This window comes from Rissa tridactyla, chromosome 17 (genome assembly GCF_028500815.1).
Source record: "Rissa tridactyla isolate bRisTri1 chromosome 17, bRisTri1.patW.cur.20221130, whole genome shotgun sequence".
Taxonomy (NCBI): domain Eukaryota; kingdom Metazoa; phylum Chordata; class Aves; order Charadriiformes; family Laridae; genus Rissa; species Rissa tridactyla.
Window position 1 is genome coordinate 3,322,762 of NC_071482.1, and position 115,124 is coordinate 3,437,885.

The window sequence follows — 115,124 nt, forward strand, 5'->3', positions numbered from 1 at the left end:
TTCATCATATCTGTTTTTCAGTGGAAACATTAAAATTAAATGAAACTTTTTTTTCAACAAAATTTGTTGTGATTTAAAAAACATTTTATGTTGGGAAAGCAAGTAATGTAGATGGGAAGTATTAACCTAACTCTCCTCATTGCTGTGGCCCTTCTTTCTGCCATTACTTAAATTTTCTTACGTGCTTGGAGGGTTGATTTCAAGCCTTGTTCCCTATTGGTCTCCAACTGTATTTAGAGATGTGAAATGAGTTATTTGAATATAATAATTCTAAAGCTAAGCGGTGACAGGTTTGGTACAGGTTGGGTGGGTTTTCTTGGCAGATTTCTTAAGGTTCCTACTACTGTCTCTAACAGGGACGTCCCTGCGAGAACTGCCTTCTACACCTAGAGTGACAGGAATTAAACACAACAGATTTTTCTATGGCGTGCTTTAATCACACACTAGTGGAAGATCTCTAGGAATGAATGCACTCACAGATGCACAGCCAGGGACAGGTAACAGTTTTTCACCGCACACAAGATCTTTGTTACTGGATAGAGAATTGGGGTTGATACTATATTTAAGTATTTTGCCTGATTCATTTCCAGTAATTTCACGTAAGCAGCAGAGTTAAACTGGCTGGGAGGCTGGTGCGTGAGACAAAGGTATTTGTACTAAAATGGTGGAGGGCAGGAGAAACAGGAATGAACAAATCAGCAAAAACTTGTTTTGCTTTTTAACTAAATCATGCCAGTGTTTTATTGGTTTTCTTGGAAAGAAACCTCTCCAGAGTTGTGTTTCTCTCTTATCTGGTCTAAAACATTAGGAAAACAAAAATATACTTTTACATTAAAATTTCCCTTCTGTCATAGTTAAAAAAAAAAAACCATTCAGAAAACAAAGCATTGACCTGTACTCACGTGCAGATAAAATGTGTGGGAAGAGAACTTTCCTCTCCTGTCTCTGGCTGGGATGGCGTAAACTCCACAGCGTACTAAGATGAGCCAGCATGCACTGACGACTCAATCATACCTGCCACGGCTGAATCCTGCCAGGTGCATCGCAATGGGCTCGTGCCTGCGGAGAAGAGATGCTCGAAGTCCTAAGGGAGAGGTGTAGGTGATAACCCCTCCCTCAAGGAGCTGCCTTTCATTGCAACACCTCGTTCGAGCTCCTGTGAGGGCTGGCCAACGCTACCAGAGGAGGATGGAGCATGAAGTGGTCGTTTTTCATGCCAGCCTGAGAAGTGATTTGCACGTGAGTGTTCACTGAGCGTGCTGGAACCCTGGGAATAAAGCCAGCAGGATTTGGATTCTGACCAAACAGCAGCCCTGGCTAGGGATGAAAGAGAGGAGTGGCCGCCTCTTGCTCTGTAATTATAGAGACCCCTGAAGAAGCTTCCAGCTTTTTAAGCAATAATTTAACAATCCTTATTCAAAGGCAGTTCTATATGAAAAAGATGTTCAAGTGGCATGAAGGGATCTTGTGCCAGCCTCTCCTTCCTAAGATATAGACCTTCTTAAAATTAATACTCTACATAATGTAAACAAGTGTATCACACGATGGCACGCTGCTAAGAAAATGACTCTCTCTCTCACTTCTTTCTTTTTTCTTTTTAATAAAATTTTGGCTATTACAAATATTTACAGATTAGCAGATAGGAAGAATGAATTTAAATCACCAATCTGTACCTTTAGGATGCCCTATCTTATTTTACTTCCTGCATGATCTTGGACAAATCACTTAATCCCCATGAGGCGATGGTGATGATAACCCTTCCCCGCTCCTAGTCCTCAACTTGTGCTAAATACCATAGTTCATGAATGGTGAACGTTACGGCTGCTTCTGCTGCCAGCCACCATAGAAGACATTTATGACACTGACCCTCAGCACAGCTCTAGTTTCCAGCTCATTTCTACTGTGAAAAATCTCGAGTTATTTCATAGATTATAAGCAATTATTTAAAAGCTCAGAAGTGACCATTATGATTGCCTTCACAACCCTAGCCTGCAAATTTTACCCAGTAATTCCTGCATTAATCCTATACCTGGTAGCTGAGCTGTAACTTGGCTACTGATTTCAGTCAGTTGACAGTCTGCTTAAACACTTGGTAAAGGGGCCCAGAGGTTTGTGAGCCTCTTTTGATAAAGAGACCAAAAATAAAGTTGTGAAAGACGGCCAACTATTTACAATAACGTATTTACATGTAGACGCTCCTATAGTATAGAGAAAATCTATCAAGATCAAAATCTGGCTCTTAACTGACGAGGACTATTCCATTTAATTTTCAGAAATTCCTCTAAGTAATTTGCTCCCACAAAAGCAGCACTGCATAAATTTTGGAATATTATTTCTGAAAGCTGGGAGGGAAATTACAAATGTATTAAATGCTGAATAACGGTATCTGCACATCAGTATTGCAGCTGAGATCAAAGCCAAGCTGTGCCAGGTGTTGTGCAAAAATATCACCAGAGTTGATCTCCACTGAAAAGTTTATAAACACTGTAACAAGTCTCCCAGATTTATTGATAAACTGGTCCTGAATAGGAAAACAAACACTAGCAGCTTGTTTGTTTCACAAAAGGCTACAGTTAGAAGGGAAAGGTCTTCATTCCCTTGTCTTCTAGGAATACTTCCAGTCACACAGGAGCATCTAAGGGATTAAAAATATACAGAGCAGGAAATTCCAGCTTTCCAAGACTAAGAGTCACCTCCCACAGCCATAGATAAACAATGCAGGGCACAATTGCTCACAAGCAGGTGTGCCTCACAGTGGCTATAAGAACTCACATAATCTCCTGAACAACCTGACCTGCTATGAAAGCAGCCTTTATGCCTGAGTAGTCTTCATGCTCCCTGTCCCTGCTCTTTTCTTGAGAAGAGCTCCTGCACCGTTAGGACTCAAGCCTCAGTGACGCGAACCAGGAGTGGGTGAAGAGCCAGCTGTCAGCTGAGTCCCTGTCTAAAACCACCTCTGTGGGCCCCATCCCTATCGTTTGTGAGTATAAGGGGTGCAACCCCATTCATCTTTTATTTTTATCTGTGGCCTGGATATTCTCAAACTCTCTGGAGAAACAGGCCAGATCCCACTCAGCTCCAAAATCAAATCAAAGACAGTATGCTTTTGGAAGTTATGGTCTGTCTGTAGGTAGACCTCTCTCTCTCGTTCCTGCTCTTCTCAGCCAGAGACAACTGAACTGGCATCCTCAGAATATAAAATGGACAAATACTCCTGCCTTTCCTCTGCACTGACAGATGCTAGAGTGCATATAGGAGGTGCACTCCTGTTACTGACTGACATCAAGGGTGACTTTTCCACTTAACTGCTGTAGGAACTGCAGAGCTCCAAGCGAGCGTGCAGGTGTGGTAGGAGGTGGGGTACCTGATACATCTGCGATGTTTGGCAGTGCTCAGGTTCAAGCAAGACTGGGAAGGGCTGAAAAATTAACAATTTGCTCTTGGTATTTAATTTCTTTTATTGTTCATTCCCCTTTCTTTCCTTCTCTGCTTTCCAGCTGTGAGGAGAGTGACTGCAAGCTGGGAGAACAGGGCTCTGTTCCCTGCCCTTCCCAGTTTTCCCTGTGGCCTGAAGGGAGACTTTGAGCATTTCTAAGTGTCCAAATGATCCCATCAAGTGCCCTCATCATTCCCAGTGCTCACAGCATTGGGACTTACAGTCCTGGTAGAATTAGCATATGCCCTAACACTCCAGTACAATGCCTTCAGTAGCTGAGCTTAAACTCAGACTCATCTCTACAGATGCCAGCAGGGACTAGTGCCCGAGCTGCAGTGGGACTCCCGTTCTCTGTGCCGGGGGGTCCCTGCCCACACAGCGTCTGAGCTTGCTTCTGAGCAGGGGCCAAAATGCTGGCAAAGGAGAGAAAATCAGGAAGATTTAGCTCAAGTATAAGAACAACATCTAATCTACGGTCCAACTAGAAGTATATTTTAATGTGTTGCCAGAGCTTTTATAACACAGAGAACCATCCTATGGAGTGTAGCACACACATCAGACCTAAGTGACCATAGATGAGGCCTCCCATGCTCTGAGAGATTGGTTTCTCTCCCAGTGTGAAGCTCTTTGGCTATAGGGAAGGTTTGGGACACACAATCTCCTTTAGACAGTTTTTAAAGGAAATTGAATAAACAGAAATTACGTGGTATGGACCCTGAGTTCACTGTCAGGGCTTGGAGGAAGCACAGCCCTTTCCCGGTTACTCACTCCTGCCTCTACCCGGCCCCCGTGCTCGGCCTCAGCTCAGCTCTTTGGCTCGCTCATCCTGTTCTGCATGTTTTGTGTCCCTTCTCCCCGCGCATCCTGCACCACTCCCCAGCTCCGGACCCAAGCAGTCCCTCACTCACCGACTCCTGTCTCAGCCTCCCCAACACAAGGGTGGGCACCGTAAGCACCCCGACCACAGCCTCTGCTTTCAAAATGAAGTACAAGACTTGAAAGGGGACTCCAGGACACTTTTTTAAAACAACAACAGGAGGACAAAAGCACGTCCTCTCTTGTCTGATTCAGCTTTATTCTTCACTTTATTCTCCTTCACCAGAGAGAAAAATTCAGCCAAATTAAAGTCTGTGGGCCCCATGGGACTCTGAGAGGAGGGAGGGCTGAGGCTGGCTGGGGGTACCAGCCCTGCTGACACGCTCCAAACGTCCGTCCTTATTTCTCCTGCCCAGTTTCCCCCTCCTGCCCCGGGGCACGCAGCTCTGCTGCTCGCATCCCTTTTCGCCTGCGGGGCGGGCAAGCGGGGATGGGGAGCATCCTCCGTGGCCGCGGAGAGCTGGGGCGGGGAAGGGGGTGTGTGAAGACCCTCCCCGGCAGGAGCTGCCCCGGCCGGGGGCGGGGAGGGGAAAGTAAAACCTCTCGGTGCGCGCCGGCACCGCCTCCCTTCCCGGGCGCTCCCGCAGCCCGCAGCCGGGCGGCAAAGCCGGCGAGCGGCCGGCGGCAGCGGCGAGCCGGGGTAAGGAGCGGGCAGGGCGGCTGGGGAAGGGGGTCCGTGCTGGGGAAGGGGGTCGGGCTCCCCCGCGGGCTGTCCCGGTTCCCTCCCGCTCCGGCCCCCGAGGGCGAGCGGCCGCCGGGCAGGGCTGAGGCGCTTTGGCTCGGTGGGGGCTGCTGGGATCTTGTTTTTCCCCAAACGCGTTAGAGCCTGGGAAACGAGGAGGGGCTTGCAGGGAGGTGGTGCTCGGGGGGGTCTCGGGGGAGCTGGATGCTCACGGGAAGGGTGCGAGGTGTGTTTGGTGGGGTGGTTGGGCTTGGTTTGCTCGTGTGCGTTTTGGCGTTTTGGGTTTGGTTGTGTTTTTTTTTCCTTTCCCCTGGGGTTTCCGTGAATGGGCTGGGGGATTGCTGAGGCACATGTTCTGGATGAACACCCCTTGCTGCAGGGCTGCTGCGCTCGTAATGTCCTCGCTCTGTGTTCAGCAGGATGGTGTCCATCGTTCTGGAGGTGACCTGCAGCCTCGTGTCCTGGCTGTGTCTGTACGCCTGCTTCTGCTCCTGGAACAAGCACCGTTCCTGCGAGTGGAACTGTCGCTTGGTCACTCTGCTGCATGGGCTGATTGTCACTTGCCTCTCAGCTTACGTTGCTCTCTTGGATGGCCCCTGGCCTCTGACCCATGCAGGTATGTTTGGAGTCTTACCCTGACACATGTCCTTGTCATGTGGCGTGGACACCTGGTTATGGGCAGAGTGGGGGGCTGATTGCTTCTGCTGTCTGTTCTCTTATGTGTATACTTTTGGAGCATGTTTGGGGCAGGATTTTGTTTAACTCCCCTGCTTCCTCTCCAACCCTAACTCCTTCTTACTGTTAATCTTTTAATTTTATTTTGTTTTATCCATGTACATACTGAAAGTTTCCAGGTTGGCAGCTGGAGTTTATTGCAGCGTTAGGTGTAGCAATGTGTTGAGAATCGACTAAGTGCTATTTACATTTTTAAGGGTGTAATAACTCCTGGAATTTGGTTGTGGGGTTGTGTTTGCTGTTTTCTATCATTAAATCTCAAATAGTTCTGCTGATGGGGGTCAGGCTTTCCATTCCTGCTTTTAAAGGGTGGAAAGAAAGAGGAGCAGAAGTGTGTCAGGATGGGATAGCCTGCCTGGGTCTGCTGGGCAGGCTGAGGTGTAAGGGGAGAGCGGAACCAGACATCCAAGTGTCCAGCCTGGCACTTGGTCCATAGGGTAAGGCTGGAAACTAGGGAGGAAAGGGGCCTGCTCAAAAACTGTATTGCTCTGTATTGTAGAATAACGTCTTAAATAAGACCCCAGGCTTATGTACATCTTTCATTTCAGGTTCACCAAACACATCTCTTCAGATCCATGTGCTGTCCCTGACCTTGGGTTACTTTATCTTTGACCTGGGCTGGTGCCTCTGTTTCCAGACAGAGGGGGACCTAATGCTGTTCCATCACACGCTGAGCATCTGTGGCATGATCATGGTGCTGGGTCTGGGGAAGTCTGCTACAGAAGTCAACGCTGTCGTATTTGTTAGCGAGATCACCAACCCACTGCTCCAGACCCGCTGGTTTCTGCGGGAAATGGGGTGTTACCACACTTTCCTGGGAGAGGTGGTGGATTTCTTCTTTGTGTTCCTCTTCCTGGTGCTGCGAATCGGAGGAGGAGCTTTGATCATGTATGCAATGGTGACATCCCCAGATCCCAACTGGCTCCTCAAGGCTGGAGGCCTGGCCATGTACATTGTATCTTTGGGGTTCATGGTTGAAATCTGCCGCTTTGTCAGGAGGAAAATGTTGAAAAAATACCATTCCTGGACAAGCCTGAGGAGTACGAATGCACCTGTGAAAACTAATGGGCACTTGACAGCTCACTGATGATAATCCCTTGCGCTAGAGTCCTGGCTACTGATGCCCATTCCTGTGAAAAGAACTCCTAAAAGCAACGTGGAATTGACTTTCTGGCACTGGCAGTAGTCTGCTACCCCTGGAGGAGATAAATCAGTGCTAGGACCATGGGAAAGCTGACAGAAGGGGGGGTTGAGTGGAAATCTGAGGAACCTGGCATGTCTACAGAACTGACTCCCTGACTTCGCCAGCAATGGTACAGTCTTGAGGGGGGTGGCAATGCCAGACCTGTTCAGTCTGCAATCAGTGATTGCACTATCTGTATGTTCTGTGATCATTTTGGAGGTACAATTTTTTTACAGTGTAGAGGCAGAAAATCAAATCTGAAAAATCCCATGTTCCTGTCAGCGGGACAAGGTATGGGTGTGACCTAGCAAAGAGTTACTGGGCCTCGCTGTCCCTTAATCCTGGAGCTGGACAACAGGCTTCACTAAGTACTTGGATGAAAGCCTCTGAACAAGATTCAAGTGCTTACAGGTGTGTAGTGGAGTTGTCCTTTGAGTGTGTGAAGTGATGGTACTTGAGGTGAGGCATTGTTTTACCTCATTGTTTTTAATGATACATTTCTTTTTTTTTTTTTTTAAATACTTGCATTCAAGCAGATACTGATCGTAGAGCACTGTGACTTGACTGGGATTGACTCAGGCCCTTGCAAACCAGAGTCAAGAATTAGACTTGTGCCAATAAAGTCCGCAAGCAGGTGTTTCCCTAGCCTTGGATTGCTTTAAAAAAACAAACAAACAAAAAACCAACAAAAAACCCCCCAACAAACCAGAAACAAAAAACCCAGGCATTTTGTGTGTGAGAGATGATTAGGAAGAGCCCTCTCTGAATGCTCTTTCCGTTCTGGGGTTGGCTCATTTACAAGGCGCTTAAGCTGAATGCATGGCTAGCAAGTCTAATAAGTGACTATATTTTCAGGGGTGACAGTAATGTTTAGGCAGATCTCGGTGTAACATCTGCTCCATCCCAGCAGGTCTCAGAGTATGGACCAGTTCTCTTGTGTTCTTTACCTCTCAGAACTGTGTTCTGACATTTCCCCTGCATTTTTAATGTGAATTTCCCCCTATTTAAGGCTGCAGTTCAGATTTACTCTCCCATAAAAGCCTCGCTTACAGCTGAGAAACAAACTGCCTTGTAAAATAGCTTAAGAGCTTAGCAAGGCTGGTTGCCTTTCCTTCCTGCTTTCAAAGACCTTGTTTGGGAGAGCTTCCTCGTGGAGCTAAAGAAACAGCCTGTGTGGCTCTGGCCAAAGTGGGGTGTCACCCCTGCCGGAGGGGAGCAGTGGGAATACCGCTGCCGTGGGGATGCAGCCTCACTGCCTCCTCCGTGCCTCTTATCTCACGAACGTCAGCACTGTTCAGGGCAGATATCTACCTTGGCTGGGGCTTAGAATAAGGTGTCTGGAGAGATTAAAGAATGACATGAAATAACCTAATTTTTGACATGCCCTCAGAATGCATTGCAGCTGTGAATCCAGGCAAGTTAGCAGGCTAATACGTTTAGAAAAACAGGAGCTATGCACTCCTGATTCCTTGCCAGCATGGCTCTGGGTGCCTGGCCTCGTGAGGTATGAACTCTTGCGAGAGTCACTGCGCTCTTCTGAAAACTCCTGAGAGTGGTGAGACTTCTAATAAAGTTATGTTCTCTTTTAAAAAAGAAACGATTGCTGTAATGTTCTCTTGTTTTGGGTCTTAAGGAGGCAGCTAAAGTTAATGCTGAGGAAAACAGGCTTGAGGGTAACCTAAGCGTGCTAAGGCTAGTAGTCACAGGCAAAGCTCTGGCTCATGCCCTTCACGCAGTTCAGGAAGGAGTGAGCTGGTGGGGAAACAAGCGGAGACTGAGCCATGTGCTCTGGAGCTCAGGCTTGAGGTGTGAAGCATAGATGAAGGTCAGCTGAAGCTCAGATTTGTGATTAATGTGCCCATAACCTGCCTTGCCAATGAGTCACGGTCAGTATCGCAGGGAAGTTAAGAATGGGCCATTAAACAGAGGTGTTTGCTCTTGATGCACGTGAGGTCACAGGGAAACTGCTAAATTCTGGTCATGGCCTACATCCCAGGCTGGCTTTTTTTCTCTGCAGCACCAATGCCCGTCTGTATCCCATTAGATTTCTTATTGGCTAACACTTCAAAGAATGTAATTTTTAATACAGGTGCCTGATTTTTATCTGTCAAATATCTTTGAGGGCTTTTACAGTCACAAGAAGTGAGTGTCAGTCTTGGCCTGTCACGGGGGAAGGCTACTGCGCTCCTGTATATTTCCAGTTCTTGTATATTTCTAGTTTATTTCTGGGGGAGAAGTTTCCTAGTATTGGCAAGCTGGTACACTCTGTGACCCTTCGGCATTGTAAGCCCCCCTTAGAATAGGGACAGAAAGAAGACAAGAAGAAAGAGTGCGCTGCCGAGGGAGGGTGTAGCTACACTAAAATGGGTAGCAATGTGCAGATAACTGTTAGCAGAGGCTCCCGTCCTGAGCTGTTTTGCTGAATGCTGTTTGTCTGCAGGCAAACTGAGCCAGTGCAACTCAGCCTGCCTATTTGAATGGCTGACTCTGCACAAAGCAAACAAGAAAATTAGTGTATAAGCTGCACCCAACTTCTGGTACAATCCACTGGGAGATGATTTAACTTGCCACCTTGCATCTCCCTAGATGCAAATTTTGCATGTTGTATGATCTAGAACAAAAAACCCCACAACTCCTCCTCTATATTCTACCCCAGGTAGAGCGGACCTTGCCTTGTTAGAACTTGCAGAGGGCTCTTCTGTGGTGGCCTCCATTTTTCTTCCTGGTGGCTCTGTTTCTGTGCTATGAGTCAATATTAGCCCTATAGCTTTCTGTCTGTTGATGCTGTTCTGTATCCTAAGCTCAATATTTGAACGGCTCCATCTTTAGTTGTTATTGAGGCTATTGGAGGGGGCCTGGTTGCCTGGCCCAGCAAAGGTGGAGGAAAGCAAGGTGAGACCTAAGATTTGTCAGAGAAGCAAATGCGCTATTAATGCTACTGAGGATGTCGTGCTGGTATAGCTGAAAAATGAGCATCTTGTAGCAATAGAAACCTGTGCCTGGCCTGAACTGGAAAGGTAAGATAGATATCCAGTTGAAAACAGGCTCATTACAGGTGCTAAGAAGTGGGACAAGGCACTCCCACCATCTATATTTCAAAAGGTAAAACTTGACAGGATGAAGGGAAAAAAACCCACCCTATTTCTGGGTGTGAGAGGTTGTTTTGATTGCAACTTACAGAAGGGGTAAGCGTGTTGGTTGGAGGAAGATTTTTTGTAAGCTGCTTCAGGTGTTGTGCATAGGCTACTCTGTGCGTGAAGGGAGGAGAGAGATGTGTTTTAGCACTGAATGCTTGTAGTGAGAAGAAGTTGCTGGGCTCTGTAACTGCTGCATAAGCGCTGGATGAGGGGGTACGCTGAGGGCAGGGCTGTGTGCTTTCCCAGCCTGCTGAAGCGGCATGCTCTGTGGATGACGAACCCCGCGGGGCACGTTGCCGTGAAGCTGGTGCTATACCGATGCAGTCATGTGAGTTCTGTACGAGTGGGCTGACAGCAGGCGCTGCCCGGGTGCGAGCGAAGTGAGCCCGTGTCTGCCTGCAGCCCTGGGCTCTCTGGGATGAGTGAGATGGTTGAAGCGGGTGCATGGGACCAATTCTCCATACCCGCAGGCTGAAGCGATGCTCCGTGTGTGCCCAGTGGGACGTGACCTACCACTGGTTCTGCCAGCGACAGCCTGTTGGGTGATGAACCCGGCTCCCCCCGGCCAGGGGGGCCGGACAGCCCGCGCGGTGGTGGCCCCGGAGGTCCCCGGCCTCCCGGCTGGGTCTAGGAGGGCTGGGCAAGGGGGCTATCGAGGCCTGCGGGGGAGCGGCCCCCCTCCTTCGCTGCCGCGGCCCTTGCCGTCCCTCCTCCCCGCCAGCAGGTGCCCCTCGGCCGCCGCCGCTTCCTCTTCCCGGGCGGCGGAGGTGGCGGCGGGTCCGGCCCCGGCAGCCGCGTCCCTGCAGGTGAGTCCGAGGGGAAGGGCCCCGCTTCCGGCCTAACCCGGCCGCCCCCCAAGGCGGCGGCGGCGGGACGCACTGTCCCCGGGGGCCGAGCTGCGGGCGGCTCGGAGGGAGCGGAGCGGGCCGGGGGCGGGAGGCCGCGGCGGGCAGGGCAGGGGGCGGGCGGCTGCCTCCATCTACCCATCCACCCATCGGCGCCCGGGAGGAGGGCTGCTGGCCGCCGGAGGGCTCGGGGCGGCCCGGCGGGCTCTGCCCCTGGGCTGGGGCGCGTCGTGCGGGCCTCCTCCATTTTCTGATAACGGGAATAACGGTGCTGCGCCGGAGGTGCCCGTCCCGTTTTTTAGGGAGAGCAGGGCTGCTCTGGACTAGGATTTTAGGCACTGTAATTATTGCAGAGCCCGTTTTCATCCGTTGCTACCGGTGGTACAAAAGATAATACAATTACTGCGGTTTTTAAAGGGTATTGCCCTTTCTGGAGTGCGGGGACAGGCTTAATTCACAGGTGCAATACGTATTGTATATGCTAATGACATGGTGAGCTGTGATGTACAATTGGAAGATAGCCCCCTTTCTTTCTTTCCAGGCGATGGAGAAGTATCTTTTTCACGAGTAGGTGTGGAAAACACCTCAAAATATTTAAAACATCATTCCTCTTCCTTCTGCCAGCCTTCTCCAGCTGGTCAGTGCCTTTTGTCTTGTCAGAATTCTTCCAGCCTTATCTGCCCTGACTCTGAATGCATATGGACCTCGAGTACCAGGGATGTCAATGGAAACACCTGGTCAGAGCAGTTAATCACATCCTTATTTCATCTTCCTATGTTCTCGCGGCCCATTATACCATAATGGTTTTGTTTACCCAGCCTCCCAAGTCATTCCTGGTGATGTTTGCAACAGGCCAAACAGGAAGGTTGGGCGCTGCAACCGTGACTCCTCGTCACGTGTAGTCCTTCTGGTGTTCCCCAGCCCTGGGTGTGAATCCAGCGTGACGGTCAGCAGGTACCAGCAGGACCAGCGGCGCTTTTGCTATTGCACAACTGGAAACTCGCGTATCCCAGAGCATGAGTCACCTTCTTTTGATGCACTTCCCTGAATGCTCAGGAGTAATGAGACACATCTTATGTTTTATAGAGAGGCGTTATAAATATGAGCAAGATGTAGATATTAGAGTGTTATGTATTTGGGAGGCTTTTAGCAACAACAGCAGTATCTTCCACAGATGTTTATGTACTGTAATTTTGTTCTTTCAGTATATCTTTTGCTTGTTTGAGAGATTCTGTGTTGCACGGTGAGTAAGGGAAGGTGTATGAAAGAAATAACTGCTGAAAAAAATCTTCATGGGCATAGCTTCTAATCCTTTTGTATCAAAAAGATTTGGAGGTCTTGGTGCCAGAAAAGGGGAAATGAAGTCTGCGGTTAGGAGAGCTAAGTGGTTTTCACCTTGTCTCACTCCTCTCAAGCTGTAGAGGAGGGAGCATCCAGCGCCTTGCCCCAGGGAGGTGTGGGGTGGCGGGGGGCACTCGTGGAGTGCAGCCAGGGGTGGGAAAGGGACGGGCTGTGGGAGTGCTTGGCTGTACCCGAAGGTGGTGGGCCGCTTTATCCAGTCACTGTTTGCTGGGGGGTGCTTTGTTCTAATCTGAGCTTTGTCCTCGCATGCTCATGAAGAAGCTTGAACTATGTTGTTCCACTGTAAGTTTTCCTGGGGAAGACAAGGGGATTTTACAGGGTTTTTTTTTTCCCCCCCAAATTATCCTGGAAATGTGTTAGTGCTAAAAGGTTAAAATTCAGTAGCAGAAGGAGATGGCAATGCCTTTGTGTTTCTCTTGACTTATTTGGAGTTGGTTTCACTGCACTGTGAATATTGATTAGCAGTGAACCCAACAAGTGACTGTGTTTTTTGGGTTTTCTTGGTTTTTTTATTTCAGGAGAGGAGGAACCAAGCTAGCAAACAGCCTGACAGGACGAGTAGGTCAGGTGGGGCAACACAAGCAGACCAGCCAAATGCAGAAATATGGGCAGGGAGGAAAAACAAAGGGGCGGGCATAGCTCTGGATCAAAGTCTTATGGCTGGATGTGGCACTCCTCAGCCTGTCCCTCAGGGAGTGCAGATGGGCACTATTATATCCCAGCAGATCCTGCATTGTAGACTGGTTGAGGAAGTCCTCCAAGGTGTGTTACCAAGTCGTGGTGTTTTCTGTTCAACCAGGCTAGGAATTCACTGCCTTACAAGGTCATGGCTTTCAGTGCATGTTCCCACAGCTGAGGTGATACTGGTGGGGGTCTTTGTGCTGGTGGCCACATGGTGAATCTGCGCTAATTCTCAGGGATACCCTTCTTTGATGTAGGCCTTTCCCTGGAGAAACTGCAGAAAAATATTGTCAGGAGCAAGCAACAGCATCAGGAAACAGCACAATACAGTCAGTGCTGGGATGGTTACGGGTGAGACGCTGCACTGGGTTGTGCTAACACTGCTGAAGGCTAGACCTTCTGATGCAATTTGTCTTTTCGTTCCTGTGACAGGATGCTGTTCCCTCTGCCTCTGCGGGTAGCCTGCAGTCTGCTTGCCTGGCTCTCTCTCTACGCTTGGTTCTGCCATCGCTACAAGCACCGGAATTATGAATGGAGCTGCAGGCTGGTCACACTGACGCATGGCATCCTTGCTACCTGTCTCTCTGCTTACATTGGCTTTATTGATGGTCCCTGGCCTCTGAGTCACCCAGGTAAGTAGTGAAAGTTAAGGTCCCAAGTCCCTCAATGGGTGATGGCACAAAGTGAGGTTCTCTTACCACCTCGGTGTCCAGCCTGTGATTGTAGAGATATCTGAGCTGCATTGTGATGGGAAATATTAGAGAAATGGAGAGACTGGTACTGTATTTTGCTAGTGTAATGGCCCTCCCCAGCTGCAATCTGGCAGAGTGTGTGATCACGTTGTGTGGCCATTACGTATGTGCAGCTGTTAGACTAACAACTATAGCATTGTGACTTGTCTGACTTCAGCTGAGCTGTGATCAGTACAAGCTGATAAGAGCCTGCCAGTGCTGAAGGTGAATCCCCCTTCCTTGTCTCAGATCCTGCCTGCTTGTTGCCTTTATGCTTTAAAGCTCTGTCTGGTGTCTTTTGTGTTTCAGGATCACCAAACACAACTCTTCAGGTACATGGGCTGTGCCTTAGCTTGGGCTACTTCCTCTTCGACCTTTGTTGGTGCGTGTACTTCCAGACAGAGGGTGCCCTGATGCTGGCCCACCATCTGGTGAGCATCTTGGGCATCACAGCGTCACTGGCACTCGGGGAGTCAGCTGCGGAGGTCAATGCTGTCATCTTTGGTAGTGAGATCACTAACCCGCTGCTGCAGGCCCGCTGGTTCCTGAAGGAGGTGGGATGTTACCACAGTTTCACAGGTGATGTGGTGGATTTCTTCTTCGTGGTCCTCTTCACTGGGGTGCGGATTGGAGTGGGGGCCTGGCTGATGTACTGTGAGCTTGCCTCTCCCAAACCCAGGTGGTACATTAAGCTGGGAGGTGTCATCATGTACGCTGTCTCCTGGGTTTTCATGGTCAGCATCTGTCGCTTTGCTAGGAGGAAGAGCATGAAGAAGTACCACGCTTGGAGGAGTCGGAGGAGTGATGAGTTATACTTGAAAACTAATGGACATCTGAAAAACCACTGACTGGATGCTGAGTAAAGACTTGAGTTGACAATCTGGCCAGAAGGGGATCGTGCCTGAAATGCCACTGTCAGGAGAGGAGCCAACACACGTTAGCAATTCTGGAGCCAAATTTATCCCTGGCATAATTCCATTGGAATCCATAGAGCTATGCCATGGATTCATTGGATCTGCAGTGTTTGGCCTGGCAGAGGCTGGCTCAGTGTGTATGTAAGCATATACTAAATGATATGAGCGAAAGAAGGGCTAATTTTAAAGACTAAGCATAGCTAATCCAGCAGTGGAGGTGTAAATAGTAACGCTAGTAGCTAACTCCTTCAGCACTGGTAGAAACTTGGAAGAGAGGAGAAAATGACACTAGATCTTCATGTTCGGTGTTCTGTACCGTCTAGTCAGCTAGAGTGATTCTTCATACTATTAGGAAGAAGCATGTTCTAGTGTTTCATCAAAGGTGGAATTCCTGGCTCTTCCACCAACTCGTTATGTGACCTTGGGCAAGTCACATAACTCTAACTCTGTGCCTAATTTCCCCATCTGTGAATTGGGGGTGATGGAGCTGATCCATCTGTGTTATGCACTTTCAGATCTTTACTTGAGAGGTGCTATATAAATGCAAAATGATGGTTGTTATCTGCACTTTGTTCATTATCCCTGTGTAGTCTTTGGGAGAAACGATTTTGGTGGTTGAGCTAGAGTGTGACTCTAGAAAGAACAGTATTTTAGGTAGGTCGTTGTTTCCTACCCTTTCTAATTCCTTGTAATAACTTATTTAATAACACATTGATAACTTATATTTCAGTAGTGTCCAGAAGCTCTAATCGGCACTGGCGCCTTGCAGGACTAGGTGCTCTGTGAATACACCCAAAGACACAGCCCCTGATGCGAAATGCATTTCTGACTTTTTCCCTCTTCTTCATCCCTGACTTAAAACTCCCCCCGCCCCCTCCAAATACTGCTTTTAGCTCTCTGAGTGACCAGCACTCTCCGTTACGAGAAGCCCCATCAGGACTTGCCAGTAAATGGTTTTCTGGCTGATGGACCAAACCCCGATTTATCTGCAGAACGCCAAAATTCCCTCTGCTGTGCTTATTGACCTAAACGCAGGCGTAGCATGGAGCCAGCCTGAGACCAAATGGCATGCCTTGAGATTGTCAGACAAATACCTTCCACGAGCTGTAAGTAATTATTAAAAATAAGAACAGCAAATGCAGAATGTTTTGCTGCAGCAATCTGCACACAATCTGTACTTGCCATTTTTGGCAGTCTAAAGGGATGATTTGTAGTGGAGATGGTGTATTTCTGTTGCCCTTGAAGTGTCATCCCAGATTCAGATCAGTGTATCTGAACCCAGAGGCTGCCACAGTGTTTGGGGATAGTGGGGTACCGCAGGTGAATGTCTGGAAGCTCTATGGAAAAATGATTGAAAAACACTTGAAATTAGCATTGATGTTTTTCCCCAGGACCATAAATATCAGTTTTGACAAGAGCATTTCCTCAGAATTGGGATTTCTGGTTGAAAAGCGGCCAACATGCATCTTCAAAACTCCGTGGCTAAGGTGGAAGAGCTACCCAGCTTCAAATCTGTCCTCTGCCCTGTTCAAACTAGAGACCAAACCTTGGCTGTCCTTCATCTGAATTGATGCCTTGATCCCTGGGCTTTGAATTCACCTCTGTCTCCCTGATTGGATCTGGGTCACTTTATAAAAGTGAGCATTTATAGGGTAAGAGAGACTTATTTTACAGCCTAATAATTAAAGAAGCGACAGGCACAGAATCTGGCCTTTTTTAAGCAAAAAAGTGAACCTGACTGGGAGAAAAAATTAGCGTTCCTTGTCTGGTCCCATTTGCTGGGAAAAACTGTCTCCCAGTTGGCAGCTTCTGGTGTTTATTTCACTCTATGTTCTTCAGCACTGTTCCTTTGTTATTGCTGTCATTATCATGATTGTTTATGTTGAGCCTCAGCACCAGGCCTCCAGTGCAGCTCAGGTGCCAGTTCTGCTGTGAGCCTTGCCCGTTGCAGCCAAAGACCTGAAGAGCCCAAAGCACTGCAGATTAAGAGCCAACTGATGGGTGAGCTGGTCCTGAAAAGGAAACTTGACTTATTTAGCACAGCGCAGTGATACAACTATTGAGCCTTGAAGGGAGACAAGAAGAGCTAGTTGGGGCTTGCTGGTTCCTTCCCAGCTCTGCTGCTGCTGTGGGGCGTGTCAAGGAGCCTTTTTGCCTCAGCTTACCCACTTTATTAAGTGGGTACAGTATTACCTACCTCGTGGGGTGTTTTCATTTGTTAACACTAAGCCACCTTTGATAAATGTTTGGTCTGTGTCAAGATGTGCTGTGTAAAGGCAAAATGCTGTTGCTTTGAGTGAAGCACTTCTCACTATGACCCATCATCAGTACTTTTTCACCTGAACGCAGCATTTCCCACTGTCTGGCTTGCCTCACAAAAACAGGAATCCAAGGTGTTTTGCAGTGGTGCTTGTGGGTAGGAGTCAAAAGGAGTAAGCTAGACACAGGTGTAAAGATCAGGCTTGCTGCTTCTTGTTCAGGTGGACTCCCAAGTTGAAGAAAGTATTATGTAGTGGGTTTTCCCTAGTAAGGATTGCAGTAAATCTGGAGCCAAAAGAGTTTCAGCAGCCAGCCTGACCCAGGGAATAAGGGCTTTCAGCCGCAAGTCCTGAAGAGGAGTAGGTGAAAACCGCCTGTTCATTTCTCAGCGCAGCTGTTGACTTGCCTACCAAGAAGACTTTCCTGAGCAGTCCTGATGATTTGGACTCTGACCTCTGGTTTGGTGTGCAGCATAATGCATGCTTACAGCCCTTCTGTGGGGGCTGTACAGTCCATACCTGCCCAAGTGAATAAGGATGTCAGTGACTGCAGGTATTTATGAAACAGATTGTGTGAACATGTTTTTAAAGATAATGCACTTCATGGCTGATTGGTCCCCTTCTTTGAACTGGGGGGAAACTTGCTTGGAAGAAATAGAGCACTGTGATCAGTGTTGAGGCTTTGGAAGTTAAACAAGGGCACCAGAAAATAAAAGAGCAATTAGGAATGGCTTTATGAAGTAGAGCTAGCAACAGTGTCTCAGAGCAAGACCTCATTGTGGGCTCCAGCATAGAATCACAGACCCAGAAGTATAAATTTCAAGCTATGGAGCACATGGTGGGACCTGTCCTCAGGCTAGTCCATAGTGGCTAGAGCAAAACGTTAAAAGGAAACTGCAGAACTAGTGTGAAATAATAACTTGTGTTTGAATTACTGTGTAATAGCAACTAATGTTCCACCAGTGAATGGTGTAGATGCTTTGTATTATGTTTTATAAAATAAAGATTATTTAATTATATGAGGAATTTGTTTTCTGTCTTTGGATGTAGTTCTTAAGTTGTATCACGTGTTGCTGGATGAGTCGGCCTTGCTAGTGTAAATGAACAAAGTGATGGTCGGTGGGTACCTTTTAGGGACTGAGCCAACAACTCATACAGCTTTCACCTTTATTGCTTCTTAGCTGAGTTAATAGGCGGAGAAACCACCCTTCTTTGCAAGGTTGTTATGAGGAGTACTTACTAGTTTGGTGTTTGCTAATAGGTGCTCTCATGTTGTTGACTGGCTGAACAGGGTGCATTTCTTCCTTAGGGTTTGTTGCCAGGCTTTTCATGCACCTATCCTCAGGCAACTCAGGGAGCAAAATGTTTCCATTGTTTTCCATGGCCAATATGCTAGAGGATATAGTTCTCTGTTTCCACACTGTGAATACAAGCTCCTCTCATTCATAAACTAAATGTTGTTGCCTAGGAATTGCTTCATTGCGACGTCTGATAGGAAGGGAGTATGTTTTAGCATTATTTAATGTTGCCTTGTGTGGGGGTACTTACAGCTGTAGAGATGAGCCAAAGTCAGCACTGTGCAAAGGTGCAGATTTAATCTGGGGTCTGAGTGGTGCTAGCCTGCGTCTCCACGTGCCTGCTGTGTTGTTATTGCTTACGTACTGGGGGCTGCTTTCATTCAGAGCCAGAGAGAAACGGCAGGGCTGTACCACTGCTGGGAGCTGTGTGTATCAAGTTCTCTTCGTGCCCTGCAGCTCCCCGGGGCAGGGCTGACTGTGCCACATGATCTGCTGTGCGAGGGGTGAGCTGCCAGGGGGATGTTGTGCAGGGCTCAGGTCAGTTTGCACAGGGGCTTCTTTTGCCCGTGTTGCAATAGCTTAGCACTGGGAAAGACACCCAACAGACAGAACAGCTTTGTCACATGATTTAGAATGTTGTGCAATCCTTTTAAAAGCTCTGCTTCAAAGGATGCTCCTAAAAGAAGAGGAGAGGAAAGCATTTATTTCAGTGATGCTTTCACAACAATTTATTCCTAGGCACCAACAAGAATTTCTGAGAGCCAGGCACTGGTACAGACCCAGAAGGGAAGAAAAGCCCTGCCCTGCATGGCCTGTTAACAGCACCTCTGAAACTGTGAGTAGCCAAGCCATGCTCAGGAAAGACCTGAATGTAGTGTTTGTGTGTCATGTTGGTAAAGAATAGCTACTCTGCCTTGCTTACGGTCACAGCATTTTACCAGAGGTCCAGCATGACAAAAATCTGTTTTCTATAAATAGTTAAGCCAATTTAGTTGTTTGGATGTAACCCTTAAATCTGCCTCAAAATCCTACAGCGCTGGGGAGCAGCTGTGCAGTGTTGAGGCCTCTAGAGACACTGGCCTGTGTACAGTCTACAAGCAGCCTCACTGCATGATGTAGGGGTCTCGGGGACTGCGATAATTTATCCTGGGAGTTTGTTTAACCTGTGAGGTAGTCCAGAAGCAGAAAAGAAAGTACAGCAGCATTCTGAAGCTTTGTTTTAGAGCTGCAAGTATCTTCCAAGTTTCGTATCTTCAGGAATGCCGTGCCACAATCTAGCCTTAAGTCAATGGGCAAATGTGCTTTGACTGCAAAGAGAAATCTGCTCCCCCCCCCCCAGTTTATTTCATTTTTTTGTCTTCCCATTATTTCTTTTAAAGCCATTCCTTCTCTGCTGCCTGCCTTTTGCTTCTACTGCTGGCCTTGCAGTAGAACTTTATAAAATTAATCTTCTGTTTCAGGCTTCTGGCCTCTTTTTCTAGCTGAACTCATTTGTATTTGAAGAAATTGCAATTTTTTTTAATATTCAAGGCTTTATTCCCTTGCAGCAGTAGTCCAAGCACTGATGTAAAAGCATAGCATTTTAAGTCTTTGGAATCTGCTATTAGAGTAATACCAGTGCTGTCAGCAAGTCTGTTCCGCGGACAAAAAAGATGAGAGAAAGTTTTAAGCTTCATGGAAGTCGTGGATATGTTCCTGATACTTGCAGGCTTTTTATAGCTTGGCTGGAAGTGAAGTAACACGTCTGCTGCCATTTCCAAAGAAATCAAATTTCAGAGACCGAGAGAGAGTCAGCGTTAGCCTTGTGTTGCATAAGCAATTTCTGGGCAAGGAGCAACTCTTTTTTGGTTATCCCAATATACCAGCACTTTTCTCTTTCCAAGTCAGCTTCAATATGTGCTCTAGTAAATCTGTGTAAGAGAAGGTGTTAGCTTTTGCTGGCTTTGTCCTGTTTCCCTCAAGTTCCAGGGGGAGTTTGGCAGCTGGTAAGTTGGCAATGTAAGAGATCTTTAGAAAATGCCTTTAAGAAGGAACTGGACAGATCAAGGTGTATGGAAAAGCTTTTGCCAAGTAAGAAGGGTTTGCCAGTCGGTCATTTCGTATGGAAAGGAGAAAGTGTCAGTTTCCGTGGCTTCTCAAATGTTACAAGGTACGGTTTTCAGCAATGCTTTATTATGTTGCTGTTTGAATTGTGTGTCTTGTCAGAAGGTTATGATCTGTTCAGTGTAACGGATAATCCTCAAGTGTGATGAGAAATAATGTTATTCTCCATCTCTTTAGATTTTACCCTAATAAGATACCTCTTTTTTTTTTCTTCCCCTCCCTCCAATCAGAGAACATTGATTCTAGCAGACAGCAAGAAGGAAACTCATGACAGAAGGTACAGCAGCTTCATCTGTCCTTACAAAGGTTGCTGCTTTAATTATGCTGATATGGAAAGAAAGCTTAGTGCTATAAAAATGCTTGCTGCGGCGTGGATTATCCAGGTTTAGGAACTGTAATAAGCTGTCACAGTAGAAGCTCTGATAGATCAGGCAATGTGTGTCTCAACAAAGTCAGCAAAGTATTACATTTGTGTCCAAGTGATTTAAAAGCAAAGTGGCCCTGTATGCATTTCCAGTCAACTGGATGCAGAACAAGCTGCCTGTCTTTAAGGTATTTTAAGGTATGAGATGGTAAAAGGCCTTGAAATTGCATAGCAGTGTGGAGCATGGCACAAATTCATGGTTTTTTTTCAGATTAGAGATGCATCCAGATGGCCGATATGGCTGTTGGATCAGTCGTATCAGTTTCTGAAGCAAGTTACAGCCACAGTGCAGTGAAGCTGGTTAGCACCAGGCCAGCTGGAAAATTCAGGGGAGGAGCAACAAGATAGACACGTGTCTGGATTTGATTCAGGGTATCATTATTATCTTCAGCTCCCTCAAAAGTAGGATCTCAACAAATAACAAAATCCCGCACACATTCTCAGCTGGCTCAGAAGAATTACATGCCAGAGCAGTTCCCTGGGATTGAAGGATGCTGAACTAAGCAGCAGCTGTTAGTGCTTAGGTGAGTTTGGCTGGATGGAATTGCGGGGCACTACAAAAAATCAGCAGGGCAGGAAGGTTTAAGTTACGCTAAGCTTGAAAGCAGAGGCAGGCTTACCCTGGTCCTGACACAAGGTCAAGGTCCTATCAGTTCTTCAGGAGTCACAAATTCATATGCACATTTGGGAAATGGGCTGTCTTCTCTGTCAGCCTTGGGAATCGTTTCCCCTGTGCCTGTCCACTCCAGCTGTGCAAGGCTCAAAGGTTGGCTGTTGCCTTCCTAAAGCAGCTGACTTTTTTTTTTTTTTTTGTTTTGTTTCCAGAACAGCAGTTGGCACAGCAATTTATGGTAAGTTTAAATAACAACACAAAATACCCGTGCGTTCTCTTACTGGTTTTAAATTGATTACTTGTAAGTAGCAAGTTAGAAGACTCTTTGTCCATTTAATTTTTCTGATAGAGGTCAGAGAAACTCAGTTAATGGCCCATCGTGTCTGACTTACAGCACCCAGTTTTACAAAGCAATCCTTAACTTTGAGATCTGCAGGAGATCCATTGCATTCACAGGTAAGTTGCTCTAATAGTTGATTATTCTATCTGAAATGTGAAGGGAAATTTTCCTGAAAGAAAAATTATTATATTTGCTATTTGTTCATACTTAAAATTTGAAGTATCAAATTTTAAGTATGAACAAATAGTGGATATAATACTTAAATCTGAAGTATCAAATTTGCTATCAGAGGCAAGGCAGGGTGATACATCTGGCATCAGGCAGTAAAAAAATTACCGTCCTTTGCTGATTTCCTAGCTTTGTTTACCCTGAGTGGTGCAAACCCTGATCAGACGGCCACACCTGAACCCTTAGGTGGTGAGAGTGCAGCAAGCAGAGCACCCCACAGCTCCACAGCCTGGCATGCTTTGAAATAAATGCTTGTTTGAAAAGGGGACCTCGCTGTTAACCTGCCGGTGGGGACGGCTTCGGAGGAGAGGTGCCACACAAGGATTTTCCAGCAGATGGCAACAGCTCCTCAGTGAGCTTCGGGTGCGGGGATGGAAAACTGGGTCTGTGCCAAAAGAACCTCAGTGAAACCTTGGTAAGCCTGCCTTCTCAGGAGTCCCGTATAGGATGCCTCCAAGGATCTGTCCGTGCCGTGCCGTGCTGTGCTTTACTTTAAGGCAAAGCAAGAAGTTGTCCTTCGTAGGACTCAACCTTCTTCACTTCAGGGTCCTCCTTACTTGAGCCACTTAGCTCTGCTCAGGACTTTAAAAAATAGACTGTTGGGGACATTGGTGCTTTGCCCTGGAGACATGGACTGATGAGGTTAATACGCAGTTTCCACTTCTGGCATCTAGGTCTGTATGATGGTATTCTCTGTAAATTCAGGGTAAGTGAGGACTTTATAGCTACGAAAAAAAAATCTATTTTAATTGGTACTGCACAGTGTAATTGCTTATTGATTTTCCCCACCCCTGACCCTGGATTTCACGCTGTTAAACTGCCCCAGCAGCAGAAGTATCATAAATAGGCATCTACATTAACGTATGCAATCCGCTCCCACCAAAAAAATCATTTGGAGAAAAGAAAAGCAGTTATGGTTTCAGAGTCTACTTTTGAATTGTTTTATTAGTGCTTTTTCTTTTTAATTGTTGCATTAAACCTTGAAATGTGAATGCAGCACATTATGAGCAAGAGTTAATCTACTGAGCCGTGTGTGGCATAAGGGTTTTATGCTTCCTTTTTGTCACTGGTGTAGTTTTGTGTAACGCTGTTTCTGATAATACTGAGCAAATTTTTGGCAAATGTTAATCACTGTCACTCCACTGAATTTTACGTCAATTTACTGCAGCAGGGGATAGTTTCCTTCTCATTCCTATTTTTTTTAAGGATTTCCTCGAGCTAGTTGTTATTGTCATTATGTTGTCATGCACAATAAAATATAATTAAAGTAATAAAAAAGCATCGAGGCCTAACATGCAAATGCTGGGCCTGCCGTGAAACAGAAGGTCTCCCAGGAGTCTTCCTCTCTCAAAGCACAGTATGTGATGTTCCCTAAGTTAAAAGCAGGGAGGGGTTTATTGCAGAGAAGATGGAATAAAAAGATATATAATAAATATAGTTAGATAGAGGTATTCTGTGACTCCATTACCACTGACGAATGTATCGCATACAGCTGCAGAATGAGAGGCAATCGTGGCTGCATGTCTTGCACCCCCCCCTTTTTTTTTTTCTTTCAAGCCTCTGTCTTCCTCAAAAGGAAACCAAAGGAGGAAGTGTAAATGTCCTGTGTATATATGTCAAGTATAATCTAGAAAATTATTTCATCCCACACTTCCCTTCTTTCCACTGAACTTCTTCAAAACAACAAATTCTGCAGACTATCCAACAGTCTCCCGGCTTCCTGATTCATGCTCACTTCGCTGCAGGGAGGTAAAAACTATACAGTGGCAGGGTCCTGAGTATATCTTCAACCAAGGTATGTCCTGTATGCTTAATGATATATCTGAGCTTCCAGCAGCCTGTTTTCCATACTCTTTCCAAGTCCAGTGTCCTGGATTTGAAGAAGTATATCAAGGTAAGGGGATGGTGTACTATTTGATTGGGATTAGCTAATAAGATTATTTTGGTCTGTTGACATTTGCTAGGGAAGGCTCATGTTCTGCCATGAGTTCCTCTGCATCGAGAGGCCAGGGGTTAATGTGGAGTCCAGACAGGCACTCCTCCTTCAAGCTGTGTTGTATGTGGCGTGCATGGCAGGGAGTACGTCAAAGGTGTGTTTCTGTTGAGAGCTGTGTCTGGGGAGAGAAAAATACACACGTGTTAAAATTTGAATGTCCATATAATCTGTATTTAGTAGGTATGGTAGTATACAGTCACCTTTTCATACTGGAGGGGGTTTTGCATTAAGAGAAGGGGAGCAGGAACAGGCCCTTGGCTGTGGTGTTTCTGGAAGGCCGAGGTATGAACAGGCACAGATCGCTTCTCATCCCCATTTTGGATTTTTGTTGACCTTCACCTGTGAGAAGAATTCATGATGAAATGTGCTGTGGAAACGGAGGGAACATGAGATTGGATACGGGGCTATGAAAGGTCTGGGAGTAAACAGCACAGCTGGTGACTATGTGAGGCTCCAGAGCTGCGCAGCTCCTGGCACCTCACTGTGTTAATTTGCTGCTTATTTTCTTTCTGTTACAAGTTTCTTCGGTGTCATACTTCCCACGCTGCATACTGTGCAGATGGAGGCACGGACACTCCCTGCCCCTAAAAGCTTGTAACAAGACAAAACAGAGGAGCTGGGGGGTAAGGGGGGAGAAGGGGGAGGATGGCGATGGAGCTCCGGGATGGAGGGATGGGGAAAGGGAGAGGGAAACCTTTCCGGCAGTTCCGCGGCAGGCCCGAGGAGGAGGAACTGTGCATGAGTTGTGATGGTAGGAGCCGGCCTGGAGAAGGCCCAGGCTGTCCCGGCTGGGCCCAGCGAGTGCGGGGAAGCCCGGCCTGGCCCCCGCCTCTCCCCCCCCCGGCGGCCGGGGCAGGCCGAGTCCGGCACGGCAGCCGCCGGGAGCCCGGGGGGGGCGTGAGGGGAAACCCCCTCCTGCGCCGAAGGGGAGAGCAGACCGACCCCCGGCACTATACACTCAGGGCACACCCGGGGGAAGAGGAGAGGCGGCAGCACCGCCCCGCGGCCGGCCGGCAGTGGGAGGGAGGGAGGGAGGGGCGGCCTGCTGCCGGCGGAGGGGTCGGGCGGGCGGAGCGCGGCGGAAGGATACGGCAGGAGGGGCGGGTGTGAGGAGAACCGGAGGTACGGACGCCCCCCGAAAGCGCGGCGGCGGCCCGGCCCGGCCCGGCCGGGATCAGCGAAGGCTCCGCCGGGTACGTGCCGCTCCCCGCCTCGCAGCAGCGCAGCTGGGCCGGAACCGGGCCGGGAGGAGCGGAGGGGAGTGGCGGCAGGAGCGGGCCGCGCTGGGACTTTGCCCCGAACCGGGCCGGCACCGAGCTGCCCGCAGGCCGGGCTCGGCGGCTGAGGCGACCCAGCCCGCCCGGGGCCTCGCCGGCAGGCCGGGCCGCCGCGCCCCGCTCTAGCTCGGGCCGAAGCGGGACAGGCGGAGCGGCAGGGCATGGACCTGCGGGCCTAAAGGCGGCAGCGGCGGGGCGGCCGCCCTTCCCGACCCCCCCTGCGGGCGAGCCGGCGGGCGGGGGGTCGGGGCGGGCCGGCGGCGGGACATGGGCCTCTGCGCGGCGGCCCTGAGGACAGCGACAGCCGGCGGGGCCCGCCGCCCGCCCCCCGCGGGGGGAGAGGCCGTGAAGAGAGGTGGGGAGGGGGGCACCCCGCGGCCGGCGGGCACCCCCCTCCTACCGAGAGCCGGCCGCGGAGGGGGGCGAGCGGCCCCAGGGAGCCCCGCCAGCAGCCGGCCCCGGTTTTGCCTGCTGGCCTGCCGCCTGCGCGGACAGCCGGGCTTCCCCTCCGCCCCGAAACTCCGGACCGGTGAGGATTGGCTGCTTCGGAAGACTTTTTGGCAAGCGTTACTTTTCTCCTCTTCCTTGGGGGAACGGTTTGTTTTGGTTTTTTGTTTTTGGTTGTTTTTTTCTTGAACATCCCCCACACCCTACTTCCGTGGCCTGGATATTCAGGGTGACTGCAAGAAGAGTTTTGGAAATCTTTTTTCCTGCCCTTGAACTGAATTTGTCCTCTGTGCATGCCTCTTCTGGAGCAAGGCTGGATCCTGAACCTCAGTGCGTGTGGGGGGCAAAGCCTCATTAATATTCCTGCAGTAATAGTAAAATGTAAATTGGATAATACGACTTCTTGCCAAAGGCTCCAATGAGTGGCACACAGTCCACAATCACGGACAGGTCAGTATAAAATGAGATTTCTTCTTTTTTTTTTTTTTTCTTTTTCTTTTCTGGTCTAGTCTCTTCCCAGAGCTCATCACTTTCCATTCCCACTTCAGTGACAGCGTGATAAGTGGGATCAGAAAAGCAGGATTAAATCTGAGTTTCTGGGAATCAGTATGTACCTGGGGTGGCGGACTGTCAAGGCAACTGGGTTAACTTTGAAACTGGAGTATTTCAAGTCCAACAGCTTTCAAGCCTTCCGGGCTGACTTTGTAAGAACCAGGGACTGTAATTCATCTTACAGCATGGGTTGGTGCTGGGAGGAACACCAAAAGGAACTGTTTCTGCAAAAAGTTAAAGCAGGAAAAGTGACAAGAGTTTAGGATACAGCTCGAGTCTGAACTCAGATGGTGGAGAGAATACACTTGCTTCTCCTTAGGTCAAGCATTGTAGCCTTCCAGAGAGAGGTCACTTCAGGTGAGGGCAGGAAGGGATAGTTGATGAGCAGGAATGTCTGCTGGTGTCTACCTTAGCAGTAATCTGTTCCTTGCTTTTAGATACCTGCTCAGGCCTCTGGGCTTCTCTGCAGGTGCTGCCATGTGCATTTCATTAGCAGTCTGGGATTCTCTTGCTTGTACTGGGATGCTTCAGAAGCAGGGGAAAAAAAAAACATGTTTTCTATTGTGAGAAAAAAAGAGAAAGAAGTTGGAAACCTCTGGTGCTTTTGAGACAGAAGTATGGAATGAGTGTCTTTTTTTTTTTTTTTGATGAGAGGAAGAGGTATCTTTTTTGACACTTCTAAGCTGAAAAAACTTCTCTTTTATTACGTATTTTATTATATTCTCCTTGATTGTGCATATTTGGAGGTTAAGGTGTGAATGTGTGTGACAAAGGCCTTTCTGCTTAGGCTTTTGATGACCAATACAAGCAGTTCTGGCACAGGCAAGAAACCGGGCCTGGGACAGAGGGCTGCTGCATTTGGGTACCTGAGATCACCTTTTAGACTCCAGAGATGGGCAGGAAAGAGAGGGCGTGTAGTTCTCACTTCCACTTAAGCCTTGTCATGATTCCACTGTCTTAACAGACAGTACAGCGCCTGAGCAGTGTGAGTACATCTAATAAACACGTATAGTCTGTATTTATGACTGTGCTGTTCATAGAGTACTGAGTCTTTGAAATGCATTGTATATTATATTTGCGCTAGCAGAATAGGTGACAAAAGAAAACTCTTAACTTTTTTTCTCTTTTGCAGTGCATGTGCATGAGATATTCTTGAGTTGCAGGTTATTTTTCTTCTGTACCAGACAAGACAGTGACAGTAAAAAGAAGGTGGCATTTCAGTGGTTTTGTGAGAATTCTGTCAGGTACTTAAGAGAGTATGTCTTAACGGCAGGTTGCAAGATATCAACAGGAATGAGAGGATTTTTGTACTAAGAAGCAGTTGAGTGGTGCATGGGAAGGAAAAGCATGAGGACAGGGAATTTAGTTGACTTGTTAGTAAAACAAAATACTTTCCATTATTGAGTTGGAACGGCCAAATTGAAAATGCAGCGGAGACAAAAACCGTCTCGTTTCCTTTTGCTTTCAGTCATGTCAAGAGGATGTTTCTGTTTGGTGTTCCATTAAGGTTTTGGTTCAAAAGACTTTTGATGTCAGGTGCGGAGCTGTCTCCACAACCCTGGCAGCTGGAGCTTTCTGGCAGCAGGGTTGTGTGATGGTTGGGGGAATGCGGGGAAGCAGGGCCTGGCCTTGCCACTACTATTCTCTCTGGCCCGAAGGAACCCCAGCTCTGGGGGTGCGAAGGGAGTTCAGTCGTTGTGGCCCATTCATTCCCTGGCTGAGCCTTTCAGCAGAGCACCGGATGTGGCGGTGGTGCATGTTCTCATCATGGGGACGTTTGCCTACTAGTGTCTGGAGCAAGGCTGCTCCTTTTCATCTACAACATTGTGTGGGATCTGGATGGGGTGTTTTTCGGTCACTGTTTTCCTAGCAGTACATTGGTGAAAAGCTTGCTTTCCCATTTGGCTTAAGAAGGCTCTGTATTGCCTCTTTAAATCTGTCTCTTAAGCTTGGAATGTAAAGCAGGTGCAATATAAATAAACTCGATGCTTCTAGTGTCATTAGACCTACATGATATAAATCGTAAGACATGTTTAATTCTCTCTCTATGTATCAGTGACCTTCCTTGGTGGGATCGAGTTGGGATCTGCCTTAAAACAGAAAAACCCAGCTTGCATCTGTGCCAAATGGTATTAGGAATATAATAGGGTGGCATCGGCCTGCATTTTTCTCCATATTAGCTTTACATATTTGCATTTTACATATGTATAGCTGCTTAAATCCCTGCTACAGACAGCACGCTTTCCGTCAGCTTAAGGTGGCAATCATTCCATGTGTTTTGATAGCTGTGTGACATTTCCATGTCCAGGTTGCACTAAAACACATCCTTTACGTGTTTTATGTCTTTTAGCGTTCTTGTTGATGATGTCATGTATGGCATTAAAGTATAAAGTAAATCAGAAGGAATGTATTAATGGCCATTTCTGGTGCTGTTCTGTAGCCAGTACTATAAATGATGTTTTCACTAAGCCCCCTGCTTTTTTTTTTTCCTTCTTCTTTTTTTTCCTTGTAGTGTTTTCTTCTTTTTCCCAGGAAAGTTCAATGGATTTTAGTGTCTGAGACTATGCTGAAAATACTGTCATGCCAGTTCACATCTCGTGTGTCTGGCATAATTGTCACTGTGGACCAAACCTTAACCCAGTTAATTTTGGTAATGGTTATGCTTCATCCCTGAGTTGAATTCTGTTATCCAGCTGGATCATGAAGCAACATCGATTTTCTTGCATCTTTTTTGTCTAGTGTCTTGAGACTGGAGGGAAGTGAGTGCCTGGGGGAATGGGGGAATACCAGGTATTAAACAAAAAGAGAGAATAGATGTTAAGACTTCTAAGAGTGTAATGACCATTCAGCAAAGTTACTGAAGAAGCACCTGACATGTGCTGTTCCCTGTCAGCTACTCAGCATTTGGAGAAACGTGTAAAGGGTGCTGGCAGAAAAAAGATTATCTTGTAATGTAGTACTTGAGATTTAGAAATACAGAAGCAAAAAGTGGTCCAGGATAGCCGTGGTACCCTGTGTGGATGCTGATGGTATGAGAGAGTCAGAACTTCAACCAGTGATGCCTACTTCCCTTTCTTCCTTTCAGGATGTTCTTTTACTTTGTCATCTGCTTCTTTTCATTATCTTGTTGCCCAGTGGACCATATCAAACAATTCATCTTCAGCCTTATAGCTCTGCCACTTTATGTTTGTAAACATTTACACCTTCTTAATTTAATCCTCTCTTAGCTGTGCTGTATTTGTTTAGAGGCCTCCTAAGGTGGTATTTATCTTGCTTAAGTCTTTGAGGTAGACATCTCTATCTGAGCTGTTCTAGATTGCCTTTATAGTTAGTGGAAGAAAACAGGTACATCTAGAGGACCATTTCTTATCCTAAAGTGGGTATCTAAAATTGGTCAGGCGAATGACAAAATACCTGCTTGTCTTCATCCAGCTCTGGATTTAGGTGAGATTTGCCATACATTTTCACCTGAAAATTTCTATTTTTGTTCTTCCTCAAATTCATGTCTAGTGCTAGTTGTATGTTTGTTGCTGCATGCTGTTTTGGGCTGTCAGTGCGAGGATTTTGGAAGGGGAAGATTGGACTACAGGGACCACCTAAGGCTAGTTCAGGACCTCGCTCTGTGTTGCGGGTGGCTGGTTAGGGTATGTTACAGGAGGCGTTTTCCTGTTACTTCTGTGAGACTGCACGTGAGGGTGCCCGCATTTGCTCGCTTCAGAGCTCTTCTGGCCCAGACGCACTCGGGTAGGCCGGCTGGTTTTGGGCGTTGCTCTGTTCTGCCGTTTGCGGCAGGCGACACATGGCTGAGCGAGATAAGGGGTTTATTCTTTGCAAGGACATACTGGGGCCGGGATGAAATTCAGCCATTTGCAGGCTCTGGTTGGTCACTAACGGATGATCAGAACTCTGCTGTATCCTGTTATGACACTAAAGAAACATTTATATGCGATTGACTTTTTTTTTGTCTCATAGTTAACTGTATTTTTCTTCCTGTAACCGTTCCAAACATGCTGCAGAGTTGAGCAATTGCACAGCTACAGAACTTGCTTTAAGTTTCTTTCTGTTTATTAAAGTACAATAAAAGAATGGAAGCTCTTGCTGCTTTTGCAGTGCCTTGTTGAGGAACTGATGACTCTTCCTATGCAGTCGCTTGCAAATGAGTTTTATTTATAACAGTGCTGTAGTTTCTGTTGCTATGATTGGAAAATAGGAGAGGTAGAATTTACACATAATTACCCTTGAGAGGTTTTAATTGCTGATTTGCTCCTGACTTGGTACTAAAATAGACCCTAATTGCTTCTTATCTGCTTAGATGCACTTTCCCTGTCTTTGGCTGTTTGTAAGTCCCAGTAGTAACTGGGACTTCTTTAACTGTATGGTGGGAAAAAGAGTTTTAATTTTTTCAGCAGGATAAGGGTAAGAACTCCATAGAAAGTCATGCCTTAGTGTTACTGAGTAGCTAGATGTTATTATCATGCATTTATTTAATTAGTAGAGTTTGTAAGACCGAATATTTATGGAAAGTGGGCTGCAGCGTAATGTCTGTTTCTGTAGACTAAAAGATGTGGTGGTCATTGAGGCAAGTCTTCTTGTGCTTTCCACTGCTGTGCCTTCACTATATTTGCAAATTAGTAGTTGACATAGTCTGTGCATAAATTCGTTTTTTATTTTGCTTTTATTGAAGCTGTCAGAAGAGAGTACTGTATATGATGTTTACTATTGGCTAGGAAGCAAATGCTACCAGTTCATGCTGCATAGTTTATTAGGGTATTTACTGGAGACAGAAGTTGAGGTGAGCTTGATTTTCTAGTTTTGAATAGAGCTGTGGGCGTCATGATTATTTGGGTGGAGGCAGGAATGATATTTCATCTGTTAGCCCAATTGTATAATTCTCCCTGTGCACATAACTTCCTATTATGGCATTTATTAGTGTTTCGAATGGATAGATTAGGAATGGTACTGGGTTGCTGGCTACTTCAGTTTTAGACTTTTAAAAATCTTGTCCAGGTCCACAGGAATCAGGGTGTGATACATTTAGCAGCAAAAGAAAAACTTGCCGGAGCTAATTATGGAAAGCCCAAAGGGTATGAGGGATTGCATGAAAAGTCTGGAGAAATGGCCTGGTGATAATCTGAGCTCTTCAGATACCGTTCCTGTCAAAGTGATATCCACGGAGGCCTAGGTACACATGAAACATATAAACCCTGCTGCAAGATGGAGGGACCTCTTTGATTTCTCCAGCCTGATATAGTCTGTTCTACAGAGAACTCTTACACTGACTTATCACGGTAGTGTTTGAGTCCTGGTAGTGCGTTGACACTAGTGACTATCATGTGTGGGTTGTCCTCCTCCATTTTGTGCTCCTCCCCTTTCTTCCTGTGGACAATTGTTTGCACATTAGAGTGCTTTAAGATCACTGTTCTGTTTTGTTAATGCCTGCTGCTGTCCTGTTTAGAGATGCGTGAGAAGAAACATGCATCTTACCCTTGGAGCAGAAGTTATTGAGGTCACCAGTGAGCTTTTTGAGTGTTCATTTGTGATCTCAGACCAATCTTTATAAAACTGAATTCTGTATTAGTGAGTGTCACCCATTTAGGAGAAGAGTTTCTTGGTCCTTGAGAGTGGCAGCATTGACTACGGTCTTCCTACTGGAAATCAAAGTAGTATTCTGCATACTCACAGAACTTTTCTGGATCATATTGTAAAAATAGTGATTTAGGCATTGAAGATTATTTGGCAGTCCATCTGAAGGTAGTGTAGGGCATTCGTGTATTTGCCTGGGGAAAGCGGTGCAGGCGCCTGTACCAGTTATTTTACATATTTTATGACTATATCCCAAGGTCTTTTGATTATTTCAAGAAGTGGGGTATCCTAGTGAAGTTATGCTTTAAGCATTTTGTGTGAATCCTGTTCAGTGAGTAGCTTCAGTGCCTGCTTCTGTTTCTCTGAGTTCCCAAGAAGATTTGGAATATAATCAACAGGATTTTTGACATTAAGTGTTTTTTCCATAGTGTCTGGGTAGCATTGTTTGCCTCTCATGATTACAACTGTCAGCCCCCACCCTAGCCAGCCCAGTGCAATAGCTTGTAGTTATGCAAAATGTCTCTAAGAGGAGCAGTGTTTTCCTTGGTCTGGAGACTGAATTCTCCACTTAAACCTCTAGGTGGTCCTTCTGGGTCACCGGGGAAGTATGTTGGCTGTGCTGCTTGAAAGATAAGCTTAGTTAGTCTCTTGCTTTCCAGGCTTTGTCCTCCAGGTTTTTCATTGAATACCTTTTCCTTCCCTCTGAAAATTAGCAGTAGGAGACTTACTAACGAATCCCACTTGTGTTATCCTTGAGTTTCTAGAATGGGTGATCTGAGATTCTATTAAAAATGCTTCTTGTAACATTCTGAAGGCTCCACAAATATTCCTCTGCCTAAGTACTCTCCCTTCTTTCACTCTAGTCCTGATATTTTATCTACTTTGAGATAACTAGATCTTTCTTGTGTAAGAGATGTCAATAGCACTAACAGAAAATAGACTTGAATGCATACTTTTTGGTAGGTGATGCTATATTCTGTTCTGTGGCCCTGTTCTGGATAATTACTAGGTTTAAAGAATAGAAGTGTAGTTCATGTCTTGGCTTGATTAAACTAAGGGTCAGGAGCCTGGATGTAGATAATATCTTAACGTCAGAAGAGAGGGCTCAAAATAAGGACAGAGGAAGCAGTAGCAAAGTAACTTGTAAAATGAAAAGGGATGTAAAACCTGCAGTGTTTGATTAAGAATGTACAAGGGATAAAATACAAAGCAGGATACATACAAAATAGGGACAGCACACTTAGAAAAAGACAGGAAGAAACCAGGTTTACTCATTTTTCTTTTAAAAGAAAACATGTAAAAATAAATATATTAAAAATGACAGGAAAAAGCAGTGTCCTTATGTTTAAAATGTAAGCATAAGTATAAATAGTAAAAACAAAACAAACAATGTTCAGACTGTGACATTCACAAATCGTCTACTAAACATCACTTACGCTTTGTTATTACTCTGCATCCTTTCCTTGAGTGTTTTCAGTATTGTGTCTGTTTAACTTCTAAGACCAATGGGCAGGAACCCTTTCTTGCATAGTTGCACCATTTAGCCAAGTCTGACGGTAAATAAGAAACCTTGCTGTTTACATTTGTTGGCAAACGCTTAAATATTATCTATGTGGCTATTTTAGGCTTTGTTTTGACAACACTGAAACTTCTGGGCTCTGTGATGTCAGTTGGTAAGGTACTTCATTAAATTGCTGTGGCACTGGAAAAGCAAATGAATGGTGTCCTTCCTGAGGCTGAATACGTGAGGTGGAAAAGATCCTAAGGCATAGCATGTGAGTTTCTGTACTTGAAATAATCTGGTTGTAATCGGTCTGGATCATTGTCATATTAGTTACTTGGGTACTGTCAAATGTTCTGCTGAAGATAGGCAGCGTCCCTTGTCTGGCCTGCTAACAGTGTGTGCTGTCCTCAGAGTGGCACTTGGGTTCAGAAAAACTAAACCTTTTACGGTCAGAGGACAGGGCTATGTAAAAGATGGACTGAAGTGTGTGAATTGAGCAAAAGGGACTCTTTTGGTGGTTATAAAGTTGCAGTGTTGATGCTAGAAACCTAAGGGAGGATCCCCAGGCTATGGGAGTTCTTGGCTGCCCTCAGTTGGCTCAAGAAATGTGTATGCAAGGGCAAGACTTGAGCTGGTTTCCATCTGCTCCTGAGCTCTTGAAGTATGTATTCGAAGTCTTCAGAGATAGTGGTGGAAATCTTAATTTTATCCAGGTGCTGTTCTTCCTTGAAACCATGAGTAGCAGCACAACTATCCTTGTTTATGTGAGAAGCTGGTATTTGCAGACTGTGAATCCTGGTTTGTGGTATTACAGGCAATCATTTTACCAAGAGCTTGGGTGACTTCCCAAGATGAACCAGTGACCTGAGAAGAGTTAGATACTCTTTTATGAAGTCCTGTGAGTTGTACTGCTGGAAGGGGGTTGAAACGCTTAGGTGGGACCTGAATTGACCTGAGCAAGCATTTCCCAGTCTGGAGGAAAAGACCCATCTATTTAATAAAGCACCAGACTAATCCAAGACAGGTACAGGATTCTGAGTCCACCACTCCCATAAACATACAAGCTTCAACCTGCAGGCCTACCTAAAGTATCTGATGGCTGCTTGAAAGTCTTTTTACCCTGTTATGATAGTGGCTGTTAGTGTAGCTTACTGGCAACACATCAGACAAGGCGTCTTCTCTCAGTACTCCTGTGGCACAGAGGCACCATTGCGTGCCTCTGTGCCCAACTGCAAAAGAATATTCTGATGAGTAGGGACTTGAGAGCAAAGCTACCAGAAAAGTGTTGGAAAAAAGAGAAAAGAATTGCAGGGGGGAAGCTATAATGAGCAAGGAGAAAAAGGAAATAGGAAAAAGCTGCAATGTAAGACATGTGAAAGTCAATAGGAAATGAGTGAGAGGGAGAGAAATGGGAGAAGTGATGGCAACTGCTAGATAGGAGAGAGGTTTCCTGTCTACCAGTGCGTTCTGAAGGCACATGTCAACCACATGTCAACCAAACCATAAGACGTGCTAGTGTGAGGCAAAAACCCCTGACAGGCCAGAGCTACAACTGTGCTGAGTTTTCTACGTGTTTGGTGTCTGGGAGTACCCATCTGTTTCTTGAGGAGGCTGTGTGGATACTGCTTGGGACCAGAAAACTATTTCAGCCATTATAAAACCTTCCAAACTTTTACTCTGGTTTGAGTGACAGCAAGTCCCATGTGACAGTATTTGAGCCATGATGATAATAATTTCTGTTCTTTTGTTAAGTGGCTTTCAGAATTGGTGCTTGCAAGTAAGAAAACAATGTGGTTTTCTGATTTGTGTCGATAGGACAGCCTTTTCCGCTTTCTGAAAAATTACGATTATGTGATATCCCAAATTAGGCAATGACTTCAGCCATAAGTAAGCTGCTCTTCTCAGATCATTTCTGGTTTTAAAAGGGTGATTTTCCCCACTGCTGCAGACTGCTGTATAGCTATCTAGCCTGATGTAGGTAGACAGCATCATAACAACTTTGATAAAATATTCAGGGGGAAGTATAATAGAGAGAAGGGGATTCATTTATATGATGTAAACTCCCTAAATGTAGGGGGGGAAGTGATGGTTTATCAGAAATACTTCCGTGTCAAGGATAAAAGTTCTTAGCTCAGGGATCTCAAAATTATGAACTGCAGCTCTCAAGTTGGCAATTTGTTCTTGCTGTGTGTTGAGAGACACAAAATGATAGGTTGTGGTTTGCCCTGCGTAGTCCCTGTGGTTTCAGTAGCGGAAGTGGTTCATGTGGGTGCAGATCTGATCTTAGCAAACCAACAAGCTCAATCATTTTGGGTGGTGAAGGTGGTATGGGGATGCTGTGGAGAGAGCCATTCGCAATTGTTGTGGGATTTTCTTTGTTGTAAGGATGCATCGAAGTCTGTAGGGCACTGGTAAAATTGAATGCCTTTGTTGCAGACTCTTCTCTACCCTTGAGTTACAACAGGGCTTCCAGCAGTAAAAGAAAATATCTTGCAATAGTTCGGAAATGGGTACCTCATCTAAAAGAATTTTGCTCTGTACCTGGTCTGGTGCTTCAGCAGTTGGGGGTGCCTTGGTGTATGAGTTTGATAATACTCAACAGTTGGCACGTAGAATGTTGCCAAGCACTGCAGCCTTTGAGTAGTATTGAAAGCCCCAAGTTCTACACTTGAATATGTCAGGTCTATGAAGTTATGTAAAATGTTCAGCCCACTCACATTATGGAAATTGTTGTGAGAATAAAAGCCTGCAATACTTGGGGAGAGGGGGGCGGGACAGGGAAAGGCAAGCATACTTTTCTGTTCTTTCAGTGTGGAAAGATGTAGGAATGTTGGTGATAGCTTTAAACGCTAGAGTGTTGTTTACTTTGGCTGTTAACCAGTGCAACTTCAGCTGTACGTATTGCATAGCAAACCTTGACCTCCTCTCCCTTTTCCTTTTAGTAGAGTTATTATCAGGTTTTGCACTCATCAGTGAGACATTAACTACGTTTTTTGGTGTCTGCACCTGTTCACCCCTGCCTTTGACTCCCCCTCTGTAGGTGGGGTATCTGGCTGTGTGCTGGCCCTGGTAATCCAGACGAGCAGTCCCTGGTTTAGGCCAGAAAAACACTTCTATCCTGGGAGTGTGAGACGTGCTCGCCTGGTTGTGAGATACAGTGATGCTGCCATGCGGGTGCCAGGCGAAGGGGAAGAGTTGCTGTGTGCTGATCAGGGCTTGTTTTGACAGTTAGCACCAGCCGGACTGGAGGAGGCTCTTTCTCTCAGCAGAGCTCCTGGTCACGTGTAAAGCAGAAGCAGATAATTAAGCTTAGCTGGAAAGGGGAGAGGAAATAGCCTTGCAACAGGTTTGAGTTTTGGGCAGCCTGCAAATCTAAATGCTCTTGCTGGAATTCAGCCAGATGGAGAGAACCTGCCCCTTTCCCCCTCCCTTTTTTTTTTTTTTTAATATATTTTTTTGTCATCATGGCACTGTGGCTGCTGGGAGGCAGCTTCAGTGAGCTTGCATTACAGTACCTCAGAGTGCGCTGGAAATCTTGGTCCATTTGTTGCTTTTCATATATGGAGAAAATGGCTCCTTCAAATCTATAACATGCTTCTTGCAATATTGATGGATTTTGATCATTTGTTGGATCAGCAAATGGCTTCAGAAACTCCCTGAAGTTTACTCCACCAAAATAAGTTGGTTACTCTGCTTGTATTGGCAGGTGGGAATATATTTTCGCAAAAAATAAGTGCTCATTTCAAGTGTATGTAGGGATTTAGTGGTTTTTGTTGTTTTTTTTTTTTTTTTTAAATGACATGTCTTTTAGATCAAAGCTGTAATTGGCCCCCAAAGAGCATTTCAACAGCTAGGTAAAGAGGAAAAAAATAACAGAGAACATACAAATAATGAGGTGAGGTTTGGGTTTCTTGTTTGTTTGTTTAAAAAAAAAAAAGAGATTTGTACTCAATTGTGAGGACAGGCACAAATGGAATCTGGACACTTCAAACAAGGACTCTTCTATTCAGGGACCTTGTTTATTTAAATCCTCATGTGAAATCTCTTCGTTGTCTTCTCAAAGTTGTATTTGGATCGGTTTGCTGTGGTAGTAAATTTGAAATACAATGATTAGCTGTATGGCAATGAGAAGCCTGCTCAAATATCTGGGATCCAAAAATGGAAAGCTTGTTTCCTGTGGGATTTTAAGACATACTTTCTCAGTTGTACTAAAGCTAGTAGCATTCCTGAAGGTGGTCGCATGCTCCCAGAACCTGTGAGCGCTGCATCCTCCCTTTGTCTCTGTTACCTCTCCAGCTGTGTGCAGGCTGGATATAGATGTCAGGCTGCATGAATCTGGCACAGGAATAACAGATCTGTGAGGCAGCCCTTTGTCAGCGACAAATACTTTGGCTGTCACCGTGGCCCCAGGATCTCTTTCTCAATGGCAGTCAATCCAATTCAATTGCTTGATAATGGGCAGGAAGAAATGCCCAGCAGCAAATGAATTTTGTCTTATAAGATAGTGAGCTGCCTCTACTCTCCCCCTCCTCTCTCTTTTCCGTCACGTGGAGATGTTTGCTTTAGATTAAAGCACTTCTGCTGGCATCCTGGTGGTTTCCATGCTGCCGTGGGTCTGATTACATATATTCCATTTCAGAACCCTGGGCAGAAAATACCTTAGGAGAAATTGCCTTCCTGTGGGCCATTCACAGATTTAAAGAAAACCATATTTCCCTCACTGATTTAATGCACCGAGTACTGATGTTTTGCTGGTGACCAGTACTTAATTTTGTGTTTGCAAGTTTTTTGCATATGTGGTAACTTGAATCATCTCAGTTACTTAAACTCAGCTGTTGGTTATGGTGATAACACAAGATTTTGTTTAATCCTGTGAGGATGTTTGACTGTGGACAACTGCTGATGGGTAGTGAACATGCTCACTTAATACAGTGTAGTGGAAATTGGAGAGGGAGGTCTGCATATTGGCATTTGGAGCATGCTTTGATTCAACATTGAGGGAGTTGTGGTTTATTGCAAGCATAGATGTCTCTCAGATCTAGCTGATAAGAAGAATAAGTACATTAAAGTTTCTGTAGGTAAGCTGCATCCATGCTGTGCTTAAATTGGAAATGATAACACTTAGTTTTGTATATTTGATGATCAAATCTTATCTGAAAAGTAGCTGCAATTACTATTAAAATTTGCCTGGTTTTAGCAGTGTTGCCCCTCCAGAGGCTAAAGCAGGAAGTGTCTCATGAGGCTGCAGCAGTACTTGGCTTGTGAGCAAATATTAAAAAACCCAGATGAATCAGCTACCAGGCCCCACTAAAGCGCTGGCCTGCCTCTTTGAGGAAATGTACTGTCATAATTACACCGGTATAACTAGCTATGTGAATGCTCTTGCTTTGGGATTTCAAAGTAAGAGGCAGATGCACTGTTGTAGTTACAATGGTAAACCTTTCTGGGAAGATCTAAAACCTTTTTCTCCCTGCCCATCTCCTGACCCCTTGCATGGCTTCGGTGGTGTGCTTTAGGCATGGTAATTGCTGTGAAGGGGGAGCTGGAGAGCCCTGGAAAAGACTGTTGATTATGCATTGGCTTTAGGGCAAAGGAGAAATTGTCAATAGGACAGGCTCTGAAATAAAATTAATTCTAGGGGGGGTAACACAAACTGCTATTTGGCTCACAGACAATGTCTGGAAACACTGTGAACTCTAAATACCGGTGGTTGTATGTTCCGTGTCGCCTTGAAGTGATGAGAGGATGAAAGTACGTTCTAGTGCGTGAAAAAAATGGATCTCTGCATTTTCAGAGGCTGGGGCTATGAATACAGGTATTACTACCTTGCATTTTGTTTGGGGTGTGTGTGTTTGTTTTTTTTTATTCCCCCTTCTTTTATAATTTGGGAGTGTTAGGCTACAAATGCAGACAGGATACAGTAATGATAAAGCCAGTGTTGACTTGATTATGGTGTCAACATTTTGTTGCAGTTCACGTCCTGTAAAGCTGGGGTGGGATGAGGTCTGTGGTGAGTTGAGAATGACCTGCAAAATCCTTGGGAAACAACGTAAAGCTCCCCCCTCCCCCCAGCTGTTGATTTATAGTGAGCAGTTGGTACAGGTTTTTTAGGCCTGAGAGTATTTATTGCTGAAAACTTCCAGCTCTCGAGTGTACCATAACAAGGTGTTGAATGCTAAAATCATGTTATTGGCCTTGTGTTTTTATCTCTTTGAATCATGACACAATTTTAGCAACTGTGTTCAGCAGTTTGCTATGAACGAAACAGATTTTGTCTTAGAAAAGTGGATTATCCTTGTTCTCATTTTCTCTCTTTTCAGATTGTCAACTATACAAGAATTACTTGTCTCTCTCTTTCGTTTAGTATGCTGTTTTGGCATTGATTCAAGTTTGAATTTAGTGACTGGCATAAATATCATATTTTGGAGCTTTTTGGGGGGCTTTTTTTTTCATAGCAGGATTACTGGAATCAGTTGAACTTAACTCAATGACAGGATAAGCAAAAATTTGTTTAGATAGGCTGTTCTGAAACGTTTAATGCCTTCTAAAATTGTTCATGGTGAAAGATTAAGGAAGGAAGCAGTATGACCTTTTAAATGAAGCTACATATATCCCATTTTACTATGGCAGAAGTCAGGCCAGACAATGAGAGACTGAAAGAATTAGGGTTCTCTTTCGTAAAGGATCTTTCATTTTTTGCGTTTATGGATAGGTGATTTTTTTAATTGCGCTGTACTTTTAGCAGACTTTACAGCTGTTTTTTAATCAGTTTCCATATTTGTACCAGAATGTTCTTATTTTAATTACTGTCTGTAGGAAATTGTCCAGTAGCATGTTGTGTGTCACACAGTAGAAAATGATGGGTCCTTCTGTAATTTTTTCTTTGGTTTGCAAATTCTTTACTTTGGTAATATCTATTACTAGCAAATGCTTGCAATTACCAATTATGCTTAAAGTTTTAATGACTTCAGTGTTTTCTTATTTGAAGATGATTTTTTAAGTGCTGTGTTCTGCTCAGAGTTAATGCAGCCATGCATTAAAAACAGACAGATGTGGTTCGGTCTTGTAATGATTGACTCTAAAGTAGGTTGCCAGTCTAATCCTTACTTGTGCTGATACGTGCTTTTTAGTCAGCTGGCTGGAGCCCGGAAGGTGGGTTTTGTTCAGAGCAGAGCTAGAGGATTTGTATGGTGAATCATTCAGTGAGATGCATAAAAATTGGGTTGTATCTCAAGCAATAGAGAGCTGTTATATTTTCTTATCCTCTACCCCTGCTTTTGTATTTTCCCCCACCCTGCTCAGTTAATCAATTTCTCTCGTGTCTAAATCGTCCTTGCTTTTTCCTTTGTGGGTAGGACTTCTCTGGAGCTTGTCCTACATTTGATTTGATCTCCTCTTCTTTCTTCTGTGCCAGTTTTTAATTTGAATTTTGCTTTGCATTCTGCAGATGCTGTCCCTTGAGTTTCACATAGTGACTGCTGAAGCTGTGTCCGCTAACAGAAAGTTGGGGTTATTTCTTCCGGGATTCTCATCTGGTATCTAGGATCCTAAAAGCATTTTGTTAACTGTTTTGTATCAAAATGCTCTGAAACGTGAAAGCTTGCAGGCCTTTTGGCTTGCTTGCATGTGCATTGCTAGCGCTTGGTGTAACTTTCCATCCCAAATAGGTTGTATATGCCAAGCATCTGTGACTTGGTTTCTGTACCTCACAGGGTGGCACACAGGCTTCTCTTACTAATCTTTTAAAAAAGGAATTATGGTATTGATTTAAGATAGAATGGCTGAGTGCTGGTTGAATAATCTGGATAGTATTTCTACTTCAGCATTTGTTGATCTACTTTTTTACTGCAAAAATAATTTCCTGTTTCTGTACCTCAGTTTCCTATTTTTCAAACTAAGGTTCAGTAATTTGAGGCATGTTTCTAAGGATCTGAAATAACAAAGGGCTCGTATATGTGAAGCAGAGGTTTTGTAAAATTATTACTTTATCTGACACTAGCTCTCATTAAATTGTCTCCTCCAACTTGCAGAAATTCCCAAGAGGAAGTTTCTGTATCTGTAACTTCCACTGTCTATTATGTAATGCAACATACTTCAGATACTCAAATGAAAGATTAACTCGTTTGTTCATCAAGTTGTCTTCTGTTTTCCGTAAAGCATGCCTGAGGTAGCCAAACAGAGGATTTCTTAGTTGCATGCTGCTTGTGAGTTGTTGATGTTTCAGGCCAATAAAAGTTCATGAAAGAACACAATCTGTGCTGTGAAGGCAGAGGGTGAAGTTACCCTCCCCGCCTGTGTCGAGTCTGCGTAGTTCAGAAAGGAATCGTCTGTAGGCAATGGAACAAGTGTGTGGATAACAGCTGTAGGTCGGTCAACATTTGTGTGCTGCTGCTGTCAGAAACTGTATCGAAGGATCAATATCAGTTCTGAAAAGACAGAAGGTCAAAGACCAAGGTGTGTCTAAATCAAAAATAAAATGTATGTGACTTGAAAATAAGGCAGCATAGACATAGAGAAAAGAAAGCTATAGTTTATAGTTCTTTTGGTGGCAAGAAAGATGTGCTGTTGTGGATGAAGTATGAGGGTTCTGACCTTTTTCTTTTTATTTAAAAAAAAAAAAAAAAAGACATTCACCATACTTGGTACTATTAAAGTGAAGTTCAATGCCGCTAACGTCTTTGACTTCTCAGTAAGTATCTGCATGCTAAATAGTGGCCTGCTGTTTTTGTACTTGAAGAGACTCAGATGTTACTCAAATGTGACTAAAAGGTGCAGGTCATCTAGTGAACTCTGTGTTCTTGCCGTATCTTGCTGAAATATGTGAGATTTCTTGCATATCTTCTTGTCTGTACTTTTGTATTTCTCTCTCTCTTTCTCTCTCTCTCTCTCAAAAAAGAGCACAGTAGCTTTTTGCTAGTTCCTTTTTATTTAACATGCATGGGATGGATTTTGTTGCTTTATATAAAAGATAGGAGAAATTAACATCCTGAGCCCATCAAATGAAAGGGAGAGAATAAGGGTCAGTGCTCATAACATATGACTTTATAAAGTATTTAGATACTCTGATGGGGGAACTGGGCAGCCCTGCCTATCATTTATGATTTTAGGGGCTAAGGAAGTGCATTCGCAAGCTTTTTCTATATTGATGTGATGTGTTACAGTGTTAGGGATTCATGTTAAAAATGCATGTATCCATCTATCCCATATCCTGATAGTATCTGAAGTAAATCCTTTTTCAGTTATAGATTCCTTCATCCTCTTTGAATTTCCCCAAAATTGTGAGCGAGGTTTGGCCTCTTCAGCTAACGGCACACAGGCTGCTCAGCGCTTGGCGTGCGGAGGCCTAAGGCTGTGTTGTAGAAACCCAAGTGGCGGTGGCAGTGATCAGATGTAGAGCTCTTCTTGCTGCTCCATGGATCTTTTTTTACAGGGGTGTGGACTCTGTTCCTTGGGGACCACTTCGCTTCCGCTGTATGGAGCTCTGGGAAGCGGTTCTTTTCCCATGCCTGGCTCCTCATTGGGGTAAAGGTCTGAATTCTGCATAAATATTTACCATATCCCAGCCTAACCAGCTGAGAGCTGCTAATAGTGTTATTGGACAAGGAGAAGAGCTTTGCTGATGTTGCTTGCAGGGCGTGTGGTTTCTGTATGGGCAGGAAGTAAAACATTCCTTAATCAATAGAGAGTATAAGGGAGGCAGTAGGGGCCAAGATTGCAGTTACTTGACAAAGAATGATGGAACAAAGACGTTTGAAAATTCTGGAAAGCGAAACCTGAAATATACAGGCTTGTAACTTGCAATGTGATGTTTCAGAAGCACTTATTTAACTTCATTGTCTTATGTTTTATTACACTTTTTCTAAAAGGACAAATAAATCTGGCTATATGAAGAGTTGTCTACTTACGCTTTTACCATCTTTCTGTGGTCTTAGGAGAGATTTCTTTTTTAATGATGTGGAAAGTGGTGTCTCTTTTCTGTGTTTTCTTTCGTTATCTTCCTTTCCTGCTGTTGTCCAGAACTGTAGAGATCCCTGTAGATTTAAAATAGTGATACTACATTTATAGTCCCAGCCAGATCTTAGCTATCTCTAATTTATTCTAAAAACCTGGTTGCACCAGACTCTCTCTCGCTTTTTTTTTTTTGTCAAAGATTTATTTTACTTTTTTCCTCCAAATTGTTTTCTTCTTATGTCCTGTGGCTGAGAGAGTACAGAGGGAAGGAAATCTGGGAAATCAGAGTGGGAAGCAAGATATAAGCTTCCATTCCTGAATCTTTCTTGTTTTTACACTGTTTCCTGGCAGCTGCATGGGTTTGTACTTGAAAGGAATGCATTGTGTTGCTTTTTCCCAAAAGCTTTAGATAAAATATAAATAAAAATTAATACCGTGAAACTATAAGTTTATTATGTGCATAAGCAAAAAGCTACAGTCAACACTTAAGTCTTACATGACTGCTCTGTGTAGTTCTGCAGTGATCATACTGGATAATAATCCTGTTAAAAATCAGTTATTCATATGCCCTTCCCCATCGTAAGTAAGAAAGAGAACTTTGTCTCAAGTCATGATGCGTGCCACCTTTGTGATACTTTGAGTCAGGACATAGTAGGCTCCAAAAGGTAGTCAGTGCTTTAGAAAGCAGTGTTCTTCCAGAAATTCAGTATTTCAGGAAACAAACAATCTACAGGACTGGCCCTGTTTACTTACACCAGTCCCTTCTATATTGCTTTTGCAGGGTAAAAGAAACCTTAGAGCAAGAAATGAACAAATTCAGTGTTGAGGTCAAGATTTCATTCTCGTAATAGTTTTCCAAAAATGCCGTCTGTGCCCTGTGCTTAAATCATGTTGCTACTTGATACCTTTCCTGATGGACTGAAATTTCACTTGGATTCTTCAAAGTGTTTTTGACTTTTTTATAACTAAGACAAGGCTGCAATATCTATTTCTGAAGCATTTAAGATTGTTTCATGTTACAAACACATTTCTTTTCCCAAGTGTTGATGCCAGTAAGAGATGTTTTATGTGTAAGGGCATTGAAAATGTCCCTTCGGAGGTAAAGGCATAACACAGCCTTGAAGCATATTCCTGTTGTATTCCTCCGTTTGTTCAGTGACCTGAATGGTTTCAAGTTAAATATATTACAGGCAAATTTCAAAATGCAAACACTCTGCTCAGAGGAATTTGAGTTTTGCAAGGATATAATAAATAATACTCTACAAAGTTGTACATATTTGTTCTTATGATTGTAAAGCAACTTTAAAATCTTAAATGTGTATTTCCCTGGAGTATGGTAATATCCAGTTTTATTGAAGGGTAAACTGAGGCGTGCAGCCAGGGGATGGGACTTTCTGTGGAGGGGAGCAGTTCTGGGACTAGGTGTCTGGTTCTGACCATCAGTTCCAGGCTCTGCTTGTTGGAGTGTACAATGAAGGAAATGGGAAGCAACAGTGTTTTAAGCAAAATGTAGTTTAGTAAAGTAAGGCATATTGGCCTGCTCACGTTGTTTCGTCTATGTCTCACTTAATGATGAGGAGCATTAGGGAGAAGAATTAGGAAACACTTGATTTTTAAAATGTAATCCAGGTTTAAAAATATCTCTGTTTTGACACCCTCTTTATGCCTTAGCAGTGGCTGTTTGATGCACGTGATCCTCACTCAGGCATGAATAAACTGGATATGAAGATCTGCTCTGGGATTTGCAATGACTTTTCCCTTGCTTCCTTAACCCTTTGTGATTTCATGTTTGCTTAAAAAAATATACTGTTATCTCCCCCCCCCCCCCGCTTTTTTTTCCTGTGCTTTGGATTATATACCAGGCCTCTGAAACGAAGAGGCCACTCTGCTAGACAGTGAGTATCTGAGCAGCTGGCTATATACTGGGTTTTTTGCTTTCCTCCAGTTACCATTTTATTTTTGAGACCTGACATTTTCTTTTCTGATTTGTGAAATTCCTAGAAAATGAGGAGCTGGGCAAATGTTTCAAAATATGAACCAATGAAATGCAGCTTACTATTATTTAGAAAATGATAATGCATGCCACTGGAAAAGATAGAAGCATGGAAAATACAAGGTCTGGCTGGGAAATTATTGCATGCTAAGAACCACGGAGCAGATAGATGCAGGGATAGGAGTTGATTTCTTTGGCTTCCTGTCTGCTGTGTAATTGTAGCCCTGATGCAGTTGTGGCTTGGAGATTATATTTGGTACCAGCACACATTGGACTGGGCAGTACAGAGCTTGTGGTGAGCGTAGTCTAAAAACATTTGGTCATAAGAACTGAGGGAATGCAAAAGAAAGTAACTACTATTAATATATTAAGTGGTTTGCTGCAGTTTCATCTTTTTAATAGGCCCCATGATTTGGGAAAAAAATGGAATTTAATTAGGAATGGTAATTCAAATTAAATCACCAAAAATTATTTGGATTGAGTTAGATGGTTTTATGGCAAAGGCTGAAATAGAGACCTTGCATTCTCTCTCGTTCTGCTGTACGTGGCGGCTTGGATGCTTGTGAATGGAGAGCCAGGCATTGCACTGCCTGGGGCATGGTTAGAGCCCTGGGAAGATTTACATTAATCAAACACAAACAGACAGTGTAGCGTGAAGAAATTTCTATCCCGCTAGCAGTGCTCACAAACTTAATTAGGTTATTGGGGCAGAAAAAGAAAACAGCCCCTTCACCCTCCAATCCTTCTTCCCCAGGGCTTGACCAGTCACATAAGTTATAAGAGCAGTAAGCTCATTGCCCCCCTGTTTTGACCTCCCAGTTTCTTTCCCTGGATGACAGCGAGGGGCATGCTTTCATTCTCGCCCTCTTTCCTGCCCTCTTCTTTTCTAAAACAATACAGAGGCTCTGTTTTTCTGAGACTGTGTGTTTTTCAGGTGCCACGGTGGTCGGGTGTTTTCAAAATGCCTGAAAACAAAATACAGTGGCACAGTGTGACCCTGTAAAAGGCTGAAAGTGGATTGAAGGAAAAATCTCGCTGCCCTATGCTGAGCCTTTGTTCGCGTGCCTCATGTGATGCAATTTCTTTGATCAGTAATCTGATTTAATGACATGCATGCACACATCCATATATATATGTATATAGACATATACATACGTATATCTAAATGCGTACAGACGTGCATATCTGTATATTGTATATACATAAATACAGATATATATTGTTCTGTCCCTCAGGACAGTTAGAAATGCTAAATTTTAAAATCCTAGTGCGCTCCTGCTTTCTTGTTGCATGCCTTCTCTGTGGGATGCACAGGGATGCTGTTCTCTGTGTGTCCATTAGCAGTGCAGCATTGGGCCACAGCTGATGGTGGTTGGGAGGAGGTGGGAGAGAAGAGGTGGAGTTTCTTCCCTTCCCTCAAGTGGTCAGTGAAACAATCAGGCAGATGCCTCTCAAGGATATCGGATAAGCGTAAAAAAACCAGAAAGCTTCCAAGAAGGGTAGCCTGTGCTCCTCGGAGAGGATTTGGTCTCAGTGTACTCCCCCTGGAAATGGGCCTTTGGGATCTCCCTGTTCAGCTGATTTTCTCTTGTGAAACAGGTAGTATCTGAGAGTCTTTGTTCCTATTCTGTGATACGTGAATATACTGAAAGATGAGAAAATAGCTTCCTTGAATGCAGAGGAGAGAGAAAGGATTTTTCCTTTAATATCTATTGGAAAAGGGACAGGGGGGGAATGTGTGTGGAGATTTTTCTCTTGTGGAGTTTAGTTTTTGGTTTGTTTTTTTTCTTTTTTTCTCTCTGTTAATATCTGCTGTGGGAACCTTAGTTACTCTTTGGTATTTTCATTGTGAAAAAGGCTAACTAAATATGCTTGCTGTGAAAATCTGTGCCTCAGTGTCTCAGCTCTAGAACAAAGGTTTTGACAGCTAGGAAAGGTGCCTTACATGTAGATGCTGGCAGTACTACCTTCTTTCCATTTCCCAATGCTGAATTACATATCATCATGCTAGCAGAACCTTCTCCCCAGCTTTTGCAGTCTAAGTGAATGTGATTTTTAATAAGCTGATATTTCATGCATGTTGATGTTAAAAATTACCTATTGCTGCTCAAGAAATCATCTTTCAGTGCTTTGGGTGTTGGTTTTTTTTTTTTTTTTCTGAATACAGTTTTCATTGATCTTTTCATTTTTGTTTTGGATTTTATTGTGAAGTGTTCTAAAAATTAAGCAATTTGCATCAGTAGAGTCGCAATGGTGGTCTGGTTTGTGCAGAGTTGAGATAGCGTTAATACAGTGACAGCCATCAGAGCACTGAGAGACTTCTCTCCATTTGCAATAATTTCTGCTAATGTATGGGTCTGAGGATTTGGTGTAGAAGGGCTGTGAGATGTTTATCACTGCTAGGGGGATTTGGTTTTTGCATATATACATACACACATATATATATGTACGTATGTAAAAAGCCTTTTTTTTTTCTTTTTTCTTCTGAGTGGATATGCTCTGAAGTGGTTACTTCCCTTTGTGGACAGATACCCATTTTCCAGAAAGGCAGCACTGTAGGTGGCTTTGACACGAACAGGTAACTCTAAAATACTGAGTGACAATCTGCGAGTTACTGCAAGCTCTGCTCTCGCCAAAGTCGATGAGAGTTGGCAGTTCTCAGCACTGTGCCTGTATGAGGAGGAGGTACCAAGAACTGGTGTAAGTGAAGGGGGTGGGGAAACAAAACTGGTATTGATATGTCTGATAGCTTGGTTATCTCTATACCACTGCCATGTCTTGAGGAATTTTTGCTGCCATCACCTCTTAGCAGCTGGTAGGTTTCCTGAGTAAATGTTTTTCCTTTCTTGTATTTTTATTTATTTTAAGAGACCTGAGAGGAGAATACTAATACAGACATATTCAGAGGCCTATTAATAGCAATGTATTTGACTCACATGCTGCTCTCAGGATCTTGAGCCATTTTCCAAGTACCACGGCTTCACTGCTGTTTTTTTTTCCTCTTCCATTTTATAGCAGAAGAAACAGGGCTTGATGTTGCTGTGAAATCCTAGTATTGTGTTCTGCTCCAGTCCTTTACAGTTGGTCTTTCTGAATTTATCCTGTAATTTAGATGAAGGGGAAGATGAAATGTGAAGGAGCAAAGCGTGCCACAAATGGCTTGTGTAATTTTTTTCACTTCTCATGCAGTCTATGCTATGTGCATCTTTTGTCATGTGTTCTATAGGTGAGACCTACATTTCAGGGGAGAAATAATAGGTTTGCATATCACAGAAATCCCTTTATTTTTCCTAGGCGGTGTAAATAGCTAAGGTATCTTTAATTTTAGTATGTGGCATTGCTAATCTCTTTATAGTTCAGTTTACATCGTGTATTTTCTTTTTTGTAAATTCTGACAGACCGAGATGTATGGTTGAGAATTTTTCCATGGATACTTTAAAAATACGTGTTAATGCTAGGATAGAAACCTTGGGAGGTGTTGAAGCAAGTAAGGTGGAATGTTCAATTGGTTGCATATTTTTAATTTAGTCTCAAATAGTTTAGATTTCTGTTGCCCTTGGTCTTGCCCTGATGCTTTGCATCTACATGAGTAAAACTTCACCAGCAGAATTAGCTACATTGGAAACTGTGAAGGACTAAGAGCTAATAATACACTATACAGGTTAAGCAACAGTGTGGTAACAATTTCGTGGTCCTCTCTGTGCTACAGCTTTCCTTTGTAAAATAGCGTGTGTATCCAATTTTTCCCTGGTGTAAATTAGGCCACTGGGAGCACTTTGCCTTTGGGTAGTTTAAGACATATTAGCTGTAAATTAGTTTATTGCAGCTGGCAAATATTTAGAAGCTTTGCAAAGGTCATAAGGGTGGATGTTGTCTGCACATCCCATGCAGAATGGGTGTAGTTTGACCAAAAGTTCATGACTGGTTGGGAGAAGGAAAGGCAGGGCTGAAAATGCTTTTTCGTTGAGTGTCTGCTTAGCTTTGAACTGATAAATTCGTAGTTCTGATGAGCAGGCAAGTCTTGGGTTTGAAGTGTTAGCATTACATTTCTAGACCAGTAAACGCTCATTAACCTTTAAAACAAGCTAACAAGAGAACTGAAGGAAAATTTAAATGAAGACAAGGTGCCTTTCTTGGAGCTAAGTATTTTAGTCATGCTTAACTTATTTATCACAGGAGTAACTTAATTAAATTTCGTGTTGTACAGTAGGTCAGACAAACTGCTAATACCTTTTGAATATATAAATGCATCGGTGAAGGTGTTGCTGAGCTGTGTACTTCTGCTAATGTTTTCAAGTCGTAGTAACATCTGTATCAAGGTAAATCTACAGTGAGCTACTAAGTCGGACGTGAGTTCATAATGCTTAGGAGCAGAAGAACAACTTAGTCCTCTTGGTTCTTTAAAACATCTTTCGAAAGACATGTTAGAGGAATAGTAAATATGTCTTAATGTGGATAGTTTCTTACTGCTATCTCGCATCCAAGCTACGTTTATTAGTTACAAGCTATAGAGGTGTGGTGTTTCTGTGCCAGGCAACTGTACTCACTTACTCACCAGAAATGTGAACTCTGGGCCAAATATTCAAATGTGGCTCTGAACCTTGTACATATATTTGCAAAACTTAAAGCTGGATAATTTGAGTTAGTGTTACAGTATTTTGAAAGCTACATTTCCAGTTGTGTTACGTGCACTGTGTTTTTTCTCCTCCCTTTCTAATTGCTGTCTTTTGCTGTTTTTAAGGACTGTTTCCACACTAGTCTCTTTGCTGGTTCATAACAACCACAAGTTAGGTATGGCATTAATAAAGAACTAGGCTGTGTGCCTAATGAAATGCAAAAACTGCTTGACACGCTGGGGCAACACGAGTGATCTCCAAGCCCTTATGCGTGCGTCGGGTGAAAGCAAATCCCATGGCAGTTGATGGCTTTAGGTTTCTGTGGTTGGTTTAGGAAAATAAAATCGTCTGGCGCAGCGCTCTTGTTCCTTTGTCTCTTGCTTTGATTTTTTGTGCATCTAACTAGAAAGCTTTTCCAGACGCCGTGTAGGAGGAGTGGTGGTAGGGAGGCGGGGAGTAGGGCTGCTTCCATTGAGCCGGTTCTGTATTGCAATTATTGGCAAGCAAAGCAAACGTTTCATTTCCCCGTAATTAGCTCCAGTTTAGGGAGGCAGGTTAATTTTGACTGCCACGCCCTGTCTGCGCAATAAACCTTCTTGCTTTATTTGATTCTTTCATAGAGGAGCAGTCTGTGGGCAAAGAGATTTATAACGATTTTCAGAAATGAAAACTGGAGAAAAGAATTAGAACGCACGTGTCCTGTACTTTTTTCCCCCCTCAAAGAGCTGAAGCTGAGGTTGACAAGATGATATGAAAATGTGGAGAAAAGGCCTATTTTGGAAGTCCTGTGGCCAAACCGTGCATATTTAAGCTGCTCTTCCTTACTTCAGGGAAGCTTGAACTCTCTATGCCTGGGAATATTTGTCTATAGCCTACTTAAAAATAAAAAAATAATCAAGAAAATGGGGTTATAACTTTGGAAATCACAAGGCTTGACCTTTCTCCTGTACCTGGTCAATTCTGTTACATGGGTCACGCAATAAAAGCTTGCAGCAAATGAACAAATCATGGACATTTCTCCTCTGCAGTGCAGTAGAGTTTTGCTTGAATTTGTGTTATGGTAGCATTTTCTGAAGGTCTCTTTAGAAAACTACTTGTCCTTTTTCAGTATTTCTGGTGTTTAATTAATTTTAATTTTTTTCATTTCAAGGTTGTCAATTTCTTTTTCCCAGAGGTGGAAACTGATGGATTTAGTAACTTGCAACCAGTCACATTGGGAAACTAGTAGGAAATCACCTGTGATTTGGCAACCTCTGTTCTTCACCAGCTTCTGAACAGAGTTCTGTCCTGCTCTGAACTACATTCTGTGGGCAAACCACATCCCATTGCTCGACTCTTGCTTTTAGGATGAATCTAAAAGCGGCGTTAGGGAAACATGAACAACTTGGTTTATTTATGTTCTTTTCCACTGCCCTCCTCCCCAGTTTTGGTTTGTTTGTCTGCTTTTACCCCATTGTAGAGACATTAAACAATAAATGTCCTTGTCTTAAAAGGCTGTAACTTCAGGCCCTGTAGATGGAAAGCTGATGCTTCTGAGCCTTGGAAGTTAGTCAGGAGTGGAAGAACAGTACTGGTTGCTGAAAATGTCTCTGTCCCCTCCCCTTCGTAGAGTTTCTGTGGGGACTAAAAGTTCTTGCAGGGTCCTGGCTTCAGCAGCAGAGCAGCACAAAGGCCACATTGAGAATAGCTGCTGGGGAAGCCCTCCTTCCTTGCCTGCTCTGTAAATGCAGTTCTTTCTCCATGAAAAGCCCTGACATCAGCTCTTGGAAAAATCCAAGTGCTTGTGTCATGGAAAATAGCTGAGGCACTTGCTTGGGCCGGGACTGAATGACTGAACTGTGGATGAAACTTCTCTAGAGATGCTTTTCTTCTACCCTTCCCAAACGTTACTGTTCATAGAGAAATATAAACCCTTCCCATCTGAAAGTTTTAGAGGGAAAGAGTGCTAAGGAAGAACCACAGTTGGCTATAATATATTCAGAGTACCCTGCTTGTGTTTTTTCTTTTTCATTTATTTTTGACTGTCTGATAGACACTATTGTAAGCTCCTTTTACAGCTGGTCACATCTATCTGCAAAGGAGTATTTCCCAGAGAGAGCAGTGTTCGTTTGGATGGACATACTACCTGTATCATCAGGAAATGCCATGTACCTCCTTGTGCGGAGGCAAAATCTCCATGTTCTTGTAATATGTTTTATGAAGGAGACTTATGTTTGCATTCTGTTTTTCTTTCATCTTTTTGAACTGATTTTTTTTCTCTTCTCATGCTGCCACCTTCTCTTTACCCCTCTTGACAAAACCCTCACACAGACTACATCTCCAATTAACTGCAAGAATGAAAGATACGTCTATATAGATGCATATTTGTAAAGCTTAAAGAGGAAACATCTGTGTGATGGAAAGGTACTCTCACTGGTGCGAGTGGAATGCTCTTTCCCTGTAGAAATACATTCCTCTTGGACTCCTGACCTTTTCCTAAAGACCATCAGAAACCTGCTAGCTTTACAAACTTGTGAAAAGGCATAATCTTTTTTCCTTGATTTTTATCAAATTTATCTTATCTTTTATCAAGTTTTAGTTTGCATTAAGTGCTTAACTTGGCACTGTCGGTTGCCATAGTGCTGGTCCCTTGCATTGATCCTTATACTCATCCATCAAGAACTATGTTGATGGGATGTATTTGGGTACTTTGCATTTTCTAACATAAAAGGAAAATTGAATGGCATGTTCTAGTTATGGATAGTAATGTTGAGTGGGTCAGAAAAACAGTATAACATTGACTGAGTTGAAGGTATTCATTGATGCTTTATTAGGGCAAATCCAACACTGAGGTTGCTGGGAATGGTTAGGAGTGGAGAACTGTGTGGAGTCGACACAGAAGATAGTAGCTCTATGGGCTCTCCAGTCACTTCACTAAACTCCCTATGTTCCTTCTCAGAAGGCGGTGGCCACGCCTGTTCACAGAGCTGTCAGTAATCTAAAGCTAATAATGCCACGAACGATTCTTCCATGAGTCATTGCGTCAGCTGTGGTTGCTGCCTTGGACTCTTACAAAAATAACATGGAAACTTTTATTGCCTAGCTCAGTTTCGCCTCCTTGTGCACTTGCTACAACTTCATGAGATCTGTCCGTAGGCTCCGACGGCTCCCAGGAATCCAAGCTGTTCGGGTCCCTTCTTCAGCCTGGCTGGTTCTCTGCACCTTGCATTACAATCTGTTGCCATCAGTATGCGCTGGGGTTTTTTGAGGAAGAAAACTCTGCGGTTTCCTGAGCTTCTGTACTTTGATATGGGGAAAAGATGACACTGCAAAAACTGCTCTTTAAGTGGGTTAATGCTAAGGTAAATAGACTTGATGTGTTCAATCAGTGTTGTCCACAGAATAGCTGATGTGGTTACAGCTGTAGTTTGTGGGCAGTACAGTGAAATGGTAGATTTCTGTCTGCGTTTTTTCTTGGTTGCTAACAGTTGCCCACTTGCTGCATCTGTGTTTCTCTCTATCCGCCTGTCATTTGCTATCTCATCAGTTCTTTTTGCTCATCCGCTGTTCTATACAGAACAAGTCTACCCCTTTTTGTTGTGACAGAAGACTGCCTTTAGCTCTATATTAAGGTCACATTGGTACTGCTTTTGTTCAGGTCATGTCAGCACTCTCCCATAATACCTTTCTCAGGGCTTTTAAGCCCTGCAAAAAACTGCTTTTGTGGATATGTGCATCTGCAAACTGGGAAAACAAACAGACTTTCTTTTTTTCGTTTTGTTTTTTCTTTCTTCCCGTCTCTTTCAAGATGAAATTCTGGGAGTTATCTGCAGAATGGCGTTTAAGACATCTGTGCTTACACTACTTCCAAGGCACGCACTTACACCTACTAGATTTAGACAGATTTTCTGACTACTCTCAGTGCAGATCCAATCAGTGTGTTGAAAATGAAGCTTAATAGGTACTGAAGGAGTTGTATGCACTAGAAATTAAGTTGTTCAGTGATTTTTTTTTTTTTTTTTAACTGTCACCCAAGAACAGGCTTCGGTCCTTCGAACTGTAGGATCTGTTTGGGTACATATGAGCAAGAGGAGAGTACAATCCAGCTCAGCCTTCCAGAAGTGTAGCTGCCAGTTACACAACTCGCTTTTTCACCAAAATCCACGGAGGTGGTGCTGGCAAAAGACTTCTTATTGACTAATTACTTGGTGCAAACCTCCTGAAGTAGGATGATATCGTTTTAAATAGACAAGATTTGGAGTTTTTACTGGCGGGGGGGAGGGGGGGGGCGGGCGGGCAGATCAGATCAGACTTTGAGTTAACCTTTGGTTTTCCTCTTCTTTTTCTAAATGTGTGAAAAAAGACGACTGAGTGAACCTGTAATATTTCTCATCTCTCCTGAGTTGGGGGTGGTCAGGTGTTTTTGCTGCTTTTCTTTCAAATGTAGAATTCCGTAAGAGGGTTTGTCTGTAACAAGCAAGGTCTTATTTAAATTAAACTATAAAGCAATGAAGAAGCTTCTCTTGCAACTGTTCATCTCCTAATTAAAGATCAGTTTTGTCAAGCCAGCATTTTTTGGCTGTTCTCTTTTGTATGGGTTTCACAATATTTCTTACTCATCTCCGCACAAGTTGTAGTAATTTATACTTGCATCGTGCAAACACACAAGCTTAATTTCAGGCATGTGAGTAGTCCTACTGAAGTAAACGGAACTAAAGTTAGGCACATGAATAAATATTTCCAAGGTTGGGGCCCTTCTCTGAATCTAAATATTTTTGTTTGTGATCGGTTTTTGAGATAGCAGATACTTGAATTCTGGTAATATTTTAGTACAGGAGGGAAAAAACCCCAACATGGTTATCTGAATGCTGTGCTATTTATGGTCAGCTATATTTTCAACCTCCCAGGCTAGAAGGGAATGCTTTGTACTGTTGGAAGCTGGGAATCCTTCCTCGCTCTGCTGTATTTTGACACATTAGGTCTGAGAACTATCTTTTTCTGTCTTGACTTCAAGGCAGTTGTTAGGCACCAGTCTGGTACTGAATGGTGCATGCATGTGTGAGCTAACTTGGAGAAGTATAATTTTTAATCCACAGTGTTATTAGTTGTAGGTGTATTTTTCTCACTTGACTTTACGGTAAATAGATTTTCCTAATGCAGCATGACTAACAAGACATACTTTTAGTAATTTGATGCATTTAAATTACTTAAATTATTTGACCTAGTATTTTAAAAACAATATGTGACTTGGCTTTTAATTGTTCCTGGTATTTGGGAGAGTGGAACAACTTGTTTGAAAATGTGCTGATGTTCATCAGTTATCAGACAAAATGTCTACAGGGTTTTATCGTGTAGCCTAAACTTGCCAGCTAGATTTGAAATAAAGTCTCCAGCTGTTAACCGCACCCTGCTGTGCCTTCAGCTTGCATGGTGTTTACAGTAGTAGGTGTAATACATTTTATGTTACATATAGTGCTGGATGCTAGTAACACAGCGAGGGGAGTTTCAGTACTACTTTCAAACTTAATACTATTTCAAAGTAAAGATAAAGTACACTGAAATACAAATAGTTGTTGGTTAAACTTGTGGGAGCTCTTCTGTGTTCTTTGGTTAAATTCCATTTTCCCATTTACAATATATAAGCAGAGTTGCTTTCTGCTACAGTATACGAGCGACGTAGTGTTTGGAAACTGAAGAACGCCTTCTGCAAATCAAGAAGTGCTAGGTGGTACTATTTGGGTAGGAAACTGGGAGAAGAGGAGGAACTTATAGTGAGTGATTCCCCCCCAGTCTGGCTAGCAAGGACATTAACCACAGTTGTACTCTTAGCTGAGCCGACTCCTCCGTCTCTCATTTCTGTGATTTCATAATTCAGTGGCCTGGAATGGTTTCAGGTCCGGGGGGGGAGTTTTTCTGTGGAGCTTCACCTCCAGCCTAGCTGAATAAAGACCACCCCCTTTCTTCTCCATTGGTCTTAGGGAATACCTCTGAAGTAAAGCAAGTGCAGCAGAGGGCCTGGAGATCCCTCAGCCTCACCGCCTCTAGTGAACCGAAGCCCAAGAGGCTTCACTGTGGTGATGACCTGCTGCCTGCCTTGCTTCCCCACCGTGTCCCTCCCTCCCTCCCTCCCTGCTTTGGAGAAGAAAGAAATGCAGGAAGCTGGCGGGCGGCCAAGGGGCTCCAGATCTTCCGGGAGCAGCTCCCAGCGTGCTCCGCAGCCCTGCTCCGAAGCCTGTGGGTGCAGGGGGGACGGACGGAGGGCAAGGGAAGCGAGCGCTGCACTGCTGCCGTCCTGGGCCCGGGCTCAGGCGTCTTTTCCCACAGGTGTCAGCAGCAGTGTGGTGGGGATGCTTCCGAGCTAGCCAGCTCCTTGTGAGTCCTTCCCCTAGGAAGCTGGGGGATTTTGGCTCCCACTCATTGGGACTTCTGTGCTCACTGTTAACGGCAAAGCACAGAAAAAATTCTGATTATTTCAGTGCCATTTTATATACAGTGGCTTCCTAAATAATTAATGTTATCAGTCTACATATAAGTAGAAAGGTTTTGCACAGCTTTATAGACCTCTAAAATGTAATATTTGCAATTCATCCTTGAACAGGAAATAAATAACTCTGAAACAATGAAAATGGTACAACAGTGAACTAACTTTATTTTGTTCATTAATGGTTTCTTTTGCTGCAGGAGCATAACCCTGGAGTTCTGGGTACCTGATAGTAAACACTGTGGGATAAAGGTTTTCACTTAAATGCTTCATTGAAATATTTGTTACTAGTGTTACAATTTTTTTCTGCATCTCAAAAGTTCAAATGCATTAGAACAAAATGTGGTATAATTCATCTTAAACCTCTTGCCCTGCCTTTGGAGGGATGATAGATTGTCTTTCCCTGGATTCCTTTGTCTCCTCTTCTGCTTTTGAATGAAGCACTTGATTACTACTGCATCTGTTTACCATAGTGTTCAGAGAGGGTTCAGTTGGCCTGAGATGACTTTTCTTTTGTTTGCTTTGGGATTCAGGTTGTCTGTCTTGCACGAAGTAGTTTTTTACTGGCCAAAATTTGTAAATGGGAGGACTGAATGGTAAAGAGATCTGGCATTGCAGGTAGAGCAGAATGAGGAGAGGCTCAATTAGCTACACGTTCCTTATTTGAATCGGAGTGATTTCCCAGACTTGTGAGATTAAAATAGTGCTTTTTGGGTGGAGGAGGAAAGAGGACTAACACTTCTTGTGGAGTCTGCATGCAACCTTTTTTCTTCAATTAATTAGCTTCTGTGCTGCTTTGCCCACAGGTTCCTAAGGCTTATGCAGTCAAAGGCTCGATCTATCCCCTTAATTTTAAAGCTGTTGTATTTCAGCTAAATTTGATGCTCTTATCTAAAAGATGGCAGATGTCTTGATGTGTATAATTATTTTCAGTAATAGACAACGTTTTAATTTTGCTTGCCTAATGTGTCATGAGGTGTTCATTTCAGAGTTGCCGTATTAGTACATGCTTGCATAGGGGATTGGCATGTGTGAGCTGGCCAACGCTTTGGGTGTATACGTGTTTAATGGAATAGCTATTACTCAAAGAGAGGGATTAAGTTGCGTACTTCTTCTGTGTATCCAGTTATGTTTTTCAGGTAATGGGGAGGGAGTTTCTGTAGCTTTAAGACTGCTATTTCTGGCTGGGCCACTCTATGTATAGTTATCGAGGAAAAGAGAATAGGTGACATAGGTGCCCCTCCTTTGGAGAAAGGAGCTTGAAACATGAGATGTGCATTTTGGGCAGCCTTCTTGGCAGTGCTCAAGGAATCTTTGTTGTAATGCTCTGAAATGCCTTTCAGAGAGTGGTTTGGTTCTGTGCGTTGGACCGGTTTGGTTGGACAGGGCCATTGCACAGTTCAGTTGAGTCTGAGTTTGGAAGCCATGTCCTCGGGACTGTCCTGCACTGGTGGTGTCTTTTTTTAATGCAGACTTAGCATGAGACTATTAATCTTTACCAATCGTGTCTCCTTAAACTAAGCTAAAAAAACCCCAAAGTTAAGTCGTTTAATGACCTGTTAACTTTCATGGTACTGTATTTCTTTTTACTTGAATCTCTTCTCTGCCTCCCTCTAACCCTCACCCATTACTTCTTGGAAAACTTGTAAAAAAAGGAGAAACTGAAAGGAGAAACTGAAAAGGATAACTATTATGTATGTAGGGGGAAATTATCAGCTATAATAATTGTAGATGTCCTCATTTAGAGCAAAAAGTGACTTAAGTTATCTATTCTTTTCTTACATGTACGCACGCAGCTCTAAATGTTTGTATTGCTTCCCAGCCAAAGGATCTAAAAACATTTAACAAGTAGGAATGGAGATAAACTTCTAAAAAGCCCTGAGAAAAAACTAGTTCTGCTTTATGAAAGTAAAAGTTGATGCCTTAAGCTGGAAGGTGTATACCTTGCTCTGTCATTTTTCTGCATTAATTCAAGGAAAAAAAATTTCCTGGTTTCATATCTTTTCCTTACTTAAAAAATGTATATATGCTTCTTCCTCCCTTTAACCTGTGGGTTTGTGTTATCTGTAGGTCCCAGTAATAATATTTGGAATGGCTAATATAATTTCAACTTAACTTTACTCTGTTAAGCTTGTCTCAAAGGTGGCAAGCTCGCACAGTTTCATGAAAATAATCAGAGATGTTGTTAGGAGGAGATGTCAGCCTGAGCTCCTGTGTTACTGGATACTGCAGAACCCACATAGAAGGGAGACAACCAGAATGTCTCAGCTATAGGAGAATTTTCAGTTAGAGTTTGGACCTTCATTAGGTGCCAGGTATTCAGTCCATCAGCAGGACAAAAAAGTCAAGCTACATGAATTTTTAGTGTCTGGAACTAGTTCTTATGGGAGGGAAATGATCCATGAGCTACTATACTGTACTAAGCAAGAGTGAGCTACTTGGATGCTGGATTTGAGAGCACAGATTCTGCTTCTGTTCTTAGTTCTATTTGAAACCGTAAGCATATTGATAAATAATTCTTTACCCAGTTGAATCAACTGTAAATGGACTAGTAATTGGCTGAAGCAGAAGACTTGTTCTGTTGTGAAGGTGTTACAGAAGTGTAAAATAACTGTATTTAAGCATTAACGTTGATATCAATATTAAGAAACAAAAACGTTCATTAAACTTATGTTCTTTCTTTCTTTTCAGGTTTCCTCTCAAAAAACCTACAAGGTGAGTTATTGCAGTTTGACTGTTGATCTTTATTGCAAATTATGATACAGCATTTTTGAAGGAGGAATGCTTTTAAAAGGAAGAAGACAAAAAAAGTACAAACACAAATAGCAGTACACATTACAGATGTGACGAAATTAATATCCAGATTGGGACAGGGTGCCAAAAATATAGTTGGTGATGTACTTAAAGTGCGTGGTATAGTGTTACCATTTGCATTTCTGTTACGTACACTGGCAGGTTATCTTACCTGAGATTTGAGACGGTCAGGGAAAGTGACGCTATGTTGGTGCATGATGTATGGGCACTTCCTTTGGTGGGGGGTATTCTAAATCTTTAATTTTTGCATACAAAGATATTTAAGATTTGCTGGGAGAGGAGGTGGAGTTTAGACTTCAGTTTTTTCAGTTTTATGTAACATAACTTTATTTTGCTTCTGAAATAAAACATGGCCTGATCTTGAATGATAAAGAGAATGCACTTGCTGTTAAGAGTTTCAAAGATTAACGAGACTGTTCCTAGAACCTTGGGTACACTCCCAAAGATTCTGAGGGAGATCATTTTTCCACTTGAATTCAGTCTGGGAATAAATTTTTTACGTGAACTTAATACGTACATTTTAATCTAAATTCCTTGTTAGTGAGCAGAGCTGGTTAAGGTTATTTCCAAAAGCCTTGCCAGTTAGGCAGTGCTTCTGTGGTCCAGTAGTCAGGGTCCTCTGCTTTGCTTTGACACAGACACGGCAGCATTCTGAGCAGAGAGTCTCCAGCTGACAAGAAACAGAAGGTTGAACGCTGCAGTAGTACGCACGACTTTGATCCGACAGGTAAAGTCCTAAAATTTTACAGGTGAAAATTTAGACTTCAATTTGAGAAGTACTGAGGAGTGGAATAAAAATTATTTTAATTTGTCAACAAATGTGGTTTTCAGGAATGCGTTGTTCTGCAATTCCAAAGCCTTTTTGAAGCATGCGGGCATCAAAATGAATATGGGCTTGCTTTTAAACATGCTCATCTACAAACCAGCTGTTAACTGTGCAAGAATAAACCTAGATTAGTGGTATCAGTGAATAATTATAACTCCTTCCTCTTTCAGAAAAGTTAGTCTGGAATTTCAGTAGGCAAATACTGTAATTAGTTGTGAGTAGTTCTTTTGGCTGTTTCAGTTGAAGTGTGAAATTGGAGATGTTATAGGCTTGACTAGGGCTGGTATTCCTTGATGGGGTTTGTTGGTTTTTGGTTTTTTGGGGTTTCTTTTGAGACTTTGTGGATTGTGATCCATCTCTATCACTCATAAAGTGAATTTGTACTTTCCAACACGATATATTCTAAGACAAACATCTATTTTTAAAGGATATGCTATCCTATTTTTTTTAACATTTCAAAAGGTTAAATTAGGGTCAATTTGGTAAGCCTGTCCAGTGCTGTCTTGGAAATTAGGGTGCATGCAGGGGTTCTTCATTCTCTCTGAAACACTAACCCAGCGACTGCTGTGTACGTTCATGAAATGCATGACAGGCTCTTGTCTGAGCCTCCTGGCCCCATGCAATGTGCATTTTTCATGTCTGTGCATTCTGCTGTTTAGTCCAGTCTTTTCCCTGGGGCTTGTGGAAGACATGAGAGTTGAATGTGAAGGTGGAAGAACTTGTAGAATGTGTTTTTTGCACAAGACATTTGAAGCTGATGTTTTTAAACCATCTTGTTCGTTAATGCTTTCTGCTACTATCTGCATGACTCCTTCCTAGTGTGCACAAAATAAATTAAAATGGGCTTTTAATGTTGGTTTAAAAAAAATAAATCCTGTAAGGGAGAAAATCTGAGTTAGTGCTTGTCTTCTTTTCCTTTGTCCTTGGGAATAAGTAACGTAAAATTATTTCAGGTTGGCGTAGCTCAGGGGAGGTCTCAGGCTATGAACCTGTTTTGTAGAAAGAATTTGTTTTCTTCAGAAGCAAGCTTCAGGAATCCTCTAATCTTAATTTGATGAGAGTCATTCCAATTTTGAGAGCTGTTACCTGGCACCACTGTTACGATGTGATCTGGTCTGATAAATGAACTCTGTACTGTAGCCTTCATAAAATTCTTTTCTCTTTAAGGGGTGAATGCAGAATGCAGAACTACTATGCATATGTCTCCACTGACTCTGGAGATAAACATTATCAGAGTTTCTATGCTTGGACTGTTTTTTATCCAAAATACTTTCTGTAGTTCATTGCAGAGAACTTCTTTTATTGTGTCTTAGATTCTGTAATAGATTCTTTGTGGTGTTACCTGTGTCTTCATGCTCGTATTATTCACCCCTTATTCCAAGTGTTTCACCTATGTTTTGTTCACATCTTATTTGTGTTTTGCACGATTTAACCTAATAAATCAGTCTGTGTTTTTCATGAAGTTTTTTTCTCATGTTTGGTCTCCATATTTTCTATATCTCTCTCTCCTTTTCTCCTGCTCTCGTGCAGATAGCTCCTCCAAGAAGACAAAGTCTAGTTCGGAGGAGAGTAGATCCGAGACGTATGGTAAGCTAAAGCAGCTGCTGCAACCTTGCACCTTTGCAGTCTGCTCCATGCTTTCTGTCTGTGCACCCAAGGCTTTTATCCTTTATATGATCCGCATGGTTGGCTCTGCAGCAGGGAGTGGGAAACTGGGTTTAAATGTTGCTATCAGCTTGTAGTTTTTGTAGTGGCTGGAAACTAACATGTACCTGGCAAGAACAGGCTGTCACCTGGATTCTCCTGTTATCTGTTGATAGTTGGGAAAACTTGCTGGGGCTGCCCTTCTTGGAGATCTTGTATTTTTGGCATTGTATGAGAACGTAGCTCATGATGGACTCCAGAAGAGTTTTTGTGATTGTAGAAAAGTCTGTGTCTTGCTCTAACTGTGGAGGTTAATCTGGATGAGCCAGCAGTTCATCTTTTTGCATTATTTGTAGAGTATCTCATGTCACTACCTTTTCATGTTTCACAGAAGTGGGAAAATATAAGAACAGGAACTTCACCATTCTTTGTTCCAAAGAGGTAGTAACTTCCATGGCAGTTCTGTGTTGTGTATTACTACTGTCTTGTGGGCTTGTAGAGTGGAATGAATTGGCACATAACGTTTTGGGATAGGAGTAGCCCCACACATCGTTATGTTGTCAGTACACTGTAATGGATGCTGTTAGAAAGAATACCTACCAAATACAGCCTGTTTGCTTATCCTCCTTCTTTAACTTCTATCAGATACGTCAGTCTTTGGGCTGTGACACTCTCTCCATCCTACCTTTATGTTAACGACTTGTTGAATCTCTGATCTCTAAAGGTATTTGCACTCATATCTTAGAAATCAGAAGGTAATAAGTTTTCACAAATTGGTGGGTGGTCTTTTGGATCCTAGCAGCTCCTTAAGACCCTTGGACCTAGGCTGAATCTGGCCAGTACTGCTACATTTTGTGTTTCTAAGTGTGCATGTCTAGCTCTGCCTTGACTCCAGCTATGGGTTGCCTTTCTTTCCCTTTCTTTTTTTTTTCTTGCTATTTAAAACACACTGTGATACTTTCTGATTTTACTCTGTTGAGAAAATTGCTTGCTGCATAAGCTCCTGTGGGCTTTTGGACACATGCAATGACTCTTCCAGCATCAGCTTTATTGTTTCACCAGAATAAAACTGCCAGGTGTTAATGGCTGTGATCCAACTTCTTAAAACACCTATGTAATACAAAATGATGCTGTCATAGCTCTGGTTCTAAGGAACGCTGAAAAATAAAAGGAAAAGAACGCCCAAACTCAAAACCCACCAACCCTGAAGGGTTCCTTCTAAACCAACGTAGGCATATTGGCAAAAGCCTTTTAGTTGGTGCAGTTTAGGGAGGTGTGATCTGTTCCTTCTGTGAAAATGAAATCTCTTTACTTTCCCTGAAATTTTGAATCACGTACTTTTCTTTAAAAATAAATCAATAATAGTAATATGACAGTCATGTTCCTCAGGGTGTGAGGCTGTTCCTCAGAAACTGTAAACAGGTTTTGAGAGTGCCTTGATTTGCTTCAGTAGAGCTGGAAACCTGTCTTAGGGAGACCTGGCTTGCTGCAGCTTGTAACTCTTTCTCCTGTGCTCAGAGAGAATGAACAGGGAAAGGGCCTGTTTGAAAAGCATATGTTTTGGGATGGTGCTTCTGATGAGCTTGTATTGAAGCCTTGACCAGTTCTTCCTCTTGCCAGGTAGATGCTGGTTACTGACAGTGAAGTTAGGTTGACTAAATCCCTGTGTCTTGGACCTGCATTAATTTTTGCCTAATGCTGCTTACCCATAATATACTGGAGGTGCTGTCAAACTATTGTAGGTTAATTACAGGAAACATTTGGTATGCTTGATGGAATGTATCTGTGTTTATACTTCTCCCTCAGTCTGTACAGTGTTCTGGGTTTTCTTGTATGGCAGAAAGAAACATGACTTCCTAACGTAAGCCTTTACTTCCCCCAAAATTTCCTGCAGATGCTCTATCCATGTCCAGTATCTATGGGAGCAGTTTCCACTCATCCTTCCTTTCCAGTGGCCTTTGCTGTGTTGGACCTTGCCCTGCCTTTTGTCTCTACCCTCTACTTTTCCCAGGTTCTGTGGTATGTGTAGAGAAGTCTGCTGTTTGCTTTGGATGGGACCAAACTATTTAAAAACCTACAAGTAGAAATACTGTACTGATATTTTTCTTGCTGCTGACTGGATGTTAGCTGGCTCTTTCTATGGCTAGCCATTGGAAAGTGAATAATAGAAAAGTCTTGAATGACAACAGAAAAAGGAGGTGTGGCTTTTGTGTATGTGTTTGTTCTTACCTCTTGAAATTCTTAATTAAGGCGCAAGAGGCCAGAATTTCTTGAAGTATATGAGTGGCTTGGGGGGGGAGCAGAGTGGATATGTAGGAAATTGTTCTAATGTACAGAAGTTGATTTATAGTCATATGAAACTTAGAGTGTGATATTTTCTTCCACAAATCCAATTATCTCTTATCTGTGTATTCAACGAAATTTAGATGATCAGGAGAGAAATTGAAGGTAGTTTCAGATATGCTGTAATTTACTAATTAGTGCCATAACCTCACACAATACTTGCTACCTGTTTCTCGAAGTAGAATTCTTGTCTCTTAAATGAACTTAAAATTGGAAATAGCTTTCAGGGTGTGGTAGGTGAGATATCAGTTACTCTTCCCTTTTCCCCATGACTTGATTGCTCTCCAAAGATATCTTCCTTTATATTTAGTAATGATCAGTTTCTGGCCCAAATATTAGCCTAGACTCTATATATACTCTTTCACATATTCTCTCTCTAACTTGGGATAAGTTTTTAAATTGTTATTCTTCTGAAGGCCCAGATTTTACCTCTGTTAAGATGTTTTTAAATTGAACTTACTCATCCTGTTTTGTTTCTTGCCGTTCATGTTGGCCTTGTGTCTCTATGTTGTGGCCACTGTTTTTCCAGACTCTTAAAAGGACTCTTGGGAGCCCCTCATCACTACCCTTATAATAGCCAGAAAGGGCTGGGAGTGCAAGGGGCACTCAACCACAGGGGTTGAATGTGTCGTTGCCATGGGAGCAGATAGTCCTATTTATCATGGTTAAAATACATGGTTCTTCTTTTCTAGAAAGGTTACTGAGTCCTGTTTTATATATGGTATTCGGTGCCATTGTTACTAACGGTTTTATCAAGACACTGTACACTGCGCTAATTTCAAACAATATAGTTTTTGCACTGACTTTACGTGACTTCTGTTACCAGGTTAGTGGAAGAATCTGAAGAGTGCTGCTAATATGGCATTTGGTATGAAGATCACGGTAATACCTAAACTAAGTGAAATTCAGAATTTCATCTTATGAGAAATTTTCTTTATAAAAACTGACAGTTTTATTTATTTTGTGGAGCAGCGTTTCTGAAAACATTTTATAGAAGTAAAGCTTCCCAAATGAAGTGAAACATTTGGACATTCTTAAAACCCCAAGGAGTTTGTTTTTGTTTATTGACTGATTCATTTCAAATCACTGTATTAAATTGCATTTTCCCATTGTGGCTTCATGCCTCCAGGGAGGTTACAGTTCACAAGTCTCCTCCCATGCCATGTCCCACACAGTTTCATTAGAGGAAAAGCTACATTCTATTATGGGAGATGCAATTCCTGTCACCTTCTTCCTAGTGAGTCAGGTTTTTAGAATGAACCCCTGCTCTATTTGTTGTGCTCCGCTAGGGAAATTAAATCTCCTGTTTTATTAACTTACAAATATTTAGAAAGTGTAGAACAGAAGGTAAATGATGTCTTTACTAGAGAAGCTCTTGGGCAATCGAAATGTATCTGGGAAAACTGTTTGAGACAATCGTTTTTACCGTGGTGTGTCCATGACCTTGAGAAGTTTGGACTTTACCCTTCCCTGCTATCCAAAAAGCACACTTGTAATGGGGCTGGAGAACTGAGCCACTATGTCGCAGAGGGAATAGTGCCACCTACTGAAGAGGTGATCGTTTTAGCTTTTCTTGGAATTCCTTTTTTTCTGAGACTGGTAATTTCTAACTGCTTTCATTTTTAATCTTAAACCTCTTTGATTACGGCACACGGTTAGCTACTTTACTGTGCTCTTGGCTTGAGGTTATACCAGTGAGTTCAGGGAATTATAGTATGCAGGAGGATGGAAAAGGATTTTTAAGATTTATTTTTTTTCTCCACAGAATTTTATGAATCCACTCAAGATATGAACATGTAGTCTGATTTTGTGTACTAAAAGCATAGTTACAGTGATGCCGCCTCATTTCATGCCATCAAGATACTGTCATTTGAAAGCGTATGCAGGAATAACTGATATGATTTTGAGTACTATCAATGGTGGGTTCTGTTGACTTTGTAGTCTTTACTAAGCATGAGCTGGAAAAAGTGAAATATCGTGGTAAGATATTTCAAAATTAATAAATAATTCATGACTTCTATCCAGGGAATGCTAAGAATTGGAACATGAGAGCAAAAAGGGTGAATGAAAGGCTGATTGCCACTTGCTAACATGACTCTTCAATGTTGCCCCAAACTCAAAGTTAATTAAAGTGGGCGAAGTCGGTTTAGTTAGTACTTTAATATAAGAGTTCCTGTGTGTACTTGTGATATCTAGGTGTGACAGTAACAGCTATTGAAAACTTCACGTTGCGTGTCATTGTGCTCTCAGTGGCTTGTGGCTTTCCTTTCAGTCCATTTCCAGAGTGTCTAATGAGGTGTTCAAGGTACAAGATGTGGGTTATGAAAACATTGCTGCTCTGGTTTTAAAATTCCACCACTAAGCAGATTTCAAATTGAATGTATTTTACTTAAAGAACAAAAGTGAGCAAATGACAGATTTGGTGGATATCTTTGCTAATTTTTCCTCACAGCAGAGTAAAAGAGAGCACTTGAAGGCCGCTCTTTTCAGTCCACCTGGTTCAGACAGGGAGTGCTATCAAAGCTGATCTAGTTCTACAGGTAATAGTGTAACCTGCAGGAAACTTTCAGATGACTTCATTAAAATAGCTATAAAGCTGCTGTGCATCACTGTCAATGAAGCACAGTATCTCTCAGCTGGCCTACCTAGACTTCATTCCAGCCTTTTATATTGTGTTAGGAGAAGGGGTAAGTGCCTGTTTCTTGTCTGAAAAGAACAAATATGGACCAATTTGGATTCGAGTTATACTAATTTCAGTTGCCTCCCCATTCTAAAATTAAAAGGAGGTCTTGGATGAAGTTGAAACTTGTGTTGTGAAACAGTTTAACTTGATTATTTGTAGAACTTAAATTATACTCTGTAAGGTCAGTTTATGTTACATCTCCTACTGCATTGCCTCTGCTTTTGCATCAGGTTCATTCAAGGAGGAAACTTGTCAGTAGATCCAAGGGTTATTGGTTCTGGAAAAGCAAGAAAATAGGTGGAAGAGCAACGAGTACACAGAGCTATACTGTGCCTTTAAACAGGACAGTTCTTGTGAGTCAAAAGATTAGTTAGTGTCTTACTCATAAAACCTGTACGTCTGGCAGCAGGGTTTAAAACGAGCTGTTTTTATGAAATGGCATATGTTCTCTTTCCCACACCCCACCCTGGGGCATCATTCTTGTGAAGTGAGACTTAAAGAAGCTAGGTTGTATAGAAAAAGGGGAGGTGCAGAAGGGAGAGGCATGTTCTTTCACTTAACCATATAAAGAGGGTGTGAAAGATGGTGGGGTTTTTTCCCTCTTGTCTGCTTTCACCTCGCATCCAGTCCATCAGTTCACTGCAGATCACTATGTGTAGCGTAATTTGCTTCTACTTTATCGACAGAAGGGGAGTTGCTGGGATATGATACTGTGACCAGACTGCTGCAGAAGTGCTGGAATGCAACCTTTTCCACTACTCCCACACCCATTTTTCATATATGCCACACTCAAGGAGAACAGGGCTGACTGGGCAGACAGTATTTTCACTTGAGGCTCCTCATTTCCATTAGGAGTTGCTACAGAGAAGTGAAAGGAGCTGCAGTGGTGCAAGATTCCAGAGAGTAATTTAAGACATGGGTATGACTGTTACATTTAATTCCTTAAAAATGATTACAGAAAAGACAGTCTTGCTGGGGCAGCATCTTCACATTTCGCTTTGCCCCCTCCATCCTACTGCTACAGTTTTGGTACCTGATTGTGGAGAACTCCAATTCTTTCTCAAGATGCTGGTGTAAGAATTTTGCCTGCTGTGGCTTTAGAAATGAAGAAGCAAAGCAAGCTGTTAGAAGTAAGGGTGATGTTTAGTAGCTAGTAATTTCTGCTGTGTAAATAAAAGAACATCCATGAAGCAGTTTGCAGAGTTCCTAAAGTAGCTTTTCAAGATAAGGGCTCCATTGTGGTAGGCTTTTTGCAGATGTTCCTAGGAAACTGCTCTGCAATGAATATGCCAGGACTGTTGCTTTGGCTTGTTTCATTTTCCCCTTATTTCGTTTTCAGGTGAAAAAAACCCAACATACACAACATTTCAGCTTTTCAAAATGCTGCACCTACTAAGTACATTTATCTCTGCAACAGTATTTATGTGCACATTATACTGAGTAATCCTAACACAGGGAAACAACATAATTTACCTTTGATGTCACATAGCAAGCTCAAGGAGGAGCAGATTCAAACTCGCATCTCCTGGGATTTTGGCCCTGTACTTCAGTAGCTCAGTGGGAAGCATGGTCTTGATTTCAGAAGTCTTGGTCAGTGTAGTAATTGTGGCTTGTATTTCTTTATTGCTGCTGTTCTGGTTCTGCACGGTATTCTCATCTGGAACAGAAGGTGCCCCTGAGATGAGATTTTTGCTGAGAATGGGGAGAACTTTCCTGACCAATAAATCTGTTTCAGTCCAACCCACTGATGTTAGTGACTTCTTTTTTAGAGTAGCTTGTAAAAGTTGTTTGGTGTTTGATGGTGTACTGGAACATGACAGCCCTCTGCTGCAGTTTGAAGAACTATTAATACAGACAAAGGGAAATTGTACTTGTTTGTGTACCTAACTGCTTTTCTTTAAAAGCTGCTTTTACCTCAAGTTGTGTCTGATGTGCCAGAGCTGTCTGCATCTCTGCTGTTGTATATCTCTGTTTTGTGTAACTGAAGCAATAAGCTTGACCTGTCTTGACATTCCTATCTGTTTCTGGACTGATGCCCTGTTTCTGTCTCTCATATATTTTTCCCTCTGTTGTATCGTACCAGTTTCTTTCAGTACTCTGTGATTATCTAGGAGGATAAGGTTTTGGATTGATGCCTAGCTTGTGTCTCTTTGTATTTCTCTCCTTCTCTTTCTTCTGCCCTTTCCCCACCTTTCGTATGCAGGTCTTGTTCAACGGTGTGTTGTTATCCAACGGGATGAGAACGGATTTGGGCTGACAGTCAGTGGAGACAATCCAGTCTTTGTGCAGTCCGTCAAAGAAGGTAAGCAGACTTGCTAAATGTGCTAGCCAGGGAGCAGCCTAGGTGGTTGTCAGGTGTATCAAAGAAACATGTGCATGAGGTGGAGGAGAAAACTCCAGTTGTCTTCTGCATGGGTCAGATAGCTGCAGCTTCGGAATAGATGTGCAAAGACAAAGAGCATTGCACTGTTTGGAATGATGTGAAGCATCTCCTCCGTGTGTGATTTATTTGGAAACTGATGACGTGCATCTGAGAGGAAGCAAATGACTCCTTGGAACGTGGTGGGATTGTGGCTTGATGCATCCACTGCAAAACAAGAACAGAACTGCTCTAGTCTAGATACTGGGAGATTTTAATCTGATAGAGACAGGAAGCTTGGGTGAGTGTGGGAAGTAGCTTTGCGTGGAACTACAGAAGTGCTTAAACTATTTTTCCTTTGAGTGTTTCTATTGAAATCAGAACAAAATCATTTTTTGCCTCTCTAGATGGAGCAGCCATGCGGGCTGGAGTGCAAACAGGTGATAGAATTATCAAGGTAAGGGCATTCAAATCATCAGAGAAATGGATCCATTGTATTAAAGGAGCTCTTTCCCTGAAGAATGTAATTGATATGTCTGCTGTGATGTTTGCATTTGCCTGTGGGATAGAGGAACGGTCACAGATGAACGTTAGTTTTGTTGTGCAGATGACTCTTATTTCAGAACTTTATGGATGAGTTCAGCATCCTACAAGGTTCAAGTATTGCACGTACAATAAAATCATAAGTGGCAGCGGAGAGAAAGAACAGAGAGTTATTAATAATCACCTGTCAGTAAATAGTTTTCTTGGATTATTGTTTCTCCCCTAACTGCCCCCAGATCTGTGCTCTCTTTTAGAGACAAACAACTTAGAAATCAAGTCAGTAACTGAAAAGACTATGTAAAATATTGCTGCAAACTGACAGTTGTGCTACAGCAGCTACTGACACAGATAGAGCTGGGATTCCAACTAGGGATTTAAAATAATGAATTAAATTAGCTACCCTATTTTTTTTTCTGCCCAGTCAGAGGTGGATTGCTTTTTTTTTTTTGGTTGGTTGCTTGGTATTCTTTGTTATGTGTGTATTGTTTTCTTTCTGCAGAGCTCTGCTCACTGAGGTAAACTGTTAAAAGGACAAATTGTTTATCTGTTAGTGACTTGAAAGACATAGTAATGGAGATGGCGGGGAGGAAGAAAACACTGTTCCTCATTCTACGTGCTTATTGTGAAGTGTGTGGGTACCTTTGGTTGGAAATCAGTAGCTAAACACTGTTAACTTCCTCCCTACCCCCAGGTGAATGGCACTCTTGTAACACATTCAAACCATTTGGAGGTGGTAAAGCTGATCAAGTGTAAGTAAAGGCAGGTTACTATTTTTGTCACTGTGCACCTTTAAAGCATGAAAGGCATAATTTGAAGGGCCAATGACCGATTCAGCTATCAAGTGACAAGGACAAGGTCTAACCGTGTCCCATGCTGAGAGGTAAAGGGTGGTATGAAACAGTGAAGTGAAATTGGGGTAATTTTGATATCTCAGACTTGAGCTGATACATGCTTCTGCAGCTTCTCCTTAGCTTGATGTTTGAAGTTACCATCAAACCTGCCTACGCATCTTCCCATCTTTTGATTCCACCTTAAATATGATAGCCATTAAGGCACTATTAATGTAGATTATTGTATGATGCTTGCAAAGTGCTGGCATTTCTAAGGGAAGTGCATTCTTACAAGGAAGATGATGGTAGTGGGTCCTTTCACCTTAGCACGGTTTATTTTGCCGCATGAGCATATATATAACTGTGAGTGTAACCTGATAGACTAGGAATTGGACTTGTGCTTTTATTAAGGATGATTATCATGAAACTTTTTGGATTACCTGAAATTTAAACAGAAATCTCTAAAACGGAGCTGACAGTGCTCTCAAGTTCTCTGCTTCAAAGAATCATAGAATCATAGAACCATAGGGTGGGAAGGGTCCTCTGGAGATCATCTAGTCCAACCCCCTGCCAGAGCAGGGTCACCCAGAGCAGGTGGCACAGGAACGCATCCAGGTGGGTTTGAATGTCTCCAGAGATGGGGACTCCACCACCTCTCTGGGCAGCCTGTGCCAGGGCTCTGCCACCCTCACAGCAAAGAAGTTCCTCCTCATGTTTAGGTGGAACTGAATGGGTGAAGAATGGTCTGAGTTTTCTCTCTAGGGGGAAATGGCAACCAGAGAAACAGCAACCATAGAAATCTGCACGTGTGTCTGAAAAGTTAATTATTCTTGTTCTCCCTGCAGCGGGTTCCTATGTAGCTCTCACTGTGCAGGGGCGCCCACCAGGGTCGCCCCAGATTCCATTAGCTGATTCTGAAGTAGATCTGGCAGCATTTGGGCATATGTCTCCCATCATGACATCTCCTCATTCACCTGGCACATCAGGAAATGCAGAAAGGATAACTAGCCCAGTGCTTGTCGGGGTAAGATTTAAAGCTCTCTTTCCAAAGAACCAGCATAGACATAAATGTAGTCATGTTTTGGTTTTTTTTTCTTGAATTATTTTGTACTTGCATGAGTCACAGATTGGAATTGGAATACAAAGCCAGTTGAGGAGATATTCACAGGTTGTCTTTGAGATACACCGCAGTTTGCATGATGTGAGTTTATACATTGTCTGGCCCAAGCCAGTCATGCTGTAACTTCTATTAAAAGTGGATTGTGAGGTATGCAGACATGTGGCAAAGAAGAGCAGGGAAAGCAAATAAGAAAACACTTCCTGTTTGTCTGTTTTTGCTATTTTCTTTTTAAATGTTGATAGCTGTGTTCAAATGTAGGAAAGAATGCATAAAGAAATGATTTAGAAACTTGAATTGCTTCTTGTAGGGCTTTTCAGAGGCTGTGTTTACTAAGTAGATGAAAAGTAGGCATATCCATTTTCCTTATCTTTCTTCCCAACTCCACCAAAAAACCCGACCCTTAATCTCTCCATATTTTCTAGGAGGAGAATAATATTGTCCACAACCAGAAGGTGGAGATTCTGAGAAAGATGCTACAGAAGGAGCAGGAGCGGCTGCAGGTATACTGGAGTTGCACGAGTTTGAGAGGGGTGAAGGGTATGACGTAAATACAAAGATCGGGTGTTGAATCACTACTTAGTAGCATCTTCAACGTTCCCTTGTATAGCCTGTGCTTCATCTTAGCTTTTCTATATACCGACCTAACATCAGAGATCTAGTCACTCTTACTGATCGGCTCTTGAGTTTTTAATCCTTGATGGAGTAAAAAAAAAAGAATTGTGGGAGCTTTCTTAAGTGGAAATGTACATATCTGTCAATCTGATCTAATCCTTGGGCAAGTAAGCATCTTTCACTCTTACTGAGAGATTTCAGTAAATCTCTAGAATGTGGTTATTTACATATGGCACAGGAGAGAGTGGAGAACTATGTGAAATAGACATTCTGTAGCATCTGCTTGGTAGGTGTGGAGGTGTGCTGTTTATTATTTAAAATTTCTAAATGGAATGAAGTTTAATAGTAGGTTGTAGTTCTAAGCTTTGATACTGAAGAGATACCGAGTGAAAGCTCATAAAATTGTTTTTCAGTCTCTGCAAGAAGAGTATAGCCGATCACCCACCACGCGACTGCTCAAAGAGATACAGGAAACGAAGAAACACATTCCTCAGCTGCAAGAGCAGTTGTCCAAAGCCACAGGCTGTGCTCAGGTAACAGAATGTGTCAGGCTTCTCTGTGGTATGTTCCGGGTGGAAATTCTTGGGGGATGATGGTGTTCTGGGCAAGCAGGAGTTCCCTGCCATGCTCTTCTGTGCTTGTACAGGCAAATTGCACCCTCTAGAGTTGAGACTTGTAATTAGGCTTGCAGAGGCTGTCAAGCCATACAGTGCAATGTCAGTATATGAAGAAGACTTTACAATGGACTTTCAAACCATCTGTGAAAAACTGCCTTTAAAACAGTAAGTGCAGACTATGATGTGTTTATTAGTCCGTCCGTCAATACAACTTAAAAGAAACCTGTGAAGTCATTCTTAGAGTGGAGAACAAATAACTGGGAGGTTAAAACAGCCTTGCTCTTGAAAAAAAAATCGTAAGTGGTATATTTTTCCCGTTTTCCCTCTGCCTATAATGTTATAAGTCCTTAAAACTTGTTGCGATTTTATGTTGTCTTCTCTTAGAAAAGTATTGCAGCCTTTTCTAGATACCTGAAGAAAGTTTTATAAGTAATGTGAACTGGCTGGATTTTGAAACAGCTAATGTTTAAGGATTGCCTCTTAAAATATTCTACTTAATCTGTGCAGTCTCCCAACTCACTTTATCTTTTCAGGATGGAGTCTTGTCCTCCAGGTCTGCAACGGAATCGCTGCAGATCAGTGAAGTGGAGGCAGAGAGTGGGGATGGTGTGAGCAAACTGGATTACAGTGGTGACAGCCCCTCTCGACCAAGCAGTGACATTGCTGATGTGAGTCTTAAACAGCTTTGTGACTTTGCCTCTATACCTTTTGGATTTGGTTTTCTTGTGCAGACTTTTTGTGTTTGTGTTGTCCTGTGTATCATGCATATATACTCATGTCTCAGTAATGCTGTGTATTACTAGAATAGGCTTCTCAGTACACACCAAAAATATTTTCCTGAGGAAGCATACTATGTTGGACTTCTATTAGGAACTGGAAAGAAATAGTGTGGGTTTTGGGGTTTTTATCCAGTATTAGATTTTCCTGGCATGGTCCCTGTAACCAGACAAAGAAAGATGGATGCCAGCATCTTTCTCAGAACTCAGAGATGCCAATTAGAGAATCTTTTAAGAGTATGGTAATGTTCCAATTGCGGTAGCTGTGACTCAGATCCAGTCAGTGGGCAAGTTGCCATGAAAGTGGGGAAGAGCCTTACTTCTACCAAATAAGCGTCGATTATTGCCAACAGTAAAGGCTCTTTGTCTGTTCACTCATTAGTTATCAATCTGTGTGCTTGTCTGGTCTCCCTTTTGGTGTGCCTGAGCACCTAATCCTTTAATTAAGTCACTATCTGATTAGTGCAGAGGAATTGAGACTCTGTACTTGGGTTTTGGCCTAAGTTTGTTGTTTAACTTAAGGATGTAGGAGACAAATTTGTGCTAGCAGTTGGAAGTGAAAGGAAGTGGGTCAGATATACCTCCAAAATGTGAACATTCACGACTGTTTTGAAACATTCCTCCTCCAACTCCAAATCTGACTAGATATCACTCATATTTGTAGATAATAAAAGCAGAAGAAAATTCATAGCTATCTTCCTAATAAACTTAATCCTGTCAGTATTGTGGATGGTATTTGATCACTGGAGGTGATTGATACACCAAACATTCAAGCTTTTCAAAGCCACTCTGAGAAACTTAAGGATTGGAGGCAATGGAAACCTCTTGAAGTTTAACAAGAAGTCCAGAGTTCTACAGCTGGGTGAAATAACTTGATGCATCAATACAGGCTGGAAACCAACAGAATGAGTAGTAGCCTAGCTGAAAAGACCTAGGTGCTACTGTGGACATACTGAAAATGAGCCAACAGCACTTGCTTTTGGCAAATAAAGCCAAGTGTCTACGGGGGTACATGGGAAAGAGGATTGCTAGCAGGCGGAGGAAAGTTACTAGTCCCTTCTGCTGTGCACTGGTGCAACTACACGGGAATACTGAGCCCATTGCTTTGGAGCTTCCTCTTCAGAGGGCATGTTGAAAAAAGGGCCTAGTCAGAGAGCTAGCAACGTGGGTACTACATAAACTGGCAGAAGACATGGAGAGAACAAAGAGAAAGCTAAGGCCAGGTGCACTAGTAGATTTTACAACCCTGCTGTTGTTCAATATCACTAGCTTTCTTACTGAAACTGCTTCTACATTCGGTTGGCTTATTTTTTTGAAACTGTGCGTGTAGGTCACACGTTTTAGTTTGTTCATACCTCAGCTGTTCAACAGCTCACTCTGTGAGAAAGGAGAAGTTTTGGCTGTTGTGGCTGAAAAACTTACTGTGCAGTTCTCATTTTCCTGGATTTGCTGGTACTTACCAGAACTGAACTTCCTTCTTTCCCAGAGTCCTCGTAGTGGCTTGAAGGAGCGGATTTATCCAGATGAGAGCCCGGAAAAGACTGAGGTTCAGGATACTGTGAGTACAAAACCGAAAGTGCCACAACAGCATCTCCTGTAACGTGCCCATTAAAACCTTGCTGTTTTTCTCTCCTGCTTTCTAGATGGAGCATGCATAAACTTTGCTTTAGAAAATAAAATGTGATTAAAATTGTGCGGGGAAAGTTAATTAGCTGAGTAAATGTTTATGGAGCTGAAGAGCAGGCCCACTTAGAGGCAAGAAATATATACACAGCAGTAAAACAGCTGGACCTAAAGTTGGTAGAGCAGTTGTACATATTTTATTCCTTGAGTCCAGCAGTGAATGAAACAGTCGTTAGGATATTTAGTCGTTACGAGGGTGGCCTCAGGGAGGGCCTCCAGAGCGGGTAAAAGTGAAACATTCTGCTGAAAGTGCAGACCTATCTGAATGTATTCCCGTCTTCCTTAGATTGACTTCTGAAGTATTTTTCCCCTCGCCTGCTTGAGTTTCCAAAGTTATATTTCTCCATTTGTACTAAGATGGCATTTGTCATAATGCCACATACCTAGTGTGCTCATGTCTGTAGATTATGCAGTTGGTTTTGAATCATTTGATTTAATGTTTCTGAATGCTTGCAACTTGGGAGAAGCATTCATAAGGGGATGTCACAACTGCAAATTTAGACAAGGTTGAGTAAAGACACATGAGTTTCCATGAGGAGAGTAAAAGTGATAGTAACATCTCTAACTTGTTAAAGAAGTTTTACTGTGCCAAGAGAGTCATAGCACTCTGTTTCTTCCTTCCCTTCCTTCCCTTTCTCATCCCTCGCTCCTGACTCACCCCAGGATTCGCAATCCAGTGTTGGAAGTCCTTTATCCCGCTTGGGGCCTCAGATCATTGGAGCAGAGGATGATGACTTTGACACTGAACAGGAGCAGGTGGGAATGACTTTCAGCCTCATCACTCCTTTTCCCCCTCGACCAAAATTCTGTTCCTCTGTGTGTAAATTACAAGTGCTCCATGACTTGTTTTTATTGAGCAGTTCTTGTGTGGTGAATTAAGTAGAGATTGTGATTCCTGTTACGGCTGATCTTGCCAAATAAAAACATTTCAGGGTGTTTTGACAATAACTCGTCTTTGATTCTTTCTGTTACTCTCTCTTTCTGCTCATAGCTTCAAGCTTTCTAGAAATTAATTTGCTTTATTTAATTGTCTTTGCTTAGTTTGTTTCTATTGACTTCTGCGTTATTGTCACTGCAGTATAGCTGCCATGGCTTTTGACGTATTTATTGCGAGTTATTTTAGCTGTCCTTTGCTCTGAATTATATTTTATTATATTGTACTCAATGTTCAGGAGAGTATTTAAAAGAAGTGTTCCTATTGTAAGCTCTTCCTGGGATATTAGAATGGCATTGAAAAGATACTGGAATTGATCAGGTTTTATTTTAATTAAACAAATGAGGAGCTAAGCTGTTGGAACGAAGCTTCTTTGTTTTTCTCACTGTAGCTTTCTTGAATAATTCAAATAGTTTCCATGTATTTCTATAGATTAATGGACAGTGCAGCTGTTTCCAAAACATTGAGCTCCTGAAATCTCGCCCAGCACACCTGGCTGTTCTTCTGCATCATGTGGTGTCCCAGTTTGACCCTGCAGCATTGGTAAGATGTTCCGGAATTGTTTCCCTGGCCCAAATTGGTAGCCTTAACCAGAGCGTATCAGGATCTCCTTGTTCTTATGTAGCATTGTCAATGACATGGCTGGATTGACAAGGAGAGAAATGCAAATCCTGTGCAGGCACGAGAGTATTTCAGCTAAATGAAGAGAAGGCTGAAAATAGCTGTCTCCTATACGTTTAGCTGTTTAAAAATAAGCATTTAGCCCTTGAAAGCACTTCATTCCACCCTAAGGTGGTGGGATTAGTTGTCTCTGGGTAAGGTCTGATCTGTCTTCCTCCTGCTATGCCCACAACCCCTCCACCTTTCCCTTCTCCGCTGATTACCGAGCAGCCTCGCTGGGATTACCTGAACAATCTAGATGGCTAAAGGTAACTAGAAAGAGTTTCAACCCAGCAGTGCTGAATTCCTTGGAATGTTTGAAAGAAAACTTGGAGTTAGGGATGTTAGAAGAATTCTCATGTTACCACTTAATTTCTTCCCCTTCTGTTTCCCACAGTTGTGCTACCTTTACACAGACTTGTACAAGCAGACCAACTCCAAAGAGACGCGGCGTGTCTTCCTTGAGTTTTACCAGTTCTTCTTGGACCGAGCTGCAGTAGGTTCCAGTCATTTCCCTCATTTTCAAGCATATCTAGCAAGTTGACTTTTACGTTTCTCCACTCTCCTGAACTGGAAAAAACTAAGGAGTTAATTAAGTCTTCAGAAATGAAAAGTTTTTTTAATTTACGTGTTACCACTGAATACGGCAAAATGAATGATGTATGGCCTCAGATGCCTGGCAACTCAATAGATCACAAGGAATGCATTGTCTGATAAGAAATAGTTTTGTGATATTTAAGCAAGCTCTAGCAGTTATACATTGCCTTTTAGTTAATAGTTGCTGCATATATTCACGTGGCTATTTCAAGGATTGGGACATTCTATGTATCTGTTGAAAAGCCTGAGAAACAACTTTACTGTCATGAGTTGGACTACCAGATAGTGTAGCAGAGGCTACTACCACATGTTTAGATTAAATAATCCTTGTGTAATATAATATATTTAGGATGGGAGACTTCCTACTTAATACCACCAGGTGTTCAGGTTGTATGATTTTGGCTTTTGAGGGCATTTTCTTGTATGTTTTGTATTGTGTGTTTTATTGGGGTGGTGTTTGTTGTGTATGTTCTCCCTGCTTTTCTTTTCCTTTACAGAATCTAAAAGTTCCAGTTCCAGATGAAATCTCCTTAGAACTAGGTAGGATGCTCTTGTCTCATATATCTATTTCTGCAGTTTCTACTGTCTGAGCAAGTTTCTGAAATGCACTTGGGGTTACTTCAAACATACTGTGTCATGTGTTACAGGGAGAGACAAATAAATACTTCTCGCATTTTTTGGGGACGGCATTATGTTTGCTCTGATACATGTGTAAGTGGTGGGAAGCATTGGCCACATAGGCACATACATTTTTTAATATGACAGTGGATGTGACCACAGCTACTTACACTTAATGCACTGAAGTTCATATTATCAGCAAGTGAAAGGCAAAACGGCACTCTTGGGTGGGTTAAAGTATACACGTGAGTGACTTTATTCTAAGGTGGAAAGGACTGTTCTCAAAAGAATAATCTATTAACTTTTCTCTTCTGATTTACAGAAAGAAGGCGGCCAGAACTCCTTCCTGAAGAGCTTCATCGCCAGTTCATACAAACTATGCAAGATAAAGTCTGTCCAGAAGTTCAAAGAAATCTGGAAGATTTCAGGTAGCAACAGTTGTCTGTTGCTAATTTTTTCTAATTTTGTTTTCTAAATGTTTTCTAATTTTCAGTTAATTCGTACCTGTCCTCAGTCAACATGTCCAATACAGGGAAAGTCCAAACTTGACGGACATAGTAGTTCATCTTGGACTGAATAGGAAGATACAACTAGAGAGGGCCTCCAGGGTCATCCTGTAACCAATCCTTGAATATTTTTTGAGACTTTGAGAATGTTTGTTCCAAGTAATCAATTGCAAGATCAATTTTAGAGCTTGGATTCTTCATTCCTTGAAGCTATTTGAGGCAGTTTCAAATATTTTACTTAGATGATGTTATATAAATCCTTCTTACTAATTGTGTTTATAATCAGCTTATATTTTTTTTTCCCATCTCCTTTTTTCCTTCCCTCTCCCCTTTGGGCACCAAATAATCCCCTTTAGAAAGCTGTCATGGGCACATAGTAGAATTGGATAATTAATATGCCCTTACATGGGGAGTCATAAGAGCTCTGTGCCAACATGAGACATAACAAGACAAGCGTTCAATAATGGACTTTTTCATACATAAAAATGTCTCAAATCAAGTAATGCGTCAAATATACAGCCTGGGATGCTGCAAAAAGAGTAACTACTTTTTTTTTGATCCTTGCAATAGCTGCCTCTTGAAAAATATACAGCTTTATCCCTCTGAAGGCTATCTTAGCTTTGTTTTATAGTGAGTGCAAATGTTATGGAGAAACATCATGAGTTCATAATTTTCATACAGAAACCAATAGTGAAACCTGTTTTGACACTCTGAATGACAAGAGGTTGCTTTTCCTTGTTACAGGTCAGTATTCAATTTAAAGTGATGCTTCTGTCTCCCTGTTTTTCAGGCAGAAACGAAGTATGGGATTGACCCTTGCAGAAGGAGAGCTAACCAAGCTGGATGCAGAAAGAGTTCGTGACCGGAATGCAGTGGAGAAGGAAAGAGCATGTGCAGAACAGATTATTACTAAAATTGAGGAAGTCTTGTGAGTAACAGCAAGCATAATTGCGGGGATGGAAGAGGTTCTACTCTGAACCTGACAGCAGCAAAGCAAAGGAATTGGGAACTAGATGCAATTTGGCATCACTACATTTACATTGCTTCCCCTGATTGCTATCAACATATGTTTGAGTAATGATAGGTAAAAATAAGCTAATAGTTAGGAAAAATCCATATCTTTTCAAGGAGGCTACTGTTCAAATAACAGAGGAAATGCTTCCATTGTCAGCTTGTGCATTATTAGATCAGAGTCCTTTTTTGGGTTGTAGAAACCACTGGGACTTTCCAACGTTCTAAAGGACACTTTGACCACAACTGCTGATGCTGTGTGTGAATGTGGGTGTTACTTGGTTTTTGAGTTTCGTTTTTAAATTCTTTCTGTTTTCAGGATGACATCTCAGCCTTTGGAAGAAGACAAGAGGTAATGGATGTTGTGCGAGCTTAGTCTTTGAAGAACCCTATTGCTGATGCTTGTTCTGCTGGCTCTGTGTTCTGCTGAGCAGAACAAGACAGCCCTCTGCTGGCTGTAGCCACAGGCTCGTTTTCTAAATCCCCTGGCATAATTAATTTGAATTTAGAGCATCAACCTCTTGCTCTCAACCTCTTCTTATTCTGAAGTTTGTTGCTCAAAAAGTTACTGTTGTTGAGAGTTTGTTTCTTTTGGTTTTGTTTTGTAGCTGTTTCAATCTGGTCTAATATTTATTTTCTGTATGTGACTTGTCTTGTTCAGTTTGTATGTATCCAAACTTAACAAGAGTAGTTTTTACTATACTTTTTACAGCAACCATACCTTTTACTGTTACTTATTTTTACCATAACTCAAAACTGTAATGTGACTTCAAATATATATTTAGTATATCATTTTAGGACCTTCTGTGTAATTATAAAAATTTTATTTTTACCTCCTGTACTCCATCTTTTGTTTGCAAGAGGACAAATTCTGATTTTGGCTGAGTCTTTCTCATTGTTTCTGATAGCTTGTTTCATATTAAAAAAAAAAAAAAAGATGCCAAGTTCTTTTACTCTAAAAATGTTTTAATTTCTCAATATAACCTTTGTATTTGATCTTTTTAATTTTCTTGACAAAATGTATTTTCCCCAGTACATTTCTCCTTATCCTCCATCTTCTTTTTTTTTTGTATATATTTGGCAGTTCCACAATGCAGTATGTGATTCTTACTTACATGAAACACCTGGGAGTCAAAGTTAAAGAACCTCGGAACCTGGAGCAGAAGCGTGGTCGCATTGGTTTCTTGCCGAAGATCAAGGTAGTAGTGTTGTGGCCAGAGTGTGTTTGTTTAAAGCTACCCAGCCTGGGTGCTTCGTTAGAATTCAAAATCCACTTTTGCATGACACATTAGAAGTTGGTATGATTTTTACAGTCTTCATGGCTGCATCAAGGGGATGGGGATTACTGAGATGCACAGAAAACCTGACAGTTGAAATTGGGTTCTACATATGTTTTGAGACACATGAATTAGAAATGAGTTGCTTGCTTTCTTTCTTTATCTGTACGCCTGAATTCTAACTGCTTGTTTTTCACAGTTCTAGCCTTATTAAAACTTTGGGTGAGAAACCTTGAATCACCTCCGGATCTCATTAAGGCTAATCAGGCTGTTGACCTGTATACTTTAATTTTCTTTTTGAGAAACTTGCCCAAAACCTCATACTTCACGATGCAGGAAAGCTACTCTTTCCTGCCACCCACACTTTCCCAGTTATATAATGAATTTTTCCACCAAAACTCCATCTCTGTGGGTGTGTTCAGTCGTCTCCCACCGAATGGGGGTGTATCTGGTCACAGTAGCTACTTATTTTCATCAGTGTTGCAGCTTCCTTTGAAATGTTAAGACTGTTACAAGCAGTTCTGCACTGACAGGGCTAATAGGCTAGATCAAGCGTTTGCAGCCTTTCTGAAGTGGTAAGATAAATTGCATTTCTCCCTCCCAGATTAGAGTCTGTATGCTTGTGGAGGTTTGGAGTCACAAGATGTTATGCCTTAGAGAACCGAGGTGCTACTGGTCACTGTAAATTGGTCTCTTACCCTAGAGAAGAGAGTGGTTTATAGGTTCTGCTAAGTTAAAAACAGGATGTGTGAGTTTTTGCTTGTAACACATGTATCTCTTAAGATGCTGTGGCTGTGTGCTGCTAACCCTGTTGTGCACCAATCATAGTCTGTTCATTGTCTGTCTTTGCCTATGATGCTGCAGAATGTTGATCTCCCGATAACTTGTTAAAAATAAAATTCTCTTGTACCAAATTCCTGCACTTTTAAAGAATGAGTCAATATGTCAGTAAATAACTGACTTTGAAGAAATGAATCATGTGTTTGCTTTGCTTTTCTTTGTTGTGTATTAACTACAGCAAAGTATCAAGAAAGAGAAAGAGGGAGAAGAAAAAGGAAAGAGAAGAGGCTTTCCTAATATTCTTGGCCCACCAAGGAGACCGAGTCGACATGATAGCAGTGCAAGTATGTCAGACAAGGAAATATATGTTCCCTAACTATTAATCTGAAAGCCGGATAAAGTCTCTGCTGTCTTTTAAAAATCCATGCTAAGAAGACTCAGTAAACTTTTTGCTTTTGAAACATGTTTTTGAGGACACACATACTTAATTTTGTCCTGAAATGCTTCCTCTCTTCGTCTCTGAAATTGGGTGAAAGTTCTTTCAACAATATAACGACTCTGTGTTTGTTTAGTTGGCAGAGCCATGGAAATGCAGAAGCCCCGACATCCAAAGCACTTACCTACAGCATCTTCTGTTAGCCCAGAGCCACCAGATTCTAGCAAGATGCGCCAGAGTGGGTCCTCCAGTGATGGAACAGATGCGCCATACCCTCCTGCCAACCCAATGTCTCCTTTGGCAATGGGTCCCTTTTCCTCTCCAGAAGGAAGCAAAGACAGTGAAACAGGTAGATGATACTAGCAAAGAGGAATGGTTAAAGAGTGTGTTGTGAATGGTATATGCAAAGCACACTTCTGATGCAACAAACTTGACAAATTAGGAAATGTTTTTATGTCATTAACATGATCTTCTTAGCCTTAGTCATCTCTTCTGACGTAATCTCTGGTTCAAATTAGGCAATCTTATCATGGCCAGAAATTGTTGTTGGATGGGTTCTATCACTGTGTCATTGGATCATCTAGCAGCAAAAAAAAGAGTCTCAGGTGCATGCACAAGTCAGTGTCATCTGGAAACACTTGTCACTGAGATTTTTTTACCAACCTTGGAATCGAGTTCCTCCAGCTCTAAGTTGAAATGAGGCTGTGAATCAAGAGGCTGTGAAGAGGCTCTGAAGTTCTCTAATATACTCTAATTTGGTACGGTTCTTGACATTTCATACTTACTCTCTGTTTAGGTTTGAAGCAGACTGGAGAAGCTCCACCTGCTAATGACTGTATGGATGGCACACCCCGCACACCTAATAATACCTTTGAATTCCCATCTCCTTTGGAAAACTTGCAGGAGGAAGAAGGAGAATCAGAGAGGTAACTGCTGACCTGGTTACTTGAGCCTTGGAAAAGAGTCAATGTGACAATGGCTGTTGAAGCTTAGTCTATAAAACTATTAGTGACATCATTTGTACTAAACATTATTGGTAGAAGTAGGAAATCCTGGTCTGTGTCTGCCACTGTGGTAGTACTAGAAATCTATGTATCAGGAGGGTGAGGCTGACAGATGGACAAAATGTTCTAGTTAGGAGGCTAGGCCTTTACTCTGAAATTAGATTGAATGTCTGAGTGGGGTGAAATTGTTGCATAAGCTTCCCTAATAATTTCTTTCATTCTTTGCAGGGTGGTTGACATGGGAACACCAAAGCCTTTTCGCAAGTGAGTATGCTTATAAATGTTTGAATTTCACTGAATTTGTTTAGATTTTAATAGGTTATGAAGTAGAATGCAGTAGCGTTCATAGTTCTGAGCCAGTACAGTTGTCTGCATGATCTTGCCTTTTCTTAAATAACGCATATAAGAAATGAGACACTGGCAACCATATATAGGAAGGTGGAGTGAATCATATGCAGATAAGCCTTTTGATCTGCAAGTGAAGTATAGTGATTTTTGTATATACTGATTTGAGTTGATGGGTTAGGGAGTTGAGATTTCCACATTTTCTTTTTAAATCTGTGTATTGCTGTTAGCTCTGTATCTGCAGATAGATGGAGGAAAGAAATTGTAACCTGCTCTTTCACCAACTCGATATTTGACTTCAAGCAAGTTATTTTATCTGTATCATTAGAAGGAGGGTTATGGAAATACCGTAAGAACAGATATTCATCTCAGTTGTTCTGTAAAGGGCAAAATTAGAAAATGTGCCTATAGGTTCAGACATCCTACAGTCTAGTTGTTATGGAAAGCATATTAATAATGTTTTACAACTAATTATTTTTTTTTTTTGTGGGTCAATACTTAGATTTTTTTTTTTTTCTTCTTTCTTCCTTACATCCATGCCTAAAATGTTAGAATGGACAGTGTTGGTTTCGCAGATGTACAAAGTGAGGACGAGCTATATGATTTTGACATGGACATGGACCCCCCCAACTGGCAACAACTTGTGAGCCGGGAAGTGTTGATGGGGCTGAAACCCTATGAAATCAAGCGCCAAGAAGTGATTAATGGTGAGATGGATATTTTTTCCTAGCTCACCAAGCACAAAGTTGAAACCTGTCATCTGGAGCACTGAAGTTCTTAAATTTTAAAACTAGGACTTTCTTCACTGATCTGCTCAAAGTAGTGGCCAACTATTACTTTTGGTTTGCCACGGTCGTGTGTGTGAATCTAATACTTGTTTCTGAAAAGTATCCTGAGATGAGACTGATCTAGTCCTTAGAGAAGAAATGAAGTCCTTAGAAAGGAAATATATTAAGTGGTTTGACACTGAAAGGCCAGTTTGCAATATCATGTTCTATAAAAGAAAGCAAGAGGCACTGTCTAGAGTGTTGGAAAGCACATGATGGAAATGGAAAGCTACTACCAAACCACATCTTCAGAGCTTCATCTCAGTTTTAGGTCTTGCAATCCTGCCAAACGCTCTGTATGAGCTGATAAGAGCTCACTGTTTGGCAGAAATTATGAGTCATGAATCAATTGGCTTCTCCATTCTTTCAAACATGGAAGTATAACAGAGCGTAGCTCCATTTGGGAGCAAACTGGAATATGGGCCAGCAAGGGAAGTGTTGGTGAGGGAGAATGTTGTAAGTTCATACTTCTGACTTCTGTTTGCTTCACATTTGGATCCATGTTGCCACACCTCTTGAAGTAGGGAATTACAATCGTGCTTTACCCTCTCTCTTCAGAATTGTTTTACACTGAGAGAGCTCATGTCCGCACGCTGAAGGTTCTGCATAATGTCTTCTACCAGCGTGTCACCCGGGAAGGGATCCTGAACTCCAGTGACAAACGGAAAATCTTTTCCAATCTGGAGGATATCCTTGGGCTTCATGGTAAGGGCAGCTGAGGTACCTTTCAGCTTTGTCTGAAAGTCTCAACTGGAATTCTGGATACAAATATCTGAAAAATTTAAGCAAGTGACCCTGAAACAAGAGAATACCTCGTACAACACTTCAGATGAAAAAGAATGCTGCAACTATTCTTTTGCACACAGTTTTTCCATTTCTGATTTACAAAGGTATTTTGATAAAGAATGCATGTGTCCACTGTTTCAGATACTTGCTTTTCCTTATCTCTCTACACAGACTTTCTTGTGCTGATTCATGCTTTGATAAAAGGAGCAATGCTTTGATGAACGGTCTTTATGGGTCACCGTTCAAAATGTTACAACTCTTGTTGAAGAGAATATGAAAACAAATCTGAAAAGACTGACATTTTGCAGGTGGTTTTGAAGGGCAACCCTTCCTAATTGTTTAGAGAAAGGACTGTTCAGAATCAGAATTTCAGCTCTGCCGCTGAATAATCACTTGTATAATTTTATGCAGGTGGCTTGAAGTGCGTTCTGCGTTATTCCTAGGTTTTTAAAAGGGCAGTGATATTGAGCCTCAGAAAAGATAAGACTGGAAAGGTTCTTGGGGGTCATTTGAAGACAGGTGAGACAGCAGTGAGAAGGGGTTATATAAGATTTTCTTAGATGTTCTGCTAAATTTATTGTGTTGCAGGACACTTCATTGTTTAAATTTAATTGAAATTACTGCAAATCTAGTCTTTTCCTAGAATAGCTTTTATTTTAAAATAAATGCTGAAAACTAAGTAATTTGAGCAGTATTAATAAAATTTACTTTTTTTTTTTTTAAGTTGCATTGAATGATCAGATGAAAGCAGTCCGAAAAAGGAACGAGACTTCTGTTATTGGCCAAATTGGGGAAGACTTGCTTTCCTGGGTAAAATCCTTTTTTGCTTTCTTGTATTTGAAAATAATGTTTCATGGAATGATAAACAGAGCCAGAGGTTAGTGAAGGTAATTCCCAGCTAATAGGAACTAAAGGTCTTAGACTTGTAATTTCTATGGAGCCAGCACAGAGCTAGGGATCGAGGGTTGAAGGAAAGCAGAAAGAACTCGTAGGATTTTCATTTGGCTAGACATAAGAGTAATTTAAAGAAGAAAAAATAATTTCCTTGTGAGATGCAACTTGAGTAGAAAGGTAGTTTTGGAGACATGAAGGTGAGTGTAGAATTTTGCAAAATGTAATAACACAATTTATTTCAGTAACACTGAAATACAAATCTTATGTTGCCTGTGGTGCAGTTAACAGATAGCTAAAAATACTGATTTCCAATCCAAGAGTTTACATAGCTGAACCTTTTCAGATTTATAGCACTGTTACAGGCTTCCTTTCTGAAATCCAAATGACAGGAGCAGGAGTGATGTAGACTCTTTTAAAAAAAAAAAAATAGTTCTCTCTCAGGTATCTCCCAGTTTGTTGTTTGTTTTCGAGCCTACTTAATTTAGGATTGAAGATTGATCTGCTTATTCTTTTTAGCTCTCCATGCAGAAGTCTCTTGTGGGTTTTGGTTTGGTTTTTGTTTGTTTGTTTTTTGTTTGTTTTTTTTTTTTTTTTATTATCCCAATGTTTGTCTAGTATTCCAGGAAAAAAAAGGAAGAAAATGAAAATCAGATGTAGCTGGTAAAGAAACACCTCTAACCCTTTCAGTTCAAACTCGACCTTAAGTTAGTAGTTATATGCCCTTGCATAGTGTTTTGGTTAAGTGGCTAAAACAAAAAAACACAGGATCTCATTCTCCAGAGTATTTTGAGGAGTTACTACTATGCTGCATCACAGACTGGGTAGCAGGAATGGGAAGAGTTGCAGTAACAGATTAACCATCTGTCATCTGCGGCACATTTCTCAGCCCTGCTCATGGCTATCATTTCCCCTAGCCATGTTTTTGTAATATTTTTGTTTAGGAAATAAGATGTTATGTTATATTCTGGTGTGTAAGCATGGGCATGCCTGAGAAACAAGATGATCTTTGGTCTTGGTTTTGCTGACCAACAGTCTGGTAAATAATCCTGTGTCATTCATGTGAGCGCAGTTTTTTCTGCTCTCCTTATGTTTGACCGTGGAGACACGGCACTGTTTTTTCCCTCTGAATCAGCAGTGCGTTTATGGAGAGGATTGGATGTGCTAGGAGTGGAGACAGGAGAACTGCAGAGTTTGAGATGTGAAGGGGTTCCTCAGTAGTCTGGGAAGACAAGGTTTTAGAAACAGGATAGAAGTTACTTCTCATATTTTGCCAGTAATTCCTTTCTTCGCTGACAAGACCAGTTCTGCTACCTGACTATATATCTCTTGAAACTGGCACATGCTGAACTCCAGTCTATCTAAATTTGGTTTTCTTGGCTTTCTGGCACAGTTTAGCGGACCAGCAGAGGAGAAGCTGAAACATGCAACTGCCACTTTCTGCAGTAACCAGCCCTTTGCTCTAGAGGTCATCAAGTCCCGCCAGAAGAAGGACTCTCGCTTCCAGACCTTTGTGCAGGTGAACTTTATGCAAGGATTTGAGTTGCCTGAGGATGTGGCTAGTGGCCAGTATAGTGTAATGAATGGTTGTAGATAAAGCTATTATAATTAATGACATCATGTCTAACATAGTCTTCAGATTGGGATCGTTTCCAATACTGTATCTCTGCTAATGGTTTCTGGAGGGAGGGGCCTTTAATTCTGGGGAACACAAGAACGTCCTGATAGAATGCAGGAAAGCACATGCTGTTCCAGGCAGGACATGCCATCTCACTTGAGGTGAGATGTTTCCCAAGGATGAGTACTACTGTGGGAAAAACTGCTTATTGTAGTGCAGTTTTGATGTGTGCCACGAGCAGAAGACGGATGATATACACCTATTTTGCCTGCCAGGAAAGGGGCTTGAATATAAGTGGTGTTTGGAGGAGAGAACATTATCTTCATTACCACAGGCTGGGAAGAACTCTGGTAATGCAAGGGTGGAGGTTATGTTGAAAAATGTACTGTGGTTTTTGCTATGGTGTGAAAGCCCAAACTGATGTCCTCCCATATGGCGGTGACTGAGATTGATTGGAGATGGTGCCAGGCCTCTGTGAAGTAATGAGGGAAGGAAGCCGCTGCTTTTGTGATGAGCCTTTCCAATGTGTAATTGCAAATGGAGAGGGGATGTGTTGTCTGAATGATAGATCTTGGCATTTCTTGTCTTGTATTTAATTACTGGAAAGTGAAGTAATAGACGTTTATGTGATGAATAGATGTTACACGTTCAGGTAATTATAGCCTTAATAAAAATGACAAATGTAGTTATTGTGCTGTTTAATTTTAGGATGCTGAGAGTAATCCACTGTGTCGCCGGTTGCAGCTGAAGGATATCATTCCCACAGAGATGCAGAGGTTGACTAAGTACCCCCTTCTGCTGGATAACATTGCTAAGTACACAGGTAAAGCCTTTCCACTAGGGTTTGCGCATGCATCTCAGCAGGTTTTCTAGGCAAATGTGATTTCAAAACATGTGTTGAAGGATAGTTTAATTTTATGGATCACTATTTGGTTTCATTGTGACCTTGCTGCTGTCTTCCGCACAGGAGGGCAGGTTAAAAAAAAATTAAAAAATCCAGTCTTTGTTTCTAAATTAAACCCATTTTCCTTCTTATTAAAAAAAAAAAAAGGACATTCAATATGAAATAATTGAATGACATTCTGCATTGGGTTGTAGTTTATGTAGAGTGCAATATAATAATTTAAATATAGTTTTAAAAAGCTAGGTGAAGGGAATGCTCAAGTTTTGAAGATAAACCAAACCATTCTGCTTATAAAAGTTACTGGCAAAACAACTTCATTTGCAATTAGTTTTAGAAGGAAACTAGTAGTTTAATGGGAAACTAGTAGTCTAATACTAAATCAGTATTTGAAGGAAACCAGGAATTCCTGTCTCCACTCTCCAGTTCTTAGCCTGTCCTTGCTTTTACACTACCACTGTTATTAACGGTTTTTAAGGACTATGACAACCAAACAGAAGTGAAGAAAATACTTTCTCTGCACCCTTATATTTCTGATTGTGTAAGAGTACGTGATAATGTCAATACCTGGAATTACATTCAGAAGAAAAAAAAAAACAGAGGAAAAAGAGCGGGTATCGTGTAACTCTTCCTTACGACATTCTCTTAGCAACCAAATCTTTAGGAACTTACTGTGAGGCAGGTTGCATTTGTGCTATTGTTTTGAATAGTCATTAGCATGCCTGTTCTTTCTGTAATTTTCTAGATATATTTAACTCCTTTCTACAATCTTGAAGAACGAAGTAACTAGAAAGAATTCAATAACTAAAGATGGCACACTATTTGTTTCAGTGAATAGGTTTTCAATAATAAATATGCTCTGATAAACATATTTTTCTCTTGAATTCAGGACATTAAGATAGCTAAATCAAACTATTAAGAGAATATACATTTAAGTGAATTCCAATTTCCACATAGATGCATTTGAGACAGAAAAAGAATAAGATCTTCAATAACACAATTCCCTAATTGTCCATTACTAACATAAAAATGTGAAGAATGAAGAATCTAATAAAAATCTATCAAGTTATGCCATTGCTTAAATAAGCTTGGGTAGACATAGGACATACTTGTGAGCAAAAAAGGAAGGTTTGATAGAATCTAAGCAAAAATCATGTAGTGTTAAGGCTTATGGCAAATCAACATGTTTCTTTAAGAAGAGAACAAAAAGCAGATAATACAGAACAAATTGATTTTTTTAAGGTCAAGGTTTTCTTGTTATCGACCAGGGATGTGTTTTTGTTTTGTTTTGTTTTTAATCAATCCTCTGTACTATTTGTTCAAAATTGCCAATATCTGGGAAAAATGTGCGCTCAGAGTGCAATCTGACCTACACCCCTAAGGTCTGATATTTCATGTAAAAATCTTGGATGTTATCAACATAATGTCAATTAAGAATTTGAAGGAGATTGAACTTGGAAAGAAATACTTTCCTATGTGATAAACACCAACAGAATCTTGATCTTCCTCATCTGTTTAATCTCTAAAGCACTACAGAGTGTTTTTATATTCTTGCAGCAGGTGGAGTTTAGCTAGGATGTGTTACACTGAAAGATATTACCAGCAGAACAGTTGAAAATATGATTAATAATACCACGAAATGCCTTTTCAGGTTTACTAGTGAATACCTGCTGCAATGTAATTTCATTACTCATAAAAATATATTGCATTTATCTAATCATAATTAGGAAAGCATGTGATACTCCATTATCTTTGATGTACTTGTTTATTGGCCTGTTAACTAAATTCTTAATGTGGCTTGTGGTAGTGTGAATTGATGGGGTTCACCGCTGTCTATCTGCATATGATCAAGTGATGTTGGCTGGAAAGATAACTCTTGTTTGCTCTTGCTGTAATAAAAGACTGTTTTTATAATCAGGCTGCATAAATGTAGCCAGAGATACTTCTTTTTTTTCTAAGTTGTTAAAATAAATACAGGTTTTCTGGATGGAAAAAGTTATTATGTGACCCATTTTTTTGATATTTTGCATTATGTTTCTTTGTCTCTTTCTTTCTCTTCCAAAATAAATAAATAAAAAGGATTGTGAGAAATGCAGAAGCCAATAGTCAGTTGCTGAATCCTGGACTTCGGCTAGCTGGCTGTGTGTGATCTTAAGTATCTACCCTGAGACTCTCTTTGTACCACAGCAGAGCCTTATTAAACTTTTTAGACTTCTCAGATTGATGTTTGTGGAGTGAATAGTTGTCACAAGCCCCTCAAAAAAGGGAGAGTAACAAGTGCTGTGCTGTGTATGGTGATCATCAGAGGCTGGAGTCTTGTGCAGGGCAGAATGAATTCTGTCCTGTCACAAGTCTACTTTTGCCACTTCACATTTGAAATGCAGTGCTTTTATTGATAAAGTATTCTGAGAATTTATATTCTCTTTCTCAAACTTGAGGTCAGCAAACTGCACTAGATTTCTGACTTCTTCAGCTTTTATAGGAAAGCATTATTACATTTCCTTTTTCTCTTGCAGAACTGCCTGAAGAGAAAGAGAAAGTGAAGAAAGCAGCAGATCATTGTCGTCAGATCCTTAACCACGTGAACCAGGCAGTCAAAGAGTCTGAGAACAAGCAGGTAGGAGGTGAATGGAGTGATCATCAAGGCTTGGGGAGAAGAGAGTTGAAGGGCAGCAAGCTGTTTAAGACACCTGGAGTCTCTGTAGTAGTGACTTCATATTGTGCTTAAGAATGTTTTGTGGCACAAATATTCCTGTAAGAGGAGGAATCCCAGGCATTTGGGAATGTGTGGAAGTATTCATGACTGCCTGCACTCTGATGCTAGTGACTGTTGCTAATCAAAGTCACCATCTTCATTGCATTTTCTGCAGCATTTGGAAGACTATCAGCGTCGTCTTGACCTGTCCTACTTGAAGCAGTCTGAGGATCCCATGATGGATGAGTTCAGGGTAAGTGACAACATTGAAGCAATCTCTTATGTAAATCATGATTGCAGCCCTGTTCAGTTTGTGGCTCTTTCTGCTACAGTCTTCTGATGCACAATCAAATGGTCTTTGGAGATAAATATTTCTATACAAAAATTAAAACCATTAGTCTCAGAAATTTGAGTTTTCCTGAGGATGTCTGGGGATGTAACAACTTGGTTCTGCACATTGAAGTGTTGATGAAGCTTGTAAGTTCTGTGAAACAAATTTTAATGGTCTGCAAGCTAATGCACATCTGTATCACATAAGAGAGAGCTGGTGGATGATTAATCATCTTATTGCTATATGTCTCACATGATCGCATGTCCTAGGTGTGCTGTTGGAACTGGGGAGGCCTCGGAGAGCCATGAGGGGTAGCGATTCAGTTGGCTTTAAAAGAAGAGCTTGTACACAGGCTGATTTGTATAGGAGATCCACAGATGTAGCCAAATAATCTTAAGTTCAGTGCTAAAAGTACTGTGCTTCAGGGCCCTGTAAATTCTTGCAGTTATGTTAGTGAAGCTGGTTATTTGCTGTCAGCATCCTTGCAGCAGGACTAACTTTATGAAATTTTCACGTTTCAAGTGAATGATGAGCACCAATAGGCGCTTGCAACTTGAAACAAATCTTTTCTTTCTTCTTTCACACATGTTCCAAATAGGTAGCTTCCACACAAGGACTCTTCTCCCTTTGCTTCTACACCTTTGTACTGATTTGGTACTTTATCCCCAGTTCCTGATTTTTGCCACTGTCTGTTCCTGTGTCTTGTATAGATTCTCTGTTGTTTATTTATCACTCTCCTATCTTCTCCAAAGTCAGAAGAAATTTTTATATGAAGACTCCTCTATAAAACTGTATCATTTAGCCTTCCACAAATAAACTTGCCCGCATTTAGTTAGGAAATGAAGAACTTACTGGCAGTTATGAAATCTTGCTGTCATTGATTGTAGACTCTGTGAGTTGGAAGGAATGACTTGTGAAAATTGTCACTTCTGCTTGCCTGCAGATCTAAATGTCACAAGCACTGGAATGACTGAAGAATCCATTGACATTATAAAGTCCATCAGATCATTGGAATGATTTGTATATCAGTATATCATTTGTAGGCACACTTGACTTGCAAATTGAGTGCTGAAGCATTAACCAGTTGTAATACTAGAACTGCAAACTTTATATGGGATATTGGAAAAACTCCTCCTAGAAATCAGATGACATCCTAATGTCTTAGTAGCTTGATTTAGTAGGAAAGTTCTCCACCTTGTGACCCCCAGCATCCACAAAAGAGCGGCGAAAGAGTGATAACAAGATTTTACAAGCATACCCTACTCCTGCTTCACATTTCTTTTTCCAGACTGGGTTTAGCTGCGCATCTCGAAACTGGAGTGCCTATCCTAGCCTTCCCTCTGACATTCCCATGCTTTACTATTACTTGCTTCCACAGAGATTTCATAGTGCTACTTTTTTTCTTCCCCATGGTGACAGAACTTGGATCTAACAAAGAGAAAAATGCTTCATGAAGGACCTCTAACTTGGAAGGTTAATCGTGACAAAACTATCGGTGAGTCCTGTTCTGTCAGCTGACTTAGTTGGGTTTGTGTGTGTTTGCTGAGAGCGACAGAAAGAGAAAGCAATTGTGCGGTTTGCAATTACGATTCTCACTGCCACCTATAATACTGCCTGTGTGTTTCTCAGAGCTGATTAAATTATTCTTGTCAATTCTGAAATGTGCTGGAGTATCATTAAGGCCATGCAGGGACACAGCAGTCAGTCTTGAGATGATCCGATTCCATCTGTAGCTTTCTGCTGTACTTTTGATGAGGAAGATTTGCAAGCTTTGTCTAGAATGGCATAGCACTGATTACTGCCTCTGCATGAGTAATCAAAAATGCAGCCTTTTTCTTTCTGCAGGGGTGTGATACCAAACTATGAAGCTTTAACTCATTCTGCGTTCTTTTGCACTCTGTGCAGACCTCTACACTCTGCTTCTAGAGGACATTCTGGTGCTGTTGCAGAAACAAGATGATAAACTGGTATTGAAGTGTCACAGTAAAATCTTGGCATCGACAGCTGATAGTAAACACACCTTCAGTCCTATCATCAAATTGAACACCGTTCTGGTTCGTCAGGTGGCAACAGGTCAGTGTAACCAATTGAAAAAGCAAAAGAGGAAGCCAAAAATTAAGATTAGATCAGTTGAGGATAGATGTTTTTGTATAGAGTTCCAGAGTAGAACATGGAAAAATGCGTAGGCTTAATTCTTGGTTGTCCAACATCTTGCTTTGTATGTATTAGCTGTTTAACTTCTTTGCATCAGTAATAAGCATGGCGTGAGTTTTAAATAGACTTCTAAATTAAAAGTACTCTGATTGTGCTAGATGAAAGGTACTCTAGAAATTATTAGGAGGAAAAAGAGGAGAAAAATCTGTTTCAAAATGGTTTATGCAGTAATGGGTCTTCTCTTTTAGGACTGACAGACAAATTTCCTTCGGGAATTTGGGTATAGGGATAGCGATAGGCATAGGGAAAGATCAGTGTTTGTATATTATAGCATTGGAGGGTTATCTCATGAACTCTTCTTTCATTCCTTCTCGTTGGGGTTATGCCCAATTTTCCTAATTTTCCAAAAGCTATGTGGGACAAGGCATCTAGTTAAGTTCTTCTCTCCCTGTGTTGCTTCAGATAACAAAGCTTTCTTCGTCATCTCCATGTCAGAAAATGGCGCTCATATTTATGAGCTGGTGGCACAGACTGTTTCAGAAAAGAATGTGTAAGTAATTGGTTCAGCTCCATCTGCTGCTTGATGTGTTGTACTTGAGAGATCTTTTACATCTGCTTGCCTGTGGTAACTGTGCAGGTGTCCATGAATTACCTGAGTTCCTTCTCTAAGCTTAGCTGAAAACATAGCTCCGTTGGTCTATGTAGGAAGTATCCAAGGGTAGTCTTTCCCAACTTACAAAAATCAGGGGAACGGTGTATGTGCATATGTTAGCGAGCATGTATGTGTATGTATATATATACACGCATATGTATTAACCGCCCCCCCATACGTACACTCAATGTTTCTATTGTTGTTGCTTGCTGTCTGGCTCACTCCAGACCCTTTTCTGACCTCAAAAATGCTTTTATTTACCCTTGCTGCCAGATAAGTAGCTGAAGTAATTCTGCATCTTCATGCAGAACCAGTTAGCTTTGCAGACTTTGATACTAGCATTGTAAGCACCCCAATGCATGAATTTGATTCCCTAGCTGAACACTTTTTTTTTTTTCTTTTTGGTAGAAATGATTTTCTTTTAAAGTACATGCAGGGCATTGACTTATTTGTATGTCACATAGCAACTGTTCTAGTGTGTCATAAATTAAACTCTTCAGTAATACGTGAAATGTTACTTAATGCTTTCATATATATTTATATATAAAATAATTACCTCACCTGATGACTCCTGCTAAGGTCCTGTCGTTCATTTCCTTCTGCTGAAGAGTATCCTTGTGAGGTGAGCATTATGCTTCATTTGTGGCTGCAAGGTATTACTGAGGAATCATATAGAACAGAATTTAAAAAAAAAAAAAAATGTTTCTGTTAGTAAGAAACGCAGTAATAATATAATAATGTTAGTTGGATTTAAGACGTGTTAAATAGAGAAGTGTTCATTATGCTTCACATCTTGCATGTTTTTATTTGATGTTTCTACTGCAGATGGCAGGACCTTATAGCTCAGATGGCAGGAACTGTAAAAATGGGGAGTACCAGAAGAGTGATTCCATTACCACAGTCAGGACCTGGCGAGTAAGTAAAAGTAGCTGGAGGAAGAAGGGCTGTTTTTTCTTTTTCCAGTACCCCTTCTTCTGCTCAAAGATTGCCAGCCAAAGTATGGATTCTCATGCAGCAGTTCAGATATATGTGACTAAAAGAATGTGTTCGTTCTTTCCTTCCTGCAGAGAAGAGCGTGAAGAAGAGGAGCAGCAGAAGCTCAAAGAGCAGCATGACATTCCTGCCAGTAGTCTACAAAGTCCAGGTAAAACAGTGGTCCAGGAAATGGTATCAGTAGATTTGCTGCATGGAGTGCAAATGTGCCAAGCCATATTCCTTGTGGCTTGGGGATCTTTTAGTAGCTGTGACATTTTTCTGCATTACAAGTCACGTAGAGAAGTGATACTGAACCTCTTGGAAACATACCTCTTACTATTTCCATCTGTTTTATAAATTGCTGGGAAAGATTCTTTTTTCCCCTGGAAAGAATTGGCCTTATATGAAGCCCATGCTCAAGAACTGTATTTTTTTTTTTTTTTTTTAGTGTTTTCAGAGATTTCTGTGTGAAGCAGAATTTTCTGCACTTTGTCATCACATTTCACATAGTTGTTTAATCTGGATATATGATTTCTGTTTTCTAGATAAGGATTTGGGCCTCGAGTCTCCTTTAATACTGAGTGCTCAGTCTTCTTCACCCATCATGTCTGAAAAGTCCAAGGTAGAAAGTCTTCTTGTGTCAGAAAGACAGTTTGATAAAGTGCAGCAGGCAGACCTGACACTGAAAGATTCTTCTGCATGCTATGAACACACAACCACCAGTTTGCCTTCCGTATCAGAAGGACAGTGGGCATTGGATGCATTAAGGAACTGTGAGTATCTGTGGGCAGTTATCTCATGGGGTATGATTTAGAGATAGGAATACTTAGGTCAACCATCTGAATCAATGAGCTAAAATAAAATCTGAAGCCCGTTTCTATTAAATACCAATTCTCTCTGTGCTGTAAATTAAAGCATAGCAAACCAAAACGTGAATCCATTTATGCTTCTCCTTCTTATAGGATTCAAAGTGCTTTTCTAATTCTGAATGCTGTACAAGTGTTCTTGGTACTCATTTTTAAAGAGCAGTGATGAGTTAATCTTAGTCTGCGGGGTGTGTAAAGATAGTATTAGTGACCTAGCTTCTCGTGACTGTTCAGACTTAAAAGAGCAGCCCTCTAACAGCAGCAGTGGGTCACTCAGATTTTGACAAGAGCCTTCCACTTAGATGAGTGACTGTTCTGTTGTATGAAATCATAGCTTATCTTGGGTGGTACATGAGCATTATATGGTGAGAATGAACAGTGTTCTTATGCTCTTGACAGTATCATATTTTTATTTTGAACAATGTGTCCTTATTATGAAGTGTTTGGTTGGGATAATTTGAGAGCTAAAGGAATGTGGGTTGAAGTTCAAACAAGCATAAATTTGCATGAAATTTTCAGGAAAACGTGTCTTCAAATTTTTTGATCTGTCATTTCAAAGTTGAGTGGAATATTCTCAATATACTTGTTTCTCAGGTGGGAATCCCCTATTATGGCCATAGTTCTTAGCTCATTTGAGGACATCAGTAGAACCTGGGCACTCATCTGTACTCCAACTCACTTGCAGGATAATTTTATTAGATGATTTCTCTGTTTTTCCCTAAGCAAGATGGAACTTGTACTGACATGTTTGCTCTTACTCATAAGGTGAAATACAGAGTAAGGCTTCAGACCTTATTTATTTTTATCCCTGTTTTTCCTAGCAAGAGCAATGAGAGGGCTAGCTGCTGTGAGATAAAGCTTTTTGAGAAGGTGGTCTTTATGTCTAGTTTAATCGCTGTTAGGGAGGTTATGGTCTGTGAAGCCTTGTGAACGTTCTCTCTACTTGCAGTGGGCTTGCTGAAACAATTGTTGGTACAGCAACTTGGCTTTTCCGAGAAGGGGACCTTTGAAGGCCGGCAGCGCTTTCCTAGGTTTAGAACCGTTTCTCAAGAAGCCCAAACAGAGAGTGGAAGTGAGCCTGGACTACAGCACTCTGACAATAACAAACTTCACCAGCCTGGAACAGACAGAACACTTCCGAGAACCGGAACTAATGAGTCCACATCTAGTTATGGCCTCCGGACTTCATCTGAATCGCCAGCTTCAGGGGATGCCATGCAGCTGGTTATGAGAGACCCCAGATCAAGTAGTAACTTAGCAATAGACCACATGAGTATGAATCTGGAGATTTCAACTGCAGAGCTGGAAGGGGTGGGTGCTGATGATAGTGGGGAGCATTTTTTTGACGCTCGAGAAGCTCACAGTGATGAAAATCCATCTGAAAGTGAACTAATGGAAAGGAAGGAGGAAGAGGATGTACAAATACGGATCTCAGGTGAGCATATTTCATTCACTCACTGGATGATAGTCCAGCCAGATTCAGTATTAGAGACTTGAGTTCCATTTTAAATAGAAGATACTAAAGAAAATCACAATATGTTTTCCTCTCTTGCTCATACGGTATAGGACATTTCAAGTTAACTCTCAGACCTTGACAGTCATTATTAGCCCTGAAAAGGGCTTTGCAAACATGTACCTAATGAATTCTCTATTTTATGAAAGGAGAAGCTGAAATACTATGGGGTTAATACACTGTGACAAACTGTAATTACAGAGGCAGGGACACAATGCAAGCTCTTGATTGCGGTTGGCACTGGACTCCTTTATCTCCCAACTGACTGTTGGGACCTGTAGGAAAAAGGTTTTCCCTGAAGGCAAAGCATTTCCTTAGCCTGTATGCACCAAGCCCCCATGACTCATGCTATTTTGTAGATACTGTGTTGGCTTCTCCTGATCAAGCTTCAGAAAAGAAATTTACGGTTTAGCTTTGCACTGTTAATTGTCTCCTGTGACCTTACTCCAGTCTGAAGCTCTTAAAGGCTTATTATTTTTTTTATTTCCATTATTATTACTACATATGGTATATTTGGCAGTTACCTGAGCAGCATCTCAAAGGAGGTTGTAGAGCTAGCCTTCAAGAAGGCTGTAGAGCTGTTAACCCAGCAGAAAACTAGCTCTAAGACAGCAGCTGTGAGCACTTTCATGGGACTTTGCGCACTTTGTGTTAGGAAAGTCCTGTGATTTTGGTCAGTTGACATGGTGACACTCCACTAAATTTAGCACACAAGTTGAGGTTTATCCTCATGCACGTTGTAGTAGAAGTAGCTACTAGTAGGTAGATTCTATGTGACTATTAGTCTTGAAATCTTTTATTCATAAATACGCTTTTATTTAAAAATTGGATTCTATCAATGTGAATAAGCCAGTTTGTGACTGTCTGAATGCTGTCTGCAATTACATATTGGAAATCATTTGTCTTTCCCTGAATTACTGAGACATTTCAAATTATTAAAACTGCACCAACAACTTGAAGCATCTAATTTATTTGTCACCTCTTACGCTGTTTTCTTTCTTAACTGTGCAGGGACATCCAAATTAGGTTGACCTGTTTTTAGTCAGTTCTGACTCCGCATGCTAGCTTTGCTGTAATACTGTAGAGAAATTATTTAATATAATCCTATTGCTAGGTGCAGGTTGTGAAAGCATTTCTATCTATAATTGCTTTATCTTTTAACATATCATCAGCAAGCTAAATTTTAAAGCTAACCCATCTTAAAAGCATCCTCACTACCGTAGCTGGTTAGTAGAGGTTAGATATCTAGCAGTCTGATTTGTCAGGTACCATTATTGCAAGTGCAGGATTTTCAGATGTTATAATAGAAACACAGATTTTGGAAAACAGGAAGGTAGGTGATTTAGCTTATCTAATCATGTGATTCTCAAACTGCAGTCCAAAAACCAGCCATGATCTCTGAAGCCCAATTCAGAACCAAACTAGTCTGATCTGATATAATCACTGTTCTGCATAGTGTTCATAAATGCTTTTTCTTATCCGTTTTAAAATATCTAAGGAGATGGACCTCTCACCACTTATCTTTCTTAAAGTCTGCTTAAACTATCTACAGTCCAGTGGTTCTTGGCGATTATTGAGCTGGAGGTGTTAGTAAAAAGCTGTTCTCTTAACAGGAAATTATTTGATCCTTGATGGATATGGAACAGTGCAGGAGAGCTCCACAGATGAGGAGGTATCGTCTCTAGTTCTCCAGTGCACTGCAGGTGGCCGCACCTCTTTGGACTCTGCACAGCAGCAGCCACTTTCCCCACGGGACACCCAGTCGGATGGAGGAAGCTCCCCGTTTACTGAGGAGATGATGGGCTCACGCTGGGCGGGAGTGGAAGAGTCCTGCTCATTTGTAGCAAGCCCTCACTTCTCTATAGAGTCACGTGTGCAGATGATGCAATATATTCAGAAGATAGAGGATGACCTTGAAAAGTTAAAGGTATAGTATATTTCCACTTGCAGTATCAGGGCTTTCATTTTGCTTAGGTTTTGTTTTAGAACAGAGCCTGAACATAATTTTGAGCGGGAAGAAAGGCAGCCATGCCTTTTTTTGTCTTTGGCTCTTATCACTGGAAACTTTTGAAGCAGAAACTTTGTGCTGTTTTGCTTGCGTTAAGTTGTGGGTTACAAGAGGCAAGTAGTTCTGCCAGAGCTAGCGGGTCTGCATATTGCTTTGATTTGAATTTGGAGAGATTACTAAAGGATAGTACAAAATTGATGCAAGTCTGCAACAGTGGAGTTTTGAAGGGGCTACTGGCCTAAGGAATATGAATTTCTGACATAAAAAGACTTATCAAATCTGTTGCATACTGCTTCTAGTGTCAAATGAAGGTGCTAAGTTGCAGCAGACCAATATCAAGCTTTTTAGTCTCACTGTATGATTTTTTGTATGTGATGAGAATTCCCTATGCATAATAGTGATTGCTGTAGAAGGTTTATAGCATCTTGATGTACAAGACATACCAACATGTTAAGTCAGTAGCCAGCCTTTAATTTCACTGAAATCTGAAAAGAAAGTGGAATATTGCATGCAAATGGAAGGCCTGATAAAGATGCTGATAAAGGAGTTGAGATCCATCGTGGGTCACTGTGCAACACAGGCGATTCCAGTCCACTCACCTGCAGTGAAACCTCTCTTTTCCCATTTGATGCCCCCTTTGTTCAGTTGGTAAATAGAGAAAGAGCCACTTGAGTTTTGGGGTTGTTTTTGTTTTTTAGGAGGTTGAGGAAGACTACACCATTCTCCGACGCCAAGGGCTGGCTGGATCAGCCTCCATGGGAGAGCACTCAGGTACGCAACCAGACTGTCTATAATCAATAGCATATACCACGTTAGTTTCAGACGTTAAACAAAGAGCACAAAGTCAATTATTAATGTTCCTCACGCACACAAAAAAGGTTTCACCTACTTCAGCAGCTCTCACAGGGCTGAGACCACGCTGATTCCAGAAAAGGTCAGTTGAATCCATTGAGACTCACATGTTCAGAGGAGCTTGTTCCTTCCTCTGAAAAGGTTGTTTGCAACCTATCTCACCTTTACCTGCCAAAGACCTATATCTTGGGATTTACCACTTCTCTTTCAAAGAAGGCTAGATTGATGTAAAGTCCCAAAGGAAGATTTTTGAACATGTAAAATGATTACAATCTTCTTTTCTTTCTCTGGGGTGTCTCTGATGCTGTGTAAAGTGGTTGCCCTGGGTCCTTTAAATTGGCCTTAGGCATCCTAGAGATGTAATTGCTGGAATTACTAACAAAGGTCTTAAGGTTAAATGGGTGTGCTGTCTCTCACATAACATGCTCTCTCTGCTAGTGATAGTGTTTAGAAATGATAGGCATTCATCTCTCATTGTACCCCCTCTCTCTCACCAACTTTTTTTTCCTTTTTTTTTTTTTCCCTCCTTCAGACAAAAGCTAGTCATGTTTCCAGGAGCGGCCGAAGATTGGATGAAGAGTATCAGGACACAGCACCCACTGTCTTCCGTGTGGACTCTGAGACAAGAGAGTTTGGACCATCCGAACGTGAACCATACTCTAGCAAAGTGGGCACGGGGTGCTTTTCCTGTGGGGCATCTGCACTATCTTGTCAGTGAGGGAGTCTATTCTATTCTGCTCCTCTCCTTGCTACCAGAAATTCATTTTTCAGAACGGAAGAACCAAACCAAATGTACAGAGCTTTGGGTGTAGGATATAAAAATGTATTTAGACATTTAAAAAAAAAAATCAATGTATTTATTTGACTTCATTCCGTGTATCAAAAGCACATTTTAATTTTTTAATCTGCCTTTTTTGTTCTATTTTAATTGGGTAGTGACAGTTCTAGCCCTCTGCATATAGTACACCCTGCCTGCCACTGCTCCTGAACCAAAGGTCAGGTCAGAGGGGAGAGGGTGCGCCTATGTGCAAGTGTACCTTTTCTTCACTGGACTGGACTCTGCACTCCCTGCTGGCAATCAAACTGCCATGCGAAGAGCTACTTATGAAGGTGTTAGGAAGACTTGTGGCTGGAACTATCTGTATTCAACGTTGCATGGGAACTGCTCATGACACCACATGTCTAACAAGAACTTTCCATGCACTAAATAGCCAGGCACTTCAGGTGGGCAAATTTTCTTTTTCCCCTCTCCCGTTAGGGGTCTCTTTTGTTGACATGCAAGATTAGACTGCGAGAGGAGAAAGATAGGTTTAATTTTTTTCTTGACTTTGTTGGCTTTGATCATTGTCTCCTTTGTAAAATGATAAAAAATACTTGGACCTGCAGCACTTTTGTAACTCTTCTCTGGATCAAAAAGAAAAAATGCAAACCCAGAAGTGTTTCAAAGATGTGGGGCAGATCTGCCCCGATTCACTACTGAATGAATAAGGGCTGCCATTTGAGTTAGCCACAGGTACTGCTGATTATAGGGCCAGTAAGTTTTAGTACCTGAAAGTATGTCTTGCTGAGGGCTTGGGGTGGGCTTTGGGTTTTTTTTGGGGAGGGCAGGGTTGGGTTGGGTTTCGGTTTGTGGTTTTTTTTTTTTTTTTTTTTAAAGTGATTTGTGCCAATGTGTTCTCACTGAAACAGAGACGTGCAAAACAAAGAAGGCTGACACAGCTCTCTAGTATTTCCTTAGGCCTGTTCTAATGGGTTTTGCTGCTGGAATTCCTTCCAGTCTGGGAACAAGGTGGTAATTAGCAGGCTACAGCAGAGCTAACACTGGACAGCCTAAGCTGGCTGTGCCTCTGCTCTGAAGCTGGTCCTAAGACAGGCCCTTTCTGCTTGGCGCAGGGTGGTTCAAGCTGTCCCCGGTATCACAGACACCGTGAATACAACTGCTAGTGCAAAGTGTGTAAGGTGGTCTTTTTTGCACCCTCTTCCCAAGTTTTAAACTATTTAATGAACCCAAACTGAACTGCATGCCAAGCCTGTAAATCCCATTAACGCGTCAGAACTGCTATAGCATTGTTTGCATCACTGCATGCATCAGAAGTGCTGAGAATCTGTCTTTGGTCAGCTTAAAAATCCCTGCTCTTTTAAAACAAACATTTTCTCTTTAGCTGCTGGCAAGAAATCAGATCTGTCCTTTGTCTGCTCACGTAGGAAAAAAACAGTTCTTGTTCCTCCCATTAGAAATATGCAAGGGATAAGTTCATGTAAAGATCAACAGAGGTTGAGCAGAGACGATTTTGGCCTGATGTGAAAGTTGGAGCCATGAGCCCTTACAGAGTAGGGGGTACGGTAGTTGGTCTTGTTTCAAGAGCCCATTGCACAAAATATCATTTGTCACCAGCGGAGCATTACACTGCCAACACAAGCCAAAGTGTTCTCTTCCAGGCTGCCAGGAGCTTCCTCTTGGGACCCACTAAGGCCTGTCCTGTTGCACCTGTATGAGTATACTGTCAGTATTAGCTTCTTACTTCCAGTTTTACATGGGTGGGATCTCCCCTCCTCACCTTCAGCCAGACGGTTCCTTTGGTTATAAACATCTAGACTTCCTCTGATGAGCCCCCAAACTAGAACGCTGCCTCATGCTGATGTGGCATCTTTTACCTGATCCTGCCAGAAAGAGAACTGGGTTATAGCCAGACTTGGTGTTTAAGGCCCTTCTTCCCTTGAATAAAAGGACCCTTGTTCTCCCCCTGAAATCCCCTTCATCAGTTGGCATGTTGCTTGCCTGGGTCAGCACACTCCAGAAACACGAGTGGTTATTGTGACCATTGCTGTCTAAAAGCTTTCCAGCAGGCTTCCATGGTTGATTTGAAATTACCACTGAACTCTATTAGAGAGAGCTTAGTCTAGCTTTTCAAGACTATGCTGGAAGACCAGGAAAGATGGGACCTATGGAGGCCTGGTTGCTTAATACTCTTTCCTTGTGACTGAAGACAAACTCCTTGGTTCTCTGGTTTTCTACAAGTTGCATGAATTTCAAGGTTCACGGTGAGCAACATACTGCACGAGAAGCATGTAGCTGTTCAGATGGGCCATGGGGGAGCAGTCTGCCCCTGCTGCCTCTGACTTTTTCACCTTTGCATAAGCATTTTGTAGCATCATCTCTAATGGATGTAGCAGCAGTGAAAAAGCTGGGAATGCAGAGTATTGGTGTTGCCATGTCATCTTTACATTTCTGCCTGTGGAGCTGCTGGAGTGGAATTTTCCCCACTGTCCCCTAATGCTACCTTGGACACAATCCACTGGGAGGTCAGGTGCAATTCTGTCCCTGTCACGTCTCAAGATGTATAGGGGGAAAGATCCACACTTTGTACCAGGCTAATGACGATGGCAGAGAAGCCTTCATGCTGGATGAAAGGAACAGTCTACAGAGCAGGAGACTGCAGGGAGCTTTAAGGAATGTTAGAGAAGACCAAGCCATCTGAACCCAGTTTTATGGGCAATACGACTGAGACACTGTGCTCTGTCCTGTTCGGTTTTTGTTTCAGTTGGCCGCCTTACGCTACATTGATCTTCCTCACAAATAGGGCATTACTCCTCTAGAAAAATAATGGTGGGGTCAGGGATCCAATATCTTCTGAGAGCAGTAACCTGAAATAACAGGGGTTTCCTTTTTCCTCTCTAGCACATCTACTGTATGGCAGACCTCAGGCCACGTCTTGCTGCGTGGAAGGAGCTGGAACTCAAATGCACTATTCAGGATTCTCACTTTTTTTCTCCCTGTTTAAGCCATAAGATCACCCCTTTTTAAAATTCCAGTTTCCAGTGTAAGGAAGCATTTTAATTTTCCCCTCGTTGGTGATTGATTGTACATTCCCTTATTCAAACTGGATAGCAGAGCAGGACAACGTTCTCTGGTTTGTTTGCCCCACCAGCCCCTCCTCCCCAATGTTTTGTTGGGGCTTGTTTATTGTTTGGTTTTTTTTTTTCCCCCCTCAAATGCAAGATGAGCAAGGGCTTCTTATCTTAGGAGCAAAGATGTAGTGTAGCAAGCATTCTTTCATATCCTCCTGAGAAGTGATTTCTCTTCTGCTGTTACGGGACATAGTTCACAGACAAGCGAAAAAGTCAGATGGGTACTTTCTGGAAAGGGGAATTTCCTCCTTCTGTAGAAGGGTAGAAGAGCAAATGCTAAGCTGGTCAGTGATCACTCTGGTTTCTTGAACATGCCTTGACTGTAAGGAGGGGAGATTTCTTTAACATCCTATAGGTGGGATCAGAAAGACGGACGAGGAATGTAAACCTCAAGAGCTAAGGCATCTAGATGGTTTTGGTCAGCTTTCAGACAGCACTATGCCTATTTCCAGTGTTTTCATAAAACTTAGATGTTCTGATTTATAGATACTGTCCCTGTTACTAGAAGGGGGGTCTGATGCTCCAGCAGCTGGCCCTTGATTATAATCTCAGTGCTTGATGGTATCTGGTATTGTTTTCTCCCTCTGTTCCCCAAAGAAATCCCTTCATTCCTTCCCCGTCCCCCAAAGGTGCCAACTGACAAGCAGATGTACTGCAAAAGGGATACTGCAGCCAAAACACTGCTGTTTTATTTTGAATTAAGTCTTGTGGAGCTCTCTTCATACTAGAATATTTTTATTTTCTTTGTACAACATACAATCATGTACTCTTAACAGAGATTTACTTTAAAGAGAAGAAAAAAATCTGGAAGTATTCTTTAAAAAAATACACAAAAATCTTTATTAATAATCCTGTATTTTTACTGATCATGTTTGAATGTCTAAAAAGACTTTATTGTTCTAATTATCCAGATGTATGTTTGTAAAATAGCTCTTTTATGACTTAGCTGATAAGGTTGTATGTTTCTGGAATTAAATATTGGTCACTTAAAAAAAAAAAAATCTGTTTTCAGGATTTGGGAAATAGAAAATTTAAGCGTTTCAAATATCATTAAATAAGCTTAAAGGAAATAAGTTTTGTCTGCTGGATTTTTTTGGAGATTGTTTTGCTGTAATTGCCTGGAGCGTTTGGCAGGACAAACTGTCTTGATCAGCAAAGGACGCTTTCATTTGGTACAAATGACCTTTCAGAATCTGTTGCTGTTGCGAATGTGGGACCCCCAGTTCTCCCAGTTAACACAATTGTTATTGATCAGGCGCTGTTCCTTGAGGAGGGAGCGCGAGCCTCCTGCCCTCCTGTGCCGAGCTCTCCTGTGGGCACTGCCTGCGCCCAGCTGACGGGTAAAGTGAGCCAAAATGCTGCTTTGTCTGGTCGAGGTAAAAGGGTCCTGTGCTTCCAAACAGTGACTGTTTCCCCGCCTGCTCTGCTGTCTCCTGCTGGTTTCAGAGGAAATGCTGGGGCCACTTGAGCAGCTTTGGTTTGAGTTTCTGAGTTCACTCTAACCATCCGTATCCCATCCCTGTGCTAACCTCCTGAATAAACAGCACGAGAAAGGGATGTTTCTGGACTGGTCCATCTCTGCTTAAAGAGCTGCTCCTAGCAGTGTATCTCATTTTGTGTGTTTGCTCCAAAGGAGATCCAAGAGGATCCTTTAAAAAAGAAAAACACCCACGGGAAGAAAAAAACACACAAAAACCTACTGAATCTCAAGAAATGTTAACCGAGTCTTAAAAATTCTGACATCGAAGGCACCATGTTCAGACTTTCACAGATGCTTAAGCACCCTGACTGAATTCCTGCTGGTCAGAGTGAGTTAGTGAATATCTAGTCCTTTTCTAAAGTCAAACGTGCCTCCTGAAAGAACTAAAGTTCCAGATCAGTAAGTAATCAATGCTTCTGTGCCCATTGTATTCTGGACTTGTACTACTTTGCTTCTCGGTGTTGATCTCAACAGCAGTCTTGGATGAAGGCTATAACCTAACAGAGGTGTCTGCGTATGGTATGTAATATAATGGGTACCACGCTAAACCAGGGCAAAAGAAATAAAAAAAAAAAATAACAGCAGAAGAGCGCGTGTTTGGGAGCTGCCTTTTAAAGGATGGTGGTATTTGGTTCCTTGCCAAGTGCAGTCTTTATTGTACAGGGAAGAATGCCCCTGTGTCTTCCCTTTAGTGTTGACAAGTAAGGAGGAACTGGCACAAAACACCAACCACAAGAAAGCAAACAAATCTGCCGCTTGATCTAAGCTGCGAGTGATACTCCAGGACGTGCCCCACGGTAAGTGACGCCTTGGTTGAGTTTCGTGCAGCTTGTTGCGCGCCTGTGGCCGTTCTGTTTGTTTCTGCAATTGTCTGCTGTAATTTGGGAGTGGAACTTGGCCCTTTGTAGTGAATTTCCTACGCGGGTGCAGCACCCACTGGTGCGTTCACTGGAATGCCTTTTGTTTCCTGATATTTCACTCGTCTCGTCACTAACAGCAATTTAATGAACACTTTAAAAAGTCCAACATGGCTGTTACCATTAATGCTTTGGCTCTTCTGATCATGTTTGACAATTAAATCCGAGCGGTGAGTTTCTCTTGCTATTTCAAGTCAGTTTTGCGTTCCCATGCTCCAGCACTTTACCTGCTATAGGGGTTGCTTTTAAGTTTCTAGCATTGTAGTTTTAAATCCAACCAGAATCGTTATCCAATGAAATGAAATAAGTTGATTTTATTAACTTATAAGCTTATTCTTATTATTCTTATTTTTTAAATAGAATCTGTCTTGACAGTTAGGACCTGTCAGTATGTAGCCTTTCAACATGATACTAAGCTTGCAAATTTTTATCGTTTAAGTCTTGCTGGACTAATTTTTCCCCTGAAGCGTAACTGCAAATGTTTTCTGTTCAACTAAAAGGCTGCAGCTTTATATCAAATGATAGCCAGAGACCATTGGGGTTAAACCATTGTTTGCTTGTGTTCTGTAAAGTGAATCTTCTTCCTTCTATATGTCTTTTGGTTTTAAACTTCACACCTTTTGAAGAAGTTTGGTTTCTTCCAGCAAGTTCTTTTTGAGACTCTGGAGTGTTCACAAAGACGGTGCATATGCGTGAAGTGATGTGTGCAGCAGAACAAGACGCTTGTTTTTCGTCTCTAGACCGCTCTGTTTTACCGAGTTAAGAGTTTTAGAAGATGAAACTTCATCCTTGTGCTTGGCGGCCCTTGCTTCCCTCTGCAAGATGAGAGATGGGGCGCCTGTGGGGCCGGTCCCGCCACAGAAGCTGTAATATGCTGCTTTGTGTAGCAGTGCACGGGAGCACTTGAGGCTTTTTATTTCCATTCTTTTGCTGGATATTTTTCTCTCCACTAGGATCAAATAGAAATTTGAAAGAGAAGTGAAATTGAAACTTGCTGTTGAGGGAAGTTGCAAATTTTTTAATAGGGAACATCTGTGCTGAGAGTTTTGTGCCAAGGCCTCCGTTTTGTTGTATTATCTGCAGAGGATGCTTTACATGAATCCCTGTCATTTAGTGATATTTCTATCTTTAGCTTTTGACTTCCCTGGAAAGTGATGCACTCACATTTCTGATAGACAAGCTGATAAAAATGAATAAAAAAGAAGCACCATAACAGAAAACAAACCAAATCAAGTATATTTCTGAATGTCGAGTCCTGTTTTTTTTTCTTTTTTTTTCTTTCCCCTTCTGCAGTATGTATGTGCAGCTCCTTGAGAGATTACTTTATTATAATTGGTAATCTGAGCTCTATTATGCTTTCCTAATGATGCTGTTCGTGTTTTGCCTATTTAAATGTTATTTTATATATTCCCTTTACTGCGCTGCTGTAAATAAATGATTCAAAATAAACAGCTCAGAAAAATCTGAGCTTTGTGTCTTCTGCAGCCTGTGCCCTTGAATCCCAGCTAGTGATGGGAGAGAACCGTACTGCATCTTTTCAGGGCTCTTTCACATACACCATGATGGAATTAATCTCTCCTTGCTGCCTGCCAGAGATAGGGAAGGGAGACACAAGAGAGGATTCAAGGAGTCTTATTTCAGATGTGTTTGTGTTCTTTCTGGGTCGTGTTATTTGAAGTGTTGTGGTCATGCAGCATAGCTCCCAGAAGCGTGGACGTGGTGGGTAATATTGCAGACGTGATCTGTGAATATATCGTACATGGTAGTGCCTGGCAGTTCTAGCTGGGACCGAGGACTTCACTGTGCCACCGACTTTACGAGACCAATTTCTGGGCCAGAGAGCTTGGAGTCGAAGTTGCAGCATATTTTGGGATCCTGAGATGCAACAGTGCTGCCTTTGTAATGCAGCTGCTGTGCCATTCATCTGCCAGGCTTTTTTGTGAAGTCTCCTAGTCTTTACCTCAGTCTGGGGGTATTCACCCTGAGGTATTTGCTGCCGCTGCTCGCACACCCAGTGATTCCAGGGTCTTTTTGAGCAATTAGGGTGGCAGTTCTATCCACCCACCACTCCAAATGGCAAAAAATGACTATTCGTTCCAGGAAATGTCTTTTGGCAAGGGTGGCCTTGGTATTTGCTGAAGACTATAAATTGCCCTTTCTTTTTATCAACTGGTCAAGGGATTTCAGATTATTGTTGTTGTTGTTTTTCTTCTCCCAAAATATTGATGAAGGTTGGCATAAAATGGAAGTTGTCCAGCCCCTGGCATGTATTCTTTGCCAGTTGGTCCGATCATCGTGAGGGTACATGTACCACCAGAGAAATGGGCCCAGGCAGGGCACAGCTCACACGAAGTGAAAGCTCGGATGCCTTTGCTTTGAGTGTGATCCAACATTTAGACGGTAAGCGCGTTGAGTGTAATGCTACGGCATGGGATTGATATCTAGCACATGGCTGCATTAAGGTGTTGGCTTCACAAATCTGCAAAACTTTTTATACACCTGTGATTTAAAAAGGAGGGCCAGGGTTGCTCCTGAAGGAGAGGCTCAGGCAGCCAAAACTTTTGATACGACTTTCAGCTCGACACTGGAAAGCTCGGGGTGGTGCTGCCCGCAAAGCGCAAGGTGCAACAGAGTAGGAAAATATTCCTGCTGCTGTGCGAGAGACTTCAGGGCCATCCTGCAGAGCTGGACGTGCTGCAAGCTGGTTTCCAGCCCCATCAACTGACTTGACCACTTCTTGAAAAACAGGTCTGGGAGAAGGGGGTTCCTTGCTGAGGTGGCTGTGCAGATCCCTCCTGCATTTCTCCACGTCCAATAAACGGACAGGGCTTCCTTCTGCTCCTGCAGTCACTGAGCATCTCTTTCTCCCCTTCTTCCTCCCCAGATGGGAGTTTACAGCTGCAAATCATCAGTCGGGCTTTTGGCAGAATGAAATGCCCAAAATACCTCTGCCGCTTTCTTGCACTAGTTTGTTTGTTTCCAGATGTCTGCAGCTTATTCAGCTTGAAGTATTTTCCCTGATCAATATTTTAACCTTCTTGTTGATATTTACTCAGTGCTGCTAAATAAACTGTATTAAGTGGAGCTCCATGGATGGGAGAGTAAATCTACATTTCTATCAGCTCTCTGGAGGTTTTGCAATAATTCATGTTATCTGAGGATATTGTTGTGCTAGGATATTAATGAGCACATCTTCCTTCTGTCTCTTGAAGCTTCAATTCAGATCCCACTTCTGGTGCTAAAACAACACCTCAGTTCTGAATTGGCATGGAAAGGAGAAAGCTTTGTGTTGGCCTCTCGTCAGCTCCAGTTTGAAAGAAGACTTTCTCTTCCGTTTTATAAAGATGTAGTTGATATAACTCCATCTGCTTCCCTTTGACCTTTGTGATGCGAAAGAAATTAAACCCTTCTCTGTGGGTCTTCATTGCATTTTTAAATCCTGCTGGAGGTTTCTGCTCCTCCTACTTCTACCCTCTCCTTTTAAACCTCCAAAGTCTAATTAGACAGCACTGAGCAGAAGAGATGCCCTCCCTTTTCTCCAGCAGTTCTGGTGTTTGTTTACTATTCAACACAAGAACTTGATTATAGAACTGCCTACTTGATGTTCTGCTGTGCATGCCCTTTATCTGGTATTTCACCTCCAAATAATGACTTTTTTTAGCTTTTTTTTTTGCTTTTTTTCTTTTGGTAACTTCTGTCCTGGAAGAAACGGGTTCACAATGTTTTGAAAGCCCCTCTGACACATTCATCATCATCGTTTTGGTGGATGCATGCAGTAGAAGTCAAATAGCCTCAATTGTATCTTATATTGAACTCATCCTTTTTCCTCTGCAATTTCTTTATTCTGCTGTAATAAAACCAACCCTGTCACTGCTGAGCTATTGCTCATCTGTCTCTCTCCATAAGATGGGCTCTGCGTCTGGTCTGGAGTTGGCAAAAAGAAAATGCCTACGGGAGGCAGGATAGTATCAGTCCACCTTAGAAACAGACAAACAACAAAAAACCAACCCCAACCCAGAAGTGTTTCTTCTATGCTGCTCATGTTGTTGCAGGTGGCAGCTGCGGCACACCTGCAATGGCCGTGACTGTGGGTGTCCCCTGTCAGTCACACACGCAGGAGGGCTCATAGTAGCGTTGCAGAATTAGCAAAGGAGCAGGGAAAGACTCCAGTCTTGGCTTCCCTTTCTTCTTAGTAAACCAGATCCTCCGATCCTGCACCAAAGTCTGCATCCAAGGTGTGTTCTGGGGTGGCCGTCTTGCTTCAGCTGCCCCTCTGGGACTCTGCTCTGCACTTGGAATACGCTTAAGAGACGTGGGCTTGGATTCTCAGCAGGTCTAAGTCTTGCTGTTCGGGTGACGCACGCCATCCTGGGCCTGAGCCTTTGGCTCCCCTGCCTTCCTTTCTTAACTCTCCAGGCAAGTATTAGTGCTGGAGAATATCGTGCACCATGTCAATGAGAAAAATCATAACAGGATGCTCAGGGCTCAGCTCAGAAAAGCGTTCCCTGGCTCGAGACAGCCTGGTGTGTGGACTGGCCAGCCCTGAGAGACATGCGAGTCCGGGCATCTACAGTTCCTTTGGTAGCTGGAGAGATAAAAGGTGGCCTTGCAACTCTGCACGCCATTTCCCTGAAGACAGGAGGCTTTATGGATTGGTGGGGATTTCAAGGCAGACTCATTTGCCCCGGAGTGAGTCACAGCCCGAGCAGAGGCCCCAGGGCTGGAGTTCCCGAGATCCATTGCAGAGACGGGGAAGGGCAATGCTCCTGCCGGGTTCGGAGGTGTGTCAGCCGGTGTCAGAGCCAGAGCAGTCAAACCGGCATCTGCTCCTCTCCGGCTGTGCCCTTAGTCCTTGGACCAACCTGCTGCTGAGAGCTCTGAAGTCAGTTTCACTCTTCATTACTCCCTTTTCTTAATTATTTCTCACCTGAAGTGTCTTAATCTTCTGCTTTCACCACATTTCAAAGAGAGGTGGGTTGGGGTTTTTTTTTTGGTTGGATTTTTTTTTGCCTTGCTTTTTAAATGACTGCTTTTATTTTTCTCTAGTGTGTGAATGGAATACAGACAGGAGAAAACATCCTTTGATGGCAGTAATTACAAGGAAGAGAACACCAAAAAGCAAGGAAAACTAAGATGCAAGAGAAGAGAAGATAAACACTTTGCAAAGAATCAGTTTGGTATTTATTATTGTCTGGAGAGGACAGATCTTCTCGTGAAAGGGCAGGGCTGGGACTAAAGGTGGTCTGGGTTTAGTTCTGAGATTTGCTACGCAAGCCGTGTGACCTTACTGAAATTGTGTCATTGGCCCAGCCCTCTGTTTTCCATCTCCAAAACGGCAAGGCACACGCTCTTTTGAGCCGTATTTAAATGCTCTTATCTTCCAGGATTGTCTCCCTGTGTGTACAGCACCTCTTCTGACAGGGTATGTAACCAAGCTCTTTTGGAAGCACTAACTATATGTATATATTTGTGAGATGAAATGGTAGGTAATGGAATGGGTTGCTTTCAAAGTCAGGGATAAGCAGACGTGTAAGGATGGGGGCGGTTAACGGGTAAGATATGGCCTAGAAAGGACCTGAGACTGCATGACCCAGCTGTTGGTTGGAGCCTAACAGTGCTAGCTAAGAATTTCCACCAACGGGGGCATATCGCTGCGTTTCAAGCAAAAATGATTGCTGTGATTGTGGCAGTAGCCGTTTGAAGGTATCGTAACACCAGTGCGGCAGCAGGGCCCCTCCACCTCTGGGAAAGAGGGCTGTAAGGCAAGCCCTCTCCCACCCGGAGCGCCTGGGAAATCTGCGTTCCTGGCTGCACAGCAAGAGTAACGAAATGCCGGTGGTGGCCTCCACGTCTCTTATTTCTTACAGCCTGGATCCTGCGTTTCACTGCCGTGAGCGATCCGGCAGGGGCACATTCCGTGAGAAGCTTCACGTGCAGCAGGGAGGGAGTTCTGCAAGATGGGGTGCGGACCAGCCTCCTCAGATGGGATTACGAGTTATCTCCCTAAATTTTGCATCGGGATCGCAGATGCCGTTTCTGACTTCAGCTCTTTTAAATTCACACACATTTTCGTTTGCATCAAAAAGAAAGCAAACAAACTGTTCCGCAAAATGTTCCTTATTTATCTAACTCATCCTACTAACTTCTTTGAGCCATCTAAATATATATATATAATTAGATGGGCTTTTTTATGTAACTACCACAAGATAGTTATTCCGCTAACTGATTCCTTCAAAGCTGTTCTTATCTATAAAATTATCTAATTTGGACATTTTCTATTACCAATAGAAAGTTGTTATGAACCTGAAGAAAAAAATCTGGCACATATATAATAGATTCCTTCTTTTATATTTCAATCAAATGAGAAGTCTTGCCTTTTGCAATGTCTTTTATCCCTAGAAATCTCCCAGTACTTCATGCATTTGACTGACTCTTTTTTGCAGTGGTACTGTTACTTACTCTTCTGCTGAAATATAGCCACCTATGAAGATAAATGTAGCAGTTGTTTAAATGATTCACGGCTCAACTTCACGTCAGTTTGAGATCAGAGCCCCTCTTAGTGCAACTGAAAGGGAAAAGATAATTTAATTGCTTAGATATATAATACGCCATGAGGTAAGCAGTGTGATTACTGATGGTGGCTATTTCCCCCAGGTGTTTGGATCGGTAGACGTTAGATGATTCCATGGAACAAACAGCCTGTTGATTGTGAAAATAGGGGCAGAGTGATCCCTGTGCATCACTGCAGGCTTTCTTACACCCTGCCTGGGCACAGCTGGTAAAGCTGCTGCTGGGGAGAGCACGTTTTGGTCTGGCTTGAGCCGGACCTGGGACCATTAGCTCATTTTCTAAGACCATCTGATTTCCTCCCTTAAGGGCTGACCTGAGGGAGCACCTTAGCAGTGACTCCCAGAGAAGGAGCTCAGGGCTGCCTGGTGCCGCGGGCACCAGTGCTCTGCCCTCGACATGCCGGAGGGTCGTTTGCCTCAGAGCCCTCGCGCCAGGCGCCGTCTCTCTGGCTTTCTGAAGTATCGGTGTTTCTGTGCCCCGAGTGTAAGTGGGATCCCAAACCCTCCCTAAGCTTTGTATTTATAGTCTTACAACAACAATAGTTCCTTCCACAAACAGGATTTTCTAGGTCATCAAACTCCCTTGCTTTTGCAGGCAACTGTGTCAGATAACCTCATTCATAAAATGACCAAACTCTATTTTAAAACTAGTTGGATGGCTTCCCTCCTCCTCCTCTCCCCCACACGCTTTGTATCAGAAGGCAGTTTCGAAACCTCTCTCTTATGGTTAGAATCCTTTTTATTTCCAAACCAAACCGGATTTATTTGCAGACAGCTTCTACCCCGTTTGTTCCCTTGCTCAATTATTTCAAGCACAAAGATCCCAAAAGGTTTTAAATAAAACACAACTGCCTCAGAAACTGGAGAGAGCAAATGAAGTTGGAAATAATTGGAATCCAGCTATCTGTGCTCAAACTTCGTGGTGGGACTTGCAAACCTGCTCTGCCTGGACTCAGACAGGAGCAGAAAGCACCGCTCCCCGCAGCACCGAGCTGCGGCCCAGAGCCTCGTGAATCTAGACCTTGCGGGCCACAATCATGAGTGAAAAGCCAAATGCAGCCCGGGCATAGGGAAATGCTCTTCTATTCTGAGAATAATAAATGCTTGGAATGGCCTGTTGGGCAGGGTCACTGGTGTAAAGGCACAGGGATCATTCACAAAGCGATTGACTTGTAGCTGTTGTCCTAAGGGAAATGATGTGTAAAAGGGATGAGCTCAAAACACCCTGTGCCTGTTACCTGTGTATCTTATGAGTAATTTGTCTCTGAAGCAGAGGCGGGTTTTTTTTTTGTTTTTTTCTCCTGTGAAGCTGGTTCTTTTCGCTTATTTCTTCTCAGCAGGAGGGGAAGATGAATTTCTGACAAATAATAGTTCGTTGCTCCTAATGCAAGAAGAGTCCAATTAATTGATGGTTTAAAAGCTTTGCTTTGTCTCGCTATTAAAAACAAACAAATAAACAGGAAAACAAAACTGCACTGTGGCAGAGAAGGCTGGAGCATTACAGCCTACAGGGACACAGGGCTTAGGGAACGGACTCTCTGGTGCTGCGTTTCTCAGCCGTGCACTGTAGGACGGGTCCTGCCTGTCCCACTCCTGCCAGTTTCCCAGCGGTAGGTGATGTCTCTTGCCCAGCATGTATTACTCTTCAGGGCGCAAGGAAGAGACTGACAGTTAAAATGAAGATTTTAGGAGCTGTGGGCAAAAGTGGCTCACCCTGTGTCCTTCTCAGGCAGTGCAGAAGGAGAGGACGCATGGGGAGAGTCAGGGCCCTGCCTAACAGCAGGGGGTCCCGCAGCAGTTAAGGATTTGGGATGCGTGGGCAGAAGGCACAGCCTTTCCAAGAATCGAATATCCCTCCCGGGAGCGCGCGGCCTGGGCTTGGGAAAACCCGTCACTTCTGTAAGCAATGGTTCCAGTGCCCCACCGCGCCCTCCCCG

General features: G+C 42.5%; 4 protein-coding genes across 19 annotated transcripts; 3 read left to right on the forward strand and 1 right to left on the reverse strand.

The window, feature by feature from the left end:
- Window positions 1-4,852: 4,852 nt before the first annotated feature.
- On the forward strand, window positions 4,853-7,557 carry LOC128918648 (TLC domain-containing protein 5-like). Of its 3 annotated transcripts, none has more exons than XM_054223105.1 (3): window positions 4,853-4,952; window positions 5,411-5,610; window positions 6,278-7,442. In XM_054223105.1, the coding sequence occupies exons 2-3, from the start codon at window positions 5,415-5,417 to the stop codon at window positions 6,814-6,816; spliced, it is 735 nt and encodes a 244-aa protein (XP_054079080.1). In that variant the 5' UTR covers window positions 4,853-4,952; window positions 5,411-5,414; the 3' UTR covers window positions 6,817-7,442. The 3 variants fall into 3 exon arrangements, 2 of the variants coding, with proteins under 2 accessions (XP_054079080.1, XP_054079079.1); XM_054223104.1 differs by having other exon boundaries at window positions 4,854-4,952; window positions 5,414-5,610; XR_008469657.1 differs by lacking the exon at window positions 4,853-4,952 and adding an exon at window positions 7,449-7,557 and having other exon boundaries at window positions 5,227-5,610; window positions 6,278-7,323.
- Window positions 7,247-22,802, forward strand: LOC128918646 (TLC domain-containing protein 5-like). 8 transcript variants are annotated; one of them, XR_008469654.1, is made up of 7 exons: window positions 7,247-7,323; window positions 13,370-13,569; window positions 13,978-16,583; window positions 18,877-18,973; window positions 20,472-21,189; window positions 21,491-21,516; window positions 21,628-22,802. XR_008469654.1 is itself a non-coding variant. In XM_054223099.1 (3 exons), the coding sequence occupies exons 1-3, from the start codon at window positions 7,289-7,291 to the stop codon at window positions 14,514-14,516; spliced, it is 774 nt and encodes a 257-aa protein (XP_054079074.1). In that variant the 5' UTR covers window positions 7,247-7,288; the 3' UTR covers window positions 14,517-18,868. The 8 variants fall into 8 exon arrangements, 5 of the variants coding, with proteins under 5 accessions (XP_054079074.1, XP_054079076.1, XP_054079078.1 ...); XR_008469653.1 differs by having other exon boundaries at window positions 20,472-20,518; XR_008469655.1 differs by lacking the exons at window positions 18,877-18,973; window positions 20,472-21,189; window positions 21,491-21,516; window positions 21,628-22,802 and having other exon boundaries at window positions 13,978-15,688; window positions 15,974-18,868.
- LOC128918645 (translation initiation factor IF-2-like) lies at window positions 22,764-25,364 on the reverse strand. 2 transcript variants are annotated; one of them, XR_008469652.1, is made up of 3 exons: window positions 24,537-24,896; window positions 24,043-24,181; window positions 22,764-23,960 (listed from the first exon to the last, which is right to left on the reverse strand). XR_008469652.1 is itself a non-coding variant. In XM_054223098.1 (2 exons), the coding sequence occupies exon 1, from the start codon at window positions 25,280-25,282 to the stop codon at window positions 24,341-24,343; it is 942 nt and encodes a 313-aa protein (XP_054079073.1). In that variant the 5' UTR covers window positions 25,283-25,364; the 3' UTR covers window positions 22,764-23,960; window positions 24,043-24,340. The 2 variants fall into 2 exon arrangements, 1 of the variants encoding a protein (XP_054079073.1); XM_054223098.1 differs by having other exon boundaries at window positions 24,043-25,364.
- ARHGEF12 (Rho guanine nucleotide exchange factor 12) lies at window positions 23,550-105,222 on the forward strand. 6 transcript variants are annotated; one of them, XM_054223094.1, is made up of 41 exons: window positions 25,359-26,016; window positions 58,917-58,940; window positions 59,678-59,766; window positions 61,396-61,452; window positions 68,739-68,837; window positions 69,302-69,351; window positions 70,129-70,186; window positions 71,113-71,291; window positions 71,810-71,887; window positions 72,413-72,532; window positions 73,150-73,284; window positions 74,879-74,950; window positions 75,739-75,831; window positions 76,442-76,552; window positions 77,067-77,165; window positions 77,764-77,806; window positions 78,207-78,312; window positions 79,181-79,318; window positions 79,721-79,753; window positions 80,486-80,603; window positions 81,697-81,802; window positions 82,031-82,243; window positions 82,691-82,820; window positions 83,127-83,162; window positions 83,796-83,950; window positions 84,629-84,775; window positions 85,581-85,666; window positions 87,141-87,266; window positions 88,074-88,188; window positions 90,783-90,883; window positions 91,137-91,214; window positions 92,712-92,787; window positions 93,198-93,365; window positions 93,909-93,996; window positions 94,924-95,013; window positions 95,166-95,242; window positions 95,619-95,846; window positions 96,889-97,374; window positions 99,066-99,379; window positions 100,159-100,231; window positions 100,845-101,697. In XM_054223094.1, exons 1-41 carry the CDS (start codon window positions 25,985-25,987, stop codon window positions 100,853-100,855), a joined length of 4,638 nt encoding a protein of 1,545 aa, XP_054079069.1. In that variant the 5' UTR covers window positions 25,359-25,984; the 3' UTR covers window positions 100,856-101,697. The 6 variants fall into 6 exon arrangements, 5 of the variants coding, with proteins under 5 accessions (XP_054079072.1, XP_054079069.1, XP_054079071.1 ...); XR_008469650.1 differs by lacking the exon at window positions 25,359-26,016 and adding an exon at window positions 103,992-105,222 and having other exon boundaries at window positions 100,845-101,536; XM_054223097.1 differs by lacking the exons at window positions 25,359-26,016; window positions 61,396-61,452 and adding an exon at window positions 23,550-23,641.
- The last annotated feature ends 9,902 nt before the right edge of the window (window positions 105,223-115,124 follow it).

Excerpts from the sequence above, each read along its gene's own strand:
- ARHGEF12 (XM_054223094.1), top strand. The coding sequence starts at position 25,985 with ATGAGTGGCACACAGTCCACAATCACGGACAG. Across the intron at positions 58,941-59,677 it reads CCTCTCAAAAAACCTACAAG|ACACGGCAGCATTCTGAGCA; the intron begins GTGAGTTATTGC and ends GCTTTGACACAG. Across the intron at positions 82,821-83,126 it reads GAAGAAGGAGAATCAGAGAG|GGTGGTTGACATGGGAACAC; the intron begins GTAACTGCTGAC and ends CATTCTTTGCAG.
- LOC128918648 (XM_054223105.1), top strand. The coding sequence starts at position 5,415 with ATGGTGTCCATCGTTCTGGAGGTGACCTGCAGCCTCGTGTCCTGGCTG. Across the intron at positions 5,611-6,277 it reads CTGGCCTCTGACCCATGCAG|GTTCACCAAACACATCTCTT; the intron begins GTATGTTTGGAG and ends CTTTCATTTCAG.
- LOC128918645 (XM_054223098.1), bottom strand. The coding sequence starts at position 25,282 with ATGCCCTGCCGCTCCGCCTGTCCCGCTTCGGCCCGAGCTAGAGCGGGG.
- LOC128918646 (XM_054223099.1), top strand. The coding sequence starts at position 7,289 with ATGAAAGCCTCTGAACAAGATTCAAGTGCTTACAG. Across the intron at positions 7,324-13,369 it reads CAAGATTCAAGTGCTTACAG|GATGCTGTTCCCTCTGCCTC; the intron begins GTGTGTAGTGGA and ends TTCCTGTGACAG. Across the intron at positions 13,570-13,977 it reads CTGGCCTCTGAGTCACCCAG|GATCACCAAACACAACTCTT; the intron begins GTAAGTAGTGAA and ends TTTGTGTTTCAG.